Source organism: Myiozetetes cayanensis, unplaced genomic scaffold (genome assembly GCF_022539395.1).
Source record: "Myiozetetes cayanensis isolate MyiCay16 unplaced genomic scaffold, myiCay2020 scf2-11, whole genome shotgun sequence".
NCBI lineage: Eukaryota > Metazoa > Chordata > Aves > Passeriformes > Tyrannidae > Myiozetetes > Myiozetetes cayanensis.
This window is the reverse complement of record NW_026087411.1, coordinates 15,216,136-15,360,314: the sequence shown is the minus strand read 5'-3', so window position 1 is coordinate 15,360,314 and position 144,179 is coordinate 15,216,136.

Below are 144,179 nucleotides of genomic sequence, written 5' to 3'. Positions count from 1 at the left end.
AAAAAAAAAAAAGAGGTTTCATGTGCCAGATGTAATACCTATGATTACACAAAACACAACACAAATATTTAGGGACTATAAAGGTCCTGCAATGGGTTGTTGCTGGATCGGTTAGGCCCATAATCTTATAGAGACTCAAGTACTCTTACCCGCCTTTTCCAGTGCTGGTATCCATGGCATATGGGAAATCTCCGAGCAATCCAGCTATCTATAGTTCCTACGTAACATGTAAAATTTAAATGCCAAAGAAAGACTTTCTTAGAAACCAGAGTATACTTGACATGCTATTTAGGCAACCAGTATTTCAGGATAAGAATAGAGATATGGACTACAGCCAGGAAGATAAATATATATGGCCACACCACAATGTGACTGAATCCCATCTGAGACTTCCCAGTACTTTGTCTATATAAGTGTCTGCTTCCCTCAGTCAGAGAGTTGGCTTCGAAGGATGTATCCCATGAAGGAAAAATGCTGCTGCAAACTCTTGGAGCTAGGAAGGTGTTAAAAATTCAGCCAAAATATGAAGTCGTATTACATAAGGTTTGGAAAAGTGCAGATTGCCTCTCCTTGGCTAATCTGTCATAGCCATCTGCTGGCTTGCTGTTGTCTCACAGCAAATACAAGCTGGTTTAAGTTAGTTTCGTGGGGTTTTAGGTTGTGGTTTTGATTGGATTTTTAAAAACTAGTTCAGTTACTATACACTGTTTGAGGTGAGAGTGTGCCCAAGGAAAGTTACTACTGATTAGTTGGCATGATGTGTTGGAGCCCACAGGCTGTTGGGAACAGCTCATCAGTCATAAAATAATCCCTATTTTAGCAGATTATAAACTCTGAAATGTGACAGTGCTGGTATTTTAAAAAACTTTATTTTTTTTAAATACCAGTTTTTGTTATTCTGGTAGAAAAACAAACAAACAAAAGAGTCCAGTGGATACAATTGTTGCCCAGTGTGCTTTTCCCAGGGGTGTTTGAAGAGGGGTACTGGGCTGTGGCTCAGAGCAGTGATTCAGGGAATATGCACCCTGAACATGGGTCCTGCATATTTATCAGAGAATCACAGGATATTCTGCATTGGTAGGGACCCACAAGGGTCATCAAATCCAACTCCCAAGTCAATGGCCCCTACAGGGATTGAACCACAACCTTGGTGTTACTGGCACCATACCCTGACCAACTGAGCTGATCTCAGGTGTAAGCATTGCTAAAATGCAACGAAGAAATCACTTTGTTTGGTTTTTTTCCCCCTTTTTAATTAAATTACTTATGAGGAGTAGTCAGAACCATTTGAGCAGGCAGAAGAGATGAGAATTGGATTGAGCAAATAGATCAAACTCCTTCATTTTCTATCCTTGGTTTTTTTGGGACTATCTCATTGCATGGCATTATGTATAGAAACAATACAAGCTTTGGCATTGCATGCAGGTTGTGCTAGGAATGTAACATTCCCTGAAAGTGAAGTGTTTTGCATAAGATGTATAAAATATATTTCTGGATAAAATATTTTCCCCCTACCTGTAGGCCTTAATTTGGTTTGCACATGTTCCATCAAGCTGCCTCGACTGGATGTACCCATTACTGTCTCTCTTTCTCTGTCATCATTTGGAGGGAAGCTGCTGCTACCCACTCTGCAGAGCCAGTTATTCGCGGCCAGCAAGCCAGCTGTAGCCAGAAACTTCATAAATGTCATTAATTTGGAGCCCTGCTCTGCAGCTACAAGTCACTCCAGTTATGTAGGTCCTGCACCTATTTATAACTTAGCAATCTGTCGCTGGGGGCTTTGTGCAATTCTCTGCTACATGCCACGTGGGTTGTAATGTAATAGCTGGGTATATTATAAGATTTCCTCTACCACATTTTAGAAGCAGCAGGTGCAGCGTCAGCAGACTGCTCTGATAATAAAGTGCAGGTAAGGTGGGAGCTGCTTTGCGTAACACTCTCTCCTGGGAGCCAGCTCTTTGCTACATCATCATGACATTTAGACAGTGTTTTATTACCTGCTCCTCTGTGTCAGTGAGCTCTCAGCTGGAATAACTACAAAAGATGAAATGTATTGATGGAGAGGTGTCAGTTTTGCAATAGTGAAAAATTGTGATGTTCCCTTACAGTTTTTCCATACAAAACCCAGAGAGGAGATGTAATATCACTGTCTGCTTCCCCCCCAGAGCACAGTAGGTGCTGTGTGGATGAATCCGCACCACTAAGAAACTCCACTGTCCAAGACAAAATGGTTTGAGACATGCAGGAGACCACGAGGGAATAACCAAATGGTAATCAGTACTGCAAACAGAGGACCTAGGGCAACCTACGAGCTGTCAGGTTGTTGGGTAACTTGGCAAGAGAGTGCTGCAATCGAGAAACTTTGTAGATGTTTATAGGAGTTTCTCAAAAAAAAAAAAAATTTTTCTCAAGACACTCTAACCTGCAGGAAGTACACTCGGGGCTTTGGGAGTCAAACCTCCAAATGAAATCAGTCTTGATAAAAGAACTCCTTGCTTATGCAAGTTCTTGCTTGTGTGTTCTGCCATAGCCGGAAGCAGGTGAGACTGGAGCTTGGAGAAGTGAGGCCTTTTGTTTCTGCCTGCACAAGGAAACTGTGTGGAGGGACAGAGAAAGGGTTGTGATCTGGATGCTTAAGGGAAACTCTCTGTTGTCTGCAGTTGTCTGCTCCCTCTAATCCCCAACTGCTTCTTTCACATTGTACCTGTGGATTTGAAGCTGAAAACACACCTCATGTATGGGCTTGCTCAATCCAGCCAGATGCCTTCACAGCCACTTCATGGCACCTGAGATGGTTTTAAGTGGTTAACTGGGAAGCCAATATTTCGTACACCATACAGACAGGTTAGCAAATGCTCAGGTTTTGTGTGGAGGTAGATTCCCCAAATGCTCAGGGTTCACCCAGCACGTACCTGGAGTTGGTTGGGACATGAGATGCAGAGCATGTTGCTCTGGGTGATGGTTATTGTGCCTGTCAGAGCTCAGCGCAGCTCCCGCAGGCTCATTCTGCAGCTGTTGCAGTCGGCGGGAGCGCTGGCTGGTGCTGCTAAAACCAGAACCCCTCTGGTCTGGGGGACGGCTGAACTCAGATCCACCTCTCGTGTTGCAGGTAGAGCCCAGCGCGACCGGCCATGCACGGTGCCCAGGGAAAGGGAATACGTTACACCTATTACTGGTGGTGACTTGAAGGGAAGCCAGGGTATCCCGCATGTGAACCTTTGAGGATAAAGGGAAGGCTATTTCATGCAGTGCTGGCTGAGGGACAGCTGCAGCTGCCCGTGCCTGCTATATTGCCTAAGAAAAGATTCTCACAAAAGAAAGCACCTCACCAAAACCAACATTTTCCTTTTCTCTTTCCATAAGGCAAAGCTATAGGCCAAGTGTAAATTCAAGGGAAGGCAAAGACTTCCTCTAAGGGGAATGGTTGAGGTAGCCTGGGGCAAGGACCTGGTGAGGAAAGCACTGAGACATGGACACGGTGGCGGAAGGAGGACAATGGCACAGAAACGGTGAATTTAGAGAAAATGGAGGGGCTTGTGAGGGATCTGAGTGCATTGAGGCAGAACTGAGACTGGAAAAAAGCCAAGATAATCAAAGAGTCAGCAAGCGAGAGGCAGAGAGTAAAGAAACCTGCCCTAGAAAGAGTCCAGGAAAGAAGAGGGCAGAATGACCTGAGCACTAAAGCATGGCCTGCACAGGGTCTGAAATGGAGCTGAACCTTTGTCCTCTGCTGCCATAAAGCAGCTGCAGAGTCTGGAGTGACAAACTGGACCTCAGCATACTCTGCTCACTGAACGCCATGGGATGACCCACTGAGCCCCTCTGCAGCTGAAGGGCAGAGAACTCTTTTGGGTGCCTGTATCCTGCTGAATCTCAGTGAAGAGACCTGGTGCAGGGTACCACAGGCAAACAGTCACACCATTTGGTAGATGAGATATGGGACATCCAGTCTGTGGGAGAAGGGAAGGGTTTGCCTCAATAGCTCCTTCTTGAATAAAACAGAAGGTTGGGAAAAAAGTAGCATGACATCATGTAATTAAAGATTCTTATGATGGGTAAGATTACGTTAATTTCTCCCTCCAATCGACTTTTTGAGTGCTTGACTTTTTAGCCTCTGTACTTTTTGGTGGTTATTTGGGGATGTAAGGTAGGTACGGAATTCTATACAACCGAGGAGGACAATAACTTTTACCCACCTTGTAAAGCATTTATGGGATTCACAAAAGGATCTGCAGCTGATAACCCTGTGTCTTGGCCTCTAGATCCCCTAGTGTTTATCTTCTAGCATGAGGCAATTCCAATCCAAAAAGGGTTTCCATCTGCAGGGAAACCCAGGCTTTAAAGCAGGCAGACAGATTTTGCCCCTTTCTCCTATGACATCTCTTGCAGGTGAATATTTTTATGGTTTGGCTTTTCAAATTAGACAAAGGAATCAGTGAAAATGTAATGCTTCTCAGGGGTATGATGTCATTTTCATTGTGTCATAAAATGTCATAAAAGGGCAGTAATTCATGGGACTCTGCCTGGTGCTACAATGGCGTGAATTCCTCCTGTCTGCAAAATGTGTCTGGGGATGATTTAGCCCTTGCAGGTTGGATGCTATGGAAAGGAGGAAGGGGCAAAAGTTCTGATGAGCTTTAACATAGTTCTTATGCTCAACTCTGGCACCCTCACTTTCTTTCCTGGTCTACTGGCATCTGAACACTTTGTCCTTCTGAAAATGGTGAAAAGCTGTTCCTGGGGCTGAACACTGAGGAAGGAGTGTGGAGGCAGGACATGGTTTGCTGTGTACAGGGTCCTGCCTGTGAATTTTAGGGGAATAGCTTTTGATGAAGTCTGGCTATCTAGAACAAAGGCGGGGTGGTTTGATCCAGCACACGTCCGCTGTGTTTAATCAGCACTGCAAAGAGATTGAACCAAGATCCCCATGAGATGCTGCTCAGCCAAGCTTTCACACACAGGGGGATGTCCATGGTGAGGTTATACGGCAGGCAGGAGCAGTGGAAACAATGCCCTGTAATCCCACCTCTGCCCACACTTCCATCCATGAGCCTGACACAAGAGACCTGCCCAGCATCCAAACAATAGCCATGGCTAAAATGTGCTACACTGTTTCCAAAAAATGGATGAAACACCCTTATTTTTACACAGGATGACTTACGTGTAGATAATCATGTAATCCTGCAGCTGTTAAAGCCCCTACCAGGAGAGCAGCCACACACAGTAGCTCCCAGGCTACAGGGTCCTGCATGTGATAGTTTCCATAACCTGTCATCCGAGGGGGAGATAAGGGTTTGGCAGTGACAACGAGGAAAAGGGATAAGTGGTTAGAGGTGAATCTTGCCGCCTTCCTTCAGCCAGATACACTGACTGCCGGACAGCAGCAGCACTGAGCTCATGGTACAGTGATTTATACTGTGGGTTATTTATCCTGTCTAGTTGTTTCTCTACACGGGACAGAGCTAAATTAAAGACCTGTACAGCAATGAACAGACATTAAGTCTGCATATTTTTACAGAACTTATTCTGAAATCCTGGGCAATGCAACAAAACTGGTCTTTCATATGCAGGTCCTGGTGTCCCTTATGGACTATTTCTAAGCCTGATAACTGGAATTATCAGTATGGTTAAAAATCCTATGGGTAGGTTTCTTGCTGCCCTGTAATTCCCAGAAACAGAAATGTAGAGGGTACCAAATAAAGCCAGATGGATGTTTGGTCTGATCCAGGATAGCTGTCCTTACCACCATTCTCTGCCTCTATCTCCTCCCCTGGGAAATGGGACTAATGACTGTGTCTGCTCTTAAGCTGAGGATGTGGGTTTGTCCACTCTATGTTTTGTAGGAGGCTCCTGGGATTGGGTTCCCCCTTCCTACAGTCCTTATCCCAGGTCCCAGTTTGTCCCAGGACCTGCTTGTCCTCTGTCCTTCAGTGTGAACCAGGTCAGAGTTCTGTTAGGAAATGCACTGAGGTTCACCAAAGAATCACAGAATCATAGAATCCCCTGAATTGGCAGGGATCCACAAGGATCATCAAGTACAACTCCTGGCCCTGCACAGGACAACCCCAAGAATCACACCACGTACCTGAGAGCATTGTCCAAATGCTTCTTGAACTCTGGCAGGCTTGGTGCTGTGACCACTTCCTGGGAGAATCCTGTTCTGGTGCTCAACCACCCTCTGGGAGAAGAACCTTTTCCTAATATCCAAGTAAGAAAAAATGTCCTTAACAAGCAGGGGGTGGAGGTAAATGCTTTTTGATGGCCAGCCCTTCCCAAACAGGTGAGTCAGCTGGCATAGCCTGACACAAGTGACTGAATTTGAACCAGGACTCAGAAGAGCTCCTTCTCACCCAGAAGGCTCACACTCCTCTGACCTCTTTATGTCTTATGGGCCAGCAGCCATAGGTGGCACTGTCCTTTATTTGCTGTCCTCAGAAGGGTATAAGGCAGCAGTGTCACTGTGGTGGCTGCAGGATGAGGGATGTGTCTCCCTGTTGGAGGAATTTTGGGCTGTTTCTTCCTTTCCTGGCTAAGGAGGTGATGACTGTGACAGATATGCTGGGTTTGGGCTAAACATCTGCTCCTGGCACCCCTCATTTTCCCTCACAGGGGCATAACTCATTCCAAGAGCCACAGGCAATCAGCAGTAGGACAAGACGGACACAGTCTTAAGCTCTACCAAGGGATGTTTAGGTTGGATATTAGAAAGAAGTTCTTTACAGAGGGAGTGATCAGGCATTGGAATGGCCTGCCCAGAGAGGTGGTGGATTCACCGTCCCTGGAGGTTTTTAAGATGAGGCTGAATGTGGCACTGAGTGCCATGATCTAGTAATCACAGTGGGGTTGGATCAAGGGTTGGACTTAATGATCTCAGAGGTCTCTTCCAACCCAGTTAATTCTATGATTCTATGATATCTGTCTCAAATCAGCACTCAGCTGCTTGCTTACAGGGATGAAGCAAATGAAAGACCCTTCTTGGTTTTCTGTATTACCTGTTGGCCTATGTATAGCCTTATATACCAATTTCAAGGCAAAAGGGAGGAGCACAGATCCTCTCTGAATTATACAAATAACAATGGATGGCCACATTGCACCAATGTTAGTTGAAAGAAAGTCAGATTTGTGTCTCTTACTCAGCTGTGATGAGTACCCCTCTTTGCCTCTTGGGAGACTCATGTGAAGAACTGCAATTTCTGTGGAAAGGACAGTGTTCTACTTAAAGCTGACAAATTTTGTGTAACCTTCCCTTAGGCTTGCTTTTTTAGCTCTAGGGTTTTAAAATACACTTCTAATTACAAAGAAAAATCTTTATGTCTGGTCATTGCTCATTAGCTGTTCAAGGTGAGTTCTAGTTCTTTCAAACCATACTGCTCTAGCCCTTCCCACCACATTTCACTGTTTCAAAGAGAGAACTTGGTCATTTCCTTCACCTCTCCTCCTGGTGCTGCGAGGGTGGCAGGGCAGCAGTGACTCCTTCCCTCGTCAGTGAACTTGGAGCTGGGTGGGATCAGCGTTCAGAGCTTGCATTAGAAGACTGCCTGTCCAAATGCTACCAAAGACATGACCTCCAATGTTAGCATCAAACTTCAGCTGAAATGCAGGTCTGACAATGTGTGAAAGTACAGTAACATAAATAAGATGTTGGCCTTCGATCTCCTGATGACAGATGTAAGTGTAAGTATAAAGTGCTCTTTCTAAAAATAGCATACATGTAGAAGGTGCTGGAAGGGCTGGCTATTGGAGAGGCTTAAAAATAGGTCACAGATGACCAAAAGAGTAAAATAGCAACATCAGCAACACTCATTGTGCAAGTCCAACATTTCAGAGCACCTGTACACTTGGGATCAGCTAGGGGTGAAGTAGCACCTGTGTGTGATAGATCTTTCTGCAAAGGCATGATATGGGATGGAAAGTCAAGTTGGGGTTACATTTGAAATGCACACCACTTGTCCATTTTATGAAGATGAGTCATGTTTCTACCCCTTTAATGCCCTGTAAAGGAGGCAGAGCTTTCCCGAGACTTACTGCTTTATTTTTCACTCTACTGTTTTGAGAGAGTTCTTCATTTGCTATTGATCTGCTCCTGCTTTGTGTAGTGCTGTAGATGTGTTTGCCTAGTGGAAGGTGTGACAAACGATTTCTCTCAACAACCTATGCCTGCTCTTTACAGCTAAATCCTGCTGCTTTCAGTCAATTGAAGGCAATCCTCTTGGGTTTGGTGGCAGTGCTGGCAGAGTACAGGCTGAGCAGAAGTGACGAGATCCTGCGTCAGCAAGTGCTGTGTCTGTGCCAGCACAGAGGTCTGCCCTCAGTGCAGAGCTTGCAGCCAAAGGTCTTGATACGACAAATGCACACAGGAAAGATAGTGTGAGTGTGCCTGACATAGCCCGAGGGTTTGAAGGACCTGGTCTTGGTTAACGCAAATCTGCCAGTTAAAAGAGTGAAAATAAAAACTGAAGCAGACTAAGAACTGAACAGTATTGATTGCTAGTATTTGATATGTAACTTTACCTTACAGTAGAAGATACGAGAGATATGATGTCACCCTTCAGAATGTCCTCCAATAACCCCTCCGTGCTTCCCAGTGATCTCTACATAATGAATACTTGAAAAATAGACTTGACAGTGTTCTGTACCTTGCACTTTTGTGTTGTACTTACTGAACTGATATGTAAGACACAGACTTACCACTGGAATGAGTGAACATATTCCAATGTGTAATTATTACTTTTGTCTATTATTTCAACCGTAAGAAATTGGATTCTCATCCTGTTTTTTGTTGCCCATTTTACTTTACACCTGCATTGAGACATTGTCTGTAGGTAGTGTAAGGGTTCTTCCATTCCCTCTCACACCTCCAGTGAGACCTTCAACCAGTGAGAAACTGTAACCAAACAATTTCCTACCTGCTTTTATTGTTTGTTGCATGGAGCAAGAGTTGCAGCATTTTCCTCAGCAAGAGGGTCCTAAAGTATTTATTAAAATAGGACATCCTGAATTATTTGAAATCATAAAAGCAGAAAATTTGAGCTACCTTTTTGGACCTAAATGTGCTATAAGGCCATTATTGTAATATCAGTGTGGTGTGTATATATATATATATGTCTTTGTTACTATGTGAGTAGTCACTCATGAGTAAGAGAAGGCAAGGTATCCAGCATTATTATCCTTTTCTTTCATTAGCAGAAATTTGCTGTTTCTTTGCATATGCCAAGTCTCAACCAGTTCTTCTACTTCAGGGTGCAAAGACGGACAAATGACTGCCTGGGCTCTTGCCACTGAAGTTATTGTTGAGCCACCTGGATGGCTGAGGTTCCTCCATGGAACAGCCGAGCTGCTGCAAAACAAGTTGTCTTTTCTAAAACACCCTTTGCAGTCCTCAGAAGGCTTAAAGTGTGTTCCAGTGCATTACTTGGCAGCAATACACTGTTTGGATTAGTGGAAAAAATAATACAAGGAAGTGTAAGTAACAGTTGAACTGAGGACAAAATTTTGTGACATTTTTCACTAATTTGCTTAGAACAATGGTACTGGGGAAGATCCTGCTGGTGGAGGGTTTTTTCTGTCTTCAGTTGTGAGACATCAAATTCATTCATAGTCCTTTTAATAACTAGTACAGTCAATCTTGAAAATATGAGGGAGTGTTGTTTAGTGATTTGGCTGTGAGCAATGGTGGTTTTTATATACAGCATGGCCAAAATTTCCCTGGATGGGTCTTTAAACTCATCTCATAATGCTGCTGTCAAGTAAAGGCTGAAGGTCTCTATCAGCATGGACTACACTGGTGAGGTATAAAAGACTGTACCAAATACTTATTTGTAACAAAGATGTAAAACAAGAAATCTGAGTTTTCCTGAGCTTGCTCAGCTGTGTGTTTAGCTAGCAAAAAAAGGAAGTGATATACATTGTGTGACTCTTCTGTGGCCAGCATGAGAAATGATAGCAGAAGAGAAGGGCCCCATGGGCTGGAAGGCAGCATCCCATAGGTTGAACAGCGCTGGCCAAATCCAGGACCTCTTATTTCCTCTCCAGCAATTGTTGAAACACTGGGATACATGGCTGCTTCCACGTGAGCACAAACAAGCTTTCAGTTTGTTAAACTACAGACAACTTTCCACAGAATTCAGATGTAATAAAGTGAGGTGAAGCACCTCTTTATGCAACAGTGGTGTGAACATACCAGGTCTCTACATCAGTAAATTAACAACCGAGTTTTCCTGAGGCTTACCATCAATAAGCACTCATCATCTCTTAGGAAGAAGAAAGAACAGTGAACAAACTGCAGAGTTTAGCACTGACTCACTATTTCAGACTTTTCTCTATTTATTTCTTTTGAATTAAGGGGGAAGAGGAGAAAGGACTAGGAGAGGAAGCTGAGATGAAGAATTTTCCTTCAGGCTCTTGGAGAGCTGCAACATTTGCATCTCCTTTTTATGTTGAAAAACTGGTCCATGGTTGGTGTTATAGAGGGAGCAAGCTGCAAACACACCTGGGAGTGCCTCTGCTACAGGGTTTTGCTGTCAAAAAGAGCAATCACCCCTACATTTCTCTAGTACTCAGCTTTCAGGAGGTTGCTTTAAACAGTTTTGAAATATCAAATGATATAGTAGTGTTGAAGCTGATACTTTGATCTTCAAGGAGGTGATGCTGAGCCATCACTGGAGTATTTTTATGCAGGAAAACTCTAGTTTAGGAAAATGTCATAGCAGGCTATCAGTTCTGGCATGAAACTGCTAGCAGGTGGATACTGTGATGGGAAGTGTTAAGTGGGTTTTGCTGGCTCACTGGTGCAGCTGGCTTGTTCTCTCGCTTACATAAAAGAGAAGTGGGATCTGCCCTCAGGCTGGAGTGAGAATTTGGCTTTGGCATGGGGTGGAGAACATGTAACAAGGACAACAAAGCCTGAAGTGAAGCCTTAGGCTGAGGTTTTAAAAGTATATCTAGAGAAGTTAGGGCAATGTTATTTTAGCTTTCTAGGCCTGAATCTCAGCCCGTGCTGACTGATTTCAGTGCAGCTGTTACAGAAATGGCAAGAAAGGAGGTGGAAGGAACTCCAAAATGTCACATCCTGCCACAAGCTGGAAATGGCTTTTTAAGACTATCTATGGAAAACAATGGTCTTACCTACTCTTGAATTCTGATGCAGCCTCCTGCTGCCACACTTGTAATACTGCATTGGGCTTAGCTTTAGAGGTCTTTTTCTTCTTCCCTGCATTGGCTTAGCTTTTAGACCTCTAAAAGGTCTTTTTCTTATTCCCTACAGTTTTAGACCACCAGTTCTTGACTTGACCTGGGCAGCGGAAATGGATTCCCACTCTTCCTTTGCAGTGGTTCTTTACATTCAAATGGTTTTCATCCCGACACCTTCCTTTTGGGGGCGGGGTAGAGAGAGGAGGGGTGCTTAGGATTGGGTTTTTTTTGCTTTCCCCAACTGAGACAGTGGTCATATATGTGGAATTAAGATACACAGTTTGTGTGCAAACAGAGTGTTGCTACTTTTTACTGAAGTATCTTGCTAAAGTGACAAGATTTTGGGGTGGGAAAAGAATTAGGGAAACAGTCTTGCCTTGGGAAGAAAAGCAATATAGCTCTGGATACATCCTGGAGAAACTCTTAGCTATGCTGCAGTAGAAAGCCTACAGTAGAAAGATGTCAGCTTTTGGCTGAGAGTAAAGGAAATAAAGTGATGTTCAGAGCCACAAATCTTATCTACAACCATGCCCTTAGAACAAACAAACAAAAAGGAAATGTTAGAATATTGTGTTTAATTGGGTATAAATGCTTTATTATTTGTCTGTTTCCTCTGTTCCTTTAGGTATCCTTTTAAATTAAAAAGCAGGGATTTCCCCAGAGCAATAGTTTAATTCGACCTTCTTGTGAAGGAATTTTGAAGTGACATTGCATTTCAGATATGAACATATTACCTTTAGCACTGCCCTGTTCTGACTGGAGGCTGTGGTGGGAACACTCTCAGATCCTGGCTGCCCAACATCCACCAGCCACATGTGCCTGTCCCTGTCCCCAGTCTGACTGCAGGGTCAGTTCCTCAGGAGTGACCGCTGCTCCATCTTCTTCCCTGCTGTTACCATCCTCACTATTTCCTATCCCATCTTTACTAAAGCACTAGCAGGGCATTTGTTGTGGATGTGGAGGCACATAGGGGAGTACCAGAGCTTTGCCAAGCACTGGGAGGGGGAGCTCCTGATTACCTGCCTTGCTTTTTCCACAGACTCGAGCCTCCTTTGGGCTGTTCTACAAACAATTGATCATTTCAGACATAAGCATCAAGTGCTTTTGGCAATATATTAAAATGATCATGCCTAATCTTGTACTGACGTGTACACAGTTCTTTGCACATTTGAAAGCAAGGCTATTAATTAGTTCTCACAGCTCTAGCTGTGAAAGATGATAATTTTGCTGTTGAAAAGAGCATACTGATTTAAATAAACCGTCAGACCAAGCAAGGGCACTTTTCCTACAGCCTTTTGAAAACACAAATAAGCTCTGACATTTCTATTTTATGAGGGGACTTGAGGTCCAGAGAGGTCAAAAAAGCCTGCAGGTACTGAAGTCCTGTTCACTTTCTATTGTTGGTGCCAAGTCCACAGTGGAAGTCTCTGCACAACTGTGATCTTCCAGAGTCTAATCTTACCTTCACACCAATTTATTTTTGAAAATATCTCTAGCAGAATAATCTGGTGTGTAACTAGATGAACAACCCAGTTTATAATAAAAATTTCTCTTTATTCTTTACTTGTCTGCTGTACACAGATTCCCATCTTTGAGATTGTCTTTTTAATTTGCTTTCCTTTGGGTTTTTCAACACAATCCAGTGAGAGAAAAGTAAGAATGAAGTTGATAGTCCTAAAACATTGGTAAGGCTGAATACATGAAACAAGTTGTAGAGACAGACTGTAGCTCAGCCTTTCTGAATGAATGAAAGGATGGCTGAGACAGAGATACAATAACCATCCACTGCCTTCTTTCTCTGTGCAAAACTTCGGTTGTTGTTCTACTCTCTGATCTCTCTGCCTGATCAGACTGCTCCAGGGTGTACAGCAAGAGCTTTGAATTCACAGGTGTTTGCAAGGAGAATTGTGTCTTACACCCCTGGCAAGTGAAATGTTATGAGTGAGGAAAAGAAGACCTGCCACCATTGTTTTAAGGTTCTGGCCTGTGTTTCCCTAGCAGGCATGAATGCACCAGATGAAGCTCGAACTACATTCAAGGTGGTAATTCCAGCCTTCTGCATGTGCCCAGGCATGGCAGCTTATGCCCCTTTGCCTTGCTCACTTTAGCTTCAGCACTGTGAATTCATTGAGTCCATTTGAATTAATCTTGATTTATGCCTGTACTCCCAGAGACAGTACAGGCATAATTCACATGGGGTGAATTCTGATCTGCTCTTGAGTGTCGAGGGGCTGCCATACACACCATTTGGATGCAAAACAAGAACAGAGATGATGATAGGTTTTGTTCTGGTAGCAGCAATAGTCACTAAGCTGCTGCATGTCCCTGAAGAGGAGCAATTGCACCAGGAAGGAGAGTTCAAATGGGATAACTCATAGAAGTTTTATTCAGCAAGTGGAAGGTATGTCAGACCCATGTCTTCCAAAAGTTCCTAGAACTGTGAAGACTCTGGGGTTAATCAGGTTCCCCTACTCAGATGGAGGGGTGTCACCAGTGTGCTAGTGGGAGGATTCCTGACACCTGGTCCTGCCAGCAGGATGGCAGGGCTTGGGGAAGTGGTTGGTAGCAGTGTAAGCAGGGGAAAAGTGAGTCACGTTTTTATTCAGATCAGTGCAACATGATTGGTGTTTTTAGCTTAACAGTCGTTTATATCTCATAGGGCTGATTTCAAAAGCAGGTTGCATTTTCTTTCCGTCAAGGCAATATATAGTGTTTATTCTACTTAATCAAGTGGTAGAAGGAGAACAGGGTGTTCCATTCACTCACCTTTAACAATGTGTGAATGATACATGGCTGAACGGATGGGTGATGTATCTTGCCCAGTCTTTGCTGCATTAACTTACTCATTTATGTTTTTTGGCTGGAGCTGGGCTGAACAAACTAGGTGAACCAGAAGAGATGACAGGTAGAGCTCTGTCAACATGCGGGGTGTTTTGCCTTTTCTACAAAACTGTGACCTCACTGCAAAGCAGACCTTGGTGTGAATACAGCTCTCTTCCCCCAGCATGTTCATGGGTGTAGGTTGACAGGTTGATCTTTCTGTCTCCATATGAAAGTTATGCAGCTAAGGAGTGGGAATAAGCAGAGGATTACCTCCAAGTTAGAGAAGAAACCTTCCCTGCCTATCTATAGCCATGATTGTTCTAAGAAAAGCACTGTTCAGAAAATGGAGGCTAATATTTTGAAGATGGTGATTTCCATCTCCTAGAGAAACAATATTTGCTTTGGAGGGACATGCGCTCAAATTTATTTGTTATTTCCCCACTTAAAGCAAATATTTTCCAATAGCCTCTATTCTAAATAAGTCAGGTTCCTAGAGCAATAAAATTCCTTTAAAACATTTCTCTGGGCTTAACTACAATTTTCTCCTTGAGAAGCACATGTCAGGAATAACACATTGCCTAAGCAAGTACTTCAAACTAATGCTTGAAAAAGTCATGATGCCAAAAATGCCCAAAGTATTCACTGTTTGAGTCAAAATAGCAAAAAGCTCTGTTTTTGTTTCAGCTGCCTGTTGCTGTTCCATGTATAAAGGTCACCCTCTACAACCCTTTTCCCAGATATTATAATGGAGCAAGAAAAGATGAAAGTGTTTTGTGCTAAGGGGGTGGGTTTTGAGCAAGCTTCAGCCCCCGGCGAGGTGCCTGTTCCCAGAACTACTGGCACTGCACCTCTCACCTGGGAGCCTGGTGGCCAGTGCTCCATCATTATCTGCTGTCAGAGAACCTCCAATGTGCCTTTGACCTAGAAAGATGAAAATACCTTGATAACAATAACAGAGCTTTTGTGAGATAATAGACTGTGCCATGAGCAAGAGCCAGTCTTGGTGGGGACCTGAACGAGGAACCTTGTAGGGTCTGTAGCATCACTGTAATGAGAAGCATGGAGGCATGGGATGGTTCTATAAACAGAAATGCTCTGTGAACCCCTCAAATATCTTCTCCCTGCCTATGCTCCTCTCCACACACCTCTCCCACAACTGACATAGGTATGAAGATAAAAATAGTGCTTGGACAAGACCTGGCCAAGACCAAATACCTCAGTGAAGGTCCCTGTTTGTTACTTAGAAATGTTCTATGGAACATCATAGAATCCCAAATGGCCCATCTAGCATATCTCATCATCTGGTTGAAGCTGGTAGTTATCTAGAAGAAGCTGCAAGGAGATAAAGCTGAGCCCTGAGAAGCTGATTTCTCATCAGTCAATTAGTACCTATCAGGATGAGGATGGCCAATACCTACAGGCCAAGGCATTTTCTTCTCAGGAGTTTAAGTGGATAATATATCATCCAAGACTTACCTTTAAGGTTAAAATGGTATCTTTGCTTCTGTCAGTAGAGAAGAAAATGGTGCCACCTTCTTCAGACAGCTTCAAAAACCTGGTAGGAAAGAAGACTTCTGCTTAGCTACATTGATACTCCTAAAGTGTTTCCTTGGGGTCTGCATGGAGGTGCAATTAAACTTGAGAATCAATTCTCTGTCAATGCACTGCTGATAACACACAAGTACAGATGGAGGGGAGGTCTTCCCTGATGAGATTATCTTTGATCTTCAGAATGGGTCTTCATAATTGTGTATAGAAAGCTAAGCAAAAAAAAAATATCATTAAGATGAGGAGTATCTTAACACTGAATGTTTTTAAAGACCCAGCATGTGCTCAGACATGGAGATGTATCACTTTCTTAGTGATAAAATGTTTTCCTTCTAAACTATCAATCCCTTTTCTTGTACTTTCTTGCTAAAGCAGCAGAGAGAGCCAACAAGAGGTATACCTTTTAGATGTTGCCTGAAAGACATGTCAAAGGTGAAGGGTGTTGTTGCCTAAAGAATCCTAAGAATTCTGAGGCATGAGTGTGAAGTCATCTTAGCCTGGAGAAGGTCTCTTTGGGTTCAGGCCTTGATGTGGCTCCTGAGGGCAGTTCCAGCTAAAGGCAGAGTTGCCTTGTGGATTCTCTGCATTTGGTTCCTGGGAAAAGGCTGGCAGAGGTGCATAAGGCAGAGTCATCCTACATGAAAACCTTTAGAATAATGTGCAAAAGAAGCAGGAAATGTCATGTTTCTCATAGGAAATATGTTTGTGAAGAACAAATAGGTTCTCTGCTTAAAGGTGAGTTTCAGGAGGAGAACAGGAAGTCAGGGGATAACCAAAGTAAGTTTTCCTTCTCCCAAGGCTTTGGTCAGCTTGGAATTGGATCAGGTAGAGAAGCTGCAGGTGTACTTCATCTGTAGTACACATCAGCTTTTGGAAAAGTCATCCTCTAGCCGTCTTCCCTTGCAAAACACAGAAAAAACATCTTCCTCTGCATAAATTTATCACCAATAAATGAACATTTTCCAGAGGGGAACTCTTCAACTAGAGGAGAGGGAAAGTCACAGTCTTCAATCCACATGTCTTACAACCCTATTTTTTTTCTGTTTTCTCTTTTGCTTGTTTCAACCTCAAATTTACTTGTCCTTACTCTTTCACAAGCTTTTAAAATAATAGGTTGATATAGGAAATGAGGCTTAAGGGAGAGCGCTGCCTACCAATTCTCCTCCTTGCCTTTTCACTTTCACTTACGGATCAGTGCTCATTATCAAACATATTTAGTAAAAAAGATAGCTGTCACAAATGTTTTTCCCTGAATAAATTAACTTTCATGAGAAATGGAATCCGAGGAAGAAAAAATATCTCTTGGACACTTTGCAATATTTCGTTTGCAGGAGACAGTTGGCCAGTCAATACCTAAAATGCATATTCTTTGAAGTCATGGCCTGTATTTGTGTCTGTACCCAGAGGGTGGCTGGGCACTGGAACAGGCTCCCCAGGGAAGTGGTCACAACACCAAACCTGACGGAGTTCAAGAAGCATTTGGACAATGCTCTCAGGCACATGGTGGGGCTCTTGGGGATGGTCCTGTGCTGGGCCAAGAGTTGAACTCAATGATGTTTGTGGGTCCCTTTCAACTTGGCATATTCTGTGATTCTGCTTACTAAGGATAATGGAATATATGTTTTTTTGAATATTTCATGGAATATACTTTTTTTTTTTTTTAATCTTCCCTCAGAGAGAGCTATATGACAAGAGACAAATGGTACGTAACTGAGCTTCTGCACTAGCCCCACTACTTTTTATTTTGTTGTTCCCCCTGACTTCTCACAAGATAATTTTCATATTTTTTGAGCTCTCTTTTGCCAAGGAGTTTACCAGAAAGTTTGCTAGTGATGGGGTTGATGACTCTGGAAGGAGCAACTGGACCTAGGCTGAAATGTTCACTCTTTTCTCCTGTAATTTTTGTATTGAAAGTGTTTCTTGGTAGTGTTGAGGGCAAAGATTGGAGAATCTTCATTTTGAAAAAGTCGTACCCTTTATATGTTCTTTTAAAAAATATTTTCTTCTCGTTTTAACTAAAAAGAAATGGAACATTAGAATAAAATTTATTTTAGATTGAAAATTCTGATGTTTCACTAAGGAAGTATAAGAGACACGTGTTTCAAGGGAAACATGTAAAGATATTTTCTAGTAAATAATTCAGTAAACTGATATCAAATTCATGCATAATTCCTGGAACAAAAAATTCTGTCCAAGCTCTTGCCACAAAAAATGCCTCTGGTTGCATAAGAACCTGTTGTTTATTTCCCTGGTAGTGACATGTTTTCTAAAATTCTAAATTAAACCTAAGTCTAGAAGCCAAGGGTTCACAAGTACTGGTCTATTTCTGACATTAATCTTTGTGTGGAGCTATATTGGCCATTTGCATGAAGTCATTCACAAACTCCCTGAGGATATGTCTAGATTTATTCAGCAGAATGCAGATGCCTGTTGATGGGTGTGAGACATTTGTGCTCATAGATTGTGATTTTAACTGATTTTAAATAACATTGAACTTTCTGAAATATTACTCTTACAGCCAAAATATTTTGGGCTTCGGTACTGATTGGGGATGCACTCCATTTCTCTGGCCTTGCATCCTCTATTGTTTTAATGGGATACTCAAGCTTTGAGTACTTCAGGCACATCAGATATACTTCTTTGCACTGTCTTTTGAGGACTATAACATTTATTGTACACCACCAATTTTTCCATTTAGACATTGTCTGAGACCCAAACACAACTTTGAGATGCGCCAAGAAGCTGGTAGTGCAGGAGCAAACACAAAACAATAAATCTGTTATTCCCCTAATTCCTCAGGCAGATAGTGAGTAGTGCAGGTTGCTCTTTCTGCTCTTTCAGTCTTGGCTCTTGCCCTGACCTGCCAGAAGAGGAGGCCACACCTGAAGCAGAGGTCTGCAAGTGGGAGGTTGAGGCCCATATTTCCAAAGATGTGTTGGAAGGAGCACGGCACAAGATTGGAACAGTGTGTTTGCAGCTGGTGAGGCTTGCTGAAATACAGCATGAGATCACTGATTTCATCCTTTTTCTGATAAACCTTCTGCAGTCACTCCTAAGCCAGTCAATCTGGTGAGTCCTGAACTCAGAGTTTCATCACAGCTTTGAAAAACACCACCACGTGACCTAGCTGACCGATGTACATCAGATGTTGTTAGTAGGGGTAAATCATGCACAACTCATAGTCTGAGTATTTTTCATTAGGATTTGTTGATGAAATGTTGTGACTAATGAATGAAGAATTCTTGACTCAAGTGGAGACAGGGAAAAGGCGATTTTCCAGGTGTAACTGCTTGGAAATGGAGATGTTCAGCTCAATAAATGAAAAAAAGTCTATTCACAAGCAGCTGGGGAGGGCCAGGGACCTTGTTGCCATGTAGGTGGACATATTGCAAACCTTTCCCTAAAGCTCAGGCACTTTGAAAGAGACCTGTATAAAAAGAGGCAAGATCAATTCACAGTTGGAAATGCTCTGTAGTCGAGGTGTCTGCACTTCATTGGAAGTGTTTCAGAAAGACCTGTAAAATAGCACAAAACTCTTGGGATGTGCCTTACAGTGTGAAAGCAGTGTTTTCACTCTACTAGACTTCTCTAAGAAAAGCATCAAAGTCAAATTGTTAATGTTTTGGGATTTTTTTTCTAGATAACACCTTTTATAATTTAACAGGAAAAAAAGGAGGCCACCCAATGAGGGAATATTAAAATTAAAAGCAAACAAGAAGAGAAATTCAACTTTTAATGCCAGACAAGTCTGGAACACTTTCTGAAGAGAAATTGGCTCGATGGACACTCTTGATGGGGAAACTCCAGTCCTGAAAGACAAATGGCTCTTAATGGGCTTAATGTTGTTCATTCATGTGGTTAGGAAGGAAGATAGTTGTGTGGTGAAGTCATATGGCCTGAGCTGCAATAAGAGTCAGAATGGATAGCTGTAGCTATCCACCAATATTTCTCAATATTTTTCACCAGCATTTTTAATTCCCTGTTGACTAAACTCTCCACAGTTCTACAGGGACATCACTGTTTGTATCGATCTGTGGTGTTCAGCAAGAGTTTATTTCAGGAGTTATTTTTCTTGCTCAGTCGAGAAATGTTGATTCATCTTTTCACTGAAAAAATTACTAATAACAAATGCTTTCCAGGAACCATACCCAGTAAATCAACCACAGACATGTAGCTCAGATTCAATTAAATTGATAGGGCACACAGTTCAGCTTCAATTTAATTATTTCTCATTTTATGTAAATGAGATTTCGTATTGCAGTGAAACAAATTATTATTTTCTCATGACAATGCCTCATTTGCATGCTTTGCTACTTATTCTGCCCTTAGTTTAACCTAAAAACAGAACAAAAGATTCTTCAAAATTCAGAGGCTGAATTGAAGAGCTAATCTTCCATTAGCATTCTGGAGACAGTACATTCCTTTGTGATCTGGTTGTGCTTAGCCCTCGTATAACACTCCCTGATTAAGGCTGTGTGTTTGACAAAATAGATTAAGTGTGACATCTGCCAGATATATAACCCTAGAGACAAACAGTCTAACCTTTGGGAATTTTCATCCCAAAAACTGCGTTTGGGCAAATTTACAGCTAACTTAGGATCCAGCTGCTTAAACAATTTCTGATGTGTATTTCAGAGATGAGAAGACATATTTTTTCAATCTACTGCCTACCTATCTCCTGCTATAAATAATGCTCACTCCATTTGGATGTAAACTAGTAAGCATAAACACAAGTGGAAGCTGCAGAAGTTATTCATGCTTCTCTTTTTCTCTGGCACTCAAACAAAATGAATTTGTCTCTGCAGAACCCCTGTGACTTGGAGGGTATCAGGGCAGCTTCCTACAGATGGAGAGCTGGAGCACACCAAGAGTAAAGGAATTGCTGCAAGGCACAGGCAATGCCAATGGTCAGGTATTAAATTCAATTCTCTTGCATCTTAACCAAGTGCCCAAGCCACAAATCCATTCCATTTTCATGCCCCTCTGAGAGGCTGCTCCTTATGTGAAACATCTTCCCCTTTCCCAACCACGTCTGCTGAAGCCAGATCTGACTCATGGGCACACCGATCCCAAAGGCAAGAGATGTTCTGATGGTTTATTAAGCCAAATTGTAGCTCTCTCTTGGTCTTACAATAAGAACTGATGTCGCTGACTAGGCATGGAAGGTCTTTGGGAGCTAGCAGTAAAAGATAACTGGGAGAGTTCATCTCTTGTGCTCCTTGATAACTAGAAATAATCTCTCACGTCATACAGGAAGGAGCTGAACAGAGACAGAAATAATCTGATGGCACATGGTTCTTGAGAACGCAGACAGCTGTGCAATCCCAGCCTGATCATGGGACAGCTGCTCATCTTCCGCCTTAAAAACCACAGTCTGCCTCCTGAAGACTTGCCAGGTAAACAGGAATAGCCTCAGTGAATGGGAACTGCTAAAAGGTCTTTTGACATCATTGTGGATTCTGTATGCTCCAGTTGTCATCTATGGTTTATGTTTCTTGGTGTCCATCCTGATTTGAAGGGTTTTCCTCTTTTACCTACTCAGCTTTGTGCTGCTGTATTTTGCTTGTGTCATTTCTTAGCCCTGTTCAGCTGATACACTTTGTTGGGACTGTACTGCTAAAGCCTCATTTCTCTCATTTCATGTGTGACACAGACCATTTTTCCACTGCTCACCTCGGTGAAGTTTTTCTTTCAGACACCTTATTATTTCCTTTCAGCAGCCCATGTGCATGCTGCAGTCATGGAGTGTAACCCCGTGGTGAACACATGGTCCTGGTGCAAACTCCGTGTGCCAGGAGGGTTGTAGGCAAACCTATGTGAGATGGGAATGTGTGAAGGGACAGGGTGTGAGTGCCCTGCGGTGGCAGGCTGCTTGCCAGAGAGGTCCCTTTCCAAGCTATGGCAGCAGAGAATGTAAACCCAAGGGTTGGAGATGGGGAGTGGGAGATGTGAGTGTTGGTGTCTCCTCACATCTTCAGGAAGAGAGGAAGATGTATGAAAGAGCGGGGAGCTGATGCTGGGCTTTGGGGTGGGGAGCCCCTATGGACTGTGACCAGAGCAAGGACAGAGTTTTTTCTGACAGAAGGAAAAGGGAAATGTAGAGCTGCACCAGCTGCTAATCTTACTGTTGGAAGCTTTTTTTTTTTTTTTAAGATGCTTGATGAAAATGGTTCTGCATAATTTGCATTTGTATCCTTTTCGTTCTATAATAAGTAACTCATTTGCATGTAGAGAAGAGACAATTCTTATACACAATTTTCTGCTTGGTATATGATCAAGAAGTGAATATAATGGTTTTCTGCTTCTGTGAGCTTTTATTAACAAATAAAGAAAGAAAGATAAAAAAAAAGAAGTTTAGGAAAAATTGGATAGCTATTACGAATATTACGTATCTGGTTTTTGTTTTACGTTGTTCGGTTTTGAACATAACTTAGGCCAAAGCTTACTGCTTCAAAAGCCGCAACAACAGTGACTACTCTTGTTTCCAGCAGTTTGAGTTTATTATCTTTCCTTCTTTCTTTGGAAGCAAAATTAAACAGTTTATTTTTGCTTCCACAGAACTGCGAGTTTGCCAAAGTGTAGACAACTTGCTATCTAAACTTTGTTGGAATAAACACAGTCCATTTTTTTTTACCCCTGAAAAGTCACTTGCTGATATGCTCCAGAAAAATTTTGTAAGCTCCAAACGACAAAATGAGGAAAATTATGTATATATTTCTTCAGTTGTATCCCAGTGCTGTCTTTATCTGTAGGATTTGCAAGCAAATTGACTTTCCTTCCTATCCTTTGCTTATATCTTCTCTGCAGCTGACGAGAGATTTGCAAGCAAATAGGGCTTTTTCAAAATTTAAACCAGATTTGCTGTTTCACAGTTTGTATCTCTTTTGCATAAATACATTTTTTCCATAAGACCTATAGGAAGTATTATCTGATAATCCCACTGGCCAACTTCCTAAAGGTTTTGTTCGTTTCCCGTTGATTTAAAAGCATCTGTAGTCTTCCCACCCTGCCTTACCATCTCTCCCCCTCCCCATAAACCTTGCTTGTCTCATTTCATATGCATTTATGATATCTCTATCATGTAAACAGGATGTTTAAAGGGGTGTGAAGTGTATTTAAATCAAATTGTTTTTCCCACGGGAGTCACTGCACTATTAACATTAGGGCTGTTACCACAGCTACTTTGCGGTGGGAAACCCTGCATTCATTTACTTATGGTCTGCCAGACTTCAGCAGTTTGGGATAAAATCTTCCCTGCCAGGAATCTGGGTTTTAACTCCATGTTGCTCCTTTCTTTCATCCAACGTGTTCAAAGAAGGAGATGTAAGTTCTTTTCAAGGTCTAGAATGTAATTAAAAACTGTACAATAATGAATGTGCAAAAAAGAGCAAAATAAAATTTGACTGGGCTATTTAATCCCAGCATCTCCAACTACTAAAGAACTTGCTTTTGAAAGTGAGGGTCAGTCTCCTCTCCAAGGTAACAAGTAACGGGGTGAAGGAAGTGGCCTCAGGTTGTGCCAGGGAAGGTTTAGATTAGATACTAGGAACTCTTTTTTTCACAAAAAGAGTTGTCAAGCATTGGAACAGGCTGTACAGGGAAGTGGTAAAGTTACTGTCCATGGAAGTGTTCAAAAACATATGGATATGGCACTTGAGGACATGTTTTAGTAGTGACCGTGGTGGTGGTGCTACGTTGACTGTAGAACTTCATGATCTTAGAGGTCTTTTCCAACCCTAATTAGATTAAGACAAATTGAATGGATATTGAAATTTTCCAGGATCATTTTTATTAGGAGTTAGCCTCAGATTATCAGCTTTTCATACACCCAACACTGAATAGCTGTGGTTGTAGACAACTCCTACTTCCATAGATAAGGGGAGAAATGTCTCACTGCCTGCAATCCCCAGGCAGTGAAATCTACTGAGCAGCAACCCAAGGTCCACAGAATAAAATCATCTGGAGGCAAGGTGTATGGCTCCTGCTGGGGGGCATCTGACCTTTTCCTTCCCTCCGAGAGCCCCAGTTCTCCTTGCTCTGACAATTACATCCGTCCTATGGTAGTTCCTTATCGTGTCTGACAGCATGGGGAGATGTGCAGGTAGTGCAGAGTCGTTATCACACACACATTGAATCTCAGTGGGGAGATCAGTCTCACACCACTCGCCACAGAGCTGTCAGTGCCCATCAAGGGGAAATTATGAGATTTATAAGCCAATGGGAGTGCACTGTCACGTTGAGGTTGTGCAGGAGTAGGAGTGGGAAAATGCAGCATTCCCTGAAGAAACCTTCAGACAGAGTAGGTAAGTCTAGGGAAAATATTCCTGTTTGAAAATTTTAATCACGCATGTCGTTTTGGGACAAAACACAGTTCTTTTTTTCTTTTTATTTACTTTGTCTTTTTATAAAGCTTCTATCTCGGAGGTATGGCCCCACGCCGGACGTCCTTTGCTATTTTTTTTGCACAAAAGAGTAGACAGAGTTTTCCAGACAGGCCAGATTTTTACGTGTTATGTGCAGGTGGATCTTGCCTGCCCCTGCCCTAACAATGTCTCACTACCCTAGCACAGTGCCTCAGCATCCCCACTGCTGCCCAGCTCTACCTTTCCCAGCCTCAGAAATGAGTCTGACCAGATGCCCTGAGAGCTGAGCACAGAGTGAGTCTTCTGGGTTGTTTTTCTGGAGTACAGCAGCAGATACAGAAACCTGACACTGCAAAACCACTGTATGCATTGACAACTTGCAAGGAATCTTTATGGGCAACAGAATAAATGGTCATGCAAGTACCAGCCATGGCAATTGATATCTAAATCTACCTGCTGGCTTGATTTTAGCTGGACCACACCTGAATGCCTGCCTTCCCCAGGCAGATTGGCACAGGATGAGCCCATCTCTCCCAATCTATTATGCTGTACCTACGTGTGGATGATTATTAAAACCTATTAAAGACCCCATGCTCTCCTCCTGCTCTCTCTTTGGTCTCCTCTGCTTGCGGTTATCCTACCCTTCCTTGCTGAGCCATCAGTTCTGCACTACAAAACAGTTCTTCATATAGTAAGTGATAACTTGCCCTATGTCTGTGTTAACTTGAAATTAAAGGAATTGATGTGTAATTTATCCTATCTGATTTAAAAGTTTCACAGTTTCATCATCAGCTCTGCTAGGGTTGTAGGTTCCTGACATTTTGGTTATCTATTGTAAATTATAGTGAGGAAATAGGTGTCTTGCTACTTCTTGTATGTTTGGAAGGTTGGTAATATTAAACTTCAGAGCTACATAGATGTGTTTAGGGAGTATCACTTGTCATCTTAAAGATTGAGTAATCATTTTGTTTTCAAGGGTGTTTTCCTGCTGAGCACAAGAAAGGAGAACTGGGGGTATTCATGCATGGTTTTTTTTCTGTATTGTTGTTATTTACTGTTAATATGCTTTCTCAAGCCAAGTTTCCAATTCAGAGCACATGTTGGGCACTGAACCTCCAAACCATCAGCAGAAGCTGGGTCCATTCAGAGTGGTGCAGTGTCTTCAGTGTAGCATGGTGGTCGCCTCCATCTCATTGCAAGGATATTCCTCGGGATATGCCGAACTCAACCCAGCAGGAACTTGCAAAAACACTGAAGAAGAAATACCTATGAAGGCTCTGTGCTAATTCCATCTGTGATTATAACAGCGGGAGTAAATTGCATATTGGGTGCATGTTTGTGATAAAATGGGTGTGAGTGGCCAATTAGCATGACCTAGTCTGATGAGGAATGAGTCTTACAGGCTAGTACAACAAAACAGATAACAGAAGGATGAAAGATAGCTCTGGAGCCCTCTTCCTTTAACTTCTGCGTCCCTCATATCTGCAGAACAGCTGCAATGGAAACAACATCCGTGTATGCCAGGGCTGAATTTGTTCCCAGGGTAAGTGATGGGCGGGGCTATGTGTTCAGTGATGTGCTAGACCGGTCTCCACCACTGGCTTTGCCCTGTGGAGTACATGAGTGACGGTGCCCATATCAGCATGAGAGCTCTGGTGATGGAGGGAGGAAATCGGTTTAAAATAATTCGTTTGAAGAGAGATATTTAATGTGCTGCCCACTTCCTCTTCTGCAAGAGCTGTTGGACAAGGCCTTCCGCCAGCGTGGTTTGGTACACTTTCAACAAGTGTTTCATTCTTTGAGAAAGCACATCTGAGGCTGGTGAGAAACAACTGCAATTGGGAAGTGTCATAATTGCTGAGAGAGGAAACATGTGAAAGCATGGCTCTACACTGAATACATGGTTTGCTGAAAATAGTCAATCTGTCCTGGTTGCTGGCACATATTCTCTATGTCACAGTATCTGCATGGAGCATCTCAGGGGCCCCATGGCATTAACAGTCTAAGGACTTGTCTGTGCTGGACCTTTGCTATAGGATGAAATCAGAAAAGCTTTGAACTGGGCAAGCAACCATGTGCACTGTTATGTCACCCATTGGTTTTTCTCCTCAGTCTTGCCAAGACAAAACCTTATCCTTCTAATAGTCCATCTCAGAAAAATTGACCCTGGGCACTGCTCCATGACAATAGTCACGCTTCTGGATGGAGATAATTTAAATAAGAATATTTCTGGTTTCCAAGTGCTCTGTTTAACTATATAGTGCCTCCTTGACACTGCAGAACTTGACTCTGCAAAGTCATTCTTCTTACTGCTTTTTTAAGAGGGTTGGTGTGAACATGGGAATGGCCACTGCTGTCACTCACCGGTCCTACTGTACCTGCAGAAGACAAAACACATTGTACACAGGTTTTACTCTATCCAACACAGTTTCACATAATAGATAAGGTGGTTACTTAATATCTCAGAGACCAGCATATAGCTTTTCGGGACAGATGCAACTGGAGAGCATAGATGGGCATATAAGAAAATGTTCCAATTTTACCCTTACAAGGGGTGAACAGAGCAGATGCTTACATATGGAGGTCAAGCTACAAGTACAGTAATTCTCCAGCTGAGAAATACCTAACATTCTTCCAGAAAGCAGGAGAATAGCTTGTAAATCGTATCTTCTGAGTTACTTCACTAATCAACACGAAGCAGAAAAGCAAAGACTGACATAAGTGGGCATTAAAAACATGCCATTTTTCTCGGGGATGCTCTTCTGAGTAAGATGAACTAATATGGCCAACTGAGCAACCAAACTAAATTAGGCAATTTCCCTTCTATTCAGTGAGAGGAAGAAAGGGAGCAGCAAGAACAGAAGCGTTAAAAATAAGTGCCCACTTATAACAACATTCAAAATGAATGTTACAGGTTTTGTTATTATTTTAACTGCCTAATCCCTTCCCTTTGTGAACAAAAGCAAAGAAAATATTTAACATAGACAGAATTCCCTTTCCCTGCCTTTCTCTTTTTTGTACATAAAAGGAAACCAGTTCTCTGAAGAAGTTTTTGACATTTGACTAAGCAGCCAGAGATGCTAAGAAAAATGCATTCAGGATTTTATGGATAGCCTTTCCCTAATGCAGTGAGTGAGGAACAATTGATGGGACAAGCCAGCAAACAAGCCAAAAAAAAAGACTCAAACCTGCATGCTGTTGTGAGCATGATGTCTCTCCACTGGTCGCAGAACACTACTGGCTCCTGTACTCACAGCAGTGGGTCTGACCCAGGCCAAGTCACTGCAACTGCCCAAAAGGACCAAAGAAAACTGGGAAACACAGACTTGGCTGGGGGGAACTAGGGGAAACGATTCAGGTGGCAGAACCACCCCTTGGAAATCACTGGAGGTGACAGTGGGCAGCAGTCTTGCCTGAGGAGGGGAAAGGGGGGATGCAGGGGAAAAGGACTGATAGAAACATCCCTGGGGCAGACAAGGGAGCAGCTGCTGCTTCCCCCTGCTGAACGTCAGTCCAAGGAAAGCAGGGCACGCTGCACCCACCGGGCAGCCAGGCACATGCCATCTGCGCTCAGCGACCGCTCTGGGCACCGCTCCTACCCCGTGCTGCCTGCCTGCTCCCCAGCCCACCTCCAGTCTGTGACACCTGCCTGGCCCACATCCCCTGGGCTCTGCTGCCTCACTCAGAGGACACGGTGGAAAATAGGTTTGTCCACGGCTGTGTGATATGTTAGTTCTGGCCAGTAATGTTTCGTTAGCGTTGCTCTGGGTCCGGGGTGTTGATGGAGCCTCCCGTCCATCACCAGGTAGTGCTGGCAGGTAAGGCTGTGGCTTGGAGATTCTTTGATGGCTGCTGTGCATTGTGCATCCTAATGTGCTTCACCCCCTCAGCAGCACCTTCCCAGCTCTGCAAAGCAAGATAGAGTAGTCCCTGGGTTCACTCACAGCCAGGCACTTGGCAAATATAAAGGATCAAATTGGTCCTTGGTGAAGCCACCTCTGAATTCCTTTCTTTGTGGTAAAATGCTCTCTCATGATCCTTTCTTCAAGTAAAAAGGAATGTCCCTTTAAAGACATTAATTAAAAGACAGAAAGTGTTTGCAAAAATACCAAACAAGGAACTTTACCAGGATCAAAAAAAAGAAAAAGAAATTTCATTTTGCTGTTAGTGTGAGTTATAAAGTCTGTTTTCTGGCTTTCACTAATCCTTTTTCTTTTCACTGGGGTTTTTCATGTGGATTTAGAGAAATATTACAGTTATCTATGCATCCCACAAAGTCAGTTTATATTTATTCACTTTGCCTCCCTCCACATCCTTTCTAGCAGAAACAGCACAGTAGCCACAGGGGAGAAAATTAGCCAGGCAGATTCTCCATCTGTCTCTTTTTCTATTTCCCAGGGTTATTTGACTGTGCATATTTTTGTGGGTCTTGGTGGATCTTTTTTGAATGATGCAATTTAAAACAAAACAGCCCAAACCTACATCTTCTTCTACACAACTAATCAGCTGACCTTAACAAGGCTAACCTTGACTGTGGGTTGTATGCTACAATTTGCTTTGTCTGAGGGAAGACACTGCAGGCTCCGACATTTTTTCCTCGTGGTGTTTGAATTCCTGTGTCTGTTCCTTAGAGGTAGAATGACAGAATAACCTGAGTTGGAAGGGATCCACAAGGATCATAAAGTTGGCTCTGTAGAGGACAACCCCAAAACCCACACCATGTGCCTGAAAGTGATGTACAAGCACTTTTTGAACTCTGGCAGGCTTGATGCCATGACCAATTCCCTGGATAGTCCTTTCCAGATGCTTCACAGTCTTGGAGAATGGGCCCTGTGGCCTCTGTAGAAGTGGTAACTAAGGACAGTGGAAGGGAAAGCTTGTGTTTATAAGTGTGTTTACATGTATCCATGGATCCATCACCTTCTTTTATCCAAGGCATAAGGATTAGGGATGTAACTGAAGGAAATGAGCAGATGGGGCAGAGGAGCACAAGCAGACCCATCAGTTTGATCTGCAGAGCAGTGAGAGCAGATTGTGGTAGGAAATAAAGGCAGCAGGATGTGGCATTGGGTATTCTACAGAGCTTCTAGGTGATCATAACACTGAAAAACAACATAGGAGCATTGTAGGGACCCTACATAGACACTGGTCACACAAATAGATCAGGAAGAGGCTAAGATCATCTAGATAGGGGAAGACAGAAATCAGCAATGCAAAAGCCAGAGAGACTGAGGAAATTTAGAACAGAAAGGTCCAGGTCAGGAAGATACTGTGTAAGGAGAAGGTGGAGGTCTGAGAGACCATGAGTATGAAGGAAATAAGGGACGGGAGTGAAAAGAAAATCCCAAGTTGCACGGTCTGCCACCTTTTCTTGGTGGCATTTTTTTCTGTGATAACTCTTATTTGCTTCATTATTAATTATTTGGATGTATTTTCTCTCCACAAATACTACTGTGAGGTTTTGGCTTGGATGTGCTTTGCACAGTGTTCCCTCCTGAGGCCACAAGGAAAACCTATAGAGTTCTGATTAGGTTGCTATTTCCCTCTCCAAGTTCATCCATTTTACCATTCTCCCTTGACTCTTGTTGCCAAGGTCACCACAATATTGCCAAGCCCAAAGCCTAATATCTTTTCCAATTCAATGCTCTTAGCTCCTCTGAGTCAGTGTGCTTATGTCAAGAATAACCCAAAAGAGATATGGATGCACCAAAGTCCACATAAATCACCTTGTCCTAATTCCATTTTCATTTCTGAGAGTGGTCTGCCCTTTGTGTCGTGTCCTGCAAACATTCCCAACTGTTGGTCATTTTTTTTTTTTTGCAAAGTGCACACTCTAAAGAACCCATCCAACATCGTGTGTTCATACAGGCAATGTGGGACAACTCATCTCTCCCGCTTCATCCCTGGGAAAGAAATAAAGCCTGAAACTGCATTAAAGGAGCTGCAGTTTGTTGCTGGGGAATGCCACTTGAAATTTTACTCATGCTTGGTGCTAGATACTTTTCTCTGGTTGCAGTTGCAGCATATCGTAGAGCTGATTAATTTGGCCACTGTGAGTGACGCTCATAAATTTAGCCTGTTTTTCTCTGCTTGAGCTGTGCATGAAATGATCTGGGTTTCCTCAAGCGTATTTGTTATTCATAAGAGTTCTCAGAATAGTTCGGACCAACACTTTTGAGCTTGCAACACGCTCAGGCTGATGACTTGCAATTCACTTTCCACTTTCCATGGTTTGTGATTTGTCTTCCAAGTCAAATGCTATTACCTCTGTTTGCCAGGGAGTGACGGAGACTTTATAAATAGAATAGTAATGAGTATTGAATAATGATTTTGTTTTGTACGAGTTTTTGGCACAACTTCATGTAGATTTGAGGATTCTAGAATATTTTAATGGATATCTTATTTTCCTCATAGTACTTCGACAAGTTCTGGTGTAAATTTGCAAAGCCAGCTGTCTTCAATCCTCTTGTCCCTGGAGAATATCTTAATAGCCATGTATTGAATTTTGACAAGTTGCCTTGGCCCGTGCCAGCTGCACGTTAATCACTGTTAATGTTTTATGTTCCAAAAGCTGAAAATATGTCAAAGGACAGAGCAAACTAAGACTTTCTGGATAGTTTGCCAACTTGAGACATTAACTTTGCTTCCCTTCCACTTGATAGCAAGATTCCCAAATTGTTGAGGCTCTTTCTTATCTTACTGCTGTCTTGAAGGTGCTGTGATACCCCAGGACTTGAAAGGGTTTTTTTCTGTTTTAAGAGGTCAGCAAAGCAAATTTCCCGTGTCATAACCCATGTCAAATCCAGGCCATACTTGGGGCTGGCATACCATTCCTCTCTCCTGACTTGTAGCAGTGTGTTTGAGAGGTGCTTCAGGCCAGCCTCTTTCAGTCCTTGTGATTCTGCAGATGCAGAGCATATATCCATTTTAAAATACCTCAATGCTGATGGGAGCTACTAAATTTAGATTAATATGGGGCTTTGCTAGTGGATTCCCTGGTGCAGTTACTCCTCCCAAAGATGTCTTAGTTCTCTTCCCACCCACTGAAGGATGTGATGCACTTCCATGTTTGTGGTTCCCATGCTCTTGGGAAGGTCCAGAAGCAGATGAGCCCCATAAGGGTTTGGGAAAGAGGAGAAGGAAAACAAAACAGTAATATGGCTCATTTTCCATAGCCACATCCCTCTCCAGTTATTTTCTTCTTGTGCTTTCCATATGAGGCCAGTGGTAGAAGTCCTTAGTCAGAAACAACATTTTCTCTGGTGTGACTGTTATTCTGATTATTAAATTAATAGCAACCTATAGGAAAAACAGTGGAAGAAAACTATGCAGACATAACCAGAGCTGTGTCTATACTACATCAGATATTAAATGAAATAATTACTTGTGTTGAAAGATATTCTGACTTTTGCTACTATTTTAATGGTATAAACTAGCTGTACCAATACTCAAATCCAAAATGACTTAAGTTTTTCTTCAGAGCATTTTCTGTACTTGTAACAAGTTCTTGTTTACTACTCCCTCTAACATTGCTATGGTGGCAATGTGTATTTTGGTTTTGTGCCAGGAATGGCAAAATCCAGCAAATATGTATGGGCTGGGACTTATGAATAAATTCATATCAGGTAAACTACAAGGGGAACACACTGAATTAACAAATTTGCATGAGGGAGGTGTGTGTCTGCTCTTCTTTTAATAATGATATTGTAAATTCACAGACATCCACAAGGACATTTGTAACGATGTGGCAAACTCTTCTTCCCCAAACTCAGTCAGATTTACTGGATTCAAGAAAAGTTGCCTCTTCCATCAAAGGAACTGGCAGCACCTTTCCTAATGCAAAACCTCCTCTTTCTCTCACCTGCGATGCCATGAGTATTATTTGTGTTGCTGAGTACCTTGAGACTCCAGTTTTCAGCATGGGTGCCCAGTGCAAGGCACATTGCTCACACACTGCACAGCTGAAGTGTTAAAGCCCTCCTGAAAGGACACAGATTGGTACCTCTGCAAAGTGTTGCCCTCCCTCAGAGGAGGGAACCATCTTGGGTCTGGTCTTATGTGATTTTCTCAGCATTCTAATCCTCTCTGGGTCATCAGCATGCCTTCAGCATGGTAAGGAATTTATGGATGTTATAAGACAGCATGGGAGAGATGTAGAGCAAATTCCTCTCTTCCTGGTACTGTAATAACTAAGCTGAAGCAAATCCTTTCCTCATGTTCCCTGACCTTAAAAGGGAGGTTGAGAAAACAAAATCAAAGGCACAGAATCAGGATCCCATTTCACAGAATATTCTGAGTTGGAAGGGACCTGAAAGGACCATCAAGTCCAACCTTTAAGCGAATGACCCATACAGGGATCAAACCAGTGACCCTGGTGTTATTAGCACCATGCTCTAATAAATTGAGCTAATCTCAGGGTCCTTTTGTGGAGTCCTTGGAGATGTGCCAGTGCTTGCTATTGATGCATTGGTTGAGGTTTTGTATCATGTGGATCTGGCAGCATTAATGTTAAGTTTGCCTGAGTTTCTACATGTGTTGCTCCTGACCGCAACAAGGTCCCTCACTGCATCTCTGTGTTTATTCTTCTGATAGAGTAGTACAAAACTTTGAGATGGCTCTCAGATCAAAGTTTTCTAGTTAGTTTGCCTTACCCAGGCATTAGCTTCAATTTTCTGTAGTCTTGTGAAATCACAGCAATTTTTTGTTTGAACATGCCACAGCCAGAGAATGGTAGTCCTGTTCATCAAGAGCCTTCAGAGGTGCTAAGGGTAATTCCAGCAGCCCTACAATTAATTCATTTTTTTAAAATTAAAGTAGTTTAATTTTTTTATTCAAAATTATTTTAAAGTGGAGGAACTTTCTACAACATAAAATACCGGCATTTCATTTTCCAGGCTCTACAGTAATGATAAATGAGAATTAATAATAAATAGGCACTGTAGATTCACAAGATTTTTCCATATATTTTGAAACAACTAATTTCTCTCCATGATTCATGAACCAGTTAAGAATATAATTGGGTTGTATTAGAATTAATGGCAGGTATTTGGGTGAGTAATGTGTGAGTTCATTCTAGAGCTTGCTCATTGCATGGCTAATGCTGTCCCTTGCTATGTTGGTAAAATATCATGTGATAAGACAGGGAGGATGGCAACACAACTGGAGAGGAGTGAAGTAACTGTAATAAAGCAGGAGACAGCTCACTCTGGGACTTTCATCCAGTCTCAGTTTTTTTCAAGGATTAGGTACATTATCTCGTTCATGTTTCATATTGATAACTAAGAGGTACAGTCAAACAAATCAGTTATAACCACTGCTTCCTGCCTGGAATCAATCTGAAAGTACAAGCTTTAGCTTATTTTGACTAGAAGTGTCCCCCAAACTTCTCTGGCATCTTGTATACAACCACTCCTGGGATGGGGGCAAAGCTCAGAGTGGTATCTAATTTTTACTGATCAAATGATTTTTGTTTGACTTCTCAAATTAACATTTTGGCTGAATAAGAGCATACCTTGTTTTGCTCAGCAACCCAAAAACTTCTGAAATCTTCCAAAACAGAGGATTTTCAAAACATTTTGGTTTTTCACTTAACAGGCACTTAACGTGTGACATGCTCCTCTACGTATGTCACTAATTCCTTACAAATATCCTTCCACTTCTCAGAATGAGCTCAAACAGAGGGAGAGGATGAACATAGCATGTAAACATTGCCTGTAAATGCATTGCCTGTAAATGCAAAGGAAGATACTCTCCAATCTATTTTCACCTCAGCAGAAATGATAAGACCTCCGTATATTGCAGGGAAAACTTCACAGGGAGAGGAAGGATGAGCAATGAAAAGAGAAACTTCTTCACCAGGACCTTTAGTTTAGATTAACCCACTACTAGAACTGGGAATAAATGTCGGTTTGTTAAGGTGTCTAGCCTTGACTGAAAACCTGGATTCGAACATGCTGAGCTGATTATTCAGGCCTGGTTTGCTGTGCATGGCAAATGGTCTTCACCCTGCACTCAGACATGTTTTCCAAGGCAATCTGCTTGCTGGCACTCAGCCTCACAGAACCATTGTAAATGGGTCTCAGTTGTCACTGTGAATCAGGTTAAAAATGATCCAGCTACTGTGCAGAAAATGGAGATGTGCATTTAGTCCTGATACTTGTGTTAAAGCTTTTCTTGGGCTAGGGCTCACAGTAGCTTTATACTTCAAATTGTTCATTATCAGCGTGCTGCAGCAAACCGAATGGGCAGAGATTATGCAACCGCAGCCGCCCATTATCTTTTCCCATCTTCTTCTATCCCTTCAGAAGAAGTAGTGCAGAATTAATTATCATTCCTTTGAAAAGATATCTGAGAACATCATGTGGAACCTCCTTCTGCACAGCCTGCTTTCTAGTCAAAAGTGATTATGTAAAAACATAATTCTATTGTTTTAACTTTGATTGATTCAGACACAGTAGGCTTACAGCAATTAAGCTAATATAATGAACAAATCATCAGCAGTTATATGGTAAGTTAACAGACTATAGCCAAATTATTAAAACTGCAAATGCATAATGCAGAACTTTTTGCTTTTTGAGGACCTCCTGGTTTAAAATCCTGATCAGAATCAGACCTTTGATGTCTGTGCTATCGATCAACTCATGTCTTTTCATTCACTGACACCATCCCATTCCTCAACTTTGAATACCAAGACAGAGAAGCCATCTGTGAGATGCCTTTCCCTCAGACTGTGTTCCTGTTACCCTCTTGTGATGGGGAATGGTCAGGTTGCAGACTGCATCTCCTGCCTTCCCATCCTGTCATCACCACATCTGGCTTGTAGAAACTAAAACTCAACCAAAGCACCCACAGGAGCACAATTCACTGACAACACTTGGGCATAGCTGAGCCTGAGGCTATGCTGTAGAAATGGGCATGAAGTGGTAAGCCTGCAAATTTTGACCTTTTGCCTTCACACCATCAGGCAAGGCAGTCAAGCACAGACATATTCGTATATAACAAAACTAGGTAGAAATGCAGGTTCCTAAATTATAACCTAGGCTTTTCCTAGCAACCACCTGGAAATAATTCCTAAATATATATTCCATTGATGTAATTTTAGATGTTGGTGGACACAGATGTTACCAATGGATGCAACCATGGGAAGTTTCCTCTCCTCACCTGCTAACGAAGGTGTTTGTCACACCCATGCACACATCAGCTGATCCTGACAAATGAATCATCTCAAAAAATGGAGCTATTGTGAAGCCTCCTCTCTTAAATTCTTATTTCATGCTTGTTAGATACCAGAAAAATACAGATGACAGCTGTATATCAGAGCTTTTCAGTTACCCTCTCAGAGTCCTTCCCTGACAACTATTGGTCTTTTGGGATCTACCTGATTGCTTACCAACTGTCTTTAGACCCCCTCTGAATTTTTGCTCAGACTGTTCCCTTCCACCAGCTTCCTTTCATTTCTCTCTAGTTCTTGCCATTTTACAGATGGTGGTGAAAGTTATTTTGAGGATCCAGAAAGGATTTCTGCCTTTGGCTCCTCACTTCCAAAGACACACTAGGGGACACCTGGGTGGAGCCAAAATGTATCATTTTTCTGCCCATCTCCTTTCCAGAAGAAGCTATGCACTGGTTTCAGGAATTTTCTAAAACTGGCTTCTGTTCCTGAACACTCTAATCTCTAATGTGGTTAGGGTAAAATAAAACAACAGTGGTAGGTCATTTAATAAACCATTTGGAATAAAAAGAAGTCCTTATTGTCAAAGGCACTTTGGCGAAGTTAAACATTTCCCTGGTCAGGCTGGTTTTGAAAACAGTCTGTTTTGCAAGTGGAATCTCAAAGCGTAATGGGGTTTCCATCCTGTCCCATTTCAGGTCCTGGCTCAAACTGGTGCCATGCCATATCTGGCTGTAGCTGGGAATCCGTGGATTTGTACTGGAAGTTACTGAGAACTCTGAAAGTGGTTGAATAAAACCTTCATGCCTGATCACTTTTATTTTCATTTTTTTATGAACTGTAACAGTGGATGTACAATGAAATTATTGCCTGCAATTGCTGTGAACTGCATACAAGAATCAATGCCTCAGCTGTGATCTTTCCCTGTCCCATTACCCACTTTTGGGGAAAAGCTGAGAGTTTGATAAACTGCGGCGATGCTTCTGGGGTCGGTGGCCTTGTGTCACTGCTCCAGATTCACGGCGCCACTGCACATGAAAGTTCAATGATCACATAAATTCCAGGTGCTGTCTCACCCCTGCTGCAGAACCCATCCAATAAATTTATCTCAATGCTCTCCTGCCTCCATAGGCATGCCACAGGCTTTTCCATGCTGCTCTTTTTCCCCACGTCTTTTAATGCTTCCTTTAAATTGCTACTCATACCCACAGGTGAGAAAGCACCCAAGCACAAGTAATAAATGGGGTTTGCTGTCAAAGGGCATCATAGCTTTTCCCTTACTAGGAACATGTTGGGGCACTATACTCTGGTGAAGGCACCCAATGCCGGCCTGCAGACAGACTGCCTGGGCATGGATGAGCAGGAACTGTGAAGTCCTTCCTTTACTCTTATTGCCTGGCTGCCATCGTTTCAACAACCTGCTTAAAAGGCATCAGCAGAGGAGATGAGCACCTGCTTAGTTACTTCAGGTGGGAAATGTACTAAAACCTAATTTAAACAAAGCCCAGTGGGCAAATTGCCCTATTTCATGGTCAGTATTTAGGTTAGTGTGTGTAGTATTCACACTGCTCTTCAGGTAGTGATTCCTACCATACATATATGTTTTTCCCAGGCCTTTCTTGATCATTCTGCCAGATCTGACGGATTGGTCTTTCCCTGGGCTGAAGCTTCAGTCTTAGTGCAGAGCATATTGGCAGACTGTTTCAGCACTTACTCTAGGAAACAGAGCTGCACCAGACTTGCCTCAGGTTGCAAGACCTGACACCCACAAAAATATCAGTGGTTTGTCTGGCCTTACTTTATAACTAAACCAAAGCATTCACTGGGCCATTCTGCACCCTGTCCTGCCATCTGTGGCCAATGCCTGAGGGGAGGAACACCCTGATGGACATACCCACCTCAGAGGAACACCTGTGGGGTCCCCAGTAGCATTGTAGATGGATCAAATCGGGAAAATGAGCATTTAAGACTGCAATGAAGCCCCCAGTGTGCAAGAAGGCTTTGAAGAGCCCTGTTTGTAGCTGGAGGGTAGGAACAACACTGTAGTTGTGGCTAAAGGACAACCTACCCTCACTTTCTGTAGTCAGAGGACAGGTTGGCGTCACAAGGAAAACTCTGCCTGCAAATTCAGCAGCAATAGTGACTCAGTTGCTGCAAAGCATCATAAACCAAAGGGAACGGGCAAGGGGCTGCAACACAAGGGGATGAGCAGCATAAAGTTACATGGGAATGATGAACACACCCAGGAAGCAGAATTCCTTCTTCCCAAGGTCAGGATGTCGTGGAGCATGACAGATGGGAGTAGATGACAGCAGAACAAAGTCTGATTGTTTCTACCTGTAATGTCTGCTGCTCACAGCTCTCATTGCCTTGGAGCAGCCAGGAAGTGTGATCCCTCTTCTGCTCTGGGATCACAGCTCTGGTAAAACCCAGAATTGCCAGCAGTTTATTTCTTAACATCATTTAGGACTGTGTTGTTTGTGAACTCAGAACTGGGCAGTACAATGCCACCTCTTTCTCTTCAGGAGACAGACATGTAAAAAAAAAAATGTCTTGAAAGGGCACACAAATGCCTGTATTGAAGGGGAACTGCAGGGAACAGAAATAAAAATCACAGAAACAGGGAGAGCAGATGAAAATTTGATGGACAAGTCCTGTTTCTAGGACAGAAAAATGCATCAAAAATGACCATCTGTGCAGGAGTTTCTGACATTTGGTTTGCTGTGAAAGAAGGCAAAGTGACTGCCACCTTTAGGAAATAACAGTAATAAAAATCCCACTGTGCCTTTCACATTAGAAAAATTTTGAATAGCTTTTACATAACCTCCAGATTTGGCCCATTCGAGAGGCCTTGGTTGAGATGAGTGAAGGTAACCAGGCACGAACTGTGCCCACTGAATTGATGATGAACTGTATAAGAAACTCGTGAGACAATTTCACTCCTAACTGATTGCAGAAAGCCTCTGTGACATGTGTCACTATCCACCTTGAGGAGAGTTTGACCCATGGGGAATGTGAAATGGCAAATCTTGTAGCCACTTGGAAAACCAGTTTGCTTGGGATAGCACAAAATCCTCATCACTCCCTGTATGCTGCTTTCACTCCTTGCCTTTTTGCCTCCAGAGGGCTTTATAAGAGGTGACTGGAAGAAGAGCATAGCATCTCAAATGTAGGTGAACATTCACAGGTTATGGAGCAAAAGGCTTTTCCCCATTCTGCCTATATAATTATTTTAAAGGATTTTCACCAAATTCTCACTGGTTGTTACAGGGGAGTTGCTCTGATCTCAGCATGCAACTGCCACTTCAGCATCGCTCTTAGCATGAGTGGATTTTGAGAATTCTTTGAAAAATATGGGGATACAGCCATCAGCAGCAGTGCCTGTGTATTTCTCTGTGTCTGACCTCTGAAATTTTTCATCCTGGGGTTTGTAAAACTTGTTTTAAAGCTTCAGTTGGTTTGCTATGATGTGAAAGGGAATGGCAGCATTTTCCCACTGATACTGGTAAAAGTCATGGCCATTCTCCTAGGAAGTCCTCACCAGCTGTGACATTGCTAATGAATAGCAAGGAGGGAAGTAGATTTTCCTTTTCCCTCCAGCGCTTTGTTTTTCTCTCTTCCTGGCTTTGGATGGTGTTGATGGCACATCACTACCCAGTGCTCCTACACACCTGCAAGCTGCACAAGAACAGCTGCGTGTGCCAGACCTGCCTATTACCATCTCAAGAAGAGTGTGGCAGAAGTGAAACAGTGAAGGAGTAAGGGAGCCTTTGTTCACTGTGCTCAGCCTCCTGGACCTCAGAGGTATGCACCTTTCTCTTTTTGAGTGCTAAGATCAGTCTTGAGAGAGGACAGCTGAAACAAAGACAGAAAACAAGCAGATCTGAACTCTGTAGTGCACTTGGCAAAGGCTTTGACACAGAAGGGTAAAAAAAATTAAAATCATGGGGAAAGATTGATCTCGTATTGTTCTTTAATCTCTCCCTGTTTTTATTTTATTTTGATTTTGTCCACTCTTGATACAGTGATTGTTATTATCGTGCCCACAGAAGTGGGTTTCAGACAGAAGCCCTGCTCAGCTCCTACTCCATGTCAAGTTACTGGGATATAATGTGACCAAAGCCAGCCAGCTTACAAAGGCATGACCAGGGACATCCCCCATGTGTCTAACATAATAGGGTCATGAGGAATTTCATCAGGAAGTTCCTGATGGATCATGGTCCTATTGAGGCTCAGAAAAATGTTTGCTGCAGTAATCCCAAGCATCAGTATTCATTGCCAGTGCTTCAGAGAGTCTGCAGCTGTGATACCGGAGACCACCTTGCCATCAGCCAGTCCTCCTTCAGGAGTTAGGCACAGAAAACACATTTTCAGACCCACGTACGTCATATGCAAGTCCCATTCTCCAAGTCTGAGAACTTTCCGACCTCGCACCATAAAACATGGACCCTGTGCTAAAAAGGGTGAGAGGCTGTGTCACAGACCCATGTCTCAAACGGCACTTGGGGAATGAGAGGCAACTTCTGCTTGCCATGATACTAAAGGAAAATAATCTATGTACTGATATTTTCCTAGTTTTGTAACCATGTGATACAGGAAGGGACAGATTCAACTAGATAAATGGATTTTCTTTGTAATGTTTTCTGATCTCAGGTGGTCAGTGAGACTGAGGCAGCTTCAGCAATGCTCTGAGGTTGTGATGGTACCTACATCCCACTCCAGTGACAGGTGTTTTCCTTTTTCAGTAACAGGGATTACCATCCCCAGCTTCCAGAGGTCTGCTTGATTTCCCACCATGCAGCTGTCCTCAAAACTACTTCCCAAAGCATCAGTTTTTGGAGTTGCCTCCTTGAAGAAAATCAGATTGTGCAAACAAGTGTTTGCCAGGCAGTCTCACCATATTGTGAATAAGTGTGGAACAACAGACCTCTCTAGAACTGATGGCTTTTATTTCACTCCTAAGGGAGGAATGCCTTTTAGACTCTAAAACTAGCAAGCAGTAGCTTTGGAAAGCCTGTCTTTTGCTACTGTTGGGTTGGGGCAGGATTTTAAGCTTGGTCCCAGACATAAAGGGGCTAGACCTCACATTTTAGTGCAATTCAATCAAATGCTTGCTGTCTTTCTTCCAGATTTTACATTTAGCTGTCCTTGTTGTCAGACTGTGCTAGGTGGGCTGCCTTCAGAAGACTATGTTTGAAATAAATACTGCCTTCCTGATGGAGCACTGAGATGCTCTGTCCCAGCTCTGGTACTGGTGACCTCAAGTGTCATCTCAGAAGTTGTTCAGGGAACACATGAAAATATTTCTTGGAATTCTGGTCTGCATCAGTTTTATGGAAATATGTACTTACTCTAAAATAACTTTGTTTTTGTTATGTTCTGCTCCCCTGTTCTGAAATGCTTGTAGCAGTTACTACATCATTAAAGCCTGAAGCTGATAGAGCTTTCAAGTAATTACTAGTGACAAATCTAAGTAGATAAAATGAATCTTGGTTTCCAATACTGAATGCTTTCTTTCAAGAGGATTGCTAAGCAGCCCTTTTATAGCTCTCTCATCTGAGTTGTAGAAAATTTTTTACTTTCTATTTGATTATTCAGTTGGAAAACAAAGCCCCAGTTAGTGTGCAGCTAATGTTTAACTCAAGACATGCTTTATATTCAAAGGTATTAGCCTGGGAGGTATGTACTGCCTGAGGAAAGGAGAGTGATGTAACCACTGATGGATGCACGGGGGAGAAAGTCGATGAACAGCACAAAAGAATGAATCATACAAAAATGCCTCATTGTTCAAGACTGCTCATTTCTCAGGCAATTGTAGTAGTATAACTGCAAGTGTGTATCGTAAGAGTGCAGGTACGGCACACACTGGGGAACTGGGGCATGATTTGGGGATTGAAGGTAATGGTAACTCCTGCTGAAGGCTCTCCCTCAGTAAGGTACTGCTTGTATTTTAAGAAATGAATTTCTTAGAAGTGTCCTTGTTGTAAACTCTGTGTTCTGTGAGCAGAGTTGAGCAACTTTGTTAGTTTGTGTCCTTTACGTGACAATGCTTTTAATTCTTTTCCTTACGGAAAAAAAGACAACACCTTTTAGCAAACAACAATGTACCACATCTTGCAGCAGGACTTAGCAGTTTTATATGGGGGAAAAGAATAAGGGTTTGATATGAAATAATAGAGTTTAATTGTGCAGTCTGGGTTGCGTTAGTGTGTTGAACACTTTGGAACTCCTTAATATGATCTCTGGGATAAGTCAATACATCCCAGACTGAAATGAGAACCGGGTACTGCTGTGGGATCTGAAGGGGAACTGTTTTGGTGAGGGAGTTCAGCCATGAAACTCCCCTCAGCTGTGCAGGCCTATTAATGAGATCTTCCCAGACATCCCCTTCCAGCTCATCTCCATTTTTCTTTTAGCTTTCTCTTCATGATGCTCCAACTCGTTTGCAGCTGTGTGTGTATCAGTGCAACACACAAAGCCCAAAAACAGCTGTAAAGTTCATATAGGGAAGAGAAGAAGGGGGAGTACAAGGCCTTGTCTTCTTCCCTGGGGGAATCTCCTTGCAGAAACACAGAGGATCTGGCAAAAGAGTAAAAAAAAGCCAGAGAAATCAGAGTTGCTGACTGGCTACACTGTTGGCGTGGGACCTGAGTTTTATAAAGCTTTCTCTCTTCACAATGTGTCCTGCCAGGATGTTGTGAGATAGATGGGACCCACAAAATGTTTTATATGTCTGTCTCAGGAGGCAGTACTGAACTGTTTTCCAACTGATGCCAACTGTTTCCATCTGTCAAATGGACTAGAGCATCTAATGAGAGATAGGAAAGGGAAGATGAGAGGAAAGGTCTACCTAACTTCTGCCTCTCCTGGCCTTGTGCATGAATTAAACAGGCCCCAAGGATCCTAGCATGACATGTGCTGACACAGAATGTACCGATGTTCCTCAGGAGACCAGTCTCACTACCTGTCTGCCCTTGTGTAAACTTTAAATGGCCATTACTGGGTTCTAAATAAGTCCAAGCAAGACACACAGAGTATGTCGTTTCCTCACACTCATTAAACTTTCAAGATACATTGAAATACAAAATTATACACTTCAAGAATCCTGGGCAGAGAAATTGTGTCTGTGCTAATACAGTAATGAAGCAAAACTAGAAGGTTTGCTGCACTTGCAGCTTTGAGAATCCGATCTGCATTATGCTCAGTATATGGGGAAGAAAACAGAAAATAGCTTTATTTGTTTTATCAATAAATGAAATGATTTTCTGTGGGAAATATTTGTGCTTGGACTAGAGCAAGAAGGAAATATCTTTAATCTTGTAGAAGTGAAGGAGTTAAATTTTCTAATTATATTCTTATGGTATGTTTCAGGAACTTGGTTGAAACAACCCAGAATCAAATAGACTTCTTTAATATGTCTGTTTTCCTGTTTGCTCCAATCCATCACTCCAGAATTAGCACCAGTGTAATGAGGATTTGTGAAACTTTTTACTCTGTTACTGCTGCAAGAAAACAAATGCTTTCCTGGCTATTGTACTTCAGCTAGGAAAATGTGAATAATTCAGAATTTGGTTACTCTCTTTCCTCTCTCCTCCTTTCTTACCCACCTTTTCTCTCTCCTCCTTTCTTACCCACCTTTCTTCATGTAGTTTCTCTGATTCCCGTGCTGGGACGTGTGTATTTCTATAGATGCAGTGTGCATCCTGAATTTTTGTCCAAAGGGAAGTGTTCCATGATCCCCTCAGAAAATGGGCTCAGATAATAAGGCTACACTGTAGGGTAGCCTTGGGGCAAGTGGTACAGAACATGCAGTTCCTGGACCACTGAGGACCTGCACCCTCCTACTGTTGTAGGGCAAGACTTGGGGACAGCCTAGACACTGGGGATGACCATGACAAGTCACTTCAGCTTTTCCAAGGGATACTACAGTGACTAGCTGCCTGGTGGTAGAATCAAGGCTCTGAGAAAAGAGGACCTCTGTAAAGCCTTCATCTCAGTGCTCAGCCATCAACTGCCCCAGCCCTCTTCTGGGTTTCCTGAGGTGTTTCTCAGCTTCTCTCTTCTCTTTCTGACCTCTTCTTTCTTTTTCTCACAAATTTTCTTTGAATTCCAGTTGGAATTCACATGCTGGGGGAAGAGAAATATATTGAAAATTAATACCTCGTGGCTGAGACTTCCTATTGTCTTGGAATTTTTTTAACATTCTCTCAAGGAATTGCGTCATTCAAATCCTGAAGGACTACTCCACCTCTGGGTAAGACAATTAATTGCACATATCTCCAGGCTCTTTGCCTTTCTGCTAAAGAATAAACTTTAACCCATTCTGTCCATTGACCAGTTGCTTATATAAAGATGAGGAAACGGGAGGGTGCACAGCAAGCTTACAGAAATAGTACAAAATCTTCTCAGGTTCTCCATACAATGAGCAAAGAGCTACATGGTGTCAGAGTTTTCTCCTTTCCTCTCACAGCACCAGCACCCTGGCCATTTCTCTCTGAGTAGGGGGGTGAAATAGGGTATGAATAGGAAACTGCTTACTTCAACTGTAGCAAGTGGGACCTCTTCAAGGATTCATCCTTTCAAAATGCAAAAGCATCCAGAGGGCATCAGGACGATGCAGACACTTCCATCTGTATGTATTCAGCTTCAAATATCCTACAGAAGTCAGTTTTTTAAAGGTGCCTTTCTTTTCCATTCTGCCAAATGAGCTCCATAAGGATGTCTCTATCTGCACCCCAAAGTCACTGTGGGAAGCACAGACCACCACAGCACATCACACAGCCTGTGCATAGCCAGGCCTTTCCCTTCACAACACCTTACCAATAGCATAAAAAGCTTGGGTGGTTTTTTTTTTAATCCAGAGGCTCCAGGCTGATTTTTAACACAGATGTGTTAAAATCTTGTGGAAATTGCCTGGGAGTTATTGTGCCTTTTTATTAAAAAAGGTAAACAAACCCTGAGAGATGTAAGTGAGGTAGCACCATGCGTGACTATTTAATAACAGGGTTTGTGAGGTTGTAATTCCCATGGTACCACCCGCCTTCTGCTTGCTATAGGTGGTTAATTATAGCATCCACAAGGCTCCCAGCAGTGAAGCAGAGGGACACAGCATGGCCTCTTTCTGTTAGACTTTTCCCCCACCTCAGCCTTCACTTCCCCTCCTCCCTAGAAGATAAAGAAGCAAATCCCAATTTAGTCATCAAGGCCTGAGACATGCAGTGAATAATTCAATTCCTCATCTTCACACGTGGACTCAGCTGTATAAACAAGCTCAGCTGTTTCTGCAAAGTGCACAAATACATTTCCTGATGATTTTTAGGCATGGAATATATTGCTATAGCTGAAAGACGTGAGACATAAAGAAAGAGGGGTCAGGAATGCTTTGTTGGTGAAACATCACAGGGAAAAGCCAGTGAGCTCTGGCTGCCAGATCTGGGACTGTGGCACCATGGGGCACCCAACCAATCCATCAGTTAATCATGCCAGGAGGAACTCTGAGCTCTGTGGCTGAGAGTCACGTCTGGGACTGAGGAAGATGGTGACACTTGCCTCCCACTGTTCTCCTTGATGCTCTGTTCAATGGATCTGACTTGCAAAAGCCACCAGACCTCAAAAGGTATGAAATTAGTCAGGTATGTGGCATGAAGGCCCAGCTCCAAGATCCTGATGGCCATGATAGACATGCAGAGGTTTCGTTACATGTATGAATGTTGGTCAAACCCAGAGTCACCCCACAATTGCAAAGTGGGGTCAGGGTGATCTTTATTCCCATTAAATAGACTTAGTATGCAGAGGCTGGCTGATCAGCAAGGGCAGTCATGGTGTAACTTGACAGGCTGTTGGCTTGTTCACCTTTGAAAGGGGGACCACAGAAATGCCTTGGCACTTACCCTTGCCTCAGGGAGGGGGTTTTGGGTAGGAACACTCTGTCCGTGGAGTTTAGTTCATTCCTGCCTTCAGTATTGTCTGGGATATGCACACACACAAAAATTTGGCTCTTACATGGCCTCTGATGGCCCTTTTATATTTTCATTGCAATTCTTTTGTTATACATTAATATGTATATCCTGATGCCAGCTAAATTCACCAGATAGTAAGTACAGTGAATCATCTTCCACCTCCTGAAAGGAAAACTGTAATATTAATGGAGGGGAACCATCCTGTGTGAAATTATAAGTGAGCTGGAAGGAATGACCATCCCATGGGTATCAGTCAAGCAGTGGAATTAAAATTTACAAAGGCTAAGTACACATCTGCAGGCTCTGCTGGGGTTAACCTGCCAGTTCTTGTGGTTTTTAAATTTCATCTTTATTCTGGATGCTGTGAGATTTCTTCTTGGCTTGAATTCTGGAGAACAATGCAACCAGAAAGATGAGCCAAGGTTTTGATCCAAAAGGGAGATAGTGTCTCCCTCTACTTATTTTATTTTAAGAAGTAGGACTTGGTTCTTTGTATTGACCCATCCTGTTGGTCTTGCTGCATGAGTTTGAAAAGAAAAATTATGCAGTGAATGCATAATCAAAATAGGGAGTAGTGTGAATTTCAGGCTGGGTAGGTCACCTCCTTTCGTGATTTGAGATTTCCTTGTGCTGTCTTTTATTGCTTATTACAAAACATGTCAACTCATTGCCTGGTACACACCAAGGGATGAGTTGTGTGTCAAAGCTTTAGCCTGTAAGAACAGGAAGCTTCAATTGAAAGACTTTATTTGCAGTGTAAAAACGTACAAGAACAAGTTTCTAAGTGGTAATAAATTAGAGGGACCATAAATCACACCCAGAAATAAATCTCATGCCTAGATAACACGGTAGCAGAAAGGTACAGTACGATGATGGAGGTGTACCTGCAGGACAGCTGTGCATCAGATTGCCTGAGTCAATGAGCCACAGACTGGATGTGTCATGACTCCTGGTGGGATGGCTTTATCAGATAGTCACATCTCAGAGCTGCTTACTCTGCTTGTGTCATTTCTGTGGGGCAGATGTGTCCCATGACGTCTTTGCAGCTGTGCTGGACCCAGCACATACAGCCTGGCTGCACCTGGTGAGCTCCATAGCATGTCTCACTGTTGGGCCCTTCAATGACCACCAATAGGGGACATCTGGGACCGTCTCACACCTCCTTCTCTGCCAGTGCATCTCAACTCCCTTCCAGAGGAACTGGGAAAATCGAAAACATAGACTTGGGCTGCAGCCAGCCCCTCAAGGCCCTTGTCACCACCCCCACAAGTACCACCCATGAGTGTCTCAGGGTGCCTCCCTGAGGTGGGGGGACAGTATTTTCCACAGTATTTGCCTGCTCACTGCACTTCTGTGGGGAACCCTTTGTGTGTGGCTGAAAGCACTCAGAGGACAAGTCCTCTGAAGGTGCAAAACAGGAGTTATCCATCGATGCTGATAACCTCCCAGTTAATGTCCCAGGAGGTAAAGGTCTGGGACAGGTATGCACTTGAAATCTCCTGCGTTCAATTAAATTACTCTGAGCTTTGGGGGCTGAGAAACTAGGTTGGATCTCTCCTGGGAAGTGTTTCACATTAGTGTCCTGTAGTCGCTCCGGAAATAAAACTAGGTGTTTGCACAAGGCTGAGGCCATGGGTGCATGAATGGGTTAACCCACAGCAGCTCAAGTTGTTCCACTTTCCAAAAAGCTGTGAATACATAATTCAGTTGCAAGGAGCCATTAAGCCCACCCAGCAACAACAGATTTACTCCTGGCTTCCTTGTGGGCCATTTTCTCACATGATGAAACACCTACACTTTTGATACACAGCCTACTCCTTTCTCACACCTCTCAGTGCAGAGAAAGAACTTATTGGGCTGCTCCTGCTACCATGCACTTTGCTCCAAGGATTTACCTCAAGTTCAGTGTTTCCCCACGTGTGGCAAAAGCCTTTGCTGTTTGTGTTGCACATAAAGGTAAAAGCCACCCACCTAGCTGAAAGGAAAATGTCATCTGGTGTTACATATTCACTGCACAAAATAAGACAGAGTCATGATGCCTGGCGTCTCCCTCAGAAATAAATGTGTCTTTCTTCTCCTCTCTCCTTAGATTGAAGGAATACAAATGGTTTGCTCTTTATATGTGTAAAGGGAGAGATAACAGATGAAAAAGGGGTCCCACGTGAGTGCTGGGTCATGCTTGGGCAAAGTGTTCCTTCTCTTTATGACCTGGGATAACAGGAAAACAAAGCAACCTGATAAGTCATTCACTTACTCTTGGATCCCCCTCATGTTTGTCGGACAAATGTGTCCCTTCTTGCCTCAGTTTCCCCACTTGTCACAGGCTTTACTGCCAGCATGGGAAGGGAGGGCTAAACCACCATAAGCTGCGTGCAGTGTCTCCCACACCCCTTAGTGTGGGCTCTCACTCTTGGGTCCCCCAGCCCTGCTGCTTCCTGGTACCTTGCAGGCATCTGCTAACAGCAATGACAAAATTCCTGGTTCAGCCCAAGCACTATTTCCCAAATAATTATTTAACACCATATCAGCACTTTGCAGCCCTGATTTTCCTGACTGAAGGACAACTAATTAAAGGAACAGGCACAGCAGAGATTTGTTGCCAAAGAGGTAAAACTTAATAAAAAGCAGTGACATAATGTTTCATTAATATCTCCCTCTATTATGTTTCTCTTTTCTTCCCTGAAAGTAGATGGAATGGGCAGGAAAGTCTGAGAGTACCTGAAGAGGGGGGAATTAACACTGAAGGCATGGAAGCCATTCAGAGCAGGTGGGATACTCGCTCTGTAGAGGTAGCTATGTTGAACAAAAGAGGTGCAGTAACATCCCTCTCATGTGGCTCTTGAAGATGCTCAGCCCTGGACCAGAAGCAATGGTAGCTGGCAGATGCACCCGTTGTCTTCCCTGCCCATCCCTCCAAGAAAAGAGCTGCTTTTTTATCCCTAGAGCCAGCACAGAACAGGGGGAGATGGAAGTTGCCAAGAGACACGGGCGTGTGGGCTGTGAGCCCTTCCCACACTGTGGGCTGGCTGGAGCCAGTGACCCGTTTGGCGGGCTCTGAGTGCAAGCTAGCTGAGGCAGGCAGAGGAGCAATCTTTTCCCACACAGGGTGCTGCCCTGCATTTTTTTCCCCTTCCCTCATCCCAGCTGTCATCACTTCCTTCTGCAAAAGAGGAACATTTTGTCGTAAGCAGGATTTTCCCTCCTCCCCCACTAGCAGGGAGGATTGCTGGGTCTTTTCCAAAGGCTCCTGTGCCACATCTGCTCCCTTGGAGGATATTCATCCTTGGGTCAGAGTCCTTCTCCTGCCACATCACCTATGAAAAGTGGCATTCCTTATGCCTTCATGAGACTGAAGGTTCCTTTCCATGTTTGGGGAGGCCAGAGCTGTTCCTGCACACCTAAACCCATCTGTCTGAATCATTATTTCTGTGGAAGCATGAGAAGTGTCAGAGAAAGCATGAAATGCCTCAGAGATTGATCTCCAGAATCAGAGGAGGAGTGTCTGGCTAGGTCAGAGAGTTCCAAGATGAGCTTACAGACTCATTTGAATGGGAAATTTTTAGTATGAGAAGGATGTTAGTTTATCTCTCTCTCTCTCCTTTCAACTGATGAACTCAAGTTAGAGAGAGAAAACAGAGATAGCAGTGTTCAAGGAGGCAGCCATCTCAGAGACCTTCAACTGACCTTCACCTCAAATGGTCTGTCCCAGGGCTTCCACAGCCCCACATGTCATGGGTACATGGTTATGCTTGCCGTGTCCTTCTGACCTGATAAATATTAAGTAGTCTATTTAAGGCAGAGGTGCTCCTATGCGAGAAAACTGTTTTGAACTGTTTCCTTGCTTCTGGTGACAACACCCTGCTTTTCAGTTAGGATATTGCTTTCAGGCTTCGTTGCCCTTCCCATTATAAGGAAAATTACTCTTGTTTCAGGGAGGAAAAGAGAGACATATAGAGTCCTTTTCCCCAGAGGACAAAAGGCTGCCAGTACTGAATGCAGGCAGGTCGTCCCTCTAGCTGCATGGTGTGTCTGTAAGGACAGGTAGTGCGTGTATAGAGACCATCCGGTGCCTTTCCCACAAGTGTCTCAACTTAACTGTTAAATACACACAGTAGGGTGGGGAAGATGTGTTTTTCCATAGGGCTTTAGTGGTAGAGGTGTTAGGAGGTCATTTTGTTCCTGAGAAAGCTGTCCAACACATGCAGTGCTATGAGAGAGATGCCGTGAGAGCACGCTTCTCATGGGGAGGGGAGAAGACACATAGCATAAGTACAATCAGGAAAAGCCCAAGGTGGAGAAGTACAGCTGTTTGAGGGGGAAGCCAGCTGGATTTTATTACATGGTCACAAGATAGAAGTAGGTGGGTCCTAAACAAAACAGCTGGGAGAAGATCAATGCTATAAGAGGATGGCTGGTTGCTGCTGTTTCTGTTTCACTGCTGTTGAGGAGATTATTCACACTCCTGATGTTCAAAGAGTTGGTCTCCTCTTTCATTGGAGAAGCTGTTCCTGGATGTAGAATTTGGAGAAGGAGTCCTATTTATCAGGTTTTGCTTTTTCTGGAGGAGTTATACCCTAAGGTGGAGTATAATATAATAATCTGCCTTATTTTATAGACTATGATTAGGACATCTTCTCTTTTCCTCTGCTATTATAAAGAAAAATGAAGTTGCTTAGAGTGACTTGCTAAATGTTAACTTGACCTCTATGTTAAAAAGGTATTGGGGGCTGTCAGGAAGGAAATGGTTACTACTACCAAACCATGCTGTTAATGATAACTTTGGGATCTACATGTATGGGCTAGTGCAGTATCCTTTTGACCTTCTCTGGCTGACTCACAGTGACCAGAACTCAGTCAGAGTTTGAGGGAAGTTAAGAGTAGAAACTTTTTAGTTTGTGTTTCGTAGGGGATCAGAGGATGTCTTGACAGCTTATAGTAATAAACCTCTCTGGTCTTGAAGTGTGGCCTCACAGTTGTTGATGACTAGATGATCTCGGTAAAAATTAGAAAAGACTGTGTCATTTTCATGCCCTCCAAGAAAGTGAGTAAAGGAGCATAGAATTTGTGAAAAACTGAGCAAAACAGTTGAGAAGACACCTCTAACATGCTTGTACTCTCCATTTACTGATGTGGACAAATATAAGAAAGTATGAAAACATAAAAAGGTGTACTAGCATTGGTTTTCTCTTGGTTTTTTTCAAGCATACCAGATTTCTAGGAAGGAATAGGAAACCTCCAAAGAAAGCATCTTGACTGACACTAATGAAGTCCTTAAAACAAAATCATCAAATTCCCTAGTTATGGCTAAGACAGGTGGAACAGTTAAAAAATAACGTCAACACTGAGTGTGCCACATGTGGCCACTCTGGGATTTCTGGAGCATGAATCTGTGCCTATTTGCCTTTCTTACTGGAGCGTTGTCTGCTCCTTGAGTTATTCTCTGCAATGCATTAATGCTTTTCTGAGTGGAGAGAGAGGTATGTGACCTCCACTTTTATAAAAATTGCAGGGAGGACCTACACAGGAGAGAAGAAAGTGATCTCCCTCTATGGGTTATCCTCAGCTGCTCAAAGACTATATAAACCACCTGAAAAGGGGTAAGCTCTCACATTTGGGCTGGTTCCTAGTTTTTTGGTATTTCAGGTGGTGACTTGTGCCAGGGCAAAGCCTGATGGACCAGGATGCTGCTGCCACTGCACTGAGTTATATAAATGCATGAGCAATGTGCTTGCTCTAATCATAATTTAGGGACCAGAAAGACACATTCCCCTGTGTATTCACACAACCCTTGCTTGCTTGTCAAACACATCAGCTTTTCAGGGAAGGTTGTTTTGGTGGTTGTTTTTCACCAACTCTGAAGTGCTTGAGTTATCAAGTAGTAAATAGCTTGAATGAACTACAACACAAACATCAGAAATCTAAAGACCAGAAAAAGAGGCTATGAATTTTTATCACCTGTCTCTGGAAATGTGAAATGCTAGGGACAGGTACAAAGCCACCGACAGAAATATTAGTTTAATCCAAGGAAAATTTTTTAATATTTTGTGGACTTCAGCACAAATGAACAAGATGCTTCAGTATGCAGTGCTGACTTCTTGGTGCAGAGACAGATTTTTCAAAAGGACAACAGAAAACTGACCAAATCGACATAATTATTATTTGCCAATACTTTTTTTTTTCTTTAATAATGTTGTTTTCAAATACTGGAATCGTTGGTAATTCTGAGGTGCAAATCGCTGCTCTTCAGGGGCTGTAGTGACTAAATGTTTAACAAACACTGTCACCTTCTGGGCACGCCTCAGCACTGCAGCTTCCAACTAGTTATTTTTTCAAGCAAGGATCTTCCTCCCTGCCTGAGAGAGCGGCTGGGTCCCCTAGCTTGAAAACTTTTCTGATGTTCTACCAAACCTAGATCCGTTTGCTGGTAAGTCCAGGAAAAACTGGAGCTTTATGTCTTCGGGCTTGAAGTCTTAGTATTGAGTGACTGTGTTTTTTGTTTTGGTTTGTATTTTCGTGCTTAGAAACCCTGTCTGTGTGGGATTTGCACAAAATTCTACTTTGTGTCACTTTTGGGTACATTTTCTTCTTAAAAATGTATGCCATATGTAGTCCCTAGGATGCTGAGCCAACAGCTCATTCTATAGCCTGCCTTGGTCATGCTCCCTGAGTAGGGAGAGTTGTTTTCTCACCCCCATTGGACCTTCTGGAGCTGCTTGGGGTGCAGTGGGAGGGTAACCTGCTATGGGACACCTACCATCAGTTCAGCCAGTGCCACACGTGGCCAGCGTGGCCACTGGCCAGAGTTGATTAAAACCCACTAAAGTTCAATTATTTTCATTCTCCTCCCTCTCCTAGGCTAGAATTTAGTGTTTAGCAAATAGGGCTGCAAGACTGGGATGCAGAGACTAAATATTCTTTTACAAAACCTCTTGGAGGCTTTCAGTCCTCTTGTGGACATCAGGTTTTACAGTCACTGGTTGCTGAACAAGCAGGATGTTGGCACTTGGAGCACTCCCTCCATGAAGCAGGGCTGTTTGGTACCTGGGTCTCTGCAGCCATTAACAATTTATAAATAATTCTTTACGTTGTGGTTGACTTCCCCAGTTTGGTGTTGCAGTTTGTTCTGGACTGGTGTAAGGCCAAACCAAAAGGATGGTGGGAGGAACAACTGTCCTCCTTCTAGGACTAAAGGGAGTTACTGAATGCTCTTTTGTTTAGTAATACTCAGAATAATAGACTTCCGTGCTCAAAAGATGGACCTATAAGACCTGGTTGACCAAAAAACGCTTTACTGGGACTCCTGGGGCAAGTGAATGCCATGACACAGTCTGTGATATCTATTTTGAGGGAATACCAGCAGCAGCCAGCTGCAGAGAGCTACAGAGAGGATAAGAAGGGGAAAGCAAGGCAAGAGCTTCAGGGCAATGGTGTGAGAGTGTGTGTCGGTTTGTCTTTCATTCATTTGATTCTTGGTTTGTCAAACATCACATCTTAGTACTCACTTGGGTGCTGCAGTGTCTGCTTGCAAAGAAGACAGCATTTGCAAATCCAGTTTTATCCTCCTGATTGGAAAAGCTACCAGAGCGTTTTGAGTTTAGGCTGACTGCTGACTCCAGCAGGGACAGGAGAGTGCAGCAAGAATCTGGTGTGGACTCCTGCAGGTCTGGCAGCCCCTTGCCTCTGTGCTGCTCTGGGTACTTGATTTCTGCCTTTCCTCGGCGTGCTCTTGCTTGTGCAGGGATTTTGTGCGACTGCGTTCCTGTGGTGACTGGTGTTTACCAGCAGCTACGCCACAATGGTACAGACTGGAAGGACCGGATTTTCTGTATGAGCATTATCTTTCAAGGAACAGGGCCTCCGGCAAGGATATCAAGCCTATTTCAGGGATATTAAGTTTTCCCCTCTCTTTCCCATCAATACTTTACTCAAATCACAGCTATTTTGGAAAGATATGTAGGAGGTTTTCCTGGTTTTATAAGGATAATAACTGAAAGCCAGTTTTAGAGCACTTAAGAGTCTCATTTTCCATGACTGTATGAAGCCTCACAGGACTACTCAGATTCATGGGCTCCTCCTCTTTAGAAACACCAGAAACAGCTCCTAGCCCAAACCAGTACTTCACAGAGAAATTGCATATATTTTTTTCCTCCTTATCCTCACAAAGATTGTCTTACCTGACCTAAGAGCCCAGTTCAAGCAGCAACCCCACCATGTGGAGCTCCCTCCCAGTGTGACCACCCAGCATCAGGTTGATTATGTTTGGCAACTCCAATGGTTATAAACCCCCTCCAGGAGTAGAAGAGGTGTGATGGACAGCAAAGCTGCCAGATTTGGGGGTTGACATCTGGGAGCCTTGAGGAGCTGTTTTACGTGTGTGGTTTTTGGATCTGAGTGAGTGAATTTTGACCATTTTCATTGTGCTGGGGGCACTGTGTGGAAACCGGGTGGTATGACCCAATGCCTGTCTGTCCCTTGCCTGCCCAGAAGTGCTCCTTCAACCTTGTCCTTTGGCAGTCTGGAGCAATCCCTCTTGGCCTGGTAGAATAATCCTGCTGCCGAGTACTCTCCTGTCCTCCTCTGTCACCAAATTATAAGATATTTTTCCACCTCTAGAGGACACTGTGTGCTTCCATATGCTCACTGCTTTGCTGTGCTCTGGAGGCATCAGCCCTGCTCAGTGTCTGCCTGCCAGAGGTGGTACAAGCTGATGGTGGGATGGGACCATCATACCCAGGCTGGGAAGGGTGGTCGTGAGGCTTGAAGGTCTCTGCCAGCAGCTGCTGTGTGTCAGAGCACTTCACCTGCTCTGTCCATAGTTCTACAAACCCAGGAGGCCTTGCTGTCTTCTGGGGTTGGCCAGGGTGAGGCAGGGACTTGGAAGCGCTCTGTAGGTGTGGAAGGACACTTTCATGCTCTTAGCACATGTCTGTCCAGAGGTCATCTAGGTTTTGCCTCTTCAGTCCACTGCAGGGACCTCCTTCCTCCTGGGTTTATGATTTTGATCGCACTGTGGTTCCCCACAGCCAAGATAGCTGGCAAGCAGGGAGCTTGGCAGGCTGAACACAAGCCCAGGGAGGTCATCTCTTACTGGAGGTCTGCATAGGTTTTCATCTGCTTTATTGTCTGTTCATAAACCTTGCTGACTCAGACTTGCCTTTTTTTTTTATTATTATTATTATTATTTTTATTTTTTTAATTTTTTTTCTTCCCACTCTTGGCTCATTCTGGTATTTTGTATTATGGTATGGGAACTTAGAAATTTGCTAAAAAGATGCCTTGTGATATTCAAAGAAGTTATAGAATACATTAGTAGAATGAAATTTTAAAAGTAGTAGTGGTTGATCAGGCGGTGTTTGTTTACCTGGAAGCAGATAACAAAGTCTGTGATAATAAAGCTGCAGTGCTGCTGGGGGATATGCAATACAGCTCCAAGTTGTTTATGCCACAGATGCCCTGGAGTCATATTGCTCCTCCTTACAAGTTCCTTCCAGATGGTTTGTTCCACCAGTCTTCTCCAAAGGACTCATCAGCAGAGGCAAACTACGATGTTCTGGGCTGGGCACAATTGGGCACATCTGAGGAGGTCCCTCTGCCATGATGATAACCACCAGCAGCAGTTTGGGACATAACAGTGGTCTCCTCTCAGGAGGTGATGCTCATATGCAAGGTTGATGTTTTTAAGTCTTGTGGTGCCTCTTGCAGGTGAAGATGTATCCTGGCTTTGAACCTGAAGACTGGAAAAACTATGAGTAGAGTACAGTTGTTTCATTTTAATGGAGTAAGAAAAGAGACCATTTTAGAAGAGGACAATTTCCATTCCAATCCAAAGTTTGGCCATGGCTGGATGCATCCATGAATAAACAAGGATTGATTTCTTCCCACAAACTCTGTCCTTCCCATGAAGTCCATCTCTGACTTTAAGTCAAATCTGAACTAGTTAAGGGTTTTTCTAGAATTTTGTTGAAACCTACCACTGAAAGCAAAACCAGACAAGAGATTCTAAAGGATGAATCCTCATAAGCTCCCAAGGTTGCTACTGAATTTTGGCTTTGTCATGTTGTTGGTGACAAACTGTGGGTTGCAGAGCAGGAAAGCATATGGGAGCAGGAGGAAAGGGTTGTGCAGGGGTAATGATTTTTTTACAGGCAAATGAGGATGAAAATTTTCCTCAAATTATCTAGCTTTGATTTTACTTTCTTGGGAGAGAGAAAGTAGGAGGAAGGGAGTATCATAAGCAATGGATTCCTGTGCAAAACCAGCTTTTTATAATTACCAAAGTTGGGCCCATTCTTGTTTTCCAAGCATTTTGTGAGGAACAGGAGTGTAAAAACCATGCAAGTAGCAACCTGGACACCAGACAACAGTGGTGAAGGCAGAAACATTGTATTGCTCCTGGTTTGGAACCACAAAAAACATCTACAGAAGTCCTAGGAACAGGAAGAAATGGGGGTCCTTATTTCCTACTACATACAGACACTCAGATGTATTACTGTGCTGTTGTAGGCATATACAGTTTGCCTGTGCTGCTTTGCTACCCTGTGCCCATGAGCCTCTCAGGGAGGTGGACGTGGTGTGGAGGCAGCAGCCTCGGTGTGTAACGCAGGCACTGACCTTTCCCACAAACGCTTCGCTCCACAGCCCTCGGAACATCTGCTGGCCCTGGACAGCCTCGAAACAATGCAGGTTTCCTGGCCCTCTATGTGGTTTTTCCTCTTGTAGGAAAATATATGCTAGAATATTTTCACTGTTTTCCAGTTGCTTTGTCCCAGTGTTAGCATGTGTCCGTTGTCTGCAAGGGTGCCTGTAACACTGGGAAGTCATGGTGAAAATAAGACTGTTTAGATGAAGGTATGTAGGGACAAGCTGTCTTGTTTCAAGAGCAATGCACACCGTGGAGGGAGTCTCTGCACAGCAGGAGTTTGCCCAGTTTTGTTTCTCACGTGAGTTGGACAGATTTCTCTCACCAGTGGGGTTCCTCGGGGTTGTTTCTTTTTTCTTCTTTTACCAGTGTCTGCACTTGTACCATACCCCACCCAGTACCACTTGCAGTCTGACCTGCTGCAGACCATTGCCTTCCATCTGCATCTTTCCCTGAACTCGATAATTTATTTGATGAAACCGTATCTCTGAGACAGACATCTGCTTTGAAAATGATACTAGCAGAGGTATTGCTTTGCTTGTTAACCTCTGCCCATCATGGTACACTGCATGTCAGCCTGACTTCAGTGTCTTGAGTAATTTTTCTACCACTGTTCATCACATTTTTTAGACCACTTTCCTCCCGTGAGGACATACATTTTCTAGAATCTCGTTGCTTCTTACTGAACTAAGCAAATAAAACATTTTAAATTACACTATAAGGCAGCTTCTGAAGCTGCTGAATCACATTTGTGGGTTGTGTTTGGGTTTTTTTACACCCTCTCCTTTTTTTTCAATAACTTTTTATAAGTGTAAAGCAGGACTGGACAAAATATTTCAGTATTTGGAGTTACCAAAACTGTGTACAGAGTTAAACTCATGAGAGGTTGTTCTTTAACTGTTTTTAACACTCATAGTCTGTGAATAGCAACACTTAGCATTTTTTTTTCATATGGTTCCTTCTGCTTACTCAAGTATACTGACTAAATCCTTTCCCCTAAAACATCACTGTGTGAGGTTTGATTAAAGCTGTGAAGAATGTGTGTGAAAGTGTTCTGGTAAGCGATTGTTCATGGGAACTGGGAATCATTGCTGTTTACATTTTTTAAAATGTCCCCAAAAGATCTGATGTGCAGTATGGAGAACTTCAATTTCTACAGGAGCCAGCTGAGTCCGAGCGGCTGCGGGGAGGAGGGGCAGAGTGGAATTTCAGAGCAGTTTTCTCTAAAACTGCAAGAGGGAATATTTTTAAGCACGGACATTTGTCCGTGCACTGGTGTTCCCTGACACCAGCAGAGGGAGGTTAAAACACAGGCACGCTGTTTTCTTTGTGGCTGCTCTCTCACAGGGCATCCTCTGTCTGGCATTTGATTGACTGGGAAGAAGCAGGATTTCATGTTCACTACTACATGCCCATTCATTTGGTAACACTATCTGTGATCCTCTTTGAAATCCTCCAAGCAACTGTTACTAGCTGGGTCCCAGGAAAAGCGATCCGGCAGGACTAGCCCATGGGGAGGCCAGTTGCCTAGCGCTGGGCTTGGTGTTGTGAAACAGTTGGCTGAGCCATCAGACTGGCTCAGCTAAATGAATTAAGTAATTGCACAGCCCTGCAGAGAATATTAGTGAGGAATTTCCATATTGCAGCTCTTGATATTCCCGCCTCACAGCCCTGTTACCACAAATACAAGGCCTTGGCTGAGCAGGCAGTAATTTGATACCAAATGAGGTTCTTATTTAACAGATGCAATGAAATAGGGACAGAGTTTTATGTTGCGTTAGTCAACTAAATGCTTTTTATTAGCACTCATTAGGATGAGGCATAAGTGAGTGCACGGTACTCTTTAGCCAAAGCCCAACCCTTTGGAAGGAGGGTAATTGAGGAGCTAAGAGCTTGGGAATAGGAGCTGGGCCACACACGGCAAGTGTACCTCAGCTCACTCTCTCCCTCTTCTGGGAACTGCCTCTGCAAAAGGGGTCAGGAGGAAAGCTGGGGGATGGCCCGTTCTGCATGGGGATGAAATGCCTCCTTGTCTCATTCTCCAGGTGTTAATTTGACAAATCACAAAGGCCAGTAGAAAACAGAAAAAAGTAGACCATCTGCACAGGCACACATTGCTCTTTCTTTTGGACTAAGTGTATAAGGCTGCGAGCCACGGAAATAATGTTGGGGTTTTTGTTGGTTTATTTTTGGGGCATCATGGAGCTTTTGTAGGAAAGGTGGCATAAAAGAAGGCAAAAGCTCTAGCTCTTAATTCTGGTCAGTTAACAGATGTGCACAAACTTACATATTTGTCAAAGCTGGCTCCACCAAGGCCGTAGTGACCACATATTGTCTTCCCCATAGGACGCCTCTGCTCCATCAGGGAAATCAATCCAGAACTTTTGGAAAAAACACCCAGAAATCATCGGCCCTTCTCTGCCAGCCTAGTCTCTCGTTTTGTAACAGTAAGCTGTGGACTGTGTTATCCAGCTTGCTTTTGTTCTGTTTAGGTTTCTTTGTTTTAAGCTTTGTCTCCATTTCTCCCGAGCCTTTGCACTGTGTTTGATGAATTGTTCTGCGTCCTCTCTGTACACTGTTATCCTTTCTTATTATTAGATGCCCTAGGCACTTTTCTCATGAGATACTTTTTCAAGTTGCATTTTTTCTCTTGGTTTTCTGTCATCTGGCACGACTCAGCAAAAAGTAGAGTGATAATTTTATTAGAATTCCCAATGCTCAGTGTGCATGTGAGTTTGTGGTGGGTGTCTTGCGTCTTATTTACAACGAACTGAGAACTCATGCCCTCTGGCCTGCATTTGCTCTGGTCCTCTTGAAAACATCCTCAAAGCCTAATTGGTTTGGATGGGATAGAATTTGGCCAGTGCTGATGCCTTGGCAAAGCTTCCCTCCTAAATAAATGTGGTGATAAGTGACCACTGTAAGCTCTCGTGAGTCACGATGGAGATTCAGGGGTACACACCCTCTGTCTAGGCCGCTCCCCAGCTCTGTGCAGCCAGTACACAATGGACATTGGAGCCTTCTGTTTCTCCAAAACTGAAGTGTGGGTTCCACCTGTGAAGTGAGACTAGGGATATGCGTCAGGGATCGGGGTATATTCCCCTTTCAAAAAAAGGAGGAATGAAGGTTTTGAGTAGAGCAAACTGCACTAACAAGCTGTCCTGTCTGCCTGTAACATGGGTTCTTGCAACAGCATCCACAAGGCAGCTGTCACTGTGGGGGGAGGAAAGGAGTGAGAGGGAAGATATAATTCAGTGTGAGGTGCTATTCTGTTTGGCATTGAAAAAGCCTATTCTTTTCCCAAACTATGGGAAAGGAAATTTCTTGATGTTTGAGGATGAAGAAAGGCTGCACCTGCAGCAGAGATGTGACAAGAGTTTCATAGGGCCAAGACAAAACAACCCCCTCAGCAACCTTGGACTGGCATTCAGAAGTGTCCCTGGGCTTTATTTTGCACTCCTACTGCTCTTTGTGCTTGTGGTTGCCAGGACCTGGCAGTGGTAACTGCCTATATCCGGATAGCCAGGAATTTGCTATATTCTATGAGAATCTAGAGGTAGACCTGGCTCTCTTGCAGCAGTGTAGAGCCCCTTGGCCCTCCATTAGCGTATGTAGGACTGGCTGTGTCTTTGTCTGGCACCATATGTGCAGACACAGATATTTGAAGACTATTTCCTTGAGGGAAAAGGTTTCTTTATTTTTTCAGTTCTAATTCACTAATGAAAATCAAACATGACTTGACTCACAAGGGTGACTTGGAGCATGCACAGAGATCTAAGGGTAGGTGTGAGAAGGGCAATGAACCAAACCTGAGCATGGAAAACTAAATCTTCTGGGGTAAATTACTAAAACCATACAGTATGCTGGCTGCAAGGGATTTCTTGGATTGAAGCAGTCTTAATTCTGGCAGATGCAAGGAGCAGCTTAGCATTTCCTCTTTATTCCTATTCAGCACTTGTTCTTCCAGAAAGCCCTGACTTGGTAAAGTCTCCTAGTACCACTGTTGTCTTTGGATAAAATTAAAAAAATTATCCAACATAAGGTGTTTTCTATTGGATATTCTTGTTCAAGCTGTGTTGCTTGACTCCTCACTGGTGGACAGTTGTCTCAGTTTTGGTGAATATAACTCATAATCAATATAACTGTACTAATCAAAAGAGGTACTTGAAGCCACAGAACTTTTCCAAAGGGAAAGAAGCACAACAGTAGCAGATGAACTTGGAAGGGCAATCTGGGAAAACAAAATGGAAAGGTTTTTTTTGCCTTTATTAAGTAATGGAGCCTTTGTAGATGATGAGTAATCCTATGAGACCTGGTCATATGGTTGCTGTTTTGTAGAGAGGAAAGTTTCAATGCAATGTTCATTTGTGTGCAACTCTCTTTGTGAAGCTGTAGGCAGATTGCTTGATTGTACCTGCCTGAGGCCTCTGATTCCCTGTTATCCTCATGTCCATTGCATATAAAATGCATTCATCTCAAAGCATCCATGGACAGTTTCAAGTGTTATCACAGCTAATGGCACAGAGCAGAAACATATTTGGAAAACCCCATGGGTATGGTTCTCATCACAATCTTGTGTGGTATGTTTCATTTTGTCTAAAGCTGGAAGACTCCTTATCAAAACTTAAAATAAATAAATGTTTAAAGTGCCATCCTTCTTCAAGTAGGTCCCTGTTGGCATGAGTACTCTGCAGTGAGAGGTTAAAGTTTATTTTCCACTTTTATACATGCCAATGAATATTTGACTTCTGAAAGTTCATAGAGAGTGAATACCAAAGGGCCAGGAGCACATATGAACTGAATTCAGTCTTAAAGGTGTATGGTTATCCATGGAATTAAGTTTTTGGTATTTTACTAGCTCCTGGAATAAAATTTAAAAAAAAAAAAAAAAAAGGTCATCTCAAATTCATCAGCAATTTGCTGTTTAATATTTCGCTTTCTGAATGTGATTTCCCTACTGTTTTTCTCCCTAGTACAACTCCTAAAGGTTTATCCTCATCTATGACAGTGGCACTAAAATACTGAGGTGACAAAACTGGACAGCACTTGGCTTTCCACTTTCAAGTTCTCTCTGTGAGTAGTGCAGCCTGTGGCGTTTACTGTTTCGATAGCTGTTAGATCACATTACCTGTGTATTCCCTGGCATTGTAGTAGTAACCTGGCACATCAGCTATTTCAGTGCTATTTCCCTTCACTACCTGGCTCAAACTATACATTTTTATATACTGAATTATTTATGGACTCATAATTATTTAGCATCAATATGTCAATGTTACAATGCCCCTGTTGGCCATAAAGGAGCAAAATCTTTCTTTAATTAAAATTACATGGTCTATGTCAACTTTCCTTGGACCCAACCTTTTAAAACTGAGCTGGGAGTTTGAATTCCATCCTACCAAATACCTGTGTTTTAAGCAAAGACTAAGTACAGAGCTTTCTTTCAGTGAGACTGGTCTTGGAAGCCAATAATTTTATGTGTTTTAGGGAGGTTTATGTTATACTGGGGAGTTTACAATGGACTTCATTGAACTGTAGACCACAGTGGCAGTATTTTTTTAATAAGCAGCTTCTAATAAGAAGGAAGCAGCATATAATTCAGACTGTCAGTGTTCCTGTATAAAGACAAAGGCTTAAGATGCCTCAATGACAGTTTGAAAATCCACTGAATATTGAGGGTAAACTTACAATGAAGGTAGTAGAACAGTTTGTTTTAAATAATGCACAGCTGTCCTCTTCAGAAAAATATTGCATCATTTGGCATTGTAGAAATACACTGAACCACCATATAATTTAATTACACGACCACCCTGCAAGTTCCATGAGCCATACTCAATCCTGGCATAAGCGGGTGCAAATCCCTCTGGGAATTGCACCCGCTTATGCCAAAGCTAAATTTGATCCAGTGTTTTTTTCCCTTCTCCCTGAGAGCTGGAAGGTACTGAGATCCACTTCATACTGTGTGTTCTTGGATGTGCTGTTCTTGGAGCTCTTAGCTTTTTTCCAAACACAGAGCAACCCTATACTTGATGTTGAACTGACTTTTGTTATAGTTTCCAGGAGAAAAACAAATTTTAAAAGTCTCTTGAATGCAGTATACAAAGGCAGTTGTTAAGTATTAAAGGTTATCATAACCAGAAAGCAAACTGTCACCTTCTAAGTCACAGCTGCCATGGAAACAAGGCCCAGAAGAGACAGCGATGGCCCTTTGTAGAGAGGGACCAGAACAGATCAACCATCTATTATGTGTTTAACAAGACTGCTCACTTAGTGACACACCTGTGACACACAGCTTTCCATGTGATGCTTAAAGAAGTAATTAAGCATGTATTTGTTTAGGATCATGGCTTTTTTCAAGGTGTGAGGCTGCCACTCTCACTTTAAACTGGCTTTTACTTCTTGAACGGTCTCCTTTGACAGGAAAAAAGCGTTCTCTAAGAAACTTTCCATGTGCTCCATGCTTCTGCCGTGCAGCTTCCCCAGTGACTTTTTCCCTCTTACCTTGTAATACCCGCAGGTTAACTCAACCTTTCAGACTTCTCTTAAAGAAATCTAGAGGGCTTCTTTCCAGGTGGAGAAAAAAGGCATCTCAGAACAATAAGAGCAATAAAATCTTTGGGAGATAGGTCTGCTGAAGGGGAATGCTTTTACTGGCTTTCTTTTAAATGAAAAACCTCTACCTGCTTCAGGTTAACCGCTTGCTGTATGCATGTGAGTGTGTGCAGTCCCATGGAGGCCAGAGGTGGCACAGAGCACTGTAGAAGGTGCAGATAAGTTGATTCCAAGTCTTCAGTCTAGCAGGACATCTTGAATGTTTTGGCTCACTCCAGTCAGCTGCAGCAAGACAGCATGTGCATGCCAGGCAGAAGGACATAACCCTGACTTTCTCATTTCCAAAACTCTGTTTTAAACAATTATTTGACTGGGATGGAAATCCTGCAAGACTTACATATGATGCATTCTGTGAGCAACAGCTAGTGTCAGGAGAAGCCTTGTTCTTTCCAAACACTGAGTAACAAGAATCAGTATTGAGTACAGAGATAATGAAAGGCAAAAAATACATCAAACAAGTACCCAAAGTTTATAAAATAGGCACGTAGTCATGACCTCCCTACAGTTACACAGACATGTGCACGCACACATCAGCCTTTAACTTCAATTGGAGTTGCTCACATGTGTCGTTGGACAAATCTTGTCCCTAAGCTGATTTATATCCAAAGGAAACTTGGGCTTCAATTCAGGTTCAAATCAGGTTCAGTGTGGAAAATCCTGAACTTGGAGTCAGACCCTAAAGAAGCCCTTTAAAGAGACAAACAAACAGACCAGACCAGACCAGTTATTCTCCCTAGCTAGAGCTCTCTAGCCTCGTGCTCGGGTCTAGCATGTCCCTCTGCCTCCCTCCTAATTGAAACACAATTATTTTTAAAGAGATCTTTATTCCACCCAGGAGAATATAGCACAGGCAATTGGCTAGCAGTGGTGCCTTGGAGCTCAGCCACCTGGGGCAAGTGTGAGTCTGCACATGGAGGGAAAAGGAGAGAGCAGCAAGTGACAGAGAGACCCTTCTGCTGCAAGAGCCTGGGAGATTCATCCCAAAGACTCCCAGAGGCTCAGATCTCTTCTGCTTAAAGGGCCAATATCGTAATGTTTAAACAAATAAACTGCTGTTGCTGTTTAATTTTGGGGTTTTTTTGTTTGTTGGTTTGGTTTCCTATTTTTAACACAAGTAGATGTCATCATGCACTTATTTCAGTATTGCCTGTTCTGCTGACAGTGAGGAATGAACTTCTGTGATGATTGTGCATGACTGGGCAAAGACTGGACTTTGACCTTTTTTTCCCAAACAACTGTGACCTATCCTTTTCCTGACAAAATAGTGAAGGTACTTAAATTAGATTTCTCTGTTTCTCTTCCTGGAATATGTTGCTCTCTCTTGGTGAAAACTGTTAAGTAACCTAATTAAAATGCAGTATGCTGCTACAACTGAGGACATCCAGTTAAAATTGACCCTACTGCAAATTCCAGCATGATCAGTTTAGGGATGGGCTAACCAAATAACTATGAGCAGTTCAGCCCACTGCCTGTCTCTGAGGAGATATGTCAATCTCAAACCCAGGTTCACTGGGTTTCACCTGTGTCTCAAAGCCTATCCTACTCCAGCACAGCCACCAGGCTGATATCCAGTCCAGAATATTGGCAAGTACAATATCATATTGGATAACGTATTTTCATATTTATTGAGCCAAATCTTGCAAGATTTCCATTCAGCTATTTTTTTGTTGTTTTGTTTGTTTGTTTTACTTTGACTTATAGGCAGTGTTCAGGTTGAAAAACACTTTTGGGAACTCTCTTCTCAAAGGATTTGAATTTCTAGCAAAATACAGATGTGTATCTCATTTGGAAGAACATCCCTCCTGTGCTTCTGAATGCAGGTAGAAGCAGCCTATCTCTTGATTTTCGAACACTTGCTCCCCTCATAACTGACCTGTTTTTTAAAGAGGTGAACCACCTGTAATGCCTATTTGATGACAGGTCTGGAAGGATTTCTTATGGCCCACTTGTGCTTTTCCCAGCTGCCTGCCAATTCCATTGAGTCAAATATTTGTTCAAGATCACTCTCGTCAAACATACTCATGTTTTTTGAAAGGTTCTCAATCCATCTGTGAAAAGTGTATGAGCAGTTCGACTACATATTACTTCTAAATTTTTGATGTTTTTATAATCTCACGGAGGCACGTGACATTGACTGCTTTGATGGGTTTCCATGTCTCTATACTCTTATTTTAGCTACAATCTTATCACCATCTATTATGTAGGAGGTGCATCCCAAATACCAAGAATTTTAAATCTTGCACTTGTCTTACTCTATACTTCCTCAATTTCAAAGGGTAGGGGACCATTAAAAATTATTTTCAAGCGAGTTTACTTTTGCTTACTGTTCTTTCAGGAAAGCCTTTTTTTTCCCCCTTTGATTTCCCTTCTGCTCACCTTGCAAATAAGGGCCAGGAATTTAATGAGGAAAAACAAGCATATAAGTGTATATTCTGTGCAATAGATGCTGCCATTGTAATCTGTCCCAAGAAATGGTTATCTGTTGCTATGTTTCCACAGCTTCTGCGCTGCTCTGCTCACTTACCTCTTCTGGGGACCAACATAGCTCTGTTTTTGCTGGGTCCTGGCCTGGACCAGAGTTGTAGCCTTTCCATTCACCTTTTTGGTACTTCTACCCTTGACCACATTACTCTCACAGTTTTATGAACAACTGTTATACCAACCCTGAATGCTTGCTGTCATGAAGAGAGTGAAGATGTGAGATCTGGGAAGAAAGGTGAGTCCAAGTTAATAGTGAAAACTTGAATGACTAAGTGATGGTTTGAAAACGTGCTTGTTTCTTGTTGGTTTACTACCTGGTCTCATTATCGCTGCCAGGCTCCCTTTCTCTGTTTCCTGTTTTGAGCCTTGCTTGTTGAATCGTTTTGAATCAACAACACAGGTTTTTGAGGAACAAGGTGGTGAGTTAACACAACATCTGTTGGGACATTCAGAAAGAATGTCAGTCATCATAATTTCTCGTTCATTTTTAGTTTCATAGGCCAACTGACTTGACTGCAGTATCTGGGTGCACTGATGTCTGAAGGTGACAGAGTCAGGGCAAAAGCTTATTTGTCCCTGACTCGGGCAAGGGAAAAAATTCAGGGAGATACTGATAGCAAGGTGCTAACAGAGCTGTATGGGATTGAGCTGTGGTGCTGGAATCCACCTATCAGGAGTGATGACATATCCATCAGCTTGTCTTACTTTAGCTATTAACAGGGAGAGTACCTTCTTCAAATAGCCCTATAGTAGCAAATAAAACTATTGTATAAATCAACAGCAATTGCCCAAGTGTTTGTTTATACAGATGGAATACTTTAACTTAGTGTCAGTGCTGCATAGCTACATAATTAGCAAACTTTAATTGATGGGTTAGAGACTTGGTGAAAATAGTAAAGAAAACTCAAGTTGCTGAGTTGCATGAGACCTTCATTATCTTCATTATTTGTTTAGCTCTCAGTGTCTTCAGCTGAAAGTTGTTTATCTACTGAAATGATCATACTGATTATGCTGAGACCTTGTCTATGGGTTGCCTTTTACTGCTGCTGTTGGATTCGCCTAAAATAAGAGTTTTGCCAAGGCTGATGTTGTCCAAAAATGTAAGAAGGTGTTATTCTTAAGTCAAAGTGCTTGCAGTCCAAATATTTGGCATGGAAATAAGAGGTAAAGAGACCTTCTGCAGGTAATACCCAGCAGGGCTGGGATGAAAGCTGTAGCCTTCCGACTCCCAGTCCTGCGTTCTGTCTGCTTGCACAGTGTGCAGTATGCTGACTTTGTTTCTTCTGCAAGGAAGGTCAAGTGTTCAAATAAAAATGACTAAGTTACATTACAGAGCTGGAGGAAGAGAGGAAACAAAGCCCTAGGCATTTGCAACCGACCCCTGGGAAATCCTGGGCAACGTGGAGAAAAGGGACCTTGAAGCTGGTTCTAGACTTTATTGCAAGATCTCCTCTAAGAGTGCCTGTGCTGCAGTCTTCTGGTAGCTGCCTACACATGGTGCAAAGCTGCCTCAGCCTGACAATGTACCCAGAAGCAGGTGTGGATGCAGACATGGGAGCTCCTGGCACTGCTTTGAGTCCTAAATACTTCACCAGGGTGCTGATCTGCCTGTTGCACTTTGTCTGAGCAGCGCAGAGGGGCTGGTTTTGCAAACTGGTTCATAAAGCAGAAGAGGCTTTCAAATGCACCAAGGGGCACTTAAACAGTTACCTTTCAGCAACACCTTTGAAAAATCTCTTAACAAAGCCATAACTTCACAAAAGCACAAGGTGATTTTCAATTTGGCGCTTGCCCCCCTTTGGGCAGCAAAGGGTGTTCGCTAAAAAGCCACCCACCATTTCAGACGTGATGCTGCAAACTCTCAGCAAAATGAATAATGTTTAACAGTGTGAATTTTATTATTTTGGCTTTGAAGGCCCCACAAGGCTCCAAGTTCATAGACAAACCCTCCCGAAATACCCAGTGAAAGTGCAAAACCAGAATTATCTTTGCGTTCAGTGCACCCCTGAAATTTACTGGCTGTTTATATTGCTAACTGCTACTGCTGAGAGAAGTCCTATAAATAACCTTGACAACGTGTGGGTTTTAGGGAGAAAAGCATTGTGTGAATAACGATCCATTTGTAGCCTAGAGGCTATGTGAGATCTCTGCTTGCTATTTCTTACGGTGTTTATCCAGGAGAAACTACCTCTGAGAGCTGGGTAAGAGAAGGTGGGTTATGTTCTCGTTAATGTTGAGGTGAGGGGTGGTCAAACTTTTTGTTATATAGGGAAGAGGTAAATATAAATAAATCTTCCAAGGCCAGCAGGCTTCAGTCCCAAACACTGGAAGATTATTTGTGGCACATGTGCCATTTTGGAGGAATACAGGAGAGATACACCAATTTTTCCATATACAGTAGCTCCTTCACCCCAGCAGCTCACATACTTTCCTGAAATAGTCCCATATGGTTTTTATTATAATTTTTGTGTGACTTCTGGTTAAAGACCAACTTGTCAACATGACCAGGCCACCTCAAACAGATCTTTCTATATTTTTTTCCGGTAAGAGAGGCAGCCAAGGAAGAAAAAAGAAGATACAGAAAAATATTATGGTTTTTTGAGGTTTGTTTGCTGCACCTCTGAGAATAGAGACCACAGTAAGGAAGACAACTTAGAGTTAAAATAACATACAGATGGAAAATTAAAGGATTCCCTACCAAACTCACCTATTTTTTAACCACTTTTTTTGAAAAACATGAAGGCCGTGTTCTTGTTTGCTCCCTTGATTCAGTATTCAGTCATTTTTAGTAGAACTTCATCTCAGTTTCTCAAACCACACAATTTTTTTATCAGGCACTAAATACCTTTCTTTTACCTTTTTAGCAAAACTGTTAGTGATATGGTATAGCAAGCTTTTGTACTTCTGATGTTTCAGGATCTACAAACGTGAGCTCAGTAAATAGTGAAGTAGGATAAGTGACATGAATGTGCGGTCATGCAATGAAGAAGTATCCATATTGCTATGATGTCTCTTCTGGGTTTTAATTTGTTCCTTTTGCATTGAGGTTTAGCTGCAGACTTTTCCAGCTGTTTCCCAGGGTTATCCTCCATTAATGAGTTATTTTTATGTAGAAAATTTGCTCGGAAATATTTTTTCCAATAAAACTGCTCCCTCTAACCACAAGCATGTAATATGATGGCTTACAAGAGCTGAGCCCAACCGTGTGTTTATCCCTGCTCTTTCACGTGCTTCCGGGGATGATCTGCCTCATTCCAGATTCTTGTTTGTTTATGGAAATGGACTCAAAGGATCCAACTCTCCTGGAAGATTGGTGTGACTTCAGTCACAGGCCACCTTTTTGATTTTTTCAGATTCAGTATTAGGCAGCTTTTCACCTCTTGAAATGCTGCAGACAGAGATAACTTGCTCATCAACTCCCACAAAGTATTAACAGGAGAAGCAACTGCTCAAAAGCACAGGGAGACCTTTTATATCATTGTAGTGATGCAGTCAGTGTTTTACTGATGGGGAGAGGAGGGGCATGCAAATGCAACTGAAAGACTCTCGACCATAACTCACCTTCTGGATCCATCATAACCCACAGAGCACCTACAAAAATGCCTGCTAAATTCTGGTTGCCTGTTCTCCCTTTTTGTGCGGGTGGCGAAGGGTCAGGCAGTGCACAGCTGGAGATCTGTGGTGGAAACAGCCCGGAAGCTAAGGTGGTCACTGAACAACACAAAATGGACAGCTGACTGGCCATGGGCTCTCTGGCTTCTGTATCACCTGCATAAGATGAGACCAGAGGATCCCAAAATGTATGTACTGCTCCTGTTCTGCCATTAAATGTCGAGCAATCACTGACAAGCCGTCACACACTGGCCTGTCTTGTCTCAAGGCTCAGGATGCTGCTGAAGTAGGATTGATTACAACAGTCCAGCCTCTGGATCCACACAGAGCCTGGGAAGCTGGATGTTGAATGTCTTTGCAGCCCAACTCCTATTTTAAGTTACTTCCTTTTTATAGCATAATTTCCAGGTGGGGGGAGGTATTTCTGTGCATTGAGTCTCCTGTTTTTCTTCCTTGATAAGAGTTTTAAATAGCATGCAAGAATTGTCTGAGGGTAGGTCTTTTAATTATTTAGAAATTATTTTTTACAAAACTTGCAGAACTTGTGACCTTGTTGCACTGCCTGCGGAAGCAGGCTGAGCTGGGTGGTGACACTTGGTCAGTCCCATGGTGGCCCCCCAGTCCCTTGGTGTCACCTTGTTGTTGTGCTGTATCCCCATGCTTTCCCAAGCTGGAGGGAGTTGCCTTCAAGGGTGATCTCATGGGTGCAATCAAGCAAACTTATTCTGCAGGCTGGGACCATGCTGCTCTCCATGAGGATAATAGTGATCTCTGCCCTATTGCTTGTTTGCAAAACAATAAAAAGGACCTGGGAGTTTACAGGAGCTGTGCTAAGCCAAAGAGAATCTGTATGTTGGGATTAAATCCCCTCTTTCCTCTCCTTTGAAAAGGAAAGCCTCCTGTGTTACATCAGCCTGGATTTCAATACTGAGAGGTCTTGACAAAGAAGCAGAAGGCTGCAATGAAAAATATGCTGGGCTCTGATTTTGGCCTGATACAGATCGTATCATCTCACTTGGGCTGTTGAGACAATGGTATGTTTTGACTAGGATATATGCCGTGTCTCTCCTGATGACTCCATCAATCAATCTATCTCTTAATCATCATCACCTTTCCTGTCACAGAATGATTTTTATCTAATGACACTGTTAGCCAAGGCTCATCTCTTCATCTCTCATTTCTACCTAGAGAAATAGGCAAGCAAAGTCTTTTTCTTTCTCCCTGTTTTTACTCTTACCCAAATCTGCCTTTTTTTTTCTTTTCATTGCAGATACATGGATAAGCAGCAGCATTGTTTCAGAATGTCCTTATTTTGCTCTAGTTATTGGGTACTCTGGACATATTGCCTTTAATTCTTTAGCCTGTTTTTCAAGGTATCTTCCACACTGAATACTGGCCGAAGAGTGCATTTCAATATTGAGGGATTTTTTTTTTGTTTTTTGACAAGCATTTCCTTTTCCATCTTTCAACAAATATGCCATAGATATTTCATAGAATTGTGGAACAATATTATGGTTTGGTTTGGAAGGGACCTTAAAGATCACCTACTTCCAACCTCTCTGCCATGGGATTTCTGTGTAACTCTATGTTTTTAGCTGTGTACTGGTTACCCACTTGACTGGCTATACTTCAACCCAAAGGTTGTAACCTTTACAGAAATGTCATTTGTTAAGTCAGCATGGAAAGCAGCCTGAACTTGGTCTCTGCTGAGGAACAGATTGTCATGGTTGCCTTTTCTTTCTTTGCCAAAGACAGCCATAGGATCTGTACCTGTAGTGGGTTCCCCCCCTACCACCACTTCTCTTTGCAGCTCCACAGTGAGACTTTTGTGAGCCAAAAACTTCTGGTAAGAATAGCTCTGCTGACCATTTTAATTAGCAATGTAATTTCCCCTAACAAGTAGTAATGAAACATACTAAGCATTATCAGTTACCAAAAAAGCACTGGAGATAATGGTAGTTCTTTGCACAGGTGGCACACCAAAAGACCTCCTCTGCCAAACACAGTAGTTTACATACAGCTGCAGACTTACAGAGCTGGAGGTTGGCTCTTTGTGGGGCATTACAGAGCTCAAGGTGTACGTCATTTATTTAGGTTGTGATCTTGAATAATTTTGTACTGGTAGAGCAGAGAAGCTGACGATATGCTTTGCGTTTGGTATGGGGGTTATGTATATACTGTGCACATGTGAACTGTGGCAAACAGAGACACTGAGTATCTTTGCATTGGTTGTAATTACTTGCATTTGAACTACAGGTTCATAAACTGGTGTGGAAAAAGTCTTAGTATCTGTGGGTGTCTAGGAGCTATAAAGCAGCTTTCCTATTCTTGAATGCACCCTGTCTTAGCACCTCTTTTTGCTGAGTGCCACAGAAATCACCCTACGCTATCCTCCAGTGCGTTAATCAGCACTACAGGTTGGGATGGGGGATGAGAAATTAGATGCAAACCCAAGATCCCTGTATCTTAAGCCCTTTCATTTTGCATCTTCTGAACCACCAGCTGAACTTACATGCCCTGACAAATTAGTCTTCCATGAGACCCAGGTGATAACCATCATCAGCTGAAAAGGACAGAGAAAGACCCCAGAGAATTGCTCCAAGTGGGACAAGATCACAGAAGTATTCTTCTTGGAGTGCTGAGCCAAGGTCACCATGTACCCATGAGGTGGTCAGCCACCCTCTTCCCAGCTGAGACCATAAGAAGAGGGTGATGGCAGCTAATCCTGAAGGAGCTATCATCCCCCAACCATTGGCCACCCATAGCATGTCAGACTTGCTTGTCAGTGAGGCCATAAAGAAGGCCCCCATCTCTTCCCTCCCTTGAGTTGTGGAGGTGGGAGCAGTCAGTGGCTGCTTTGCATCTATAGGGCTGCTCCAGCCCACTGGACATATAATGGCCCCAGTCCCTGGGGTTTTGCATGGGAAGGGAGACTGTTCCCTGTGGATTGCAGTGGCTGCATTGCTCAGATGAAGGGTATGGACAGTCTGTCACTGGGCACAGGCTGCAGAAAAGGTGCTTTTTCCCTCTGGCCAAATTTGCCTGTCTCCATAGGGTGAGGGTGGTGTGACGTCATGCCCAGGGCTCTTTGAGTGCTTTGATCAGACCCCAGGTTGTAGGATGCTGGTGGGGAGGTCTCCTGGAAGGATCCACGTGTACGTTGCTGGCTTTGATTTAATGTCAGTCAGGATGGGTCAGGTCCTGGGTACCATTGTGGATCTGTTTAGTTTGTGTCTTGTAGCAAAGAGATTTCATGTGATTTCATTCAGACTCTACCCTCAGGGTCTCAGTCTTCTCAGTGCTGCATGTAGAAACTCTCTTCATTCCTTTGCAGCTAAGAAAACAGCTGCAGGAATCAGATACTACCAACCAAAGTTCTGAGTCCAAAACCTTTAATTCAGGACACTATATAAAAAAAAATGTATTCCTATTTTAGACTATTTCTCTTGGGAAGGGAAAGGTGAAGGGTTTTATTGTGGGTTTTCCTTTTTTGTAAAAGAGGAATTAAAATAACATTATAGAAACTTTCTATAAAGAATAGGAAAAAAGGTTGAGACTGGAAAATACCAATTGCTGAACCAGGACAGGGTATATGGGAGGAAAAATTGCAAATATAGTAGTCTGACTATTTCTTTGAAGTCTGACAAGTATCTATGACAAAGAATGATCACAGGAAAATATTTCAGTTGTATTAAACTAACCATGCAAGAAAAGAAACGCACCAGACAATCTTATTCCTTGGAATATGGAAGAAACTGCCAAAGTCATCAAGCCAAGAAAGGTACATAAATTCTGCACGGACTGAACAATTCATTTATAGTAGCATTAATAACCTCTAGGTAGAGTCATATTTCCTGAGTGTGCATGTGCAGATCTTGTAGGTTACTTGGTTTTTCCTTTGAACTGCACAGAGAGCAGTTTTCTTGTCCTGCAAAGTTTTGAGATTTCAAAACACGTTCTTTCCCCCCCCCCACCCCCACCCCGAGAAGGAAACTGTAACTTTTCATCAGACTTTGTTGAGAACTAAAATATAAGAGAGAGGGAGATGATAGAAAAGAGATAAATTCTTTCAGATATGATGTCTTCTCCACCAACCCTTTCTAAGGACTGCCAACAGTACCACAAGAGCAGCTTGCACTTGCAGGGTCTCAAACCTGCCCCTTCCCTGCCTTTCTCTCATCATGCATAAGAATACCTCACAATGCTGCTTTTATAGGTCACTAGCAAGTCTCTCATTGAGGTGCAGTTTTAAAGGGGACATTCCTGTGCCTGGTTAATGCTCCAAACTTCAATTCTCTTCCTTTGACTTACTCCTTCCCTCCTGGAAATAAAAAGCTTTTGATGCCAAAATTGTATTTGAAACTGATATGCTTATGCAAAAAGATGTTACAGTTTCAATAATTTGTCTTTTTTTCTTAAAAAAAATAAAAAATTCCCTTTTAAAATAAAAATCTGGACGTGTTCAATTTTTTTTTTTCTCTTTTCCAGTGTTTCACTCCATACCTTTTCTTGAGTGGCCCATAGAAAAAGACGAGACTCCAAATGTATGTGGACCACTTTGAGCAAGAGTAGCTGTTTAGTGGAAGGAGGAAAGGACAAGTCATAAATGAGTTCTTGTCATGCAGATATGGTAATACATTTCATACCTTTTCAGTCAAGCTTGCTTTTGTGCTGTATATCAATACACAACAAAACAACCCCATTCCTTCCTCTTTTTGAGTGTTTAAACTCACTGCCTGGTGGCCAAGTGCAGAAATGAATCTGACTCATGGGAAGTCTATGGGAACTACTTCCTCGGATCAGGAGCCACCAGTCTGGTGTTGCATTTGTTCTGGTGATACCTTATCGTCCTCTAGTTTCTTCCAAAGCTTTTACTATGATCTAGTTGCCTATCTAGTTATCTAGTTTTACTGTTATCTGCTGTTTCCTTACTTTTCAGAGCTGTGGGCTTTTTACAGTCCCAGAGGTGTCTTCTGTGTGGGGTGTGTATGTGTGTGGTCACAGGCTGGTTAGCAGAGCCTCACCCAGGGAGCACCTTTGTTTTGACAGTCTCTGTATGTCTTTTTGCCCATGATGCCAAGGGGTTTTTTTCCTCATGTCATCTCCCTGAGTTCTCTTTCTCTATATTCTGGTTTGGTAGGATCTTTTTTGCCATAGAGACAGCAAATGGGAAATACCAGGCATGGTAAATACCTACAGCCTTGTTACCAGCCGTTTTGGATTTGATTACAGACTATTGTGTATCTATGACTGAAAGAGGCAATGCTTTGGGTAGCTTTGTAACTTGCTTATCCCACTTTTTATCCTGTTACATGACCCTGCTGCAATATTCTTTTCCCATCTTCTTTCTTCCCGAGTACTTTCTGAAATGACCCTTATCAGGGTAGCCTGTGGAAGAACTGAAAGAGCATCTGCCTGATGTGCAGCCCAGGTAGTGATGCTGGGGTGTGCATAAGAGTAATGGAATTAGTAGGAAACCATTGGAATTGTATGCCAGGGTTTGAAGCATGTCTTTCAAGTGATTTCTGCTAGTCCAGAGAGGGGGACCACAGGAGGAATGATGAGCTACGGGGGACAGGCTGTTTGAGGGCAGGCTTTGAAGGCTGTTCTTAATGGATGGTTTAAGTGGTTTTAATGGATGTTGAGGATTTGCTTCAGAGGAGAAGGATTACAAGTGACATTAACTGAGAATCCAACCGTGTGTTTTGTATGGCTCATTTTAGGGAGTTATTGAGGAGTTTTATTTAAGGATGTAAATACAGGGAAGTGTCAAGAATGGAGACATTTACCATAGGTTCCTCGTATAAATATTTACACTGAGGGGATGAACTTCCCTAGCTGCTGTGTAAATGATGACATCCATGGCTGCAAGAGCACTCAGATAAGTGATTTTGGCATTGGGCTGGGGCTATGAATGCTGTTTTCTCTGCTTTATTCTGACTTGGTAGAAAAGACAAGGGAGATAGGACCTGGGCTGTTGCACACGATGCCAAAGCAGGCTGGGCTGTGCAAGCATCTGAAACCAAGGAGAGGTTTCACTGGGAAGGCTTGGACCGTGTGCTGCTTGTTGCTGGTAACTTCATATGGCTTGGACATCTTCTGGCATGTCTTGAGGCATTTCATGGCACCATGCCTGGCTTTGGTGCTGTCCTGGGCACATGCTGGCAAGGGGCATGGTCAGAAAGGTGAGTGTGAAGATGAGGTGATTAGCTCTGTACTGTCTGTGCCTATGAATACTCTGATCTGCATCAGAAGATGGCTCACAGCATGGGAAGATCCCAAAAGTCAGGAGAGAGGAAGACAGAGGAGTTTCTGGAGGGAGAGAGTACTCTGCTTTATGTAGAAAGCAGGTCATTCATGGTTATCCTGGGCAAAGATGGTACAAGGGTGACACTTGGGGCACCATCAGGCATGTGTGTGAGCTGAGCTGTTCGGCTGCCCAGCACCAAGTTCATGACCCTGTTGCAAGCAAGGCTGCAGGTGGGCACCAATCATGCCAGTGCTGAGGACATCCCGGTGCCATCAGCCCAGGCTCAAACCCAAGCATCACTGCAAGCACCCAAGGAGCCAGGCAGCAAGGGCATAGTGTGCAGGGAAAGCTGTCACAACACTGAAGGTGCAGATGGGGGGAGCTGTTACATGCTAAAACTTCCTTAAATTCACTTGTATTCTCTATTTAGTAACTATTTCACAAACACATTTAGGTTAAGGTTTTCATTTTAGTTAGCTTAAAATTTTAAATACTGTTTCGAATGATCATGTATGTAAGTTAAGGGTTACTTCTGGAAACACCTGAACTTCTACAGTGAAGAGCCATAACCCCCAGGAGAACACCCTGATTTTCCTGAGTGGTGTCCAGGTACATGGTGACTTGCCTGGACTTGTCAGCAGATGGCCATAAGACGAGATGAGTTGTTAGGATGTGAAATTGTAGAATAGCCTCCTTTGGACGTAAATTGCCAAACTACTGACCAAAAGTCAGCGTGTCCTGTTGGGGATAAACTAGTTCTCTTGAAGCTGGACTGACAATCAGCCTGCATGCTGCCACAAACCCCCTTCTGGCTTCCCTGGAAGCCTCCCTGGTAAGCTGAAGAAGTCAAATGGTGTGAATTAAGACTGTAGCTGGTGTTGCTTTCCAAGCAGGGTTGGAAAAGACTGCTTATTTATCATATTTAATCCTCTGAAAAATGTGTTGGCCTCTGAAATGAAAGCACTAGCATCCAATACTCATGACATCACATGATTCTTCCACTAATTCTTATCTTTACCAACTCTGAGAGAGACACATTCAAGTCAAGACTTACATTCTTTTTTTTTCTTTTCTATGTCTGCAGATATAAAATAGGTAATTAATTGCTCAGAAGTATGAAACTAACACAACTAATCATCAGACATCAAACATTTTTTTTCCCAAAGACTTGGCTAGTCTATGCCTAAGAATATCCTATGGATCATTTCTGACTCAGTCCACGCATGGTTTTGGTTGTGGTGCTATAAACACAAGCAGAAAACTGATTGGCAAATTGGCAGGAAAAACCAGACTGTCTGAAAGGAAGCAGAATTAGGGAGTCACAAACATCAAGCTTCGAAAAGGACTATCAGGCACGTGCAATGTGACTTGTTCCAAATGTATTTCGTAACAGTTTTATTACTCACCTAATTCGGGAAACATGTGAGTGACTCCAGCCAAGCTATAAAACCACCACCCTTTTTTTTTTTTTCCTGTTACCTGCAAGAGAAAATTTGTGTATTATTAATGTAATAAATCAAAGGTACTTCCATCAGACTTCTAAGTATTCATCCCTCTTCCACACATTTTTTAGGAACCTACATTGACCTGATGCTGTGTGACAAATTGCTATTTTCTGGGCATGGAAGTAACACGTATGTGCCTGAGAAGAGGTCATCATATAGAATATAAAGTGAGGGGATGTTTTGCCATATTAAATGCTAAACTTAGATGTCTGTGTGTAGAGTGCCTGCATAGCCTCTGGATGGAAGTGTCTTTGTGCCTTAGAGGAAGGAACGTAGTTGTCCAAGCGCAAAAAAGTAATCATCATGGGCTGATGTGGGTACCCAGCATATCATGTTTCTTCTCTTTCTGCCATGTAAATATCTTTCCTCTACTTTTCTTTGTCTCAAATAGGTAAATAAGGCAGGCTTTTGCTGAGCTGGGTCATCCTTTGACAAGGTGTGTGGATCTGTTCATCCTGTTTCTACACCTCACAGCACTGCTAAGAGCCTACTCTCTGTATTGCCTCAGTGGATGATGTAGGATTTCTGGAATACCTAAAGCTGAACAGAACAGCCAGTCCCATCCTGAGCACGTGCAGAGCAGCCAAAGGGCCAGCAATTACTTCGTTTTCCTGCTCCAGCAACCTCGGCCTGTAATGCTTTAACAAAGGGCCAGCTGTGAAAATGAGATTCTTTGATAAATGATGCTATTCGTCATTTTGTTTCTCAGCAACTGGTTTACTGCCTGTCTTTTTTTCCCTAAACTTTTCCACTGGTGAAGGCTTTGCCAGGGCACAGGAAGGTGCTCTTGGCTTAGTGTCAGAAGCGTGAGCAAGGAAGTTTCCCCATGGACTTTTTCTTCTTTCTGTGCCTCTTAATATTTAGATGCATGTCTTTCATTCACCGTTTGCTTAATGGTAAAGTCTGGAAATGCATTAAAGCATACTAATAATTTCTGGGAAATGATTAATTTTGGAATGAATGTGACAAATTTCATCGTGTGTTTGGCTGAACTCCGCCTGAGTGACTAACTGCTCTAGGAGAATTTTCCAATTGTCCCTCTTGAAAATCAACCTCTTTGAATTAATTCAGCATCCTCTCTTTTGATTAAGTATGTGTCAGCTTATTGTTAGTGTGACAGGGAGATATGGGGCTGTTTGTTTTCCTTTTAGTATTATACAAACAAACTAATTATGACTCATGCACGATACGTGCCCTCAGAGCATGATAAGGGACGTGAATGATAAAACATTAACTTTGCTGTGTGCAGGTTTCTCTTGTGAGTTAAACAAGCAGGGACTTAGTAAACAAAACACAATACTTTCTTCCTCTAACATTTTAGCAATTTCTTCTTTCCAAGGGAAACAGTGCACTTTCAAATCTTATTTTATAGCAAAATACAGGGAGATGAAATAAAAGGGTAAGTCCTCTATGAACTAGGCATCACAAGCCCAGTGTGATATTTCATCCTGACTCTGATGTACTCTTACAGATTCCTTGTTTTCAAATTATTTGCAGTGTGATTCCTTCCTGTCTACAGCATTTGGAACAAATGTGTATTCATTCTATCCTACCAACCTGAAGCATGGCTCATTTTAACGGGCCAGAAATTGAGTCTTTCCTGCTATACCCTTGTAAAAAAGAAAACATCAAGACACACAATACGTAGAATATCTTGGGAGCCACAAAAGCATATGATTTCTGTTCTGGAAAAAGTGTTGTTACTTGGTGCTAATTTCTTTGCTTTTTCTTGCATCTGTTGGACAAACACTTTGACCGTGGCAATACGAGTAAGATAACAAACTCGCTGCAGGGTGTCTGAGTATATGGAAGAAAAATAACACAGGAACTTGCAGAAAGAACAACCAGGTGCAGATGGAGCTGAAGCAGAAATATTGGTGACAGATGTTCTTCCTGGCCTGCTGGAGGAGTATGCACCAGACAGCATCTTCATCATGCTGCATGACATCTCCTGCTTGGGAGAAGTGAGACGTTACATGATGACTTTTACAACTGCGTAACTCTGCCAGAGGAGGTGAAGTGCTGCAGCACCTCTGCCTGTAAACACCTTTTCCCTAGCACCACTGACGGGCAGGGAGACTGTAAAGAGAGGGGAGGTTCTTTGGAGAAAACATGCACCATCAGATTACACCGTTGACTTGTGAATCTTGGCAGCTACCCGTCTTATAAATGCCTTCTTCGCTGGGTAGTGCACTGTAAATAATGGAGGAACTGGAGGTTGTTTGGCCGGAGTAGAAGATGAGACAGATGCAGAGAAACAGACAGCTGCAGAAAAAGAGCTCTACTCCTGCACGTGACGTTATGCAAGGTGGGCTTTACCTTCCTAAAGAGCCAGGGCGTATTGCATTTCTCTGCACCTTCATTGTTAGCAAATGGTGTAAATGCCTTAAGAAAAGGGTAAAAAGGGTAACATGCACCTTCCTAAACATACAAACCTTTCCTCCTTGCTTCCAAATTTCTTTGGAGGAGAAGCCAAGATAAGGCAGAAACTTTAAGAAACTTCTGCTGCTCTAATTGCCGTAGGTTTTTCATTCCCTGTGAAGTTAATGCAAAAATAGGTACAGGTATGCTTTGGTTGGTAGGCTAAGCTGCTGCTGAAGTACAAAATGTAGGTTTATTTTATTTTTTATATTAAATAGAAGATTCTAGCTTTGCATCTCAAAAGTTAGCCTTTATGAGCATGACCCTCTGTTTTCCTGTGGATGTTGATGTCAAATGATTTTTTTTCAAAGCATTATTATAAATTAACATTTGCTTTTGCAATTAAAAGGCAGACCTATGTGCAGTTTCTCTTCTAGGCTCAAAATTCCTCTCTCGCTGCTGGAAAATCTCCTTTTGCTGACAATCCCTCAGATACTTTGTGGGGAACTGACTGCCAAATGGGTAAAAAAAATTAAAATTAAAAAGGAAAATTAAGATTAAATTGTAAAAAGCCAGCAAAAGAGAGTGCAACATGGCTCAGGCTATCTTCACTTGGAGCCAGAGCTGAGAGTCAAACAAGAAACTGATGCTTCCACCTCTTCCTATTGCTGTTTCAGAACAGGAAAGCCTTTTTCAGTGTGCAATCCTTTGTAGATCAGCCTCCATCACAAAGACTGTGTTTGAAGTTTTCATTTTTCATTAGGATTTTCCCTTCTAATGAATTCTCAGTTTTTAAAAGCAATAAGAAAGCATGCTTCATGCATGTCAAATATAGTATAAAGTGCTTAGGGTCTTCTTGCACTGCTCAACAGTGTTGTTTTGGAGATCCAGCATCAGTTTTTAAAAGGAAATATTAGCAGGATTGATGAAAAACAATTTTCCTTGCTTCCAAACAAAAGCATCATGATAATCAAAACGTTACCATTTCACCTCACTGATAAAAAAGTCACAGCTTTGGCTGGAGGCCATGCTGCAAAGCAATCTGCTTTGTCACTTGAATAGGTTGGCTTGGATCATGAAAAATCCTAAACTGGAGCAGTAGAGAGAGAATGGGAGAGAGCATTACAGCCTGAGGAAGGAACAGAGATTAAACAAGAGTCATTGTCCATTTGTACAACATTAAGGCAAGAAAGAGAAAACAAAGCCCCTTCCAGGATCCCCACAATAGCTTGGAAGGCATTTTGAAGAGACTAGTTGTTCTTTTCTGTATTGGTGGTTGTGACCAACGTGAACTGTGTGGTGAGGGTGTCATCCTCGCTTGCCAAGAACAACAGAAAGGATGTGCAACACCATGCTAAAATTTACACCAGGCTGACAGGCACACTTATACTTGACTGTTCCTTGGGGGTTTGATCTGAACACTCTCCAGGTGGTTAAGTTGGTCTCACTGTTTTACCAGAAAAAACCAAAACCAACAACAAACAAACATACAAAACCTCCCACCGAAATACAAAACAAACTCTTTGGTGGGGGAATGGGGGAAGGAGGTGACAGGAGCAAGGAGCAAGAAATATATGTGTATATCAGAGTGAGGAGCAGAAGAGAATAGCCCCTGGTGTGTTTAGTGATATGTAGCTGTAGCTGAGGGAGGAAGAGAGCATTATTTCTGAGTTGGAAATTGCTGAGATTTGTGTTGCAGATTACTTGACCTGTGGTTGTCTGTGATGGGCAGGCTGGTAGTGGTGGTGTCCTGACAGGTCTGAGAGGTGACAAAGCCATATGGAGCTCAGCTCCTCTTCACCTTTTAGGGAAAAGAGAATGAGAGGCTGTGTCTTCTGACAAGGAGAAATGTGCCAGAGGAGGGAGAGTGATCCAGGTCTCCTGTGGTGGGCCAGGGCTACAGGGCAGGTGGGTGCCTAGGGCAGGTGAGGGGGGTGCAGTGACTTCCAGATCACTTCCTCATACATGAAGACTAAACTGGGGAATAACAAAACCCCCCACATTACGAACAGCCTGAGAGAAGTTCTGAGAAAAATTGGGACTGGGAGGAAGGAAGGTTTGTGCTTTCATGGGTGTGCTTGGCTCATCGTGCTCTGGTTCAATCAACACCAGTTTTTCTTGAACCACTGGCATTTGTTGCCCTGAGTAAGGAAACCTGTGCTTGAGAAGGGGCTCCAAAACACCAGAGCTGAAGGCACTTATCAAGTATTGTACAAGGATTAGGGACAATGTAGCACCTCCATCTGGGAGCTGTCAGACAGAGGAGATGAGAAACGGTCAGACCTGCACGTGAGGGGAAGAGAGAAAGAATAGACCAAGAGCTGGGGTTGCAGGTGGGACAAGGAATTATGAGAATGAGATTTGAAGGTGTAAGTAGTTCTCATGTCGACTGTTTTTTTAAGGGCATAGCATTCTCTCAGACACATTCGGTCACGTCCCTTCTTTTTGTAGGGATCTCCCAGCTTTTCTGTAGTCCAAGCAGATCTGGAAAGTTTGTGAGGTTTCTTCTCCAGGTAAATAGAGACCCTTCCTGGGCTTTGCCTGTGTGTCTGTCTTCAGGGAAAATACAAGGATTTTTTAAATTTGTATTCCTCCTCTGAAATATACTAAGCTTCTACGCCTGCTTTCTAAGTAGTTGCCCCTTGGGATAGGAAAAGGAAATTAAACAGCTAATGGTTATTCTTTAATTAGGCTTTATTGGAGTTAACGCAGCTTATGCTCTGCATATGTGCTGCAGAGATTTAGATACTTAGAAAATCCTGTCTTTGCTATTATGAGTTTATGAGAAAGGAAGCCCAAGGAAGATCAATACATCCTCTGTGTAGATTACAAATGCTTCATGACGTATGTCCACAGGAGCTGTTTTTAGTGAGGGTAGTCTAGTTATTATGGATTTGACATGAACTTGGCCTGGTGCCCTGAGGGAATGCAATGTAGGCATAATTTGGTCTTCCTGTAATTGTCTATTTAACTTGGCAATCCAGAGTAATTTTTTCCTGTGAAATGAGACCGAGACGTCACTAAAGCGACGGTCAGATTAATTAATGAGACATAATAATGCTCCTAATAAAAGCTCATGAGCTGAGTTCTCTTCCCTCCCCTTTCCTGTCCTTCCCCGCTGTCCTCCCCCTGCTGAGAATGCAGCTTCCCAGGAATCCATGAGTCACACTTCGTAAAAGAGTTTCTTCTTTAGTTGACGCAAACAATACGGCAGAGAAAAATAATAAGTGCAGAACCATCTGTTTGATGAAGTCCTTGACATTTTATTTCGTTTCCCCCTATTGCATATTAAAGGAAGTAAATAGAAAAACATTTGCTAATTATACCACTGTTTACGGATTGTTGGGGTGGCTTTTGTTGTATTTATCAGAAGTGTTAGCCCGTCCTGCAGTCCTGCCTTCAGCATTCTCTTTTCTGCTTTGTCACAGAGGAGTCATGGGGGCTCAGTCAGGTTTCTGAGCCCTTCACCTCCAAGCAGCTCACATAGGCGTGGAAATGTGCCTCTTCTGTGCAGACGGGAAAGCTGGGAAAGGTACTGGGACCTCATCATTTGAGGTGATGTGCTGAGCTAATAGGAGAGTCTGAAGCTGAAATCCTGCCTATGATGGTTGCATGTTGGGAGGGAATGGTTACCATTTCCTTTTGTGGGCCCAGGATTTTGTGCTCGGTGTCTCAGCTTTGCTTTTGTGCTCAGCAAAGCTTGACAGGGAGGCCAAATAGCAGCACTTCACTGTGACACTGGTAGCGTGAACAGCAACTGACATCTGCCATTTTGAAGGAAATCTCCTGAACAGGTTTCTCTCTCTACCTTCTTCCCAATGTGTTGCACTGTTTCCTCATCTGGTTCTCTTTGTAAGTATAGTTTAATGGCTTAAAAACTGGTCCATGGACAATACAAGGTTTGAACAGTAAAATGCAGAGCCTCATCTCTCCCTCTTCCTGGGATTTGGATTTGGCTAATGGTCAAAGCAAGCCAACACAGTTTGAAAACAAACTAGTGGCCAAAGGCCAGTTATACTAGGCTGCTATTTCCTCTGAAAAATCTAAGCTATTAGCACTCATTAAAAGTGACAGCAATTAATCAAATGGCTATGACCTAAAGGAGGTTTTCTCCCCCCATGCCATGTAAGGGCAGCACGAGAGTAACTTGACCTAGCCCGTTGCTAGGAAGAGAAAAAATTGCAACGCCAAGGAGGACACGGTGACATTATCCAGGGATGAGGAGACCAGGAAATTCAAAACCACCACTTTGCCTTTGGATAAGAATTCAGTGCTAATGAAAGAATCTATTTCTGGCTATTTCCTTGGGTACAAAGGACTTGATGAATTTTCCAGTCCACCATTTGGACAGATTTAAGGTATTTTATAACTTATAATTCCATGAAGATTCTATCAGTAGTGCTGGTTGACCTGATGGACTGGGTGTTTTGACTCTCCTCTGTAACATCAGCTCATCCAGACAGGTTTATGTTCCCTGTGCCATAAAACTTTCAGTTCAGAGCACAAAGAGTGGAAGATATATTTCTCCATGGCTCTAACCTATGGTAAAACATATGCTGATTTGGCTCCAAGGGGTGCGTGTCACATGTTGGCGTGACCTCTCAAAAAACGTCATGAAAGGAATTATTTTAAAGCTAAAGGAAGATGGCTGTCTGATTGTGAAGGAGATACCCAGGGTTCACACCACTGCTTGAAGTAACCAGCACGTGAAAATCATTCACTATAGGAGGCCTCAAATGGCTAGAGTCATCTTCCAGACTATAGGGTAACAAGTCTGGGAAAGTTCAAAAGTGACACGCTGGCTGGAATAAATTCATCGCATTGATGGTTGACTACATGAAATAATGTATCTTATGTGGATAACTTAATAAAGCACTTAACATCTTCTGACAGGAAGAAGCGTGCAGTACTTTGAGGCCTCTGTTGGTTCCCAGTTTATCTTATTTGGAGGAATCTTGATGTTTGCAGCAATGGCCTTAGCTGTTAGGTAAAACTGCTTGTGTGTTTCTTTGCTCATGACATCGCTCATTCTGTCTGGTGGTCTTTTGTGGCTTTCTGTCTGCAAATCTGCCACAACAACTCCAGGCAGTGCTACAGGCTTGGGGCAGAGTGGTTGGAAAGGGGTCCAAGCGTAAAAGGATGTGGGGATGTTGGTGAGCAGCAGCCGAATGTGAGCTGGTGGCATGTCCAAGTGGCCAAGAAGGCCAGTGGCATCCTGGCTTGTATCAGCAATAGTGTGGCCAGTAGGACCAGGGCAGTGATTGTTCCCCTGTACTCAGCACTGTTGAGGCCACACCTTGTGTACTGCATCCAGTTCTGGGCTCCTCACTGAGAGAAAGACATTGAGGTTGTGGAGCGAGTCCAGAGAACGGCAACAGAGCTGGTGAAGGGTCTAGAGCATAAGTCCTCTGAGGAGATGCTGAGGGAGCTGGAGGTGTTTATCCTGGAGAAAAGGAGACTCAAGGACGACCTTATCTCTCTCTACAACTACCTGAATGGAGGTTGTGGTGATGTGGGAATTGGTCTCTTTTCCCAGGTAGCTAGGGATAGGATGAGAGGACATAGCCTCAAGCTGTGCCAGGGGAGGTTCGGTTTGGACATCAGAAGGAATTTCTTCACAGAAAGGATTGTTAAACACTGGAATGGACTTCCCAGGGAGGTGGTGAAGTCACCATCCTTGGAGTTGTTTAGGAAATGACTGGATGGGGCATTTAGTGGTGTGGTCTAGTTGACAAGGTAGTGTTCGGTCTAAGGTTGGACTCTGTGATCTCAGAGTTTCTATCCAACCCTTATGATTCTGTGATATGCAAAATCCTATTATGAAAAGTGATTATGCATAGAGGAGAGGCAATAGTTAGCTTCTGGTTTGTTATGGCTGCTTTGGGGGTTTTTTTGAGGACTTTTTATTGTGCTAATAATGTTTTGATGATTCATGGGAAGGAAAACTTATCTGCTTCTTGGAGTTAGAGATGAGGTCAAACAGTCTCCTTACTGTTTTATTCTTGTTTTCTGCTATGATTTAGAATAAAAATGGGGGATATATGATGGAATAATTTTTTCCTACACTTTTTACATGTAAGACTCCTGAACCAGAAGGGGTAAATCTTGTACATTCAAAGAACTTTCAGTTTCCTTACTATAAATAAGTGAGTTAGGGATGTGCCAGTGTATCACAGTAGAGAATCATCAAGTAGTAAGTTCTGGAGAAGCCTGTTTTTATAAAAACATTCCTAATGAAGCTGTGCAAAGTTTTGGGGGTTTTTGTTTGTTTGTTTGTTTTTGGTTTTGTTTTTCTAGCATTTTTGTAAAAAAGGGAATGGATTCTAGTCACTAAAATGTCACGAGTCTGTTTCATCTTATGCTCGCTCTGACCAATTCTCTCTCCATAAAAATGGCCATGTAATGTGGATATATTTGTGTGCAATGTCCTCGCTAAGCCTTCATAAATTACATTAAATATGCAGACTTTTCTTTGCTTGTTTCCTCCTGCTGAGGGTGCCCACAATTGCTGACTGGTCTGACAGAGCCCACCTTTCTGTTGTTGCGGGTTAAAGGCTATCACAGGCCAGTGCTGCAATGTTGTCTGAAGAACAAGTGCTGCAAGGAGTGTGCTGAATGGGTTCCGCCTTGATGGGGTGACACTGAACTCGGGGAGCTGGAGCTCAGAGAGTTCCAGGACAGAGCAATGAAGCATCCCACCTCAGCACACCACCCTCATCAGAGGGACTTTTGACTCGTTTCTGCCCTCAGTCTGGTCCTTTCACTGCTTTGGGTGGAGTGCCATGGCTGCTCCTGGGATGCCTCTGCCTGAGCAGCAGAGGCTGGAAGACATGAAGAGGTGAGAATATGTTGTGTCTAAGGACTTGTTTAAAATTTATCTCTCTTTTACCTTGAAATTGGAGCCATGGTATGTTAAAGGTAGATTAGCATTAAACTCAAACCCTGAAAGTGATCCTTGAGAGCTGCCTTTTATACCTGTCAGCATAGACTATTTGCAGCCAATGCAGGTTTGCTTGCAATTATGATAGAAACTAGTACCATTGCCTAAACTATGGAAATCCCCAGAACATCAATGGTTTGGATTACTTTTTTAAGTCTTGAGGACTTTTCACTTGTATATAATATGAGACCAAGACCTTGTTCCAACATGTGAAATGAATCCTAAGGTGTGATAAGAAGGTGAACAAAATACTCACCATGACCAGACAGCTGACCTGACTTTCAGAACAATGTTTTTGTTTCTCAGCCTGGAGATGAGCAAGGGTGGAGGAGAAAGATGATACCTTCTTCCATCAGCTTAGTAAGAGGCAAAGTTTTGTAGAGAGAAGCAGAAGGATGAGGTGCAGTCCTGGGCCATGGGACAGGCAGAGCTGAAGGCACTGTAGGAGAGGCGAGGAAGGCACACTAGTTGATTAGTAGTGCCGGTGCGCCTTCAGAGGAGGTCAGTCTCGGCTCCCATGCCCAGCGAAGGAGATTCACAGTTGCTCCCAGTGGAAGGAAGAGGAGGAAGGAAGGGGGCTTTTTTCAGCCACAGTAACTCCTCAGGCGCTTGCAGACCAGCTGGATCCCACTCGCCGATGGAGAAGAGCTACATCATTCCTGCAAAAAATGCTTCACTTGCATGGGCTTGACTTGGATGCATTGGTGTGGTTCCTGGGTTTGACATTCCTCTGTTTGGGAGCTAACATAAGCAAATACTTTCTTTTGATCTTCCATGCAGCTTTGTGATACTATACATGCAGCTCCATGCTTTCTTTCACAGATGTCAGAGTCAGCTGCCACTTGGGATCTCCGGGAGAAACTGTATTGTGTGTTTTTAAGGGAAAATTACCCAATTATTTTGATGGAGTTAATGTAGAGATGGTGACCTTTACATTCAAAGCTGTTATGCTGCAAATGTTCCAAATACATTATGTGCTCTGCTAACACTGCTGACAGGTTCTGCATGATTAATAGTGTTTATAAAGCGTGTACAAGAGTTTGGGAAGCCCAGGATAGAGGACCTGGTATGGGATTTATTTTGCGCTGAACATGATAAATATAAGGTTGGCCTTGGAATATTTTTTTCTTTCTAGAAATGACTTAATGATGGAAGAGAAAATCACTAATTCATTAAATGAGCTGTTTAATTTTTCTTATAAAAAAAATAAAAGCTAAACATATTAGTAGTGGTTGGCCCAATATGTACATTTAGACTGATCATTTTTAAAGGAAGACTGATGTTTTTAATACATGGTTTTTACTTCAAGACTGGACTGGTTCCTACTTCTCTGGAAGGAACACTTCTGTCAACTGCACGGGGTCATGGTGTTGCCAGGGGCCCCACACACAGCTTGGAGGAAATTTCAGGGTGAGCCTGACATGTAGGTAACAGAGGCAGGTGTTTAAATACGGGGAAATGCTATAAGGTTTCACATATGCGCTACTGTGAGGATGTTTTTCAACAAATAGACAATTGCAAGTTGCTCTGCCTGCTCAAGAGACATCTCAGAAAGAATCACCCTCAGCTTGATTTTCTAACAAAACATCATGGCTTGTTCTTGATTTGTTTTCCACTCTCCCAGCACATCCTTGCCCTCCCACACATGGGAGGATGTCCTGCACAAAGCCGTGTGTCTGCATCATGGCTCCAGTTAAGAATCTGCGTCATTCAGAAGATTACTGAAGAGACTCTACTGCTTATTTCCAGTGGCATGAGCTGAGCAGAAGCAGCCCCTCATGAAGTCAGTGCAGATGGGGAAAGGGGCTCTGAGTTCCATACAGAAATGCATTGAACTCCACGTGGATGGCTGCTGCATGGATGGACAGACTGACTCACTAGCAGGACATTAAATTGTGATAATGTAATGTTTACAGCCACAAATTTTCAGGCCAAGAAGCCAGATTATTTCCACATCACTTTGTGGCTAATACTGTATCAGCATAGATACACTTAATTAAATCCAATGATTTCTTATTTACAGGATAAGAAAGTGACTAACATTAAATATCCTTTATACCATTCTGGCTAGGTGAAAGGTCTCAGAAAAAATGTGCAGATTTTGTTTACACTCACTGTGTAGTTTCCCAGGACTGTTGGAGTAGGATGAAGAGACTTTTATGTAAATGAATAGGGTATGAGCATTAATCTTGTGCCTTTCATTCTACCACACACATTAAAAAAAAAAAAAAATTCACAAATGTTTTCTGCTTCGGATTTTCACTGAGCCAGAACTTGCCAGAAGTACTCAATACTTTGACTGTTAGCTCTGCATTAGCTGCTATACTGATTTTAGAAGGCTCAGGGGAAAAACAAAAGCATCTATAAAGGCATTCTAATTTTTAACATAAGCTTGGGCTTTGATTGTAAAATGTATCTCATTTGGTCATCTTGGTTTTTAAACTTCATACCATTCTCTAAATTCATCACTTGCTGCAGCTGCTCAGCACTTAGCACCTGTACATTTACCCCTGAGAGACTCCAGACTCTACCAGAAGATTTTATTGGTGTTGAGACTAATGGCTAAACTTTCAAGATTTGTTTTTCAAATAAATGTGCTTTTTTCCACATTATACTTTCAGCAAGCTGAAATAGTTAAGAGCTTGCTTATGAGAAACCCACCATAAGGCCCTTTAACACTGGGATCTAAAGAGAACCAGATTGAATTCCCTTTACAGAGTGAGAGTTTTTAAGGAACAAACATTTAATGAGTATCTCATTTCTGCATTAAATACTGAGAGTCTTTTAAGCATGGATTCTGAGTGATGTTAATGAAGGGGGGCGTTCCTCTGTATTTTATGCTGTATTGTGAAGAAGTGGAAATTGAATTTGTCTCTGTGGTTCTTTTTTATTTCTGAGGGCATTTGGATTTCGTGGTTTTCTTGTCTGTACGCATTAGCTTATAAACCTTCCTATCCTTGGAGTCTAAGACTCTTTAGATCCCACTCTCTCACACGAACAGATATTCTGCTTATGCTTGAGTGTATGGTTATTGTTATTAATAAAGCAAAAGCCGGTAGGAACAGAGTGGCCATCTGAAACAAATGGAAGGAACAGTTTGAGCATAGATCTGGGGCAAAAGATCTATGAAGAGCTGGATCCCATATGCCTGTATAGGATGAACCATGGGTGGATGCCTGGCCTCCACGGCTGCCTTCATCCTTCCTGACTCTCTGTTTTAGCAGTTCAGTGAAAAAGGAAGGAGAGAAGAAATGTGGTGAGCAAGGGGAGGTGAAATCTCACAGCCAAATGGCAATAGGTGACCAGCCACTACTTGAGGCTTTCAGGTGTTCATCACCTGCCAACATCAAGGTAATTTGATATTTGTTTAGGGTGGAACTCTAAACTAGAATTATGGATCCCAAACATTTTATGGATGGACTTCTACAAGGACAACTGTGCAGATTAAATATTTTCCAGCTAACCAAAATCCTGCTCACAGGAAAAAATCGCATGTCAGGAATAAACAAAATCAGAGCTAATAACTATTCAGGTTCTTGGATAATATGCAGGTATGGCTTTAATATCCATTCAATTTTAAACAGCTGCATTTTATCCATAATGTAAACAATGGTAATAATTTTTCATCAATTATGTGACATTTGTATTTGATTTGCCCAGATCTGATCAAACTTGTCATTACCTGCTCAAATGGTAACAGCATTCAGTGAGCTTCCTGGTCTTGTTTGACTAAAATCTTATATAAGATAAATACTACATGCCTAAAGCTATATATATTACCTTTCAAATGTTACTACATGCAGCTGCAATAAATGGTAATTTCTCTATAATACAAGTATTTTATTTATGATATTTTATTATTTACAGCCCTTTGCCCCTCTGGTTTCAATATTTTTCAACTATATATATCTTTTGCTGCAGAGAATAGTACTTATGAAATATTGAGGTATTTATTGTTTATGTTATTAGGTTCTTCTTGCATTTGAACCAGAACAATAAACAGTACTGACATCTTTAATCATTATTCAGAAATTGTTGGATGACTTCATCGTGTAGTATGAATTCATCATGAATCACTGCAACTGAAGGGAGCATGAGGGAAGAGGAAACTATTATCAGGTAATATATTATCAAATGAACTGTAACGATTTCCAAGATCTCTTCAGAGAATATTGTGTCTGAACAGTACTTTCCTCTCAAAGAATCATGATAAGCCTTTTTTTTTTTTTTGTGATCATGCTGTAAACCATTGTCAGAATTTTTTTATGGAAAGTACTCTTAGACTTTATTCCTGATATAGCTGAAAATCTGCTCTCTCACATTTTCTTCAAGAAGAAAAACATCTCTCCCTGTCTTGATGTGACTGTGAGATTACCTATTCCAACTTCACCCTGTTTCTTGCTTCTAGACATGTTTGTTCAATATAACTATATCTGAGTTTCCTTCTCACCTTCCATTATGTCTGCCGTCCTCTGACAGAAATAACTGTCTTTCTCACAGAAAACCATACATGTTTTGGCTTCTTCTATACATAGTAAGTGCTTAGCATACTTTTTGAAAATAAGTGGAGGTTAGGGAGGTGTATGTAAGATTAGATAACAAGATTCACTGCCTCCCCAGGGGAATTAATTGAAGAATGTTCCATAACAAGTGTATTAGTCATCATTAACCCCACCTCAATCTCAGCAGCAACTACTACTTCTTTTCTTGAGCCTCTGTGTTTACCTAATTGACATGCATATTGAAATATACTTTCAGTGACACTGAATTTTGTGTGGGATGGTTAATTTACGAATATTGAGTATCCTCTATTCAAAACCCTGTAATAGATTTTTCTCAACTGTTATCCACATGAGAGCTCATCTGGAAATATTTTTAGCCCTTCCTCAGTGGTGAACTACTCACTCATGACTGCTATAAGGAGAGTTCTGTGAAACAAAGCAAAGCACTTTTTCCGGTGTAGTGCAAGGGAAAAACCCCATGGACTGTGTAGCAGCTGAAAGAGAGGAGGTTTTTAATGGGATATAAGGGCTTAGTAGGATGGTGCCTTGAATCCTTAATCTAGTGAATGCCTCTTCTTGCATACTGAAAATCAAAAATCATCTGTCATTACATCAGATTAGGGAAGATACAAAGGGTTTTGCAAGGCTGTTTTATGATGTGTTGTTTTATTTTTGTTTGGAGGCTTTTTTGTTGTGGTTTTGGTTTTGGTTTTTGAGATCAGTACAGCTGGGGTTAGATGTCAGTGAAGTCAGCTGGATGTACCTCAGTGCAGAACGGGTGTAAATGGGAGTTCAACAGATATGTTTTATTCCTGAGGCATCCTTGTTCCCCATGGAATTAGCCAATACTTTTAGAAAGAAATTTGCTCTCACTGTGTGTGGAGAAAGAAGGCATAAGACAGCTGCCAAAAGCTGTGAAATCCTATCCCACACTTCCCAGTGCCCTGCTTCTAAAAGATCTCTTAGAGACTTCGTTTTAGAAGAAACAGCAAACATTCATTTTTTTTCCCCTTTCTTTCCGTCTGTAACAACAAACTTTTCCAGGGTAAGACCTGAGTCCTCTTTGACCTCTCCCATCTCCAAATTCCACCTTTCAGTGGTGTTTTGAATTTTGGATCTGAATTTTTTTATTTTCTCTCACTGGAATCCACTTTTTAACAGTGACCTAGGTAGGTTTTTTTTCTTTTTTTCATCTTCAATCAGTAGAAATGAGAGTTTAAATCTTTATTTTGGGCATCTGGCTATTTTCTTTCCTCTCGCCTCTCTATTTTTTTGGACATCCTCCATTGTGTCTGTAAATTACTGTGTTGCACGTACTTCTCTGTCTCTCTCTGTTGGTTCTGACTTCTAAAATTATACTTTAAGTACTAAAGTACTCAAAGACCTTATGGAAGGTAATAATTCAAGTTAAGGCTCCTCTGACTCAGGACACTAACTTAAGCAAAGGATTCACGTGTGGCACATGAAGAATAGACTGAATGGAGGCAAGAGATATTTCTCTTATGGGAAGACTTTGTGAGTCAGGATGACATGGGGATTAATGTCATGTTGCAAACTCTCAGCCTTCACCTGCAGTTCTGGCAGGTTGACAGGATCCTCTGTGTTACAGCCTGGTATTAAATTATGTCTGTGCATTGCCAGGCTACCACCTGAATTCATTCACTCATCTGCCTTGATGCTGGAAGTGTCACCCTACCAATGCTCTTCTGCTGTTACTCTCTGGAAATCAGTAGTAAATCTCCTTATATCCCGTTTGTCTTTTCTGTTTCAAAGTATTGCCTTGCTGCCCCTTGACTTTCTGGATGTCCTTTGGCAAAGGTTTTTTCCTTGCTCATTTTTCCTCGCCCCTCTTGCTGCCTTGGACTGGGAAGCCTGCAAAGCTCTACTTGCTGTTTCCCTAAACAAAACCAGGGACTAAAGCAGCCACTCTAGGTTCTGGATCTGCATTTTGACCACAGGTAGTTGTCTGAAGTAGAAGTTTATCATACAGAACTCTTGGTATAACATTCGTCTTAGTCAATAAATTATATTTGAGCCTTGAAAATGTTGAACTGCTCCACAAACAGAAAAAAATTTAACCTGTGCTTTGCAGGGATTTTTGTTTAATCAAAGTTGCTGATGGAATGAATGTTACTTGTCTTGCTGTGTGTGGTTTTGGGGTGGGTTTTTTTGGTGTTTTTACTGTCAGTAGAGCAGGCTGTATCATCTTCTCTTGGTGTCAGACTTTGCTAGGGTGAAGTATTATCCTTCTCCATTTGACTTTTATGCTAAATTCATTCACAGTAGGAAAAGCAAAGGAAAGGGTCTGTCATAATCTCTGTGAAATGAATGCAGCCTCTATTTTGCAGTCTTTGGCAATCTACCAATGTGAGGTTGATTATTGGGGGGGGTGGTGTATTTGTTTGTTTGTTTTTTATCTTTCTTGTTCCAATTATGAGCCCAAAGCTGATGTAACTCAAATGTTGCTATGATACACAAACTCAGACATACATACCTGTTGCATGCACCAGGGCTTTGTAGGCACAATGTTTTTGCTGCTATTTTCTGGAAAAGATAGATTAATATACTTTCAGGCTGCAATAAACCGTCGTGATTACCTAGTCTGACTTATTTTATTAGAAAAGCCGTAGATTTCATGCAGTGATTCTGGCACTTAGCCCAACAAATTGTTTTCAATTGGAAACTTTAAACTGGAGATGGATTTGCTCTTTAGTTAGAGACTCCAGCAAGTGGAGAATTTGCCACAGTCCATAGCAATCTGTTCCAAATGACTCTTCATATCATTAAAAGCGTACAGTTTATCTCCCACTGAAACATTTAACAACTCTCAAATTCCAAACACTGGATCTTCCACTTTCAGCTGCTGAAGGAGAGGCTTTTGTATTAACTCTCTTTTCTTCACAGAGGTCTTCGGGGCAAGTTAAGCAGCAAGAACTTCTCTGAGCTTCTTCTTTCCTGTTCCCATATAGTGACTTTTTGTGGTTCTCATGTTAAAGATGAGTTTAAACTGCTGTGACCACATTGTGGATGGATATGGCCATGTCAGACTTTCAGCCTGTTGGTCTGGACAAGGCATAGCCCATGATGTGCTGTGTATGAGCCTGCAAACAGCTGAGAAATACGTGGCCTGGGTTGAGCTCCATGGCTTCATGGCTGCATTAGTGGCCCAAGTCAGGTCCAGTAGGTTTTCAAGAAGTGCCTTTATTGAAAGAGGACATACAGCCTCATTCTGGTGACTCTTCCCAGTTTCTCTGTATTCTCAAGAGGCTTTATAAAGTATGAGCACCTTCTCTCCCTGCTGCACTCACGCAGGACAAGCTGGAGTGCAGCAATCTTCATCCTTCCCAGCTCACAAATGTGCCTTTGTGCCTGCAGCGAGTCAGAGGGAGCAGCACCGATGAGAAGGTGAATGACGGAGATGAGAGGGATGGCATCCCTGCAGCATCTTTGTCATGCTTTGTTGGTGTGAATGCAAGGGAGGAATGCAGTGGTGGTCTCTTGAATATCCATACCCTGGCCTAAGCTTCTCCATGGGGAGCAGGGAAGAAGTATGGCCTTCCTGCCTAGGAGCTGACTAGTGGGCTGGCTGCTCTTTGAAGCAGAGGAGTGATGAGACACAGCATGGGTCAGGAGAGAATCAGATTGGTGTGATGAGAGGGGAAGGAGAAAATTAAGGGGACTGTGTATTTCAGAGTGTGGGTGCAGAGTGTGGAGCCAGAGGACAGCCTGGGAGACTGGGAAGGGTTGTAGGTCTTGGGAAAAGGGAATGCTAATGGTGAAGAAGAAAAAGCAGAGGTAAAGAAGGGGAGGGAAAGCCTGCACGATTGCTGAGACCACCATGAGGTTCAGCAGATGGTGCTGCTCTCTGCCCCGTGTCTTAGCAGAATGGGGGTTTTGTCCTCCCTGCTGTGTTTTCTTCTAATTGAAAGGCAACCTACCACCATGTCCTGCATAAACAATGGCACATTACCAGGAAAATATCCTTTCATATGGGTTTTTCCCCTGCCAGCTAAGCTGCCACATGCTTTTGATGCCCAAGTTAGCAGATCTCTCCCCACAAGTAGCTACATTTTGCAGATGGGCAAAGCGATTTTGGTATACAGTCTTAGCTGTCCCTTTACAGTGCTTTGGCACCCTCAAGATACATGTGTATGAGTAAAATGAATATGAAAGCTTGCTTTCTGCATGTGCTATTGTCTAGCTTCAGCGTGCGCAGAGACACGCTCACGATTTCTCTTGCTATCTCACTTACTTTGACATTAAGTACAGCTAGACTCTGCTTTAAGGACTTACAGAGAGCTGTTAGGTGATCTGGCCTTTTCAATTCTTCCTGAGTGCCAACAACCCTGTCCCGAGTTGCTTAAGATAACCAGATGTTTAAGTGACCTAAACACTTTTATAAGTGGTACTGTAGTTTCTTCAGAGCTGTGTGACATTCTGGATGTCCTTTATTCTACTTTGCCTCATTTCCCCAGAGATTTCCCCCAAACTTCAAAAACAGGTCTGGCTCATTGCTGTTTTAAAATTTAAGCTTTATTCCTTAGCCTTATAACTGGAAGGCTGATTGACCAATTTGATTGATGGTAATTTATTTTCCAGTCAGCAAACCCCAGATCTTTTGTATGTGACTTGACAGCATGCTCTTCGTGATAAAATGTTTTGGGCAAAGATAAATAAGAAGAGGGAAAGAGGGAGGGAGGGAAGGTGCTTGCAAAATGCTTGAAGATTTGGAGGAATTCCTCTGTGGGGAAAAACAACAAAGGAAGGTACCAGGAAACCAAGTATTAATTTCCCGCACCACCATTAGCCTGACACCTGTTAGCCCTGACCATTACCCAGAGCTGAAGGGGAAAAGGCTAATCTCTACCACATTTATATCAACAAACTCAAACAAAAAAGCTGCCTAATTATCCCATTGAACCTGTGTCAGCTTTAAGGCCGGCTCGGTTTCCCAGGCTGGCTGCCTGCCAGGACCAGCAAGCTGGGGTTCATAAGCTGCATGCTAATGACAACGTCCTTTCATTCCAGCAGGGGCATAATTGCCAAAAGCAGTTTACAGGCTCATTATTTTTATGGTCATATTTCAGATGATGAAGTCAAAGGCCAGCCCAGGGTTTACTTGGCAATGCACTGGAAATCGTTTGTTTAGCAGGGATTGCATCTCCATGATAACGGTGGGATACCTAAAATAGCTGCCAGTTTTTTCCGGGCTGTAAGGGGAGGAGGATTGAGGAAGGAAGCAAAAATTACAAAGATGGACAGAATATGGTGAAATGTTTAGTGGCTCTGCTATACCTATTTCACTTCTGCTGTGGGTGGTATTACACTTCTCAATTGTGAGCCTGACTTGATGCTATGACATCCAAAGCCACAGGATTCATTTGCTTATGGTGGAGAAGATTTGATGACCGGATGTCGCAGTTGACATGCAGGACGCAAAGTTAAATGCATAGATTTTGGTCCAAAGAACAATTTTCCCCAAGCATTTCAGCTGAAAGGAGCAAGGGGAATGGTTGTTGTAGTGTTTTATCTTCTTTTATTGCAGGAGCTTTATATTTGGATTTGAATTTGCCTGTACCCAAAATTTCTCCAAGGTTTGTGTTCTTTGCTCCCATTTGGTTAATGATTACACCTGGTTTCAGTGGCAGAAATTGGGTTTGGACCAGAGCTTTTCTGCAATGGCACTGACTGCTCAGGTCAATAATCTTTGTTAAAACCACAGGTAACTCAGTTTTCTCTGACCATGCCTTTCCCTGGCAATAAATCACACTTACCAAGTACAATTTTGTTCAAAAATAAACTTCTACTGGTCTTTGTTATTAAAAAAAAAAAAAAAAAAAAAGGTGCAGTTAAAAAAAAAGTGAAATATTTCAAATCTTTATTATTTTAGCCAGCGACAAAAATTGGCAGCTACAGCTTTAGGGAGAAGTGGTGAGGAAAACAGGTAAGTCAACCCTCAGCTTGTCTCAAAATTCCTTCAGAGCAGTGCATGAGGTCTGAATTAAGGGCATGTTTGGATTTCTGTCTGTTTGTGCCATGATTTTCTTGCCAAGCTGTGTTTTGTGTGAACAAAAAACCTAAGCAAACCATCTACAGAGGGCATGCCCTGGGGTAGCTGAGACGAGGAATGTGTTGTGTCCATGGTGCTCCTACAACACAGGCCTCTGCTGTGAAGTTGGAGAATAGGGACAACCAACACATGATACTAAAGCCTACAATTTTAGCACAAGTGTGTGTGCATACAGTAAAAGTGAATGCTTTAGATGTTCATGTAAATGCATCAGCCTGAATGAGTATCACGGGTCTGGGTTTTGCCATAATATTCCTTGGCTGCAGGATCTGACTACTGAGATGTATATTCACATATAAAGCAGTAAGAATACAATTAACAATGACACATGGAGAAAATCACTGTCAGTTGGCATTAGTTTGATGATTCATGTGATTTTTTTTTTTTTTATTAACATGCTTTCTCCCCATCCGTGCTAGAGCTGTGTCATCCTAGCCTCTGGGAGAAGGAAAGTAAGATCTACATATTTTTCTGCTTCTGTGGTTTCTTTGACTTTCAGTCTGGCACCAGTACATAATTCTCAGAGAATATCACACTGCTGCTTTCTGGGTGGGTGTATAAAAGCGAGCACAGAGGGAAAGAGCTAGGCTGAGTGTACAAATGCAACACTGTAAGAAAAAATAGGCAACACTTACATAACACTTACAGCCTATCCTTCTGGCTCTTAGTATGGTAATTTCCAGATGGACCAAATAACCACTACCCAGCAATATACACCTCTCATATAGAAACTTCAGAATGAGAGCTGTGTGAAATACCTTGTATTTCAAATGCAGAAACCTTCATATCTGTCTGAAAGAGGAATTCAAATGTCACTTTTCTCTGTCTCAAATATCAAACCCTTGTGCTGCAAAAATCACTGAAGGTGACTTTCTCTTTCAAGAAAAGCACAAACAAAATGAAAAATGGTTGAAAACAGAAATCACACATTCAAACACAAAGTTAAGTGAAAATTAAAGGAAGGGTACAGAAGAAGCATTACCCATGTACTTCTCCCAACTTCACTGTGTGTATTAAAAAAAGCAAATAAAACCAGCATCTCTCTTTAAACTACGGTTGAATTGTATTTACTATAGTAAAACTACAGCAACTTGATGCATTATATAATAAAAAAATGCCAGTTTATTAAGTCAAATAATAAAACTATAGTCAGTCTTCATTCTAACAAAGTAATGTGGCAAATCATGCTGACTGTGGCTTTATAGTTTCTTTAGCATCTGCAGTTAGTTACAGCAGTTTTACTATCTACATTTCAATATACTCTTCTGATTAAAACTCCTCATAGTTTTTTTTATTAGATTTTTGGTCTACATATGCTTGACTTACCACGACATTGTGAAATAGAGAATGTTGCTTTGAAAGTTCCCTTGATGTTTTGAATTGTGGGTAAAACACAGAAATAGGAATAGGACAATGTGAGGGAATGAAAATTCTCTTGAGCCCCTCCTTAAGATATCAAATTGTGGGGGCAACTTATTCATGGTAGGTACCACGACTATGGCAGAAACCAGTTTTCCACAGAGGCAGCTGGGTCTGGTCACTGTGAGACAAAGAAGCCAGACGAGCCTTGGCGGGGGCCAGCTGGCTAATTCTTGGGTTTTGGTGTTGCAACTCGCATAGTCCTGTGAGTGTTGTAAGAAGATATGGAGCAATTCAGTTGGGATTAATGGCTGGAAATTTCTACTGACTTCTCTGTCAAGACAGTTGACTTATGTTTGAGCTGAACATGGAATTCTGGCTTTAAAAACTGGAGGCATGGGTTAGCCCAGGAGATAAGGGAACAAAAATATCTAGACATTTCAGATACCCTGGCTACAGAATAAGAGACTCCAGCTGAGGATCACTCATCTCTTCTGAAGTCAATACAGGGACCTCAGTGTTTCACTGTCTGTACTTCAGGTAAGACCTTGAGAAGGGGAGCCAGTGGACATTAGGAACCAACTACTGTGCTTCTTATTAAATTATTATTTGCCTGCCTTTCATCAAATTTTACCTCCTCTTGGTTGTTGACTAGCTGTCCTCGTCCATTAACATATTAGTGTTCTTGTTAAAGTGTTCCCCACCAAAAAAACCCCAAAAACATCAACCTTGGCTTCAAAAAAGTAAGTGGAAAACATCCTGTTGATGTCAATGAGTGAGGAAAGAAATGGACCAAATACCAGCTCGTGAAGATGTTGCCCAAGAAGTGGCCCTGACAGTTAGTGAAGCTGCTTGGGGTTCAAAGAGGTTGTCATGGCTGGAGGATGCAGAGGGGACTGTACAACAGCAGTGTCACAGAGTCATATCTTGGGAGTGGGGGTCGTACCCCCACATGCAGGAGTACCTTCCCAGCTTCCTTGTTATTTCCCTTCCCATGGGACAGCACAAAAACCCAGAAGCAGAAGTCAGTCAACTTTCTCCTTCACTTCTAGAGACCCTCCATGACAGTGTGTAGCATGTCGGATTTACTTACAGCCTTCCACTTGATCCATATGAAGTGCACCCCTTCCTCACTATCTAGCAGGGAACAACAATTTTGTGGCCCTCCTCTTTTTTATATTTCCATCTTTGTCACCAACTCAATCCCAGCAGGGCTAAAAGGTGGTGAGACACCTTTAAGGTCTCTCAGCCCTCTACCGATAGACACCACAAGGGATGCAGGAAGCTCTTTTGAGAAGCAGAATATGGACAGTGCATTTCAACAGACACAAGAAGCTGAAGGCCATCCACCTTGCAGGAGGGGATAACAGCCAAACTGAAAACTTTCAAAATGCTCTGTCTCTAAGAGACTATCAGTGCAAAATAAGTGGAAACACCAGTTGTATAGTTTAGATACTCACTTTCTTCAAATCGGAGAGCCATTCCAGGGACCTCTGTGCCTTTCTTTGTTACCTTTTCTCTGGGGACCTTCTGGTTTTGGTAAAAACAATAAATAAGGTTTCTTATGGGTCATGTTGTAGCTTTTAGAAAAGTCAAGATGTGTTTGCCAGCATCAATATCATGTGAAAATTGGGAGGGATCAAAGAATTTTTCTCTTGTTCCATGTCAGAACTTAGATTAAGAAGGAAATCTCATTTATGTTCTTTCTTTCTGCCTCACTGCAAAGCTTCTGACTCTCAGTCAGCCCTCGCATCTGTATTGCTGCACAAGGCTTGAAAAAAACCCAGTATGTGGTGCTTTTGGTCTACTTCTAACAAAACAAAGACGCAGAATGCCAGTGGAGGTTCTGTCACATGTTTTCTGCAGATAAACAGAAAGCAACATTAGGACAACGTAAGATCCTTTCCTTTTCCTGTAGTACAAACTCTGATAAAATATTTTCTAAATGATCTCTTCTATATTTTAACTAAAACATTATATTTTTTAAAAATTAACTTTTTGTTGGTTTGTTAGCTTTTTGAGGTTTTTCTAAGCATCTGGTTTTTTCATTCTCATGTGAAAGAACATTAATCATGCAGCTGTATTCTGGTCAAACATTTCCCAGCTTTGGACACATTTTGTATTATTACAGTATAGCTTTTAGCTTTGCTATATGTCAGGCTTTACTGCAAATAATGCAAATACGAGGAATTCTGAGTCAAAGATACTGTTCCCATCCTAGGCCTGCTTGGAGTGGAAGATAAGCCCTCTCACAGACACAGACACAAAAAACAGTCTGGCTGCTCTTAGACAACACATGAATTTTTGGGTGTGTTTTGGGGTTTGCTTTTTGGTTTGGTGTGGTTATTTTGTTTGGTTGTTGTTGTTTTCTTTCCTAGGACTGCATTTTTTTTTTCTGATCCGTGAGTCATTTCACTGACAGGCAAATTGACAATGGAAACCTTCTGTGAATCTTCTATTAAAAGTTTACCAAACCAGGCTCTTGCAAAATTTCCTACAGGCTGGCAATGTCCCAAGAGCTTCTCTTCAGGTTACTGTGCTGTTTTTTGAAAACTGCAGCAAATATTTTAAACAAAGCTTTCCAGGGACAGAGAATCTGATTTAGTACATAGGGGTGTTACACAGGCTAAGATGGGATTGAAGTTCATTTTGGTGCTTTAGATAGTGATGATAATATAAGGAAACCTTGCTACCAGGTTTTATTTTAAATGAATCTGCTACGGGTCCCCCTTCCCCTCCATCTTTGAGGAATGTTTACAAGTGTCTCATGTAAAAGTCAAGTCCCAAAGCTTATCTGCAACTGAATCTTTTGTTTGCATCTACTTTAAAATGGAGGGGGAGTCCTGTGCATTGACACCAGTAAAACCATTAGATAAACAAACGTTTATTTCCTACATTTCCTTAAGACCTCAGATCCTGCCTTGTTTTTCTCTTCCTCCTAATGCTCCACTCATTAACAGGTTCATTTGATTCTTTCTTTGGGAATTCACCAGAGTTTGCCCTCAATCTCAGGGCAAATAGTTTATAAGTGACCTGCCGGATGGTGTTCGTTAACTGCTTCAGTCCCAGTGGGACACTGATATACCCTTAATTAGGATGTGAAGGGAAAAACCTCCAAGTGCTCCAAGATGATTTGAGAAAGTTAACTGAGAAAGCCTAGCTGTTCATCTTCCAAGGTTCAAGGCACAAGTATAATGCGAACAGGAAAGAATCCCACATCAGGAGAGAAAAGGAAAAGAAGAAATATTAGGATGACAGCTATGCATTCTGTCGCATTTGTTCTGTTGGTCTTTTTTTTAATTTGTTTTTGTCTTTTTTGTTTGGTTGGTTTTGTTTGGTTTGGTTGTATTTGCTTTCGTTTGGTTTGGTTTGGTTTTTCGTGCACTGTAGTATAAATGAAGAGTTGAACTCTCCTAAGAATTATATTGGGGTGCAGTGTGAAAGCACTTTCACATCTTTTCTGTTTCCCTTCACGTGCACAAACCTGGTGTGTAGCAGAGCAGCAATGCTCCTTGCCTTAGGGAAAGCACTTGTTGATTCAGACTGGTCCTCTTGAAAGAAAAAAGCCATGAGGTGCTTGCTGTACATGGTCAGCAGGGTGCCAGTCTGCTGAACCAGCTGCAGTTTGGTGATGCACAGGAGTTCAAGCTCTAATACCCCTTTCCTGTGAAACGCTGAAGAATTGGGGTAGGAGAATTTAACTTTGGATCCAAAGCTGAGTTGAACCCATCTAGTGCAACCACTGAAAGCTCTTACCTTTAAGCACTTTAAATAAGTCCTGCACCCTCACAGAAGCACTTTCCTGAACTGTGTTCCAGCCACCAGTGATATTATGTGTCTATCTCGCAGTTGATACATTTGGTTGAGATTTAACACACTACTGCATATTAATAATCCTGTAATATAATAACATCAAGGTTATTCCCCATAACACAGAACAGATGGTGGCACCCTGGAAAATGATACTTTATCAAGCAGTTCTGTGAGGGGTTGATTTTTCTTCTTATCCCTTCTCATTGAGAAAATTTCTGCACCTTCCAGTACTTTCTGAAGAGTGTGATGTGATTGATTAATGTCCTGTTCATGCATTTCCCAATTTTTAGCCCTCCCTGGATGGAGGGATGTGTGGGGATCCTCTCTCTCCCACTCTGTATTACCAGGCTGCAGAGCCATAGTCCCTCCTGACCCTGTCAGGGAATTTGCAGAACACCCTGTTAGAGACTCCAGCCAGCCACAGTACAGTGCAAGACACTGCGCTGCTCAACCTGGCTTACATGGGAGCTGAGCTGAACTGATAAATATATGTGCCTGGGGCTATGGATTCCCAAAGATTCCTGGGAAATGGCTTGTATTACACTTTCAAGGGCTTCTCTGTTTCTTAAGCTCCTCAGTGATTATGGTGGAGGGGGACCCCAGCTGGCTCTGCATGAAAAGCCCAGGAAGCAGGGTATAGTCTTGTGGGCATAGGGTTCTGTGGGGTCTGTTGCTTACTGGCTTTGTTTTTATTCTGCATATAACATTGCTTTATTCTTGACACCTGAAGTATCTCTGGCTCTCTAGCACACACAGAATGGTTGTAGCCCACCTTTAAGCAGCTGCATTCTGCCCAAACCCCACTGAAATGGCTCTGAAGTCCTTTCTGAAGATCTGAGCCAGGCAGAACTCAACCACAAGGGTCTGTCAAGCAGGGAGAATGGGTGCGCTTTAGCTTTGCATGCTCAGTTCTAGTCAGCACTATGCTTTGCAGATGTAATCCCAAAATTTTAGCACTGAGCTGTTTGGAATAATCTATTATTTAACTCTCTTCATAGGTTTCTTAAATGCTAATTTAACCTCCTGGCTCCCCTTGTACACAACATATTTCTAAAGGCTTGTCCCAATTGCTTGTGTGCTTTACAGACACGCTGCAGACCTGAGTGGATGCTGTGTGTTAGTTTTGAGGATAACTTAACATATATTAGATCTGCTTGCCCTCTATTTTCACTATCACAAGTATCCCAGAGAGGGAGAAGTAGGCCACCCTATAACCTCTGCACCTTCAACCTCTCCAGCTATTACTAATGGTCCTCCTTCTCCTTCCTCTACTTGAGTCTGGTCTTCCTGGATGGGAATGACCTCCCCTCCACCCCCACTTCTTTTATTATTTCCAAGACACACTATGCATGAAACTGCAAACACCTGGCAGACATTCCAGGGAGCGATCTGTAGTGCGTCTCCTGCACTGCACAAGCATCTGAGCTGAACCTCGTTTTAGGGATCCCAGAGGTCCTCTCAATCAATAATCCATGTATTTTTATGAGAGCTAGATTATGGGGATTTGCAAAGGGGTTGATTAAGTAATGCTTCAAAGAGCAGTTACTACTAACACCTGCAGCATTAATAGGGATCTATTAATAGAAAGTGCACGATTTAGTAATAATCCCTTATTCATACAAATACCACTTGATTTATGCCCGTCAAAATAGACAATACTTTCCATATATCCAACTGGATTTAGATAGATGTGACTTCAACATCTGGCTAAGTGATGACATTTCAACTATGCAGACGTCATGCAGGGGGCCCAGAACAGTTAGCTAGAAAAGGGATAATAATCATGCTCCTTACATTGCTCACCACCTGCGCATTCACGCTGTGTGGAAATGGTTTCCTGTGCTGATCTATCTCAGGTGGTTATCTGCAGGTGCCCCAGTGAGACAGTCTGAGCACTGTCAATCACTGCCCAGGCATCAGACAAACAAGTATTAACTCTTTTGCTAATGGGATGAGGTTAGACAAAGACTCAGCGTATGGGATGCAGCCTATTGTACCAAACTCCTGGAAATGTAAGGCTAGTGCATTTTCCCCCCCAAAAAAGACTTTGAACTTAAGATAGGATGTAAGATAGGATGCATATAGAGATCTCTTTTTAGGACAAGATAAGAGCACCATACAATTGAGTGCAAGCTCTCTGAAAGGCAGATCTCTCAAGTTAATAATAACATCTTACATTAAGCCAGTACCTCTGTCTAAATCTGTGCTGCCATCTGAAGCGTCCAGAGCCATCAATGAGTGGAACTCATCCATTGCACTTAGACCATTCTAGGTTTTGTCTCTGTCGCTTGTCCTTGTACCAGTGAATTGGAGACTGTGTGCAGCTCTTCCTCGCAATAATTTTGCTCTCTGTTAAGGTGACACTGCTCTCCTGGATTGCTCTGTGTTCCACAAAGAAAATGGGACCAGAAAACAGATTCGTATATAGATGGCTTACAACTTTTCCAAAGGCAAATTATACTGCAAACACACAAATGGGATAGATTCAGTTCAGCTGAACCAAAAATGTCTCTCACCCCACCATGAGCAAGGTTTTCTGGGTTCCAATGGATTTTGATGTTGTGACTCTTCTCCTAGCTCAGGCAATAATCTCTCCCACTCCTGTTAGGACTTGCACTTTTCACTTCTGTAGGCTTGCTCTGGATTTATGCCATCATCCTTGAGAGCAGACTGGATACTCGGCAGCCCTTGGACAGCTTAATTAAGGGCTGGAACTCAGCATAAATCCATGGAAAACTCTTTATTGTTTGCTTTTGTTTTGCTTTCAAGGCAGAGATCACGACGACAGGTCACTCCTGGATACTCTATAAATTATCTGGGGGAAAAAGTAATTTTTCAATGACATGTAGCTGTTACTCCAAAACAAACTTCTATATACTTTTGGGTAAAGTCTCTTGGGAATGTCCAGGCACTTCAAAATCCTGTCGTTTTTCTTGTGTGTTTGAGTGGGAAGCAGTTTTGTTTTGTTTTGTGACGTTCACCATTCCAACACACTGCCCGGGTCCTGCCTTCATAAGGCGCCAGGCCAGTGGTGCCTTTCTGCACCTTCAGTGCTCTCAGAAACACTGAATGTTGCCTGGCTGTGTCTAAATGCTGTCAGTGTCAGGGGTGGGTGAGGGTTCACACTGGTTCATGTTGGATCCAGAATAGTTCTTCTGTCACTAACTAAAAGCTCTACTTTTTCTCTGTGCATGTAAACAGCCACCCTGAGTGGTCCTGCTCACCAGAGACCTTGTCCACATACAAAGGTAGAGATTTGATGGGGGCATATGGACCCAATGCCCAGATCTCAACCATCAAAACAGAGAAATAATGTTAGAGTAAAAACGAAGGCACAATTTAGGGGCTGAAATGAAAATAAGCTGGCCTGGATATAGCTGTCCTACTCTCCATATGGAGGTATTTAATCAAAAAGTGAGGCTGTCAAGTTTAAACATAGGCAAAATGGGTTTACTTGTTTCTCATCATCTACTTTTGCAACGAAGTGAAGAAGCTTTCAGTGGGAGGCCACTCTTCCCTTTATTTCAAGAGGATTAGTTGTGCTGAATGGGAGAGACAACAAAATGTGCTGTATGTTAGTAAGAACTTTCTGAAAAATATCCTAGTACATAGAACAGTGGTGTGAGGGACTCTTGGAAAAGATCTAGTCTTTCTTCTGAGCACAGAAAGCTCAAGCATACCTAGACTACTTCAGTCCTTTAATGCGTCACATCCCAAGCAGGATATATCTCAGACCCTAGAGATGGGCCATTATATGTAAGGAGACAGAATAGATCAAATTAGTGTGTAATCATGAGATCAAAATCCTGTAACATGCAAGAAATATGCAACCAAGTAACACAGAAGAAAGATATTCTCTTCTTCAATACACATCCTGCTTCATTTTCCAAAAAGAAGGGAAAAATTAAAGAGTAAGGATAAGCTATCCTTGCCCTCTGGAATGTATAATGTAGGCTAATAATTTATATTCTCATCAAGCAGAATTTACTGGTGGCTGCTGAGGTGGCTTTTTTTGGTGAGGTTTCTTAAATATGGGTTGTCTTTCTGTTCCTGCTGGATTGGTCTCTTAGCAAGTAACTTGTTGGTACTTTAAAAATTTCTGTTAGGGGGCTGCAGAGCCACAGAAATTCTGCTTTTGCAAATCAGGTAAATCATAAGGATATTTTTTGGTTTGTGGTTTTTTTATAATCCTTTAATGGTTCTACCTTTTTCTTTCTTTTTTTACTTTTTTTTTGAAATGACTTATGTTCAGACTTTGCATTCCCTGCAGGTCATGAGACATGCAGCATGTTTAGCATTGATGCCTGCTGGAAGAGTTTCCGTCTGCCGCTTGTCATTATAAGTGATGTGCTGCTAAGCAAAAAGCTACAAATAGTCTGCTTGGTGTTTGTCACTGCCTTCGAGAGGAAGCCTCTTATCTAGAAGATGGGGGAGAGCTTTCCAAACTCACCATCTTACGCAAGCCAGCTAGGCCTTATCGCTCCCCATGTGTCTTGCTCTGTCTGTGGAACCCATCCATTCAGGCTCTGAGCTTTTCTTTCTTGGAAACAATTTAAAAAAAAAAATCTCTTTTCTACAAAAAAAGATCCCAACAAAAACCCAAACTGAACCAAACAAACAGACACAAAAAAACCCAACAAAAAAACACACCAAAAAAACCAAATAAAAAAACCCAAACCAAAAACCCACCAACCAAACAAGCAAAAACAAAATACCCCACACCACCACCAAAAAAAAAAAAAAAAACCCATGGGGGTTTTGTTGTTTTGTTTGTGTGTTTGTTTTTGATGTGGCAAAGAGGGACCTACCTTTTGCACTCTGCTTTTCAGTAGACCTTCTAGGTTACAAAAGACTGAAAAATTTCTATTAGGAAAACCTTAAGACCAAAAAAATGGTAACTTCCCCTGCAATCTGCTACCTTGGCATCATGCAGGTGGGAGGGAGGTCTGCAACCAGGCAAACAGCCTGCAGACAGCCATGCCCTGAAGGTGGTAGGTGGGAGAACAGCAAAGGCAGCAGTCCTGGTGCCTGCAGGAGGAAAAGCTGCTCTGTCCTGCACTTGAGTAATCGATTCTCCTTACCTGAGCCCAACCCTCCCCCCCCTCCAAAAAAACACACATAAATGGAGAGGAAACAGGATCCAGCCCTCCCAAGGGGCAGAAAGTATCCTTGTAAAACAGGGCCTTTATGGAATGAAGAAAAAGAAAGTTGTAGGGTCTCCATCTGTGCAATAAGATATTTAAATATGCTCTGGGACCAAATCAATAACTCTTCATTGAAGCCAGTCTTGCTGGTGTTTTAATTTTTATTAATATTACCCAGTGTTACAAAGACTAAAATTTACTAATACAGCCAGCTTGTCTGAGTCAGTAGGTATGGTGAGTCAGTAGAGGTATGGTGATAAAGGCAAGCTGAAGATTTGCTCTTTTGGATCATTATATCAATTACATTACATCCATTAAGACTAGATTTTCACCTTATCTTTACTGTCAGTAATAAGCCACAGCCATCCCTGCTGTAAAGAAGCACAGCTCTGCTGGCTTTTCTCTATGAACTGAAGATGCTGCCAGAGCAAAGGAGAACAAGGTTCAAGTCTCTTGTAGGATGAAGGCAAAAGGTGTATTAGAAGTTATAGGATTGCTCCAAGGGAAATGTTAGAAGCCACCATTGCTAGCTAGGGACATGTTTTCAGGAAAATATCTTGTGATATCAGTTCATGTCTTGAAGACTCCTGAATGTACCTGATTTTGTTCAATTTCCTCAAAGTGAAAGTGCAACCTTTCCACTAAAAACAACCTTTTTTTGTTTGCTTTTTTTTTCCTTGTACCTGTTTTATTTTAAAATCTGGCCTTTCTAGGACACAAGATAGAAGGTTAAAAAACACAGCAATTCCTATTTCAAAGTTTGAAACATTCTGCTGGTGGTTGCTGCAGGAGAACCAGTCTTCATGGCTCAAGTCGTGTTCATTTAAGAGAGACCCCACCAAAGAAGTGTTGTGCTCACTGCTCAGCTCCTTTTTGGATGATTGTGACCTCCTGAAAATTCATCCTAAATTTATTTTTATTCTCTGACTGAGGTTGCAGGGACAGCACCCAACAGGAGATTCCTTTTTACAATCCTTGCACAGCAAGATGCTGCTGCAGAGCTCCGGGCAGGAGAAGGGTACAAACCGCAACATTTGCCTTTTCATTTCAAATATCCTGAAGCTTGCGGTGGATTCAGTTCCTGGGTTTTATTCCTCTCCTCCTCTCTTCAGAGCTAGTAGTATATTTTTGGGTCTCTTTTCTGTTGCTGTAGGCTTTTACTGAAACATCAAGGCCTCCAGGGACTGATGTTACTCTGTACACAGGGTTTCCAATAACATCATAACATGAGGAGGTCTTTCTGTTAAGGAGTAGAGGTTGCCTGATCTAAAGATACCCTGCCAGCTGTTACTGGTGTGTAGTCTGCACAGAAGGGGATTCTCTGCAGTGAGCTGAGATGCACACTGCTGCCAGTATCTCCCCTTCCTCCTCACCATGTTCCTTTGATTAAGTCAAGGCTTCCAAGCCCTATACTTTTTTCTGTGTTCATACATATCCCTCTATTTGCAATTCTGTCTGGAATATGTTTCTCTTAGAGTTGTTATGTCAGATATGGGTGAGATGATTGTAGTCATTGGAAAGTTATACCAGACTTCTGCCAGCTCTCATGGTGCAGGTGAGCACGTGAATGTCTGAGTTGGACCCTGAGGTTAAAGTATGAAAAAGTTTACTGGTTCAATTCTCTCTTTCTGTCTTAGAAGTATTTTCTAAATTAAAATGTTTATATTACTAAGCTCTTTAGAGTATAACATAGGCTTGGACAGCAGAACCTAATAATACTGCATGTTTATAAATTTACTCAACCATGTACTGAGCCATGTTCCTTCTAAATTAAAAAAAAAAAAAAAAAAAAAAAGGTAGGTGCTTACTTACTAACCCCTAATGCATTTTAATATTAAGCAACTCAACCTATTTCTTTGGCTGCTGCAGTATAAAATGAGATCACTTTTGGCTGTGAATGCATACTAGAGTAGGACTGTTGAAGAGTGTCTGCTGATAATAAGCATATCTATTCACAGCTGATAATACCAGTTAGCGCTTCAGTAGCACTTTTGTGAGCATTCTCAAATCACTTCAGGTTTAAGTAATACTCTACAATCCCCTTACCATACCAGGGGAAGCTGAAAGAAATCTTATATGAGTCACACATATATTAGACCACATAGTGAAGAAGCCAAGGAGAAAATTCCCTGACGTTAACTGGATCACAGTATTAATTTTAAACTTTTATTAGGGTACTTCAAAACCATCTCCAACATTTTCATGGTATCTTATTTTATAACATTTTGCACGGGTCTGCCTGCTAAGATTGAAAACACTTTAAGAGATTCAGTCCAGTGGAAAGTTATGTTCCACGTCCAGCACATTAATCAGCGTGTTTATTTAAGCCTCAACGCTTGAGATGTGCTTGCCTTATCAAAAGTGTGCTGACTACATTAACAAATGCCTTCTTCTGGAAATACAGCTCTGTAAGGCCTGTATGACCTGCCAGCACTGTCCATTCTTTGTACTAATTATGGGCTCCTCCCTAGGGGTTGAAAGTTGCTTTTGGTCTGCTTCAGGATCCAACGTTTCAGATGCTAAATCAAACCACCTGTGCCTGCAAAATGGATAGAGATCTCAGGCAAACTGGTCATCTTTCATGATCTTTCCATTCCTTCCGCTTTGGCCAGAAATAAAAAGCCATTAGTCTCTCTTGTGCTATCATGGTACCTCTAGCCCTGGAAGGACAAAGGTATTAAAGCCTTGAAGGATGTACTGCGAGAAAATACAGTTGAAAACCTGTTTTCTTTTTAACTGACTTCAGAAATTGTTGAAGCTTGGACAAAATTGCATAGAGTTATTTTATTTTGTTTGACCTGCTCCCCTGAGCCTGTGGCATATGGGTAAGGACTGCTACCTTTGTAGCTGATAGAAGAAACCCAACGCTGTGCTAATTATGGCATTTCTGAGGTCATGCTGTCAGAAAGGTAGAGCTAATACTTTTCTGGAATTGTTTGGTTCTGCTTTTTTTTTTTTTTTAAATGAGGAATTGCCTAAAGAAAAATTTCGCAGGAATACACTGATTTTGGCATAGGGGTAATTGGACAGGTTTCTTTGGAACATGATGGAATTTTTATCCAGAGCCACACACAGAGCAACAAACACCCTTATATTTCCCATTTACTCAAAGGGTGCTCTGACATGTCTCTTACATCACTGTGCAAGCGCTTTACTCGCTGATTTACTACACCTTTTCTTCTTCTTATGCAACCTTTTGAATACTCTTGTTTCCTGTTCTACAGTAGGATTAAATCTCCCTGGTAGGGAAAAACACTTGTTATCTAATGCTACTTCACAGTGGGCTGTACAAGACCTTCTAGCCAGCTTAAGACCTCAAATCCCACTTTTTTAGGGCATACTCAGTAAGTCCATGGGGTACAGTAAGCTTGGCTTACAACCTCACTGTATTTGCTTCGACACTATACAACATCAGTTCCTTTGCATTCTAAGGATCATAGAGCCAGTTCCACAGGCTCCCAGTGTGCTGTTGCAGCGAAGAATGGGAATTCTGGCCCACAACCAATGTTTTTCTCATGAAAAGCGCTAAGGGATCATTAAGGTCCACCCAGACCAGACAAAACTCTCATTTTTAAAGCTTCATCTGAAACACCCACCCACTGTGAAGTGAATGGGACTGAATTTATCTTGAGGAAGATAAAGGCTGAGTCAGCCCAGCTGGGACTTGGACCTGTGGTTACAGAAAAGTTAGGCACACCACATTTGAAGGTTAAACCACTGAGACATCCCCATGAGCTAAGGTAAACATACCATCATTTACTCTTCCTATCTTTTGCTGGCCAAGCTATGTATTATGTGCATAGCAAAATATGTGTATAACTCAACTGCTAGAACAAACATGGGAGACTTGGAAAAAACCAAAATACACTCTAGCTGTCTACATGTAAAGATGTGCATCCATTGCTCATAAAAGACAAAGTAATGTTTTCCTAGAAAGGTCTTCCACCTCCACCACAGATCGAGTCTGAACCTCTGCCCCAAACTCATTCTTTGGGTAGAGCAGATTCCTTTCACCTCCACAGTGCCACAGCATAATGCAAGCTTCTTTGTCTGAACTCTCTGATGAGGAAGACAAATAAGGGGTGGGAAGATTGTTCTGAAGGGAATACAAGTCAGCTGCATTTAGGTCTGCAGAAGAGAAGCTGTTCAGGCTTAGTGCCTAACATAACAGGAGGAGAAGCTGGGTCAGGAGCCATTGCCCTCCAGAAGCTCAATCCTCCTACTGAAGTCAAGAGGGAAATTATCACTGACTGCAGCGGGACAGGAATTAAGCCTTGGAGAGTGAAAAGGAGAAGTACCTTTAACAGGGCTGGCTTATAAAAGCCTTCGCCTCCTGCTTTCTCCATGTTGTTTCTCAAAGCAGCACTTCCCGCCAGCAGCTGTGTTTGCTCTGTCGAGACTCACCCATCCAGAGCAATTCACCTTGATCCTGTCACTGAGGAACTGATGGGAAAAAGAGGTCAGGCGGTGAGAACCATGAAAAGAAACAGTATCCGCAGATGGAACTGCATTCCCGTTTTTTCCATCTGCCTTTTGATACCCGGGTGTTTCAGCTTTCATTGGGGAGCCAGCGTCAGTGATGTTCTGGCACAGCACACTTTGCATGCTCACCTTTACCCCTTGTCTCTTCACCCCCTCCATCCACTGCACCACGTTGCCTTACGTAATTTATTGTCTGTGCATCAGATTCAAAGCACTTCAGCTCAAGAGTATCTAACACGTGCTGCATAATTTAATTCTCATTTAACACTAAAAACAAAATGTCCTTTATTTTTAGGCAAATTATGAAGTTCTAGGTTTTGTTTTGTTATTACAAGACATTAATATCCATTAAAGCTCAGTATGTTTTCCAGGTGCACAGTTTCCTCTCTGAAAATGATTTCTTCTTTGAGTGTGTGTTTAAGAAATGTCTGTAGCTCCAGCTCTGCTCACAGGATCCTTTCTCTTTAAATGTACATGAGTATGTTTGCCTTGGCTGTAGAGACCAGGCAGTATACAAAATGTATTCTATATCCTGTGCTTTGCCAGGTGAACTTCAGCAAGTTCATCCCTTACCCTGGGCTTCATTTTTCTGAATGTGAAATGGGGATAATATGGGAAAAAACTATCCAAGCTCATAACAGAGCCATCTGAAAGCACTAGGTTAGGTTGTTAGAGTGAACGTTATCCCCAGTCCTCTATCCTCTCTCTAGCTGCGATGTTTCACAGAAGAGCTTGCTTGTTTTTTCAAGTTTGCTTCATGAATCATGTAGTATCTCCCTACAAGTCCCACATTTTGTCTATCATCACATGCTGGCATGAAGTAGGAGATATAGAGAGGACAAAATTCACTCCCAGTTATAGAGAAAACCTGTCTCAAAAGCTATGCCATAACCCCATCTTCCCTTCCCTGAACATGCAGACCATGTTGCACAGGGATGCCAGCTCCTTGCAACATGTGGGAAAGGGGGATCCCTTGGGACAAGGCAGGCACTCGACTCATGGATGCAAAGATGGACAGGTTGCCCAATTCCTTATTATTCTTTCTTATCCTGCAGGTTTATTTTGAGGAGGGATGTGGATACAGCAGCACAGAGGTTGATTCATTGCAGCCCTTGTCCACCATTTCACTTGCAGTGATGTCTCTGTGGTTGGGTCCTGCTGTTTGCAACCCTCTGGGTATGAAAGCAAACAGCTCCACTAGCCCACGATGTGCCAAGTTGTTGATGTGCAGCAGAGAGCTGTTAGCAGAGGAAAGGCCATCCTGGGCAGCCTCTGTGGAGCAAATATGCTGCCCAGCTGGCAGCTGCTGGGAGGTCAGGTTTCAAAATCACCTGTTCTGTCTGAAAATAAAGGAACTTGCCTGTCAGCCACTGCCTGGCTCATCTTCACCTTCTTTGGCTGCATCCTAATTAAGGTTTAACAGGGTTTGTGCTGTGAGTTTGAAAAACAGTCTTCTCTCAGTTAAGAAACAAGTAAATTATTATAACACCTTCACTGATTAATAACATCAGATGTTTTACACTCAGTTGGAAAGTCACATGTGTGGTACACACCTCTGAAGGAGCCTGACATTGTCTTGCTCAGCTGGCAGAAGGCTGCAAAGGGCAGCTCCAACTCAGGTCACTAAACGTAGCCCTGAGATCGGGTGGCTTTCCTTGTGCAGTTCTCAGGTGCAACCCAGAAAACCTCCAGCCCATAGCAAACCCAAGGTGAGCAAATGCAGCATTGAGTCTCTGACAGACTGTAGGTCACATTCTAACCCTTCTGTAACTGCATTTCTCTTCAAAAAAACATGATCTAAGACACTTTTACAGTCAGGAGAAAATGGGAGAGGGGTAGTCTCCTCATTGCTTGCTACTAATAAGAAAAAGATTTCCTAAGTATGAAAAACATTAGTCTCAGCATAATGTTTCTTTTATGCAAGCATCTGTGATTGCAAGGGAACTATGGAGTAATGCTAACACAGAAGCAATGACCAGAACAAACCTTTAGAATAATGGCTCCAAAGGCTTTTCATGGTTTGCTGTAAAGTATTTATTAATTTGGTTAAGAGATGGCCTAGTGCCATATCCTGAATCTGACTATGTCTAAGAATTTCTCTGGATACTCCCTGGAAAGATTTACCATTCCCATTAAATGATAATGGGACAATCCAAAAAGCAGATCAAAAGATGGGCATTTGCAGTGGAGAAAATGCTGTCTGAGACTGCTGTCTTCCTTACTTAGTCATGGTCACGTACAGCAGACTTAACTCTGGCCTTCCTCTTGCAGTTGGAACTTTTATTTTTTGTGGAGTCATTTGCAATCTGAAAAGACATCCAATTTACTAAGCAGAGGCTGTTTGTAACTGTGGGAAGCAAAACTCATTTCTGTGCTGAGGCCAATTCTTCTGTGCCTTCACTCTAACCACTTCTTGGTTTGCTGCTATTTTTGATTGCAGTGTAGCTAAAATAAATAAAATGCTTGCCTACAATAGGAAAAGGAACAACTTCCACTTCCAAAACAGAGGTGGGCATTGTCATCATAATTTGCCCACCTGTGGGAAGCTGAGATGACCGTTCCAAAGCGCCCTGGCTTCTTTTGACAAGAGGAGCCTCCCCTTTATGCCCACCTATGCCTGCTCATAACTGGACATCTCGAATGAGAGCACAACAGAAAGATCTGCCTTAAATGCAGTACTTCCGTGAACAAATTTACAGCTTTGGGCCACTTGGATAACTAGGACCAGGCCCATCAATCTATGAACTATCATCCTCCCTAAAGAAACCACACAGAAAACATTAAGAATTCAGCAATACATCAGGAAAGCTAAAACTGTTTCAGCGTAATAACATCAATCACTGTTTGACCATATGCTCCAGTGTCTGATACTTTCCTAAGGAGCCTGTTGGAATATTGTGGTATTTACAGCACTGGGAGATATAACTAGGTTTGTACTGTGGTTATTAGATGATAAATGGTTAATTATAACCTCGCAGAGCTGTGCACCATTGCAATACTACACATTGACTTCTATGATGACAGTTTTTCCAGACAATTACCAAAAGCTCAGTGAAATCCTGTAATACTAGGTACCAGCAAAGCCTGAATGTCAGTGTTTCTGCAAAGAAACACATATCACTCTTCTGAACCTAGATTTCTACACGATGCCTTTCTCTAAATCAGAGCTGTGATTACATTTCCATACTCCCGCTATTTACTGAATATTTATTTATTATATTTTTTGTTTCTAATTTGTTGCAATAATAGCTAACCTCTAATACTTGTCTTGGGAAGGAGGGAGCACCTCCCGTTTATGCTTTTCTGAGTTGACCCCAGCATGCATCTGAAGTTAGCAAGCCAAGATCTTGGCTACTTTTTTATTAGTGTTGTTTTTGTCATTACTGATAGCACTGCTGAAAAACAAGGCAGAGTTAAATGACCACTGGAATGTTTTCTTTTTCTTAATAACACCATCCTACAGGGACTTGGAAAAGGATTTAGATGAGTTGTGTACAGTAACACTGAGCACCTTCCAAATAAAGTACTTTGGTGAAAGTTGTTCATTACTAGTTTAATAAAGATCATGTGCCCTGTTATAAGCATCAGAACTGCAGTCCATTAATCTTGGAGAAATTTTCCCTCCGATTCAGATCCTGACTTGAGGTGGAGGGAAAGGGGGCAGGGAATAGCCATTGAGAGTTTTTTCCACTTTCAGGAGAATGGCATGTTCCTCAGGGAGACAGTAAATTGAAATTAAGGCTGTTTCAGTTGGCCTACAGGATATGCCTGCAAATGTAGACATATCGAAATGGTGAAAAAGTCTGTCTGTGCCCATTCATATAAAGTGAATGGGTTGTAATGTTCTCCAGCCCCTGGGAACGGTGGCTAGATTGAGGAAAGAAGGCAGGAAGAATGAGATGGATTTGACATAAGTATATTTAAGTGCACTGAAGGCTTTCTCTCCTCCCTGTGGTTTAATGGTATATTCCACTGGGGTCTACAAGGAAGAAAGAGAGTGAATCCCTACAGCTTTCCTTTTTAAGGATAACAAATCTTAAAACAGGTGTGAGCACAGAGAGATCCTCTTACTTGTTGTTTTTAAGTCCTCCTCAGCCAGTCGGCACTCTGTGTGTATTATTATCATTCCACAGAGTGAGCGCTGGGGAGAGGGGACTGGGAGGGGAAGAGGAGCTGGAAAAAATAAATGACTGCAAATGAATAATATGAACTAAGTATGCTGGTCATGCTCTTATGAAATTTATTATACTGTGGTTACCAAGAAGACATATTAGCCAGACTAAAAAGAACAGAAAATAAAAGGTTGCAGTGTAGGGAAATACCTTCTTGCCTCTTGGCAACGTGTGAAACATGAGAATAAGCGTGACGGGAGCTCGGGCTGCTGAACAACTTCCCTAGCTGAAGGGGCAGGCTTAGGCTGGCTGAGAACGAAAAGGTGCGCTCTGAATTTACTTTCAATAAAATATCGAGTGTATCTGTGGGCAGGGGGGACTTCCTTAGGTGTTTTGTCTGTGGCCAGTGAAAGTGGCAGCTTTCCCTGGTTAGCACTGATCCTGGCACTGCAAACTCCAGGTGGAGCACAGGAGAGGAGCGACACTAGCTCAGCTTGCTTTTCCAGAAGCCACTAGAGAAGTCCTCAGGGTACTCCCTCCAGGAAGACCCAAAATGGCACTCATTGACCAGAACTTTCTTTGCAGGACTCATGCTTCCCTGAATGTGGATTCCTGCTCAGCAAGAGGGGCTAAGCCCCCACTGATATCTCTGCCTCTTTCTTTTGAGCTCCCTGCCCATCTCCTCTGGGGAAGACTTGGGTAAAAAGGACCAGCTCCATTTGTCACTTTGAGGGTCCTAACAAGGCTTGTGAGTCTTTCTCACCTGTGGGAGTGGGTTGTCTGAAGTTAGGTCAAAAACTTTAAGGAGTATTAAAAGCATAGTAGGTCTCCCTGAGTCTCTGGGTGTTTGGAAACATCTGCTGGGTGATTTTGCCACAGTTCTCATAATCCTGGTGAGGATGAAACAGTCAGTGACTTTTAGGAAAGCAATCAGCTGAACTTCACAAAATGGTAACTCTTAGTAAACAGGAAGTAAAATTAACTTTCTTACTCCCATTCCAAAGTGTTTACTAAAAGGAGGAGAATAAATCTCAAACTCCAGAGCAGGCTGCCCCAAGTGGTTGGACCTTTGAAACTTGGAAGGGAACTTTACAACCTTTGCCCATATGTTTCTACCTCCCTTCAAAAGTCTGGCAACTTTGCAGAGGTTTCCCCTTATAGTTGTGAATTTCACATGGAAATGTAATGGTTTCATCAGGAGTTTTGTGTTTCAGCTGTAATAAAAGAAGAGATAGGAATCAAAGACAGTTGTTCCAAGGGAGTGGAGTCTGTAGTGTATAATTACAAGTCCCTCAGCCAAGGGCAGATGCTTGAACTATTTCAATTCTTTTATTACTCTCCTGAATATAGCCAGTGAAAAGCTGCTAACATACAAGGTTGCAATTGCCTCTCTTGTTTTCCCTTCCCCTTTTTTCCTTTTGTTCATCCTTTGGACAGGCAGGGAGAAAGCAATGCTCTTGCCTTGGATATAGCCCAGCAACACTACTCTTCAGCGAAAGGAATTTTAACTTCTAGAAAGTTAACACTGTTTTAATTCCAGGTAGGATTCTCATGGGTTTGCCACGAGCTACCTGAGAAGGTTATGGCTATGAACAAGGGGGACCACCATGATTATCTTCAGTCAGGTTTGAGTGCAAACCCTAGGAAGTATGTGTCAGAAGTTAAAAAAATCAGGTTTTTGGATTCAATTCTGTTTTATTATGCATAATCTCTGCTTAATTAGTTGGTCTCTGTGCTGCCATTGACACAAATATAAACCAGTCCACCTGTTTAAATTTCATTGTTGTTGGCACAAGTGGGAAGGGTATTCTGGGTCCATGTTTCTAATGAGGATTTGTCTTAGGCCGGCTAAAGTGGACCTGGATTTCCTTTCTCTGGTTTGTATCAACGGTTGTCTGCATTACACGCTATAATTCCTGTATGTAGCTTTTTTCAGCCTGGCATAAGGACAATAGGTAATTCAAATATCTATATTGTCCCTGCACCCTATAATGGTATTACAATGACAATTTTATTACTCTCATAAAATTTTTGCAACTTCCCCACAGCACATTGTAATTTCACCAATGGTTGTAAAAGGTCTTAAATTATATTTGTAGAAAATTGAGATGAATGGGTTTTAGTATTAATGTATTTCTCATTGTGTAATAAGAGTTTTTGTCCCTTTCCTTTTGCCAAGTGTGGAGAAAAAGCAACTCAGTTCAAGTATTTGTCAACTCCCATTAGAAACATTTAATACTAATAAAATTTATGCATTTAGTTTCCAAAGCATACTGCCAGCGAAGTTCATGATTACTAAATCAGTACTTAAATACAACCATTGTTCACCTTATAAATTTATATATGTTGTTTGACATATATAAAGTGCAGCTTTAGAGGCTGAGTCAGGAGTGGAGGAGATGTTTGCTTAATTCGAGCTTATAAATGAAAGGAAAGCCTATTCCTAATAAAGCAGCAGCAATATGTAAGATGTTCCATAAATGTTTCCTAGGTATGATGGGCAAAATACATCCTGAACCGAAGAGCAGGTGGAGCTCCCTCCAAGCCAGGTGTTGCTAATTAAGCCACAGGTAATGAGAGCAAATGGGGCTTCATAAAGTTTCCTGTGCTGCCTCTTCCTGATTTTAGAGAAATCAGCCTATGTAAGGATAAGGAAGTGAGGTATGAGGCGTTGGGGTCCTTGTGTGTGCAGTTACCAGTCTGAAGTTTGCGTCTGCCTGGCTGGTTATCTGCATTTGAAAGTCTTGTTAAACTGAATGTGCGGGGAAGTCCTAAGCAGTAAAGTGCGAAGGTACAGTTTGAGTTGGCTGGAGTCCATGCAGCTGTGATGAAACAGAAGGGGAAAAAAAGAGATGGCATCAAGGGAAGGGTAAATTCTGCTCTTGACATCTTCAGCGCTGAAAAAATATTGCAGAGGGGGAGAGGAGGAAAGAGGAACATCTTGATTTTTATTACGAGTAAATGCAGCATCATTTCCGAAGCAAGAGTATGAAAACAAGTTTCTGTTCGTGCTTGTCATTTTAGTCCTTTCTGGAGTTCTTAAATTCAGGCAAATCCACCTGCAAGGCACTAATGAATTTATCATTCAAAATAGACTCAAAGAAAATTGACTCAAGTAGACCGACTTTAACAGAAAAACTTTTGGCTCAGGCAGGACAGGAGATTGCTAAAAATACAGAGAGAGCAGAGCCTATTTTATTTGCAAGAGAATCTTCTGCAGACTTTATGTTTTCAATTTTGACTACATTTGTTCAGCTGGCTGCAGCTTTTGATTTCTGGATGTTTTGATATTCTTTTATTATTATTTTGGATAATAATTCCAACTTCTCTGGCTAGGACACTACTTTTTTTTTTCTCCTTCTTTTTGTTCCACATATGAGGAGAAAAATAATTGATGCTGTAGCTCCCTGAGGCTTGCTGAGTGCCTGGGAGAAAAAAAGGCAACTGCATTTCATCTGAAAAAATATTGCTTGAATGAAAAACAAAAAGCCGAAGCCACATGTTTGGAGCAAATGTGCTTTAACTAATGGATCCCAGCGTATTATTAACTCACAGTAACTCATAAATATGACAAGTGTTTTTTTCATTTTACACCAGCGTCCAATTAGAGCCAAATGACGAACCGTCGTTTGTGGCTGAGCTGGTGTCCCTGAACAGTACTTATCTCCTGAAGGATTGTCTGCAGGCATAAACCCCGTGTGGGGAGGTGAGCAGGGAAGAAGGTGGCAGGAGCAAGCTGTGAACATGAGGAGACATTACAGCAAAGCTCTTGTGCACGAGGTGAAGAGCAGAGCGTCGTCCATCACCGTTCCTGGAGCTGGGACCCGCAGCCATAAAGCTGACAGCAAGGAGGAGAAAATAAGGCTTACAGGGCTGCAGTGGGAGCGAGGAAGGGTAGGAGAGGAAGGGCTGAAGAGGGAATTATAGAAGGAAAATTTCCTGACAAATTAGTTTGTATTTTCTGGTTTCGTTTCTGACACGCGGAAGGAAATGCTCTGTGTTTTCTTAAGGAAGTGCAAATTTCTCCACTTCATCCATTTTAAATCCTCGCCCTTAGGCCCTTTTGTACTGAAGCATAAAGTTTGGAGGCCTTAAATGGTCATAACGTTTCCCTGTAGAATTTGGCCTCAGAAACCTACTAACAATTCTGGAGGGCTAAAAAGGAAAACCATTTTACAGCAATTTGGCAACATTCATTTATACGGGGGTTCATATGGAGCATCAATTTATTCTCATGGTTTTTTTACCATATTTGATGAAATATAAGATGCAATTGGAACAAGCGGCTAAAGAAAAAAGGCCATAAACTTTGAAATGGTGTTGTAAAACACACAGTGTGTTAACGTGAAATAAGTTACAGACTTAAAAGAATTTACAATGGATTGCTCATATAATAGTAATACAATAGACTTGCAAGTTGCAGATGTTTTCTGGTAGATCTGGTATTTTAATACACATTCTACTTAGTGAAACTGTGAGTTCAGATCTGGATAATAATAACTCAGTGACACTGGAAAGCGGAGTTGAAGGAAAACTAGTAAAAGGGGGAGGGAGAGTAACTGAACAAAAATAGAAATCTAATCAATTGTCCACTTAGGTGATACTCTATTTTTGCATGGTAGAAGTGTTAAGTTTGCAAGTCAGTCGAAAAATCAAGAATCTTGTGCTTTCCCAGCTCACTCAATGGCCCTCATCCTATGAGTGGGATATGTGTTTCCCAGGACTCTCCATCCCTAGGAAGGAGTAGGAGGTTTGGTGTGAATGCAGCAGGAAAGAGAGAGTAGCTGGGAGAGGAGACAAACCCTCGGCCTCTGTTCTAGCATATATACCTCCTGTGCACAGATCCCACTTGCAGCACAGGTCCACTCGAACCAAAGCCTGTTGCAAACTGCCAGGGGCTACTTTCGTATCAAGGGGCAATTTCCAAACCCACAGAATTCTTTTTTCTGAAATCATTGCAATTTTTATTTATATTTGGGGTTCTCAACGAAAGCATGGACACAGCCTTATGGTATATCACTGTATAACAACAAAGATTTAAGGTTAAATCTGCAGAGCAGTGACATGGAGAAAAGATAGCAGTATTTCATTCTCAGATTTCCTTCATCAGCCTCACAGACCAGTACACGGTTTTAATGCTCCCACTACTCTGTGAAGTAGCTGAGACCTTTGCAACTTCATGACTAGAGGAACAAATCTCAGCGCTAAGTGCTGGAGATCATTTGCCCCTGCCAGTGTACACAACACTATACGATTGGCAAGGACTGCAGGATGGTTTACACGCCCTGTGACCAACAGCATCTTCTCCCAGCAATGCTGGTTTAGAGCAGAAAGGTAATATTTAGCTGTCCTTAGAACACTGGGCTCAGCCTGGAGTTTGTGTACAACAGTGTGGCAGAGAGAAGGATGGGGAGAAAAGCCATGGTCCATCTGTGACCACCAAATTCTCTCTGAGGGCTGTATTCTCCATCATCCGCTAGGTGCATAGTGGAGACTTTGTCCCTGCATGTGGATCTCTTCCACAGGGGAGCAGAGTGTGTTTCCGCACTATGCCAGTATGCAACCAGCTAAAAGCCTCCTTCATACTGGCCATGAGTGCAACATGGTGTATACTGTAAAAGTAGGCAGAAGCAGCCACATGTGGATTTCAGCCCAAATACAATCAACCCTGTAACACCTCCTTTATGTGGGATCCAGGCCCATATGAACAATTTCAGTGCTCTCCCTGCAACCTTTATCAGTGTAGGTCCTGCACAACAGAGCTTGAGCTTCCTGAAGTAGGGAGTGTTCCCCTTCTGGGTATATTTACACTTTTACTAACAAAATGGAGATGTACTGTTTAAGGAAAAAAAAAAAAAAACACCAGAAAAACCCCCAAACAAAACCCACAAAAAAACCCAACAACAACAAAAAAAACCCCAAACAACAAAGCCAAACCAAACATAAATTAAGAAAAGAATCGTGCTTAGTTCTTTGCTGACATTTCAGAATTTGTCATCAGTTCTTCACTCTCACTTAGTCTGGGTCTAGTACCGATGTAACACACATTGTGCAATGTAGATGCATCAAGGGGAGAGACAATAAGAGAGAGGAGGGTCATTGCACCCATTTTGTAGAGGGTAAGCAGGCAGACTGCTTCCACCCTAGTTCTAGTGGTTGTAGAGCCCCTTGCCCATACTTTCTCTGCCATCAGTGGAGGCACTTAGAGAATACAGTTCTACTCACTCCATCTTTGGCAACAGGCTGAGACTTCCAAAGTGACCAGGACAGGTCTTATCCAGCAACAGCAGTTCTGCCCCAGTGGCTAGCTGCTGTCACGTAAAGACCAAGAGAAGCATCTGGAAGCAAAATCAGAGCAGTTCCTTGTGTTCTTCCTTCAGGACAAAGCAATTTTTTTTATGGAGAGAAAGAAATGAGTGTAGTTGTCTCAGCTCCACACTAGGTACCAGCCTGAAGGTCATTAGGTTTCTGCTAATGACAGCAGCCTGAGCTTTGAGGCTGCTGTGTATGCCATCTTACCTCTGGGACTTACTGGGTGACTAATTCCTGCAAAGAAGGCAGTCTAAGGAGTCTAAGGAAGTTTGATGCACTGTTTTGCTTAATAGTTCTATTGAGTAAGTTTTCTTGTACAAGGAAACCCATACATACTGGAGTAAAACTACTTTTTCAAGTAGAAAAAAACACCAGTAGCTGCTGATGTTAAATTGTGGAGAAAAACATCCTCCATTATTTCCTTTGACCACACTGTTTTGCTTTTTAAAAAATGCTTGGAAATGTTCTGTTTCTAGAGTGAACATTCATATGAATCTGCTACCGGAAGCAAATGTCACAGAAAATCTACCACAGGATTAGAGAAGTCAGGAAAAGGGAAATCAGTCAAGTTGATATTGATAGGCACAAATTTCTGTTTAGTTTAATGTTATGTCCCTCAAAAAAGGGGAAGGGAGGAGGGAGTGCCAGGGACACACAGAGAGAGGGAGCCTTTCTGCATGTAGTGCTTGCCTTTATTGGAAAGCGTTTCCAGGATTTAAGTTCCCATCCTGGTCCCTGAAATGGGGAGAAGTTAAAAAAAAAAAAAAAAGTGATCCATAAACATCTTGTCACAAACACTCTGAAAGGCAACCACACACTGGAGTCATGTTTTGTGAGTATTTAGAAGGATTAAATAATCTCAGCCACTTAATTGTCTTTCAAATGCCCTTTTACTACAGGTACTTGGTTTAGGGAGAGGAATACCAGAAGGAACCTCATACACCAGAGCAGAGTGAGACTTAAGGCATCAGTGGGATGAAATGAGAATTGGGTATTACATTTAAGTCTACAACATCAGTATTACATGTATCGTGTGTGTGTGCTCTGCTTTTCACACTCTCTCTATAATCTGATTCAAGCACATGTGCGCTCTATTCAACACAGACCAATTTTTTTTTCCCTTGTATAGTTCAGGCCTGAGGTCACCTACAATGAGACAATGCCAGTACAATATTTCTTTGTATCAGACTTGCCAAAACACCACAACTCTCCACTGTGTTTAAAAAAGAAAAAAAAAATAAAGAAACCACAAGGAATTTTTATTTTCTACAACCCCAATCAGGAGGCAGAAGAAGCTGCCAAATTATATGATAGAAACTCCTACGCACAGAACCCAGTAGAGTTGTAAACTGAACTTCTGTAGCTTTTCAATTGTAAATCCAGATGCTTTTATCCGCAATTCTTTTAGATGACCTTTCACTTGAAAGTCAATTTGTCAGTCTACTTACAGTGTCTGAAGAAATCATCAAAGCCACAACACCCAGTCATTGTGAAGATGTTGTTCCCTGCACAACTGCGAAGTTGCTACACTTGTTTCCTGAGCTGGGGTGCTCACATCTTGCTCCAGCAGTATCATAAAGCCTTGCCCTTTGTAATCTAAAGAGAGGAAGAAGGGAAGGAAAATTACCAGGAACCACAAAATCAAAGCCGTTTCTAGTTGTAACCCCACACCTCCATTGAGGGAATGCCCTTAGTTAAATCTGGTCCTTTGTGCAGTTGAACAATTTGGGTTACTCTGAAGGCAAGCACAGCTTGGATACAATGGAAATCATTAAATAACTTTAATATTGCTAAAAAGCAGATGAAGTTGGCCTCTGGCTGCAGGGGTGGGTGTACAGCATAGTGCTGGGCTTGGTTCCCTGAGCTTAGCACTGATGCTGAATTCCCCACCCAGATGGAGAGAGAAGCACAAGGGATACACACGTCAGCACCCAGACCCCGTCACTGCAGCACTTGCTGGCAGAGAAACCACAGAAACATCCATGTGGAAATAGAATCCAAGAGGTCAGATATGTTTCCTCTGTCTCTTGGGCTTGAAAAACAGGTTTGAGAATTTCCGAAGTTCAGGCGCAGTTGTGTTTTTGGGGTTTTCTAAGTTTGGATGAGCCAGAAATATGTGAAAGCAATATTTGGTGAGGGTTGGATATTCTTATTTTGTTTTTGTGGCCAATACAGGACCTGCCAAACTGTGAGGATATAAAAAAGAACAAGGAAACTTGCATGCTGTGGGAGGTATTTTAATGTGTGGTTTCTAACATGGAGGAAATTTACATGTAAGTTTTGAGAAAAAGCTTCTAGTTGGTTCTAATTATCACCTACCAGTTGATTCCATCAATTCTAAGGGTGGTTACACTTCCAAGTGTTGATTAATTTTACTGTTATTAATTCCTGTTTATTTTAAGTGCTGACAATGTAATCAGTCTGATGAAGAAAACAGAACTAAAACTCCTGCACTGCTGAGGTCACGGGCTACAGGATAGGAATCAGCAAACAGATGATCTGAGTGAGTTTGAAGAAAGTGCTGATATTTTCAGAAGATATTTCCCTCTTCCCCTTTTTAGCTAGCAATTGTGGAGGAAAGCACATATAACTAGTGGGAGCTTCTGTTCATGAGTCATGAGGTAAGAGCACTCAGGGGCCCAGAGAAAGGAGTAGAAGACATAAAGAGTGAGCAAAGCTGGCTAGCAGCCTCCAAATGAGGAAGATTAGGAGAGAGAATATGTCAGTTGGTGCAGAGCTGCCCAGGGTAAGGGCCACCAGAGCCATGCATTTCTGGAAGGGAGGAGAGCAACAGCTGATGTTTGGAAACCAAATCTCTGTCTTTGCACTAATTCTGTAGTCATTAATGAAAATATTTAACACTGGATGGGAAAAAGGCCAGCAAAGATGACAGTTATCCCCAGAGATGAGAAAATCAGTCAGAGCAGAGCTGGACCTGCCCTCAGCTAACATCCAAACCTTATATGGAATAGAACGAAAAACTTTTCAGGTTTAGAAAAGGAAAAAAAATCGGTGAGTTTGGAAGCAGATACAGGAGTATCATGAGGAAATCTGTTCTTCTATTATACTGGCTCAGACAGAAACAAGCAGTATTGAAAAGTTCATGAGAGAGTCTGTGTTTGTGTGATTCCAGTCTGCTTTCTACAAGAAAAAGGGGTCAAAAGTTTATCCAAAGTTTAACCAGTATCTGAACTTTCCAATGCTCAGCTGAACTGAACCTCTAACCCAAATCACTCCTCCAAATGTGATGTTATTTAGATTCACTTTTTTAGTTAACCCACTTCATGCTCAGTTATTAGACTGCCTCCACCTCCTCTGCTCTTGCTTACTAAAATGCATCTTTGGAGTTAATATTCCTATTGTGGGGATGCAGAAATTGAGGCCAAAGTCATCGTGAAAGGCATTAAACTACTCTGTCCTCCCACTTGCTTTCTTTGTACTCTTTCCACTTATGCCTTGACACGAAACTATTTTGCATCTCCTTTGTGATCAGGTAGTGTCTCAGCAAGGTAGATGAAGGCTGGATGGCTGCACTCACCCAGGCTGCTGTGACTGCTGCTTTCCCTGCCAGACCTTCGATCTCACTGCTACTTGGTACTTTCCTGCTTTGCTGGTGGGTGCCTTTGCCTTTTAACTGCCCAGCCTTGGATACGGGCATAGAATGGTCTGTGTGTGTCTCTCTACTTCAAGAAAAGTCCAGCATGAGAAAGCTGTGGCCCATAGAACACAGGTATGGTGCCTAGTAAATATGTCAGGATCTAAACAGGAGAAGAAATGTGGGGTCCAAGGGACAGACTGGGATGGAAGATTACTACATTTACCTCAGAGTGACTCCACTGGCACTAGGTTCTCCCTAGGAATTTTCTGCATTACCTGTCTATCACCAGTGTAAGAAGAGCAGTAAATTCCATCTCTTGCATGTTGCAGTGCAAGATGCAGTTTGAAATAGCAGAACTGTTTCAAACAAGCCGGGACAACCTAGAGAAACAAAATAAGTTCTTCTTGTAAAGCTGTTCTCATAGAGTTTAGCAGTTTTATCTGCTGAGGTACTACTTCTTCTCAGCTGCGATCCATATACTCTACTGCAAAAATCTGGTGGGTTTCCACAAAGCCATGAGATTAAAAGCAAATCCTCAAAATTATTTAATCCATGTGAGGAAGCAAAAACTGAAAAGTGAACTTCAAGACTGTGTAAAATTTAGGATCCCATTCTCACCTCAGAATTTAATCTATGGATTTAATCTATAGATTGATGAATGTACTAAAAGCAGGGAGGCTCTGAAGTTTATTCCAACAGGTAACCCCTTACAGAAAATAAAACAACTGCTCAGATTCCCCCAGGCTATCGTATTTTTCTAGCTGACTCTTCTATTTCAATAGCAAGAAGAGATGCAACTTATAGAGAGACACCACTTCTTTTCTGTCAAATGCTGCACATTCCAGAGTGCTTGCTCATGCTACATCCTTCCCTATGGAGCTGCTGCCTAACTTTCCCAAAGCCGATATTAATATCACAGACCATTATAATACAGTTATTTTCATGGAAGCCTGGGAGGAAGTCACGTGGCATTAATTGGTCCCTGGTGCCCATAAGTTCTCCATTTAGTTTGTTGTTTTTACTAGCATAAGCAGCAGTGAAGTGAAAAGCTGAGGAAGTAGCAGTGATTGTCCTAATTTTTTAGTAGCTGTTTTGTTAATGAATCATTTTTCCTCTTAATTGGATGAACATATTTATTAGGCAGTTTGAGGACACACACATACACATTCTCCACCAGCTAAACTGAGTTTTCACACCTTCTCTGCACCTGCAAGGGCTGGACTGCCTTGGTTACTAGTGACAGTGGACTCTGCCTAGTGCCTTTGGGCCAGGCATCATCCCAGCTCCTTGTTAGGAAGGAGCATGGTATGGTGGCTCTACATCTTCCTCTGTCTATGTGCTTTGTTAAGAAACTGAAAACGGTGTTCACACACACACACATACACATATGAGACCACCAGAAAGGTCTTTCTTGCCAAATACTTTTGCTCCTGTCACCTGCCAGTTCAAAGAAAGTACCACTCTTCCACTGGTGCTGCCTCCTACTAACCATATGTGCCCAATTTTGAGACAGCCAGAGCCAAGAGTGTCAAACTGGTCTGACTATAAACTTGGCCGTGCACGTGTGTACACTGGAAAACAGGGTGCTCTGTGTCTGACTCTGTGCAAGATCAGTGCAGCAGAGAGGTGGGGAAAAGTGTGATGCTGAAGATAAAGGACACTGCTGAGAGCCCAAAGAGCTGAAGTCTTATTGGTGACATGTAGCATCTACAAGAATTAGCAAACTTCCATAATAATGATTTCCAATTTCTTGTAGTGCGCTAAGGATGTGTTTGTAGCTCTTTTGTTAGAACTGGTTAAGAAAAATCATTCCTGTTGAACATTTTTTTCAGCAGAAGATGGTATGAGAACCTCTTTTTTTTTGTTACAATGTGTATTTTCTGATAAATATTTTAACTTTCATTTCAAGAGCTGAAAATCCTCAAAAGCAAAAGGTTTCGGGTGGAAAAAAACCTACAGTTCAATTCAGATATGTTACTGTGGTACCTCTCATGGGAATAGTGACTTGTCTGCCTCATTCTTCTCAAGGATTTAGAATGCCCAGCTAAACATTACCTCCAATATCTACCTCAGGAAGGATTGCCAAGATGTACCATGACATATTCCTTCCAGAGAGGAAATGCGTGCAGGTTGGGAGGAATGCACAACAACCATATCAGTCAGCTGGGAATGTGCTCAAACAAACAGCCATTCACAAAAACAGATACCTGAGGCAACTAATCCCCACAAGGTGTCATAGCAGCATTTCCTAATTGAAACTTTCCTCTTTTCAATTCCCCCCAACCTTGACGTTTTCACATTTGGAGGTATTTTGGATGAAAACACGGGTTTTCAAACACCTATGAGAAATAAAATATTTTGCCACTTTTTTTTAATGGAAAAATGATATTTGTATATTTTTGTGCCTACATTTCCCAGCCTAAAATCATTGTGAAAGAAAACCTCTGGTGGAGAGAGTAAAAGACTTCATCCCTCTAATCTACTGAATTTTAAAACTATCCTGGTGTTTTGAAACACTGACATTGTGAGGCACTCAGGGATGGACATTTTAACAATAGTACACAACTTTTGCCATGTTCACCTCAGCTTCTCTTCTACCTATCAGAATAGGGCTCCAGTCTCATCCTCAGTGAGGCTTGCATACTACTGTAATTTCCAATCAATACAAAAAATCTTAGTATTATTAAGAACCACATATTAGTGCTGATGAGAATGTTCTCAGCTGGTTGACACTTCATCAAGCAATGCTATTGAATAGTATCAGGGCCTCTGAAAAGTTACAGAACATCCATTCCCTGATCTTTTGGCCTTCTCCCAAGGCCCTGCCCATTAAGGATTATAGAATTGTTTAGATTGGAAAAGGCCTTTAAAATCATTGAATTTGACCATTAAGCCATCACTGCCAAGGCCATCACTAAACCATGCCCATAAGCACCATGTCTACATGTCCTTTAAATAACTCCAGGGATGGTGAATCAACCACTTCCCTGGGCAGCCTGTTCCAATGCTTCATAACCCTTTCAGTGAAGAATTTTTCCTATTATCCAATCTAAATTTCCTTTGGTACAACTTGAGACCACTTCCCCTTGTCCTCCATTGGGTGACCAAGGAACCCATTACAAGCAAAATGTCCTCACTAAAGAAAAGGCTGCATTTTTTTTTAACTGTAATCAACCATTTCAGTCCAATTCCATTCCATAAAGATCTGAAAGGGGTTTTTGTTTTTATTCCAAAGCCGAATGAAAACAATTTTTGAACTTCAACAGTTGTTGCAAAATGGAATTGTCATCTTGTGGACAGCACCACTGAGCATATGGTGTTACTGTCAAATAAATCTTGTTGAATATCAAAATGAATAACATTGCACCGGTTGCATTCTGCAGTATATTTTTAACTCACTCAAGCCCTATGTTTTCTCATCTAAAAGACCTTTCAGAGTATCTAGGAGATTTGCTGCAGGATTGAGTCCATTTTGCTGTGCGACGTGTTTTGCTGTGCAAGCTCTCCATTTTCTTATGGCATTTGCATTGCTCTGCAAGGACAACCACAACAGGAAACAGTCTGTTTTCTTCCTCTTCCTGGGATCATTAGACATCTTGCAAGAAAGCTTGTTCATCAAACTTTGACAATTTATAGTTCAATTTTCCTGTTCCAAGTAATTTGGACTATCTGGAGAAAAAAACTTTTTTTTTTCTTTTCCTGAGGGGCTTAGTCACATCAAAGCAACCCTGTATCGTCAGTGTGCATATAAATATTTGCTAATGAAAGATCCCTAGATATCCAGCCATGGTTGGCTAACTATGGAAAGTTGTGACTTCATTCCTACAAATTTCTTATCGATGTCAAATTCCTTGCAGGTTTCAAATCTAAGCTAAAAAAACATATTTTAACATATCTGAACTCATGACATGACTGTGAGGTACAGCAGTGTCCATTACACCCAAGGGGAGCTGAGGTTCAGGGGTGTGAAAACTCACATCCTTGGGTATTTTGGTGCCTTGAATGTCAAACCATGTTTGCAGAGCTGAACCAAATTAGGTTCTGAAAGTTACTCAGAAAATGAGATGGAAAATAAAGAAGTGACCTGAGGTTTCTCAACACCCAGCTCAGGTAAGGCAAACACCTGCATCAGGTATATCTTCCTCATAAATGTCCTACATATGTCCAGCTGTCCAAGAAGCTCTGATGCTAAAGCCTTACACTTCATTCCTGAATTTCTTTATTTTTAAAAGAGATATAGAATACTTATTGTGCAGTTTGTTTGCATTCAGTTTTACTTTCAGACTTTTTTGTTCTTTCTGAAATGGAAACTGATGACATACAGATCAAGCTGAACAAGTCATTTCAGCTTTCTCTGTCTCAATTTCTCTTTCTTCACATTGAGAATGATGAGTCTTCTCCAGAAGTATGCAGTACTTATGGATAGAAAGAGTGGTTCAGTCAAATTTTACATGACACATCTCAGCATAGATTACATGTTTTTTTCTTTTTACCCACGTTTGTGTCAAAAGATACAAGAAAAACTGCACTCACAAACTTTGCATCATAATTTGAAGGGCTACATCTTTATCTGGTGTTAACAGGCATAGCTGTATCTTCAAAGCTGTAACAGACCTATGACTGTTGAAAGGAGGAAAGGCAGGCACAGCACTTCCCAGGGTTTTATGCTGACTTTAGCTCCTTTTGTCCAACACTTAACTAGAGGCCCAAGTTAAATAGGAGACCAGAGGGCAAAGGGTAGAAGAATGATACTAATTCACAAACAACCTCATGAAACTATTCTTGTTGGCCCTTTAAAAAATTTTAACTGTCTGCCAAAATAACCATTCATGGATGAGGTCACCATGAGCAGTCAGCAAGTCCTGCTATGCAAGAAAAAAATTAATTCACGTTTTGCTTAAATCCAATGAGGAGTAAGTTCCATAGATGGGATCACAGTCTGGCTAGATGGCCACTGTGCACCTATTTCCTTATCAGGCAGTCATCAGAAGTGGACAAATTTGTTCTTCAGCCTTAGTGGAGTCCATAGGTTAAAAACCCCATGTGATCTATTAGTTGTTTCCATAAGATGCTGATTCCCAATTCAGTAAAACATTTCAGGATGTGAAATTATCATTGGCTTAGTTTATCATTACCTGCTGCTTCATACAGACAGGACCTACCTTGCACACAGGGAAAGAGCCTTTTGAACTCCTGAGGGCCAGGGTGATCTCAGCGGTTTTTGCATAAGCTATCTCGTAGTAAATAAAGTAAATAAAAAGGGTTGCTGAAGAACTCCACCTGCTTCTCTGTTTTCAATGGGGAAGAAAAAAATTGCTTTTATCCCTGAAGCTTTTTGAATCTCATAAATACATCATTTGCATACCAGATTAGTAGCCAGTTCCAGATCATATTTTATTCAAGTATAATTTATATTTTCGTTTTTTATTTTGTCATAACTTCCCTGTTCCAGATTTATCAAATGAAGCTTAACTAACAGTTCATTTTTTGTTTGTTTGGTGTGGGGTGTTTTTTTCTTTTGCCAGTAATGAAGATATATTATTTATTTATTTGTTTGTTTTGGCAAATGGTAAGACTTTTTCTCACATCATTTTCTTTGCAGTTCACTTTCACTCTTGCTAAATGCATCACTCCATTAAGCAATAAGCCTGCTACCTCTATATATCCCCCCTCCAAGGATCACTTCATTTATCACAAAGATTCAACAGTGAAGCCCTTATCATTTTATCTTGTTGCTTTTTTTATAGTACTAATAAGGATAGTTTTATGAGGTTGTTTGTGAATTAGCATCTATAATTTTCCCTTTGCCTTCTGCTCTCACTGTCTGAGGCTCTTGACAAGAGCAGAAGCAAATGAGTGGAACTGAATAAAAAAACATGGGAAATGCTCTGCCTGAGTTTGTTTTGCTTAACAGCTGGAAGAAAGGGAACAGCTTCAGTGGTGGTGCTAAGCTTATGAATGCCAGGTGAGGATTAAGGATTTCAACTAGATGAGACTATTAGCCTACATATGCTCTGAAGGAAATAGAGAAAACCAAGCTAACCAAGCTCTTCAGAAGCACTGGTACAGTTCAACAGCGTTGATCTGAGATTTGAATGCTTAAATTTCTATGTGGGAAAGCCATTTAGCTGAACAAGTGGCTTGAAGAGGGCCAGAACTGATGGAGCGAAGTCTGAGGAGTCCTTGGCAGTGCAAATTTTTGAATGCTACAAAGACTTAGCTCCTTATCCTTTTCCTCAGTGAGAACACTAGCATGGTGTCTGCAGGAATTTTGTCTCTTTTAAACCTCCTGCCCTCTCCAGTCTGACTGAGTTGAACTGCTGGTTTCAAAAGTAACGTAATGGGAAGAATAAGCAAATAGCCGCTTGTGCACTGACACATGCATGCACATACACACATATACACAAACACCCACGGAGAACACAATCATATAAACTCCATTTCCTTAGGAAGCAAGAAAGGCTAAAATTGAGGTGTCTACACAGAACAGCAAAGCAAACCAGTGAGGCTTTGGAAGGCTTTCAGCCAGATTCTTGTCATCTGTAAATCAGTGTTGAGGGCAATGAAGCAGTACCAATTTGCACCAATTTGGGTCATCTGGCCCTTGTTCTTGACTAGTCCATTGTATATCCACTCTTTGCAAAATGAAAATGTCAGGTTTTTGAGACCAGGATCAAAGATATGTTGGAAGGAAAGTTTGCTAGGGAATTGAAAACCCACAAGGGATAGAGCATAAAGGCTAAATAATATTATTTTAAAGTAATGGCTACAACATTTTCAGGAAGCTTGCTTTTCCCTTTCCCATTTTAAGACATCACTGTTCAGTCTCATAAAAAACGCTATTGCTGACAAAATAACCTCCAGTTCTTTTTGCCATTTCAATTACTGCATTGATCAATTTGAAATGTCTTCTTGACATGACTGTGAGTGTAAATGGTCTGAAATGCAATACAGTGTTGCAAGATGATTTGAACCACTTTCTGTATCTTCCTTTCTTCAGGTGGATGATGTTGAGCCAAAAAAGAAAATGAAGCCCAGTTTAGTGAAGCACCTACAACAGTTATGGCCTGCCTTGATTCAATGTCCTAAATAAAACTACTGTGTTGTGTTCCATTTAATAGCAAAACCATAAAAATGAAAAAACAGGAACCACCAGGTAAGGTCTTCTGACCACAGTTTATTAGGCTGCCTTTGTCCCCAAGTGATCTATCTTTGAGGCCTTTGCAGGCTGCTGAATTTCTGTATATATAATTGTGTTTCTGTTATGGGGCAAACCATTGCCAGGCAGGAGGCAGAGACAATGGTCCACATTATGCTCATTTCTTGCACTTCATTTGCTTTCAGGTAACTGGAACCTTCAGCTGGGGTCCTCCTAAAGAAACAAAGAATGAGGCCTGAAGTGAGTTAAGATTCACGCCCTTTATGGCATAAAACCAAGCTCTTTAGAAAAGAATATCATTTAAAATGACAAACAAATGTGTTTGTAACATGTTCACTGTATACTACAGAAGAAAATGGTTCAGAATCAAAAGACCTGACCTTTAGATCAGTGACTCATAAAGACTGTTGAGATGGGTACCCAACTATTTTTTTCTAAGTTGGCCATTGGTATTGACATTATCACACTATAATCTTGTAGAGAAAGTAATTTGATTAATTTTCCAAAAGAAACCACATATTGTTATGTGTGCACTTTTAGAGAGTCCAGGCATCAGATTTAGCAAAAAATAAGTAATCTGGATGGTGTGCAGGTTGTCTGAGCAGGTCTTAATTGTCCTCACTCTGCAGGTGACTGCACACAGGAACAGATTACCCAGAGAGGTTGTGGAGTTTCCTTTACTGGAGATATTCAAGAATCCTCTGGACACAAATCCCATTATGTGGGATGACCCTGCTTGAGCAGGGAGGTTGAACTAGGTGACCCACCACGATCCTTTCCAAGGTTACCCATCCTGTCATTCTGTATTTTGCACAGATCAATTATATCTCCTGTAATGCCAAACAAAAACTTAACTCATGGGTTAAAGCATGACGTGTGAAAAATTATAACCCACTTTTGCTTGAGTTTTTCATTAACCAACAGCTATAGGCTTTTCTCAGTTTATTCATTTTCTCTTCATGGTTGCAAGAACCACAGTAGATAAATGGAGATTGTACCTACATGGAACAGATTTTTGTCCAAGAAATTGTACTTCCATGTATGTGAATCCATAACCAGTTGGTCATTAGTTATGACAAAGCCTGAACTTTTCTAATCCCTTGCCCCAAACTCAGATCAAATTCAAGGTACTTCATTCCAAGTCCCTGTTCTCTGTTGTTTCTTCTACTCACTGGATTTGTATTGGAATCTATCTGACCAAGAATTGCTGGGAGTGTCTTCTTCTGAGAAGAATTTCATACCCTACAAAGTTGTTTTGCTTCAGGAAAACTTAAAAAATAAAGCTGACATCAGCTCAAAATCCAGGATCAATGCACCCTTAGAGTTTTGAAGATGTTCAGGCATGCAGCCTAAGCTGGCATCTCTCTCATCTGCTTGACAACAGTAAAATCATGCTGAAAGTGCCTCCAAAGAACTTTATGATGCATCTAACAGGCGTCGTTTGAAGTGTCCATCCTCCTGCAAATGATGCCATCACTCTGATATAGTGTGAAACAGCCCTGTGCTATTCCACTGTCTCTTCACTGCTGTTTCCTTATGAATCCGAGTATCCCATCAGCATATCTCACAAGGGCACCTTGTTATCCACAGCAATTAGAATGTATGTTTGTGAGGTTGATACTGAGGAACTCCTTGTGCAGACTGTCTCCTACCTCTCAGAACATTTTCAAAGTATCTGTCCCAGTTGTTAAAGAAAATGAAGCTGAACAGCTAGGAAAATTGTCTGAAAAGATGCAATGTTTGGCTTCTTTCCTCAGATCCAGAATGTACTATGTGTTCCTTGGATAATGGACAACATGCTGGGTAGTTCCAGATAAGTTATCCAATAACTCTATTTTTTGTCCCCACTTTTTTTGCTGTTGTTCCAGAGAAAATTGGACAAGTGCCTGAGAAATAATTTTATTGTGAGGAGAGTTATTATGAAAACGTACTTTGCTATTTTTCATTGACCTCCAAAATGAACTCCCTAATTAAGTGCAAATGCGAAACTGACTTGGAGCAGGTTGTCTCTAATCTTGGACAAGACAGACACTCTAAAGTTTATGAACTTAATAGACCAAAGCTGCCAAAATTCAGTTTTGCTTTTCTTCCATTCACTGCACATAGAATATCTATAACATGTTGCAAAAAAATACAAAAAAGGGGATTCCTTAGACATCTGTTTGCACTGAAAGTACAAAAAAATAGGAAAAGCAGATGATATTCCAGATGATAAACATTTGTGCAGATTAATCTTTTACGCAGTAGCTTCTTTTCTTCTTCTTAAAGTATCTTTTCTTCTTATTGAGTTGCACCATAAATGTAGGAAATTGCACTCAAAAAAAAATTCTTCCTATGTGCTGTGGAACTTATTTCTTCTGAACTTACAACTGGTTAATAGAGAAAAAGAAGAGTAAAGACTAAAATAGACTGCAATATGTAAATTTCAGTTCTTGCTGGAAGTGAATGTGAGTCTTATGATGAGGTTATAGGAAAATATGAGTACATTATAAATGAATATGTGTTTGCATGCAGATAGAGCTACCAGAGATTTGCCATTTCAAAAATGATGAACAAAGTTTTATGGCACTGGTTCACAGGAATATTCCAGACCAAGAGGGAAGTGATATAAGAATAAAGAACCCATTATAGGGGTTCACTCCTTCTACACAATCTGAACAATGATGGCCCAATATCAGAGAACCACTTGAAGTACAAGGTGGAAGCCAGACTTGAGAATACCCTAAAAGGCAGGGTAGGTAGCCCTACAGGGTGCCATGCCTCCAAGAGGTCCCAGTGTGTGCCCTACACCCATGGAAGCCACCAGTGCAGTGGCCAGGTGCTGGAGCCCCTTCAGCTCAATCCCAGTCCCTGTTCTGTTTGCCCTGCCTTGCTTCTACTGCTTTTCTGTTTTGATAAATTCACCATAATCTTGTGCCTTACAGTCATTTTATGGCCTTGATCTCAAGACTAGATCCACTTTTGTCATCTCCACAAATGTTCTTTCAGCTCATGTGCTTCACAAGTGAGAGGGCACTGCCAAGGCAGATCTGACATCAGGCCAGTGGACTACAGAGGGTTTCTCTTACTTCTAAACTGTAGGGCATTAAGAGTAATGGAAAGCAAGACAAGTCCAAATACAACTGTGAAAGCTAAGATAACTGAAATACAGGCCAGAGAATGAATTTAGCTTCTGTCTGAAAATTTTCAGTGTTTTTTTCCAGACCTCTGGCTACAGCTGTGTGACTGTGTTTCTGGCAAAAAACAGCAGTAGCTCTGCTGATATCAGTGTGAATCTGATGGAAGATCAGACTCAGACTCAAGAGATTTATTCATCTGTTTTATCCAAAAATATGTAGTCATCATTATCTGAAATGTATTTTGTACCTATTCACATACATTAAAATGCTGTTAAGTAAGACAGATATGAAGTCCTTTCACTAACCCTTGTAGCACATCTGCTGGAAAGATCACCTTTCATCAAAAAGGAATGCTTTCTTTATGAGTGACAAAACTCCTCTGAAATCCTTTTTGTTTCCCAGGGATGTATTTTTACCTAGGAAAAAAAAAGAAATTACGTTTACCCCATAGGTCTTTCTTCATAAGACCTATATTTGGCTCCTGGACTTTATTAGTGACTAACACAGTACTGTCAGGCTTCCTGTTGGTAACAACAAAGAGTCATTTTCCTCTTTTGAGTTTGCAAGAAGAGACAAACTAGGTAGTGGATTTATGAATGCACGAGGAAACTGATGCTTCTCTCACTGCAACAGCCTTCCGTGGTAATTGACAACTTTACACCAGTGAAAGGGACATGAGAAGGAACATCTGCAGTGTTTTAAGATGAAGAAATAGGGCAAGAAATGTCAAATGACATCACAAAGGTCATTAAAGTAGATTCTGTGGTTAGAATTTGCTCACACTTCTGCGCTGCAGCGCATATAAATATTTGTTGCATCTTTCTTTGCACTAAAGTGGAAAGAATCATCCAAACATGAATGCATACTGCATGCAGCATATCTAAGGACTGTGTAGGTGATTTCTGAGTTTTCTGAATACAAGGAGAGCAGAACTTCTCTAACACAGATTTACTATCTGCCATTTGGCAAAAATGTAACTTTCCACTTTTAGCACTCTCTCTTACAAAATGCTGAATAGCCTCAATTCTCCTGATGCCTAGAAACTTGTACCACACAGCCCTAACTTTGGTAACATGATGTGCAAACACTAAATGGTACCTCACAAAAATACAGATGGTACTTTCAGTGAAAGTCAGTGGTGGCCACACATAGGCAGGTATGAGAAGATACTCTGGTAAAAGCTGAATGTAGAAATCACATCTAAGTTTTATAGTGCTACAAAACTGCTCTTTAAAACTACTTTCAATAACAAATGTCATCATTTGGTTTAGTAGATCAAAACATGACATGCAAGTCCATCTGTGCCATTCAAAGCCCTCATGCTGCCAAATGTCTTAAAACTATTCTAATTTGGTTTATGGGCAGTTATTAGTACTTAATTCTGGGTTACATCATTTAAATCTTTCTTAGTACATTGGCATTTCCCCAGTAAGTCTATTTGGGCTGTATTTGTCCTGACTTTGTCTTGATTTTGGCTCTAACACGATCTTTCCCTCCAAATTTAATATAAAGGAGTTCCTCAAATTTATGTAACAAACACCTGCTGAAGTCCCTTGGGCATTTTGAATCCAAGAAGAACAATAAAAAGGGCTTATCTTGAATGTAAGACCTCTTGTACTAGGCAGGAGTGTATCATGATCCTGAACTGGGGTTTTGCCTAAAGTGAGCCCTAAATGTGAGGTGTTATGAGAGCGTGAGAACACTTACCTAATAAACAGAAATGCCTGTGACAGTGTCTCCACTGATTTTTTCACCTCATAAATATGTCACTTTACCTCCATACTACTTTTGAGAATTTTTCCACCAACTCTGATGAAATGGAGCTATCCTGAAAGTATTCAAAGACAGAGATAGTCTTCCATTTATGCTTTTGTTGGAGATAAGACATATTAATTTAAAAAATCAGGTGCCATTTTAGGTTCAGCTAAATTCAACTGTGTCCTGTCTTCATTTTGTTCTGAAGAGATTGGTACTACAGTCAAGTGCTGAGAAAGAATTCAATCAGAGTTTGTCTCTGGGCTTTCAGAGCTGCAGCTGCTTTGGAGAAGCAGTAACAGTGGAATAGAACAGACTGGGAATCTATTTCAGACTCTATTATAGATTTTGTGTGATGCTCTATGTGCAATTTTTTAGGTCCGGGTTTTCAAAAGCCATCAGTTAGGTATTTGGCAGATTGATTCCAAAAGAGCCATCGTTTGTCCGACATCCAACTGCTAATGTTGCACGCCCTCGGGGCGTGGCTCCTACAGAATTCTGCAGCATGCCCTATAAATGCCGACTTTGAATACCAAATGAATATATTTTTAGTATTTGTAATAAATATTATCTTTCACATCATAGCATATATAAACTTGATGCTGAATATGCATACGTTATTCAAGGGAGGATAGTGATCGCCGAAAGCCTTCCAAACAGGGAGAGATGAAAAGTTTGGAACTGTTCAGTTGAGAGGACAAAGGCTAATACAAGGAATACAAAGAAGAAATAATAGAAAAAAATAAATAGGAGGAATAAACAACATAGGTGCTTTACACTTCTTTATACTTCAGAAAGGCTAATTGATCATCTGGCAATTAGATGGGCTACTGGGCTAAATGAACTTCTTGAATCCCATTAGGCAATTCCTAGAGCAGACACGGAAATGTGATTGTGTGATGCAGGCCAAACTGAGGTCCTACGAATATGTTCTCAGTCATTATTCTTCTTAAGGAAGTGCAATGCACTCCTAAAGATTTGTAAAGTGCTTGAGATTCTCTTATACAGGGTGTGAAAAATTGTAAGTGTGTGTGAGTATATGTGTGTCTGCACGTGCTTACTTGAGAGGGGTTTAATTTATGGATAGAGAATTTTGCACACAAATAAACACAGCTATACACAGTTTCATGTCCTCTTGAATTAATCCATCTGGCCATACCTCAGAGGATTCATTCAGATAACAAAAGAGGAAAATAGAAGGACTAGTGAAGTAAAATGGAACATATGAGTTAACTTGGGGAAGCTGAAGGTGTATGGAGCTAGTCAATAGAAAATATATTTTCAGTTTCAAATTTTCTCCCAGTATCTACCTAGCACAACTCTTGATGCAGTTCCATTCATAGCACTATCTATGGGCTCTGTACCATATGATGTGGAAGCCTGCACACCCTAACAAGTAGCCCCCTGGGCAGCTATCTTCTAGTGTCTTTGCCCTGTTTTCAGTACTATCAACACAGCAGCAGTTCTGCTCATGATTATGTGTCATGCTGAGTAACAGCTTGATCTTGTTACATATCTGTCATGCCTCGACATTGGCTTCAAATGCAGTGATCTTCTTCTATGTTAAATTGAAGTTATAAAACTGGGTCGTTCCCATGTGAATAAGTACGACAAATAGAGGATATTGATTAAAAAAACCAGGGGAATGTAAAGTTCCTTAAATATTGCTGTCATGGGAGTATAGCCCTATGGTTAAGGAGCACTGTTTCTATGCTTAAAACCATGTCTTATCAAACGAGGCAATATTTCATCGGGGTTTAATTATCGTAATATTTAACATGATAGAGTTTAGTAAAGGAAATAAATACAGAGTCAAATTGTTCAAATATTAACCAGCTGGTACACAGGCAGCCTTTTCATTGCTGCTTAAATAGCAAAATTGTGACTCCTTTTACTCACAGAAAATCAGAGTAGCTCACAGAAATGGCTATGGTCACTAAAGCCAGCTTACTCACTGCTTGCCAAGGCAACTCATCCCAACCTCTAGGACTTTTCACTGCCTATGCTGTTGTTTTCAGCAAGCCGTAGAAAAGGATTGAAGGGAAGATGTGTGCCTCAAAATTGAAAATAGACTTAAAACTCCTCGAAAAGCAGCTGCTGAAGACCAGACCTGCCATCAGATGTCTGCAGATGTGAAAGCTGGCTCACCCTATTTTTCACCCAAAGTTTTTCTAGTATGTGAAATAAATGCATAGATTCAAGCAATATGGAGTTGAAAAGGGAGGGTTGTACCTTACTCAGAAGCTTAAAGAATTTCTTCTGTGTCCTTCCCCTTTCCTTTCCCCCAGATTTAATAAAGTCTCTGCCTCCTGAGCACAGTGAAATTCAACTTTGTTGATCATGACTTCAGCCCCACAATCTTCAGCCCACTCAGCTTGGCTCCTGTAGCTTCAGCAGAATGGTATCAGGGCTTCAGTGATGCCTTCTTTAAAGCCATTTTTGATATGTGCTAATCTGTTAACCTCTTCTTTCTCCTCCTAGTGGCTGTTATTATAAGGAACGTTGTAAGTAAGGACAATTTTTTTAAGAGAAACATGGTATTCTTGGTTTCATTTGCTGGTACATAAAGCCTTTGGAGTGTGGGAGTGTGACCTGCTTGATTTCCTGGTACACAAACCATCTGCCAAGACCTCAGCAGACTTTATCAGGAAGATGACTCAGTCCTCTGCCTGTGCCTGACTAGTCCAAAAGGCTTTTCTCTAGCCCAGATCAGGATCTGCAATCATTTATAGAACTGTTCAGGAAATTAATTTTCTTTTCCTCTGAAAAAATACATACTTCTTTTATTTCAGCAAAATAATTTACAATCGAAGAACAGAAAATGCAGCCTACCAAGCCCTGCTGTTTCAATTACTGAAAACAAAACAAAAACCTTCAAAAAACCAAAACCATATTATACTTACTAGCAAACTCAAATACTGTTCCTGAGACTGAGTTTGTTTGTTTAAAAGTTCTTTTTTTACTGAAAATTCTCAATTAGGTTTTAATGACCATGGGCTTGGACTTGCAGTTGTTGAAGGCAACAGGAGATCTGGCTCAGGATCAGTCCTGAAATGAACAAAATATGGATTTCCCCAGATGATCTCTAATGTAGGAATACTCTACACAAAAATTACAGGAAAAAAAATTAGATAGTGCATAATGGAGAAAACAAACAAACAAAAAAATTGAATAGCAGGCAGATTTTCTCAGCAATGGCATCTGTAAACAAACAGAGATTCAGTTTAAACAAAGTTTGTTAGAAAGACCCTCTCCTCTTACATACTCTTTTTGGCTTGAAGGAGTACAAATAAAGATGAGATACCTGTTCCTTTCCACAGTACCCAGGACAAACAGTGCTGACCTTCCCCAGCATTTTCATGCATCAGTACTGACCTGTTCTGCTGAAACCACTAATCTTTGACTACTTCTGAATGAAACAGAATATTAAAAGAGATTGCCTCCTGAGCCCAGTAAAGAGCTTGAAATTCTTCCAACTCTGCTAGCCTGTTAATCCTTAAATTATATATGTTTTTTTAATCTGGCCTAAGTGGATGTCTCTGCTTTTAGTCACTGACAGACATGCCTTCATTTTGGTGGCTGTTATTCTGGAATTTCTTCAGCTGTACACTGAATGATAAGCTACCTCTTTACACTCATCATATGGCCATGATAAAAAAAGAGAAGACTGATTTTGAAAATGGGTGCTTAGAAACAGTTTTGGGGCTGTGCAAAAAGACCTCCTGAAGATTTAGACTTCAAATGGAAACAGCCCTTTGAGTCTTTTAGAATATATAGGCCCTGGGGCTTTTTTTAGGCTCAAACGTGGTGCCTGGATTTTGCAAGCTTAGTGATCTACCTGTGGCTTGCAGGGCCGATACTGGGAGCCAGCAGGCATTCAGTCCATTGGAAAACTGAGCCAGTTATCTAAATCCGGCTGCAGAAATCTAATCTTAGCCAGAAGTTTGCACCATTTGTCAGCACACAACTCTTCCTTCTCCCTTCAGAGGTTTTCCAGATTGCATGTATCACATTTCATTGGGGACTCCTCTTATTTTTTGAGTAGCCTTATGCTGGTTTTTTTTTTCATTGGTTGTTTTTGTTTTTGGCCAGTTCTGTCAAGAGATTTCATAAGGTAACTTCATTAAACTTAAGGAAGTTACCACACTGACAGTTTGCAGTGTGTTGTGAAAGGTGTAGTGACTTGGAAAGTCTGACTCGTTGTCAAAATGAAATGTGCTAGTGCTGTGTGTAAAAACCCACTGGCCCCTCAGGGAAAACAATGAAAATATTCAGCGAAGACACAAGCCTGCCTTTGTATTGTGTGTTTTCTGTTTCTCCTCTTCTATCTTTTTACTGTGGAGGTCCTCTGATAGAAAATTAAGGCTTTCGGGTTTTTATTTCCTTGGTAAAGCAGAGCAGAGAACTTGTAGCAATAGCAAATCAGTGAATCAGGGGAGCTTAACTGCTAGAAGTAGTTAAGCTTCTCTTATTTGCAGGGAATCTGAGGTGTCTGAAGTAGTTGCGTTGTATGGAAGCCTTCTTTGTAAAGTCCAAATGCTGGTCCGTGCACTGACTCACGTCAGGGCCTTAACGTGCTCCTCAGGATTCCCAAGATTCTGGAACTGAAGAACATATGTGCTAGAGCAAGCTTCCCCAGAAACTAGGTCTACGAAAATGTTCACTATCAATCTATCTGTTTTAGGATGCTTCTTACATCAGATGCTTTACCTACAAGTGTTTGTATTGGTTCCTACATCTAAACATGTTTCACAGAAATGAAAATCACCTTTTATAAGCCAGAGAAACTACCAAGGAAGAGAGGCAGTGGAATCAACTTGCCTATCTCATGCCCATCACCACCACTGTGGAACAGGAGTAGTTGGTGTACTGTTAGCCCTTCCGTGCTCCTGAAGCCAAGATAAAAGCCATTTTTCCTTAAGAGGTTGCCTTTTCTGTAGGTGATTCACTGAAGCTGCACAATGCACAGGGCTTTGCATAAGCCTGAACTCTACCTGAGTGTAACTAAAAGGTATAAACATCACCGAGCTCCAGGAGTTCATAAAGGAGGTGGATATTCCCTCTTCCAGTTTCATTGTAGAATTGCCCATATGAAATCCATGTTGATCTCAGCAAGCTGTACGAAGTGCCATACACAGGTCTTCAGAGGACAGTATTTCACCTTGACTTGTACATTAAGCCTTTAGGAACAAGCTGAGAGGTCCCTCAGTCAAAGAAAGGAGACAGCACTGAATAAGCAGCAGCTTATTTCTCTCTTACAGTCACATTGTTATTTTGTAAGAAGAAGACTGATTCATGCCTTCAAAGAGCAGGAAAATCCAGAACTCAGTGAAGCTAATGATAAAGCATCCCTTTTTTAACAAAACCAGGGTTTCTCTTCTCTGTTTCTACCTAAGCGTATGAGGTACATTGAAATGTCATACTGCATTTTGAGGCAAGAAAAACCTTCCTCACTGCAGTAGCTGATCAAGGTTGGACCCTGATGAACAGGATGTTGCTCTCTTGACTTTTCTTTCTGAAAATTGTCATTTTTTCCCTGACTCATATTAGAAAATACCCCATTTGTTTGTGTCCAGTCTCAGCTGCTCTCGTAGCAGCTCTCCGGAGGTGGGGATGGTGCTGATTGCACCCTGGATGAACTAGCGGTCCTTGCATTTTAGCTCACATGTGCCTCTGATGGATGATCCACCATTAAACACGGAGTCCATGCCGAATCCTGAAAGAAAGATTAACAAGTTAAAGTTCAAGATGACTGTGTCTGGTAACGCTTTCCCTGCCATGCCATTAACAGACAAATAGCAGCACAAAATCTTCAGCGATAAGGCAGTGTGTTTTATGAAGCAGGAAGCATAAATTACACAAACATGACAGTGGGCCTTTAAAAGCCAGTATTGTGTAATGTGGGCTGTCTTCAAAACACATTCTCCTTTGAATTTTTTCTCATCTCTTCAACTTGCAGTCATTGTTTTAAACAAAAACAAAGAAGCCCTACAATAAAACTTCATCAGATGATGTTAAAACCAGCTGGAGGTCAAAGTCAAATAAGCCTACTAGAAATGAATTTGTTCTTTTTTTTTTTTTTTTTTTTTTCATTAAGAAGCCAGTTATCCTCTATTGATAAAGCAAGAGGCTAATGTTACATCCATCTGGGAGCAGTCAGTAGTTTTCTTTCTGTTGTGCCTCCACTGCAGCTCTGACTTTTAAATGGAGCAGGTGCACAGGTATGCATGGTGTCCTCCCTTTATGCCAAAGGGAACCACAAAGGAAATTTAGGTGGGGGTGGATGATACGGCTGTCTGTCAATTGCTGTTAATCCACTAGAGGCCATTGTGACACAGAGCATTGCACTTCAGTGCTCTTCAGCTGTCCTCTTTGTTCAGCTCAAATTGATAAGCCAAGGAGTTTATTTAGTAGCTCTTCAAGGAGCAGTGGAGTGGAGGAGTGATTCTTCTGGATGTTGTGAAATTTCCCACGTACTATGGAGGAAATTCTGCTGTACAGGAGCATTGATTTGTACGTGTAGTTCATGTTTCAGCAATATTGAGTATATCTTACTGTGGCATTTTGGACAGGACCTGCAGTAGTGGACAACTATTTGGAACCTAGAAATCATCCTAACAGCTTCTTTTTCTTTTTTACAGTGTTTTACAAAGTAGTTGCTTCAGGATTGTTGAGGAAATACTGTGATGGCAATTAGAAGTTAACTAGTTTGCACCCTCCTACTCATCTGTGAAAATGGGTGAAGGAAATGGTGATTTTTAGAGAAGAAATTTGCTTCTGTTGGGGTGGACAGTGAGATGTAAGAAAACTTAAATTTGCTAGTGATGCAAAGAGAACCGTGGTACTGAGGACGGGGTAAAAAGGAGTCAAATCAGGGCAAATACAGCTGTCAGGGGGGTAAGACAATAGTGAGAAAGGAAGAAAAAGAGATATCCAAGGGGCAAGGCTTCTGACCATATGAGTCAGTACATCTGAAGGCAGACAAGTGATCAACTCATATATCCTAGGCCAGCTGTCAGTAGAAAGACCTGATGTATTTTAGTTGTCATTTCCATTTATCCCTCTAGCTACCTGAAGATGCAGCAACAGCATTTGATGAAATATTTTAAGGCAGTCAACCAAGTCCAGTCTTCCACTGAAGAGAAGATGTTCCAGAATGGCTCATTAACATTAGTGAGATGGTTCTTCATCTCTTTTCTACTATGTACTACAAGTTATACAACATACACACAGGACTTTTAAAAAAATAAATATGTATATGAAGATACCATTTCAGAAATCAATATAGGAATATTTTATATCTG